This window comes from Notechis scutatus, chromosome 1 (genome assembly GCF_049901735.1).
Source record: "Notechis scutatus isolate UNSWTSFEM ecotype Mainland chromosome 1, rNotScu1.2, whole genome shotgun sequence".
Taxonomy (NCBI): Eukaryota; Metazoa; Chordata; class Lepidosauria; order Squamata; family Elapidae; genus Notechis; species Notechis scutatus.
The window spans coordinates 290,514,140-290,658,318 of NC_142009.1; the positions used below are offsets into that span (position 1 = coordinate 290,514,140).

At 37.5% G+C, this 144,179-nt stretch overlaps 4 protein-coding genes and 1 long non-coding RNA gene across 15 annotated transcripts; 3 read left to right on the plus strand and 2 right to left on the minus strand.

Annotated features, from left to right (window-relative positions):
• Nucleotides 1-1,945: 1,945 nt before the first annotated feature.
• VSX2 (visual system homeobox 2) lies at nucleotides 1,946-27,848 on the plus strand. Of its 4 annotated transcripts, none has more exons than XM_087951877.1 (6): nucleotides 1,946-2,452; nucleotides 3,600-3,684; nucleotides 5,902-5,973; nucleotides 7,730-7,853; nucleotides 21,573-21,753; nucleotides 24,062-27,848. In XM_087951877.1, the coding sequence occupies exons 1-6, from the start codon at nucleotides 1,996-1,998 to the stop codon at nucleotides 24,454-24,456; spliced, it is 1,314 nt and encodes a 437-aa protein (XP_087808003.1). In that variant the 5' UTR covers nucleotides 1,946-1,995; the 3' UTR covers nucleotides 24,457-27,848. The 4 variants fall into 4 exon arrangements, with proteins under 4 accessions (XP_087808003.1, XP_087808004.1, XP_087808005.1 ...); XM_087951878.1 differs by having other exon boundaries at nucleotides 24,125-27,848; XM_087951879.1 differs by lacking the exon at nucleotides 5,902-5,973 and having other exon boundaries at nucleotides 1,947-2,452.
• LOC148133430 (uncharacterized) lies at nucleotides 19,422-21,241 on the minus strand. The gene is made up of 2 exons (XR_015747391.1): nucleotides 20,178-21,241; nucleotides 19,422-19,573 (listed from the first exon to the last, which is right to left on the minus strand). It is a non-coding gene; the product is annotated as an uncharacterized LOC148133430 (long non-coding RNA).
• Nucleotides 27,849-33,059: 5,211 nt separating the features above from the next.
• On the plus strand, nucleotides 33,060-53,400 carry LOC113410048 (acetyl-coenzyme A synthetase 2-like, mitochondrial). 2 transcript variants are annotated; one of them, XM_026664438.2, is made up of 14 exons: nucleotides 33,060-33,603; nucleotides 36,431-36,527; nucleotides 36,929-37,128; nucleotides 37,913-38,088; nucleotides 39,651-39,803; nucleotides 42,252-42,399; nucleotides 44,241-44,378; nucleotides 44,816-44,908; nucleotides 45,324-45,436; nucleotides 46,928-47,054; nucleotides 48,679-48,806; nucleotides 50,042-50,105; nucleotides 50,633-50,754; nucleotides 52,658-53,400. In XM_026664438.2, exons 1-14 carry the CDS (start codon nucleotides 33,303-33,305, stop codon nucleotides 52,832-52,834), a joined length of 2,037 nt encoding a protein of 678 aa, XP_026520223.2. In that variant the 5' UTR covers nucleotides 33,060-33,302; the 3' UTR covers nucleotides 52,835-53,400. The 2 variants fall into 2 exon arrangements, 1 of the variants encoding a protein (XP_026520223.2); XR_015746784.1 differs by having other exon boundaries at nucleotides 33,062-33,603; nucleotides 49,969-50,105.
• A 317-nt stretch (nucleotides 53,401-53,717) lies between these two features.
• Nucleotides 53,718-86,832, minus strand: ABCD4 (ATP binding cassette subfamily D member 4). 7 transcript variants are annotated; one of them, XM_026664441.2, is made up of 19 exons: nucleotides 86,298-86,827; nucleotides 85,079-85,197; nucleotides 84,820-84,947; nucleotides 82,266-82,405; nucleotides 79,396-79,512; nucleotides 76,585-76,710; nucleotides 76,164-76,214; nucleotides 74,613-74,707; nucleotides 73,552-73,673; nucleotides 67,897-67,988; nucleotides 66,965-67,048; nucleotides 65,384-65,586; nucleotides 63,919-64,010; nucleotides 63,676-63,712; nucleotides 59,965-60,014; nucleotides 59,496-59,548; nucleotides 59,298-59,374; nucleotides 55,269-55,384; nucleotides 53,718-55,186 (listed from the first exon to the last, which is right to left on the minus strand). In XM_026664441.2, exons 1-19 carry the CDS (start codon nucleotides 86,330-86,332, stop codon nucleotides 55,118-55,120), a joined length of 1,806 nt encoding a protein of 601 aa, XP_026520226.2. In that variant the 5' UTR covers nucleotides 86,333-86,827; the 3' UTR covers nucleotides 53,718-55,117. The 7 variants fall into 7 exon arrangements, 5 of the variants coding, with proteins under 5 accessions (XP_026520226.2, XP_087808008.1, XP_087808007.1 ...); XM_087951882.1 differs by having other exon boundaries at nucleotides 79,396-79,558; nucleotides 86,298-86,746; XM_087951881.1 differs by lacking the exon at nucleotides 76,585-76,710 and having other exon boundaries at nucleotides 86,298-86,832.
• A 26,326-nt stretch (nucleotides 86,833-113,158) lies between these two features.
• On the plus strand, nucleotides 113,159-117,162 carry VRTN (vertebrae development associated). The gene is made up of 2 exons (XM_026664271.2): nucleotides 113,159-113,199; nucleotides 115,143-117,162. The coding sequence occupies exon 2, from the start codon at nucleotides 115,144-115,146 to the stop codon at nucleotides 117,160-117,162; it is 2,019 nt and encodes a 672-aa protein (XP_026520056.1). The 5' UTR covers nucleotides 113,159-113,199; nucleotide 115,143.
• Nucleotides 117,163-144,179: the final 27,017 nt, after the last annotated feature.

Below are 144,179 nucleotides of genomic sequence, written 5' to 3' on the forward strand. Positions count from 1 at the left end.
TACTGTAAAATGAATGCATAGGTATTTACATAACTAAAGTTCCACACAATTCCAATAGGAAAATTGCCTTTATAAAGTGGCTCATATTGACAAGGAACAGATAAAACCGTTTTCAAAAATGTTTATACAATGTAAGGATTAAGAAAGAGAAAACAGCTCAAAGATCCTGAGAAGCAGGAATATAGTAGTCTGCACTTTCTAGTGTCTCTTGAACATATTTTTGTTGTATACATACATGACTTTAAAAAATTATGGGAAAGATATTTAAAAACACACACTAAATGCCGAAAATAAAGGTATGTGTTTAAATTAAAAATGTGTACTCCTGGATAACTCTAAACTTTCTTAACTTAAAAAGCTTGTTCATGTTTACAATTTAAAATCAAATTTTCATTTGAGTAGGTACAAATACCTTTTGAGTAAATATAATAGACATTTAAAAAGAAAAAATTAATGTTATCTTCCACTAAATTGAAAATAATGTATATTAATCTAGATGTGATCTAATTATATTTAAAAAAAACTAGCTGCAATAATTTTGAAATCATTAAATTAAATTTAAATTGCTTATTAAGATTGAGAATTATTAAAAATTATTCTATATTTGGTTGAAGTAAACACTATTAAATATATAATTTGTTTTAATATATTTAATATATTTCCTTCCCTCTTATTTTGTTATGAAAAATATACTTGCCCAATGGACAAATGTAATTTTTTTCACTATTGAAAAATAGATATAAAAATAGGGCAGCATTGAATTTACATGATAAAATCTAATTACTGCAAGTCAGCAAACGAATTCAACTACCTTTTTTGAAAGTGGACTAAATTAACTTTTCTTAGCTCTTTGACATTGTTTTACATTTGCATTCAGCCAAATTGCAGACTGAACAATCTAAAATTCACCGATGGCACCCATTCAGAGCAAAGCTCAAAGTACTGTATACACGATTTGCAAAACCTGCAGATCGCTCTTACGACCTTCCTGACTGAATTTTCACTCTTCGATTGCCTCTCTTTTAAAAGTCTCCGTTCCTTTAAAATATAGTACCGGTAGCATGCACAACTTCCTTGTTTCGTTGTGCTGTCCGTGAAATTTACAGCTAGAAAGCCAGCCACCCTCTGCACAGAGGTGCATCTCCCTAACAGTGGCAAATGCTCCACCGGGCTGTTTTGAATAGGCAGAAGTCAGCCAGGACTGGCGTTTGAATAAGCCTCGAAGCGGCGGGAGGCGATTTTATTGGTGAATTGAAAGGAAATCACCTCGGTGGCTGGCCGCCCTTCCGAACAGGCAGCGTTTGCCTTCCCATCCGAAGGAAGGAGGGGGGAGAGGAGCCCCTCGCTTTGCCCCCTCCCCATGTCTCCCCCCCCCACTTGCTTAGCCAGGGGAGCCCCCCCCCCGCTTCTCTTCCTGCTTCCTGCTGCTTCCGGGCCTCTTTCCAGCCGTCCACGTTGCACGGCGTCCCCTCGGCAATGCCCCTCGCTGGTAATTGCTGGTGCTCGGCGGAGACGGGCTTTTCTCCCAACCGCGAGGCGCCCGAGGGCCCGGCCTGGAACGGCGCCAGGCCCAGCGATCCTTCGGAGGAGGCTCCGTTTCCTTCGCTTGACTCTCCCCTCGGAGTCACCTGGCCTTAAGCGCTCCCACACCTGTCACCAAGCGGTGGGGGGCCGCAGAGCTTCTTTCTGGTCTGGACGCTCTTTGGTGCCTTCGCTCATCTCACGGAGCCAGGCTGGGGCTGGGCTCCTCCGCGCGCTTCTGCTCCCGGCGCGCCCCAGGCCGACCAGCCTCTCCCCCGCCTCCTCTCTTTTCACCCTCTCTCTCTCTCTCTCTCTCTCGCCCCCCCGCTTTTTGGAATTCCTAATCGCGGGTGGCCTCTGTGATTGGCTGTTCGGTTCTGATCCCGCTTGGGCACCAGCCTGGGCGTATAAAAAGGGCCTGAGGCGGGGGCTCCCGAGCATTCCCCGGAGCGGGCACAAGGGACCAGTCACAGCATGACGGGCAAAGCGGGGGATGCGCTGGCCCACAGCTTGCCCGGTAAACCCCAAGCCCCCGAAGGCGCGCCTCCTCCTATGCCGGCCTCCGGTTCTAATGGGGCAGGGGCTGTAGTGGGGGGCTCTGCCGCAGGGGCCAAGTCTAGCTCGGGCCCTACAGCACCGCGCTGCACCGGCTTCGGCATTCAGGAAATCTTGGGCTTGAACAAGGACCCTCCTTCCCAACCTCGCGCAGCCCTGGACTCCTTACCCGCCGGGCACCTGCTGGCGGCCCGCTCCGTCCTCAGCCCAGGCGGGGTGGGCGGCGTGGGCATGGGCTTGCTCAGCAGCGGCAACCTCCCGGGTTTCTACGCGCAGCCCACTTTCCTGGAGGTATTGGCCGATCCGCCCAGCGTACACCTGCAGCCGCTGGGCAGAGCCCCCGCGCAGCTAGACACCAGCCAGACGGCCAGCTCAGGTAGAGCTCTTGTGGCGGAACAGAGCAGTGGGGAGGAGGGCCCTGGGCCCGGGAGGAAGCTGGGGGACAGCTGGGAATCGCTATCCCGGGAGGTGAGATGTCTGTCCTTGACAAGGTGCTGCGAACCACTCCAGACAGACCTGTCTGTTGCAGCGGATCCCGAAGCGGCGATCGCTGCGCCCTCAGCCTATCCGGCAGGGTTTAAGAGTCTCCCCGATGCGCTTTTGAGCCAGCTCGATCTCATTTCAGACCTACCCGATTTTGTCGGACGTGAGCAATTTTCGGCTAAGCGCCTTGCAGTCACACAGTGTATCGAAATAAAATTAATAACACCGACATACGAAACGGTGAGAAGTAGCTCTTGTAGGAAAGAAACCTCGCTCAAAGAACTCTTCGGCCTTTTCGGGACAAAAATGCAGCCGCGGTGCGGCTTGAATTGGCCTAAAACTCCCGTGTATAGTAATGGGCACTAAGGCAATAAGCATGAATCACTTGATGTCTTAAAATTTAAACCAAAGTAATACAAAGATAAATGCAGTAATGGTAAGCATTAAAATAACACAATGCTCCGGGAAATCGTTGGCGCGGTTAGTTTAGGGATCCCACCAAGAAAATTCCCCCTTGCTTTATTCTATATTCTTTTTCCAAAGTCCAGAGTTTTCTTTTCCCGACCTGTAAATACAGGGAAGATTAGAGGACTAAAAAGTTCCCTGAGAGATTTAGTTCCTACTTATCGATAGTGTAAAAAGGCTCTCTCTCTTCTACATAACTTTTGCTTTCCCATCTAGATCGTTCTTTCCGTTTTGTTTAATATTTTTAAAATCCCCAATGATTGACAAACGAAATCTCAGTGTGGGAGAATGGTTTCGAACTAGAACTAGAACCCAGGCCCAAAAGAGGTGGAAAAAGTAGCTAGAAGACAGCGAGCGTCTCCCGACTGGAAGGGTTTACAGGGCGCCCGCAGGAAGCGAAATCCGATCAAACGAAATCCTCCCCACAAAAGCCCCGATCCGAGAAAGTTCGGACATGGCCTGCGGGTGACAGCCTGACGTGTTCCGCGGAGCGCGGGGGAGGGGGGGAAGAAACCCCCCCACCCCACTCCCCAAAGAAGCAGCCCTCTCCATCGCTCCCGCCTTTCTGTCTTCAGATTCCGAAGATGTTTCCTCCACGGACAGAAAAATGTCGAAATCGACCTTAAACCAGAGTAAGAAGCGGAAGAAGAGACGGCACAGGTAAGGCAGCCTTCGTTTTCAAGGCCGGGATTTGCGCTTTGGGCCAGCAGGGCTTAGTTCCCCAGTCCCGGGACTTGCCGCTCGCCCGCCCGGTGCGCTTGCCGGGGTTTTGCTGGCTGGCGGGCCTTGCAGCTCTGGGTCTTGCCCGCCCCGTAGCCCCCTCAGGTTCAAGTTGCTCCTTGTCGGTGGGGCTGGTGGGGTGGGGAGGGCGGCAGAGCGATGGTCTAGCAGCGTTCCAGCAAGTAGCGTCGCGGCCTCTTGTCCATGGATCCTCCTGAACGATCCCTTGGCCTTCAGGTTTTACTCTGAAGCACAATTCCAAAGAAGGCAGGGGCTAGATTTTCTCCGGCCAAGCTTTACATTTATTTGTTCTCCTAACTTTTATTTGTTGAACCATCAAATCCAAACATCTCAAAGGGGACCTGCCTATCTCTAGCGTTTTTCTTTCAGAGCTGCTGGAAGGAGCTGTCCAAAGGATTCCCATACACTTCACTTTCCCTAAAGCCATTAAGGGCTGTGAATAAAGCAAATAAATTAGTGTGCTAGAGCAGTTTACAAATCAAACTATTGCTTCACCCAACCGGATCAGCTTTTAATTCACGTTTAGTTTTCTGTAAGTGATCGGATTCTCAACAAGGGCATCACTGATTTATCCAGATTTTATTTTGTCTGTAAAATACATTTTAATTCCTCCTTCCCATTTGGCAAGGATGCTGATACTTTTTTTGTGTGATTAGCAATGAAATACAATGTGTGAGGTGACAGGAATTGTAACCCAACCCATCTGGAGAATTCTAGATGGGAGAAAAATACCTGAAAATATTCCTGAACAGTTTGGAGACTGAAAAACACATTGCTGTAAAGCTGGGGGAATCACCCAAAGAAAAGTCTGCTCTCCTTTCTTACTGACTCAGACTCCCAAGAAGGACCTTGCCATTTTGCTCCCTTCCCTCTCCCCACCAAAGTAATCAACAAAACAAAAACCAGTGTTGGGCCCCCATTCTGCATATTGGTTCTGTTTTGTGTATTCAGCAGCAAGTCCACCTGGATATGATTTGGAAAGATTAATTTTGCTAACAAGCAGAATATCTGTATTATGTTAAATGTCCCCATGCAAGGCTGGCTGTAATGAAAAAATAACAAAAAAGAATGGTTTATTTGCTTTGAGAATTACAACAATTGAAATTGCAACAAATAATACCCATTTTTATTGATATATGAACAAATAAGGGCAGGAACTTTTCAATGAATTGGGCCAATATACAGGGATGTGCCTTCTATGTAGTAGATCAGTGTTAGAATTCTTGCAGGGTTTATATTTGAGTCTAGAACGAATTGTTTCAAAAATTTGAGAATTTTAGTGTTGAATATGTTAATAATTCCAAATATTTTTTAAAAAATACATTGTCTTCAGGAAATGTTCAAAAAGTAGTAGCAATGTGGAGAGAAATTACACCACTCTATATCCTGAGCAAGAGAGGAGAGGTTAGCTATTATTATTATTATTATTATTACAGAGTATCTGAAAGAATCTGTTAGAAACAAATTTTAGGACTACATTTCAAAAGGGTGGATTTTGCCTGTATTTTTTTGACAGAAATTCTATCTCCCCTCGAAAGGAGTGGACAAATTTAAAAATAAAAACCCTGCCTTTTCTTGGGTTCTGAAATAATGCACAATAAGGGAAGCAATTTGTTTTGAGAGAAAGGCAATGAGGCATTACAGAAGCTTGCTCCTTCTATATAGGTGATCATTCTGGGAGAGCAAGACGAGGTTTGGAGACAGCAGAACACAGATTTGATGGCAGAAGCAGCCCCCGATATGTTAGTATTATTAAGCTGATGGAAGTCTTTAACAATTACATGTTAGGAGGTAATTTGGATATCTCTAGACAATGCTCTTGGGAAATATGTAAATATTTAAAAATCAATGCTTAATCTTTACAATCTTGGCTTTGATTTTTTTTTCTTTTTGAAGCAGTTTTTTTTTTCTTGGAAGGTTGATTTCATATTATTTTCCAATTTGTTTATATGCTTGTATGCGTGCTTAGGCACATGCAGACACCAGCTTTTATATGGAGATGAAAAACACTGAAATGCAGTTGGCTTCCATAGAAGGTTAATCTTATAACCAGAGAATGTTTATGCTTCAGAAATTAGTCAGGATGTTTATTCAGTTTTGGAGCACAACATGATCCACACGTTTTTGCCTCTGCAGGTATCTCTCATCTCCTTCTGGAGCTGTGCTGCCATTTCTTTTCAATTCCAGGGGCTATTTTTTATGCCTATTGTGAGGAGAACTCCTAATTTAGGCTATTGAGATTTAGAAGAAGCATATCTTTACTATGAAATTAATTGTTTTGAATGGTAAAATCACAGACCGAGGAATTAAGCTAAATTCCTGAAGATAGGTATTCTTACATTGTAAAGTGTATATTGTTTACAAATAAAATATTAGCAAATGAGGAAAGATTGGAGTTTCCAAATGCTAGGAAAGGAGATAATAAGGATAATGTTACATCATTAGTAACACATTGGTTACTTTACTCCGTCAATTAAGGATTGGAGGTAAAATAATTTCTTTTGAAAACATTAATGTAAACAATATTTTGCAAAAGCAGAAAAATAGATGGACTTTGTTCTTGAAAACTTGAATGTTATCATAAAATCTGTTGTTCAGTGTCTGTTATACATAAGGAAAGCCCACATTGCTCCACTTCACAGCATTTACAACTATATAACTAGATCAATAGTGGTAGAGTTTATGGAATCCTCTTGTTAGGTTTTGTTGCAGCACTATGGAACTCTTAATGAATGTTAATGCTACATTCCACAAAAGGAAATGATGACAGTACTAATTTGGAACTGTTTTTTAATCCATACCTGTTATTAATTCAACTGCTTCTGTAGTACCTGGAACTAAATTGTGCCCATTATTTTTAACAAGATGCCAAATTTTCATTTGAAAAACAAAAACAAAGCTGACTTAATCAGGAATAAATCTAAAGACCAATAGGAGTAGCTTTTATATTTGGTGTCACTATATCTGTTATATATAGCTATTAACATTCACACTGGAACATTTAGGATTACAGTGTACATGAGCAAAACCAGATTCTATTTATTATCTCAGAGAAGAGTATCTAAGAAGAGAGATGGTATGAAGGAACCCACACTGTAAATGATAGCTGTTCAGAAATATTAGAAGTAGTAGATAATAGTATAGTGATAAATGTATGTATCTCTCCTCCTTAAGTTTTTATGGAAAAGCAGATATTTTAGGTTTCTCCTCCTCTTCTTAAAGAAAACAATGTCTCTGTTTTCATGGAAACATTTGGTTAATTCCTGTTAGAGGGCAGGGCAAGAAACAATGGGTGGAAGCTTGTTAGAAGGAGACCCAACCTGGAACTAAGGAGAAATGTCTTAACTGTGAAAGCAATTAGTTTAGCTTGTTTCCTGGAGTTGAGGATGATTCATTGCAGGTTTTTTTTTTGAAGAAAAGACCAGAAACCATTTGTCTGGGATAGAATAAGGACTCCTGCCTTGAGCAAGAGGATAGACTAGAAGACCTCTAAGGTCCCTTTCAGTTCTATAATTCTATTTCTATTTCCACAATAGCTACAGCTTTGCACCTCCGCTTTAATGTACTTTATGGAAAGAGTGCAATCTAAGTCCATTTGTTTCAATCATAACCCTCTATGTCTTCAGTTTTTCCTCTACAGTAAATGGGAAGTCCATGGAGATTCTGTCATCCAGGTCATGGTTGTCCCAAAGGTGCTTTTTCAAGAGGCAACTGGACTTTCTGGTTTTTCTTTGAAGACATTTTGCTTCTTTTCTGAAAAGCTTCTTCAGCTCTGAGGAAGTTGCCTTTTGAAAAAAAAGCACCTTTGGGATGGGAAGAGCCAATGGATTTTCCTTGGCATTCTTCATCCTAAGAATAACTATTTTATATGATGTATTCATGTTCTTAATTTTTCCTTCACTGCTGTGCTTTTTAAGTTTTTTTTCTTTTAACTTTTTTCATCAGTGAATTTTATTCCCTTTAGGACAATCTTCACATCCTACCAGCTGGAGGAACTGGAAAAAGCATTCAATGAGGCCCATTATCCTGATGTTTATGCAAGAGAAATGCTGGCTATGAAAACAGAACTTCCTGAAGATAGAATACAGGTAATCATATTGGTGTGAAATTCAATTCATTGCATGTCATGACTACTCACTAATTTTTTTCAGCATACTTTGCTTTCTTTGAAGAGTGATGTACTCTGTAAGATATGTCTTCTCCCATTTGATGCCAGTGAATTTGATAATGTGGGCTGCTGGATTATTATAATCCAACACATTTGGAAGGCACAAGGTTCAGAAAGTTTGTTTTAAAGGACTGTCTTGTAACTGATTCACCCCAAATCTCAAAGATAATGCTGAATTGGTGTGCTTTCATGTGTGCCTAAGCCTGTACTAATTGTTCAAGCTTTTATTAGTTAGACATTTTATATAAGAGGAAGCAATTATTTTTGTATGCTGAAGATTAACAAAATGTTGAAATAAGTAGTAGTTTTCCATAAGACTTCATCAGGATTTAGGATGCATGCAAGTTCTGTAACTGCAAGGCTTTTAATCCAAATGGAATAAAAGGCATGTTGTCCAAAATAGTTATGAATCAGGATCAAGAGAGTAATAAACAATCAGGAAAACTAAGGAATATTAAAGGTATAGTGGTACTTAGAATAGTTGGATCAGCTTGGAAAATAGACCTTCATAAGATGGAGAATTGGGACTGGTTCTTCATGTTAGCTGTTTTGACATTGAGAAAAGTTGATACTGCAACTAGATGGTACTTTTCACATCCAGAGCTCACACATCCAGTTTTAATGGGAATAGAACACCTACGAGAAATGGGAGCTACTACCTGTGATAGGAAACTATGCCTAAAGTGACCTTAGGAGCAAAGAATTGGTTAATATTTTGGTTCTTTACTAAATTCCGCCTTTTCAATACTGTATTTTAAATTAATTTTGTAGAAAGGTTTACTGAAGAGTAGAATAAGGCATTATTTCCAAAAAATTATGTTAAAAAATTAACATAAATGTTTATAAACATATGGATTTATCCTAATTCTTCATGATGGAAATAACAATTCATTCAGACTTTCTGTTTTAGAGGCGTTCATAAACAGCCAAACATCAAATAACTTAGTATAGCCCGAGATTACAGTTTTCATATAGCAATATAGTTGCTTTATGAAATAATGGTTGATGAACAAAAAGGCTCAGCTCCATTACATTTTGAACCAGGTTTCAGATGTCATCATATTGTAACACTTAATGGCATTCAACACTTGACTTCCATACTTATTTTGTTTAACTAACAATTTAAACTGCTTAAACTATAAATATTGCAATACATCACACGGCTAGATTTTATAAAGATTATATAAAATGAAGTTGATACATTGTTGGAAAGTCTTGGGGTGCAGTTACATAATGGGATGGATCTACCCTATTTATTTTATGTAAGAATACATAATTTTGTTAGCATATCTTTCAATGCAGTTATAGCAATGGAATAGATAGAGCTTTCAGGCATCAGTAGAATTGAAATATAGGTAATCCTATGATCTTCTGCATGCAAAAAACAATTCTCTATTATTGAGCCATATTCCTTCTACCTTGTTCTTTGCAAAGGAATTACTTCATCAAGAAATTATTTAAAAATGAATAACATGGCCCTTGACAGCCCCACAGATTTTTATAAAAAATAAAGGAAGTTTGTTATTTATATACAGTACATTAACAAAATTATATATTTTATATGCAGCCCAAGACAATTCCTTTTCATTCATGGTGGCCCAGACAAGCCAAAAAGCTGAACAACTATAGTTTATATAGACTGAACCATAGCTGGCTAAGCAAGACTAAGAGTTATATTCTAGATATCTAAACATTTTCTCATGAGGGCTTCCACCATTAAGTATTAATATAGCATTGGCCTTTTTATTAGAATAACTATGTGAAGACTACAACAATTTCCTGTTATTTACAATTGCATTCTTCATATATTTGCATATATTCTGCCATCCTTCTGCCCATTATATTTTGGGATCTCATTTTCCTATAGCATCCTCCAATTAAATGAGTAGCCAAACTATAAAACTGTTTACTTAAATTATGCACAATAAATCATCCCTTCTCCAGGTCTTTAATCGTTTGGTTGCTCTTTACTGAACTTCCTTCAATTTATCAATCTACCTGGCAACAAGACATCAAGTGTGCAATGCAATACACCAAGAATGGAAAATGGAAGGGGAGGAAAGAATTCTATCCTTGAAGTTCATTGATATTATCGAACTGATATTGGCTTATATCAGTTGAGATTCTAATATTAGTAATCAGATTTTACTTCATGTCCTTTTAACTCAGCAATTATTTTATATGGTATTAACACTTGCTGTTTTGGGTTATTCCCAATGACTCATGATAGAACTCTTTTGGCCAATGGGCATATTTGGAATTTTGAGAGAACGGTATCAGTTGCTGTGCCTGTAGTGCATAGCAAGGTTGCTTGCCCAATCACAGGGAGCGTGGCAGTCTGTGATGGTCCTGTTTTTGTCAGTGAAGATTGTAGATTTACAACTATGGGGACTGTGATCCAGAAGAGAAGCAGTAATCCCAGACCATTTGTATTGGCTTCTGAGAGGCTTTCCAGTTAATGCTTTATTTTGTGCTAACGTTGTAAATTACTGGGAGGAAATTACTTTTACCCAATTCTCAATTGTTAAGTTGTAGTGTTGGAGAAAAATACATTTTATCTGAGCTAGCTTTCTAGTGTTTTTAGCCTCAATATGCTTTAGGTAAGTGTAAAGTCCTTCCTTAGACACTAATTTAACAATCTCAGTGCTGAGCAAACAGTGTTGTATCACAAGATACATAGGATACATAATTAGGCCTCCTTAATAGTGATTTTTCTAGGACCTTCCTCTCAAGGAAGACCTGTCTGAGCTCTGTTATCAGGTGAGATTATTTTTAATGAGTCCAATAAAATCTGGAGAATGTGGATGCTGGATTCTATGTATGTTTGCTTTACTATTTCTGAGATATTTTAATTGACAGTGATACTTAATTTCATACTGTATTTTTTAAATTTGCAGTACTATGGTTGATATTGTTATGGATGAAATATTATTTCAGAAATTAGAATGAGAAAAACCTCTTGGATGTTAGTTGGGGCATGTTTATTTGTGAACCATATATTAGCTTCAAAGAAATTTCTTTAGACTGAGAATCAATTCAGGAAATTAAATATAAAAGTAAACATAAATAAGGTTTTACTAATTCTTGTCATACCAAGGAAGATAATGCACCATCACTTGAGACCTTCAAGAGATTGGACTGCCATTTGTCAGAAATGGTGTAGAGTCTCCCGCTTGGGTGGGGGTTGGACTAGATGACCTATAAGGTCCCTTCCAACTCTGATTATCTGTTATTATTACTGATTCAGAAAAACTGGGGTGGATAATAATTGGCAGAAGGGATGGCAGACTTCCTCTAGCATTCCCCCCTCAATCCAGTTCATGTGTTTTGACTGCCTGAAGAGCAAATGGAATCCAATCTGTAGAGCTCACACAGGAATGTTAGATTGTTAGGCAGGAGTGCAAATTATTAGTTTTTTAATTATTTATATTATATTTTAAGGTTGAGGTAAACATATCTGGGGGATTTTCTACTTTTGCTGAAATGACCTGATTGGCTTTGGGCACTATGATAGATCCCTTTATCCACTAATCCAAATATTCTGATTTCATTGCAACACTGTATCAAGAAGAAATACATATTTAACTTTAGGAAAAGGACTTTTACAATTGGATGTATTGGTTCTTCAGTGTTATTTTTTTTCACTTACTCTAACCTGTTTTCCTCAAATATGTATTTTCTTTCATCTATTATTCTTCAGGATACTGCTTGTATTTATCTGATTTGCTTAATAATATATCCATCTTCATGTTAGAAAGTGAAGCATGTTTTTAAAGTTTTATACCTAAACTCACTTTTTCCTTCGTTAGAAATTTCCTTCCCATTATTCTTGGCCTGATATCAAATGTTAGTGTTTCTCATCCAGGTTTCTTCCATTATCAAAGCAAGGCACTAACATTATTAATGCATCTCAAAAAAATCAAGTGTATTACAATTTATCTAACATTTTGGTGATATTTTTAATAAATGAATCTGTAAAAAAATTTTTAATGTCAAATGTTAACTAGAATTGCAATAAGTGAATTTTGGATATACAAGTTTTAATTAAATGATGCTTTTTAGGTTTAGAATTGGAGACCTCACTGGCAGGAAAGGTTTAAACCACAGTGCCTAATGCCGTACTAACTTCCCTGTGCTTCTGCAAAGCAATGGGAATAAGAGCAACTATCTGTTTTGTGATCAGCCATGCAGACCATGTCCCACTTTTCCTATACACATTTAACTTCATATCTTTTTATAGGGTCATAGAAAATGATAGCACAGTAAATATTGCAAATAACCTTGATACAGCATATGAATAGGGAGACACAATGTATTTCCTGGTTTATACGACTTTTTGAAATCTCTGAAATAACACTCCAAATTGTGTATTTTCTAAACAAATCTAAATCTGAGCAGACGGGAATTTTGGAAACCACACATCTCAAAAATGTCTCATTTAAACTCATGTGTTTTCTTAAACGAGAAATGAAAATAACTGTACCTTTTACTCACAAGATAATTCTGAATAAGTAGGTTGCTTCTATGGAAATCCAGTAATAGCCTGTTGTCCCAACTCTCCCAATGTGCTGATGTGAATTTTAATTAGCATAGTTTCTGCAATGTGTGTTGTGTGTGACAACATATTAGGCAAAACTAGACCTATTGAATTAAAATCCTATCAGTTTTACCATTATAATTTCCAGAAAAAAAATAAATGGAATCTGGTCCAAAATGATTCAGTCTAATCAAATAACTGGGGTCTTTTAGTATTTTCTCCACAATCTCCCCAGTAGGAAGTCCCACATGTTTTATAGGCAGAAATGAGCCCCCCCCAAATTAAGGCCATATTAAAACATGCAAATGGGGGAGGATAGGAGGGACCGGAAGTTGTTGCAAACCACGGGTGTGCCCCCCCCAACCGCCCCCCCCCCAAACCCCCCCCCCCCCCCCAACCACCCCCCCCCGCGCCACCGCCCTCCCAAATAGTCACCCCAAAGACGCCACCATTTGCCAAAAAAACCCTTATTAAAAAACACGGTAGTAGGAAGGGTATATTAATTTAGTAAAATGTACCTATTTGTATACACATATACATTCAGACAATACACTGAAGATAAAAAGATCAAATCATAAGAGAAAGGCCAGCCAGTTAATCATGAGAAGAGCTTTAAACTAGGTACTACAACTGCTATAAGAGAAAATTATAAAAGGACTTTGTTTCTGAAGAATGAGAATATGAAAGAGCCAGCAGCTTGGCAGTGTAACCTCGGAGCTGAATTTATTCAATTTCTATACTTTGGAAGATGGTTTAAGCAGAGGATTCATGGACTCCAGGACGAGCATAAGCTCCTTTCACTGATTTTGATTAGTTCCTTTATTTACCAAGAATCCCCAGGAATTGAAATGATAGAAGAGACGCCTTGAGTGCTGGTGGAAGAAGAAAAGCAAACTTGACTGAGTAGTTTCGAACTCAAGCTCAATCCCATACAGTAGTGGAAGGTTTCTACTTCTACTCCTTTATTGCTTAAGCGACTTTGTCTGGGAGTGTCCAACTCCATTTTAAAACTCTTGCCTGGGTGCTGTGACTGTTTCACATGGTATGTTCTCAGATTTGAGAATCTTCGCTCCTCACAGATGGACTTTGTTCTGATGAGTAAGGCAAAGTCTTGCAATAAAATGGATGAAGCAAAAAAGATGGTGTTGTTTGCCCATTCAAGGTATCTTGCCTTTTGATCTCACCTTGAAGGAATAGCTTCCAACTTGGGCAGTCCTCCTGGATAGGCACAATAAGGGCTATGGTCAAAGATGTCTTTGTTGAGCTTCAGTTGGTTCACTAGTTGTGGCCTTACCTGAAGCATGAGGGCTTTGCTGTGGTAGCTCATACCTTCATCACCTCTCATTTAAGCTACACAATACTCGGTATGTGAGGATGCCCGTGAAGTCCACCAGGAAACTTCAGCTGATTCAGAATGCAGAGGTTTGAGGGTGCTCATCAACATATTTCACCAGTGCTCGGAATCTTGTACCCTTCAGTTGATCTCCATGAGCCTGTTGAATATTTCTCTTTTTGACATTTAAAGCTTTATGAGATTTGGTAGTGAAGCATTTGCACTATTGCCTTTTATGACCTGCTTTATCCATTCATCTTGTGTAGATGGATGTAATGAGAAGCTTGTTTGGTTCTAGCAGATATAAGTAAACAAACAAGCAATTAAAGCAAAAATAAATACACTCAAGTTCTTGTGAAGCGAGGAAAAGATCTGGCATGTTTATTACAGTTAGTACTTATTTAATGACCGGTTGCTTAACAATTGTTTGGAAGTTAGAACATACTTCAAAAAAAGCTACTCATGACCTGTCCCGTAAGTTACAATTGCCACCACCCCCTGCAGTCATGTGATCACATTTGGGGCACTTGGCAACTGGCTTGCATTTATGATTGGCTGCACCATCCTGGAGTCATGTGGCCATAATTTTTTATGGTATAAAATGGCAAAAAACTCTGCCCATATGATGCAGTTAACAATCACATGATTTAATAACCATGGTGACTATGTTAGTTGTAAAAAATCATAAAATTGAATATGAGTATGTGGTCCCTTGACTTGGGACTGCGATACCTTATGACTGAAATTCTGGGCTCTTGTTGTCATAAGTTGAAGACTACATGTACAAAAGATCTAATGGTGTTCAGACTAGTGGAGAAGGACAATGATTTTATATTTTTAAGAAGAGACAACCATTTGTCTGAAATGGTATAGTATTTTCTGCCTGAGCAGGGGCTGGACTAGAAGGCCTCCAAGGTCCCTTCTAACTCTGTTAGTCTGTTGTTCTCTGTTATTTATAGGATAGGGCTTATAGGAACTTGTTGTAATAAGAGACATTACCTAGATTTCAAAACAGAAAAGGAAGAGGTAAGTTTCAAAAATAAATGTAAAGCGATTAGAACATAGCAGAATCTCAAGGAAAAGGTTTTCCTACTCCATCCTTAAGTTAATATGAACTAAATAGTCTGGTATTACATAACACAACACTTTACTTTTCTTATGCTGTTGCTGTCTACTACTGATCTCCAAAGCTTACTGAGGGAGCTACAAGAAAGCACATGGGCTTTCCTAAATGATATATGCAAAGGAAAAGTATATACTGTGTAATGAAGGAAGAGTTATGCATTAACTGAATATTCAAACTCCCAAAATCTATGGATTATATGGTAAAGAAAAATTTGAGAACCTTTGGATATCAGTTTGGTCCTCTGGTGGTGGACCTGAGATCACTGGATATCAATTTGGCCCTCTGGTGGTGGATCTGAGATCACTGGATATCAGTTTGGCCCTCTGGTGGACAAATTAAGTAAACACATGTCAAAGTCCTATTCAGTGTATTATTTTAAGTTTTCTGCTGAAATGTTCCAAGGATGCTGAATGTAATCTTCTATTTATAAGCCAAGAAAGCTGCAGTTAATTCTTTTTAAAAATTGGACTATTGATTTAAGAAATGTTAAATCTCTTTATAAATACTGTAAAACTAATCTAAACTAAACAAACTAGAAACAATGTAAAACAGAATAACAAATATATTAAATATAGAATCAAAATAAAATTTTATCAGCAAATGTAAAAAAGCAAGTTACTAAAAGAACACACAAAACACATCACATTAGAATCTGGTGTACAGTGCTGCAGAGGAGAAATTATTCCAAAATACAGAAATCATAGTACTAAAGGTCAGTCTCTGAGTTAGTGAAAAACAAAAGCTGGAAGCTGCATACAGAATATATATTAACTTTGGAGTAAGAGCCCTTCATGTGCAGAACATATAAAAAGCAACCAGCATTATAACCTTAAAAAATGTAAGATGGTATATGTCCAAATACATACTAAATAAAATAGAAAAATGCTAGTCGCAGTCTTCACTTCATCTAGGAATAGCTTCCATTTGTGTTTATAGAATTAAATGCCTGCTTAAATTTCAATAGTAAGCAAAGTAAGGGTTAATATCTTTTTCTTACAAGTTTAAAGAGATATCTTGAATTTTTGATTATAACAGAGTGGTAAACTGGATTGCTGTGATGAATGAATGTCTGATACAGTTTGAGGTAACAAAGGATTTGTAAATAATGCTTCATGTAGTATTTTCTCTAGATTAGATCTATTCCTAAACCGGGATGTCAAACTCATGGCCCACGGGCAGGATGCATCACATGCTGACCCCTCCCCGGCCCGGTTTAGCGAAGGGGGAAAAAGTCCTAATATGTCATGTGATCCTGCCATGACGATGTGAGTTTGACACCCCTGTCCTAAGATGTTTTATCATAACCTCCATTTTGAAGGAGAGTTTGGTAGATTTGGTGGGCCTAATTTTGGAAGGAGATATTAACCACATATATTTATTATACTGGACATTATTTACATTGACAAACAATACAACAAATTTTAAAACAGTGCAGTGGGTTGTTTTTTTAAAAAAGGAGTCATTTTGTTGTTCAAGAAAGTGGCAAAAAGGTATCACTTTTTAAACAGGATATAAGTATTAATTAACCCTAATTCAACAGAAGCAGATCAGTTTTCTTGCAACAGACGTTCTTCCTTCTATAGACTTGCTGAACTTTTTAAAAAAGCAATATAATTATTTAGTTTCTGCTGCTTATTGATTTTAAACCAGAGATCATACCAGTTATATTCATATTACTTTAAACAGTTTTTGAAGGGGTGTCTATCTGCACGCTATATGTATGCATATCTGTATATGCTGACTTTAGTATTAAAATTTTAATTTCCTTTTCATACATTGCAATCTGTCACAACAGATTAATCATGCAACAGATATAAAATCCGTATGTATACAGTATATAAAAATTCACTTCCTGTGCTAAGCAAGACAGTACTCTAGAATAATTCCTATTCCCAGGAGCGCTGTGACATTTTCTATACTTTAAGTTTAAATATGCAACATAGCCTACTGGTGTATAATCATCATGCCCATTGAATTTCTGTTCATAAATAAGACCTACAGTTAACATTATAGATATTCAAGTTCTGGGGTCATAAAAATAAGGCTAGATTTATAAATAATGGCTGTCAGAAGAAGCTCTTCTTAATATTTTTAAAGGACATGGCAAATGAATGGAATTGGGAGAAACATTCCATCACTCTGACAAGATCCAGAATCAATACCTTTTGCTCTGAAATAAGCAGGAAAGTGTACCTGATTCATTCCATCAATGGAATTTATCCCTTAATACAGAGCACTTCTCGCGTTTGAATTTGTACACTGATAAAACAGGAAAGAAAACATATAGTACTGGATAATGTAAAATTTCATTGCATGGAGCCATCTAGCGGACAAGACGAAGACAACAAGAAGAAATACTATATGGAAGTCTGATAGGAAGGGCTGAGTGAAGATTTCTGTGCGGACATTTTCAGATGAGAAAGCATTTTTATATGAACTCTTTTGTAAAGCTCTTATAACTTTTTTATTAATTAGAATACCAACTTTTTTTTAAACATGCATCTTCTGGTAGCTATTCTATAGGCATAATAATCTACACAGATTAATCACATAATAATCTATACAGAAGCATTCAATATACTGTACGTCTATGCAACAAATATATCTAGATTGGCATTTTCAGTTATACTATTAAAAATAAATCAATTTAATTACACATATTATTATATGGAACAAAGTGGATACAAACACAAATTCATGTGTGCATTAACTATGGGCATATGAGTCTGCTTACATATTCAGATTTCACTATACCTGATATGCATAAAAATATATCAAATGAAATTCACTATAATTGCATTTAATTTCTTCATAAACTATTCAGTTGTAATAGTTTGTTAAGCCACATGGTAAATTGTATCCTTGTCTTACTTTTCTGGTTAAATGCAGATGTGTATAATAGACTGTTCCTCCCTATTCACAGTTGTATTGTCTTATTATCACAGGATGATCACACATAAACAAGAGTAGTAAATTACCACTTGCTCAATGATTGTTCCTATTTTTGCTATGTATATGAATAAGATGGGTAGACCAGAAGAGAATTTTCTTTGAGATTGGAAGGCAATTTGAAAGACATGACATTTTAGGTATATATCCTTTTTTCCTACAATACAGAGGATCCTCAATGTACGACCACAATTGAGCCCAAAATTTGTGTTGTTAAGCGAGAAATTTGTTAAGTAGTTTTGCCCCATTTTATGACTTTTCTTGCCACATTTGTTAAGTGAATCACTGCAGTTGTTAAATTAGAAACAAGATTGTTAAGTGAATCTAATTTCCCCATTGACTTTGCTCATCAGAAGCTCACAAAAAAGGGATCACATGACTCCAGGACACTGCAACCGTCGCAGCTGTGAATCAGTTGTCAAGCATCCAAATATAATTCATATGGCTGTGGGGAGGCCAGAATGATCTAAGTGTAAAAAAACGGTCATAAGTTACTTTTTTCAGTGCTGTTGTAACTTTGAATGGTCACTAAACAAACTATTGTACATTGACAGCTACCTGTATATGCACAACCACTGCTGCTCACACAAACAGGTTCCTGGGTTGTATCCAAGCCTCATTGAACTAGATATTACCCTACCCAAGCTCTTTTGAAAATTGTTATTATTAGCTGTGATGACTAATCAGCTTTAGCTTAAAGTTTTTTTATATGAGCTCAAGATCGTTCACAATACTTAAAGTGAGAACTATAGTATAATAACAGCAATAATTGAATATAAACATTAGTTCTCAATTAAGGCAATATCCCCCATGAAATCTTTAAATAACTGATCTCTTTCTCCACAATAGGAAAAGGTATGATATAACTTATTTCCAATAGTATGTTTTTGGATTACATTAAAAGACAGCAAAAACTGTGAAATAATTTATTAGTAAGAATATTCTGCCTCAGGTATCTTAGCCTAGTTAGACCCTAGTTAAATCACTGTCATGATCCAACAGTTACAATCAAGTAACATTAATTTCTACAAATTATTCACAGTCCTTTGCTACTTTGACAATTCTAAAATATTTCAGTTCTAATTGCTTACAATTACAATTACTTATCAGTACATTTTTAATATTGCATTTATAAGAATGCTTATTTAGGAATAAGAATTAATGCTTATTTAGAAATAATATCAAATTGATCATATGATTAGTGTACAAATATCCTTCCTATCCTTATTTAACCCAAGTGCACAAACTTTTCACATACTGATTGCTGTAACAAAGGAAATACAGGTTTAAATATGAGCATGTATGGTAATGGTGACCAAAAAAATACCCAAACAAAAAGTCACCAACTGATGTTTGATCTGTGTTTCCGGTAACTTTCAGGTAAGCATAATTTTGCAACCTTATTTTAATATCCAATCGGCAATGCAATTCAATAAAATGTATATGTATAATTATGCATTTTGTTAATCTCAGGGGGCTTTCAATGGGGAGGGGTGTTCCTCTCTACAGGGTTCTCTACTCAAATTCTCTCTTACGAGAATCCCCTTTGAAGTCTCCTCCAGCTACGACCTCCCTTTTTCCGGGGACTCGTCCTGCTCCACCCTGCCTGATTCTGCTGCCGCCCAGCGGAGTCATCACAGGGTTAAGCTGTCAGCGCTGTAATGTTAAACAGGTGTCAAAGGCGCTTCGATATATCTGCAGATTGAAATCAAATTCTTTGCTGTATAAAAAGATAAATTACCCAGGCGATTCCCGCCTCGGCCCACTCATCAGGACAGCGCCAGACGGAGAGCAATTTTTTTTTTTAATGTGCTAACGACCTAATCAAGCAATCAAGTCGGAGAAGATTGCTGAGTGACCCCCCGAGCATCCATCTGCCAGCGAGCCCCCACCATTCATTTCCATTCCGCCGGGGACGGCGCGTGCCTACCCTGGAAAGGAGAAAGAGAGGAAAGGGAGGGAAACGACGGGGGGAGGGGGGCGCTTAAAAAAAAAGCACCCCTAAACAAATTAACACCCAATTTTCTAGCTTAATTAGTTAAATGAGAAAAAGCCGGTGGCTGCGGTGTGGGGCTATGCTTGCCGCTGAAGGGAGGGGGTGGCTGTCTCGCGGAGAAGCGAGCGAGAACTTCACTACCGCCACGGCATTAATTAGCGCGGGTCAATGGCGCCGATCCCCAGGGAGCAGCCGCTTTAATTTCCCGTGGTATTTCAGTGCCTGAGGCCCATCGATTCAAAGTGAAATTAACTTATTTTTCAATCAGGCCTGGGCTGCCCCTGGAGCTGACTCTTCCTTTACCTCCTCCTGAATAGACCGCGAGCAATTTTTCATCTCAAAGCTGAGGCTTCTCTCTGAGGTGGGAAAAAGGCGAGGGGAGAGGAAGTGCGCGCCCCGCGCGCCCCCCTCCCCAGGCGCTAATAGATTTCTGCTAGGCTCGCGGCCGAAATGGTGGAAGCGTGGGTGCCGCCAACGGGATGTGTCTGCGCTACCCAAGAGGGTTAAAAACCAGCCGACTAGAAGTTTTTCTTGCATTCCCTATATAGCCGACCCGTCCTCACTTTTCCTTTCTCTCTTTCTGACCTCCGTTAAATAGAGGCAAAAATCCAGGCCACTTGCACAAAAGGCATAATGAGAATTAATTATAGTCCTGCACTGAGCGGTCAGACTCTGTATTGTCATACTGTGGAAATGGATGGGAAAGTATGCACCATTTTACTTAGACCTTGTATGAAGTCAAGACTGAGATTGCACTAAGTCCATTGGAATTTGCAAATCACATTCAGTTCCATCATAGGAGTGTCCATATATGAAGTGATTATTTAAACATGAAACAATTCAGTATGAACCAGGTAGAGAATTCACATTCTGGGTCATTATAATATTGGCATTTACCTTTTTGAACAGAACAAAGGGATATTAAGGGAAGTTATTTGTCTAATGGCATTATTTTGCCCAATTTTGCAAAAAATTAATCAGATTTTGGCAATCTGCAACAAACTACAAGGCTGTGCTAGTTGGGGAGGATATGTGAATGGCAATGAGTTATGGAAAACAGTGAAATTATGGTTGTTTGATCCTGAATTAACCATCTGTATTTAGATTAGAGTATTGTGAACTCAGCTGTTACATTTTACTTTCTCATCCAAAGTACACTGCAAATTGAGTTGAGTAAACCATGCTTCAGTTAATAGTGTCTATCTTCTCTTCAAAATACCATGCCCCCATATGCAGCTTTTACCTTGTTCAGTCAAAACAGGCTTTGGGGAGTAGGTTTGCAAGTAAATGTAAAAATAAAAGCTATTAAAATATCTAGCTGTATTTGGTGATGGCAGGGAGAGTGAAAAACTGTGCCATATGTCTGACTGGGAAGTTATTACAATTGAGGGAGGGAGGGGGGGAGGAAGGAAGGAAGGAAGGAAGGAAGGATAGATAGATAAATGGAATGTTCTAGGCTCAGAAAAACAGTGTTGTGTACAATTCCATTCTCAATCAGGCTAAGTGGTTTCATCTCATTCTCAGTCAAAGAATGAAATGGCCTTAAATAATCTTTAGGGATACTAGTTTTAAAATACAAACAACCCTTCACTGGACTAGTCAGTGCCTTTTATTCTGTTTTATGTATTCATCTATTTAAATTTGACTCATTAGGGTGCAGCAGAAATTATACTTATTAAACAATCTTTCTTATTGCAGGTTTGGTTTCAGAACCGACGGGCCAAATGGCGAAAGAGAGAAAAATGCTGGGGAAGAAGCAGTGTAATGGCAGAATATGGCCTGTATGGTGCAATGGTTCGTCATTCCATCCCACTGCCAGAATCCATACTGAAATCAGCCAAGGATGGCATAATGGAATCCTGTGCTCCTTGGCTGTTGGGTAAGATCTCAGTCTTGAGAACAGATCTATATTTTGTTATAGCCAGAGTCCCTGGCAGGGTTCTGACAGAGTGGAAGGGAATTAAAGTAGCATTTCCTGATACTGTGCCCGCTATGTGATTTGGATTACTAGCCATGGTGGAAGGTAGATAATGGATCTTTAGGCTAACACACCTGGAAGATCTGTTCAGAAAGTTTGTATTGTGTAAAATAGGTAGCATAGCAGAGGTGGTATTCAGCAGGTTCTGACCAGTTCTGGAGAACCGGTAGTGGACATTTTGAGTAGTTTGGAGAAATGGCAAATACCACCTCTGACTGGAGATTTTACAGTATCCTTCCCCTGCCACGCCCACCAAGCCATGCCCACAGAACCAGTAGTAAAAATTTTTGAATCCCACCACTGTAGCATAGGAAAGAAATATCTAAACATGGATTACTTATAAATATAAAGCTCCACTATGGCCTCTCTACTGAATATAGAGGTTGCACAGATCAGCAGATATGTCTACCATAATGTTTTTTAATGGAAGGTTTTATTAAACTTTATGGAATATAAAACCTTTTTGTCTAATGCTAATAGTCTGTGTTTTATATTATGCTCTCACAATATCTTTGCTAAAAACATTCTTCATATTTTCTCAGCAGTTTACCACGTGGTAAACTGTTATTATGGTGAGAATCCCCTGCCAGATGATTCATGCTGGCTGAGAACATAAACTTTTGATAACTTTGCGCAAAAAAATTGGAGATTCTTTAAAGATTTTTAGAAGCTTTCTAAATCAAACAATAGTAATCACAGACCATGTAATAAATATGTTTAAGGGTTTGGATAGATTTATGCATATAAGTTGACCTTGACTTACAACCATTCATTTAGGGACTACTCAAACTTACCACAGCACTGAAAAAAAAAGACTTATGACTGGTTCTCACTCTTATAACTATCATATGTCCCACAGTCAAATGATCAAAATTTGGGTGCTTCGCAACCAGCATGTATTTACGATAGTTGCAGCATCCAGGGTTCATGTGATTGCCATGTCCAATCTTCCTAGCTGGCTTCCAACAAATGAAGTCAATGAGGGAAGCTGGATTTGCTTAACAAGTGTGTGATTCATTTAACAATTACAGTGATTTGCTTATCAACTTTGACAAAAAAGGTTGTAAAATTGGTGTGACTCATTTAACAAGTGCCTTGGAAATTCTGGTCCCAGTCATAAATTGAGGACTACCAGTGTAAGAAGACCTCTGCTGGATCAGACCAAGAGTTTTCCTAGTCCAGCATTCTTTTTGATGCCTCTGGTAGTTTACAATCAAATCTTGAAAGCAATTGCATTCATAAATTCCAAAATTCTTGGTCAGCCTTGGTATTATTTAAGAGGAGACCAAAAGATAAACATCTCTTCTCCACTCTTAGGCCTTCCTTTCAGGAGCACCCTGGCATGGCACATTAGTGGTTGGAGTGTAGTCTTATCAGTTAGATGGTAGTCAGATGAAAAGTCCATTCTCAACTGTTGATTGTGCATAAAGAAGCCTTTTTCCCTTCTCCCTTCTGTGTGCCAAGCACGGTGGAGGCTCAGCAGCAAACAAACCCTCTATACAAGTAACTTAACTATGACAAATTTGCCTGATGTTTTAAAGCTATTTAAATATAGTAGCCGGTTTTCTCATGCACTCCTGTTTCTTCCTTAGCTTTTCTTTTCTGCTTTTCCAGACTAATTCTTCAAATTTAACACCTGGTTTCTTATAAATGTACTGCTTCATTCTTCAGTCTACAAGAAACTGAGAATTGAAAGGACAGGGGCGGATAGTATATATTAGGGAAAGAAAAGCAGCCTGCAGAGGTTAACATTTCCCTCAAGGTTTTGTTTCGCATACAGATTCACTTCTGTATTGGGTGAAACTCTGCAGCCTAATGGAATTAGGGAGTGCTGTCTCTTTAGTTTCCTCTGCCCTAGTCCACTAAATTGCTATCTTAGAAATCTTTGTGTTTCTTTATAAGCATAGATTCCTTTTGTACCCTGCTTTTAGCACTATTTAAGGACAGTTTATCCCCACACAGGATGTTTCTTCCTCCTCCAATCTAAAATATGCAGATTTGACATCAGGGTTCAGATACAAAGATAAATATATATAGGTGGAACACTGGTGTAAGTTTTTCCTCAAGCCTGGCTGTTTCTGTCAGAGAATTAGCTGGAGGTCTTCCTCATGCAGGGCCCCTTCATTGGGCTCTCTGTGTGACTGCTGTTTGAAGCAAGGCTTTCTGCTTTTCCTTAATTCTGGCCTTTCTTTATCTTTACTGTTTTCAGTTCAAGATGGCTTTCCCATGCCCAGGCGCTTTTCTAAACCCGAATACCAACAATTCTTTTTAGGGATGCACAAAAAGTCTCTGGAGGCAGCGGCTGAGTCAGGAAGGAAGCCGGAGATGGAACGCCAGGCCCTGCCCAAGCTTGACAAGAGTGACAAGGAAGAAAGGGGGCCAGATTCCAAAACTACCATTTCCCAGGAGGAACTCAGAGAGAACAGCATTGCTGCCCTCAGGGCCAAAGCCCAGGAGCATAGCACCAAAGTCCTGGGGACCATCCCTGGAGATCCTCCTACCCCAGTCAGGAAGCCAGAGAAAGAGGAAGAAGCAGCCACGGCAGAGGATGATCGGCAAATGGAAAAATCAGATTTATTACAAGAGGACGAAAAACTGGTTTAGAAGGAAGGGATGATGGGAAATCAGCCATCTCCTTGAAGACTGACTTATCTAGCTTCAGCCTCCTCTCAGACTAATGGGGTCCTTCCTTTAGTCCCTATTCACCTGAAGGGTGGATCCACTTGGTCTCTATACATTTCAGGAAATCACAGGCTAAGGCCATCTTGTGTTGGGTGTGTTCAGAGACTGATTCCCCCAGGAGCATATTGCCCCTGCAATCTTTATGCTCAGGAGCCCTTGGGCTCTGCCTCCCTCCATTTCAAGCAGGGAGAGGGAGGTGGACATTGAATACCTTCAAGTTCAGTTTATTACAATATTGTCCCCTCACCTGCTATTCAGCCTCCGTTACTCCATTTTCACTTCATCTTTAAAAATAGTCATCTCATTATCTAGATTCATACATTGTGATAAGACCTTGTTTTATTTTAACCATGGTGTTTTGAATAAGCTTCAATGTTTAGTTTTGCTGTCACATTTAAGATATATACCTTAGTTTACAAATCACAATGTTTGATTCAGACAACATACTAAGCCAAAGCAAACGAACCATATAATGGCTTACCATGCTGTCTGTACTCAATGATCAAAATAAGTATTTTTCTCCTTGACTCGGTCAGGTTGTTAGTTTTCCCAGAAGAGAATAAAAGGCTTAATTATGCATATTTATATTTTCATTTAAAACTGCCCATTGTCTGACATTAAGGCTATATAATAAAGGAACCACTCTTTTCCCAAAATAAACCCAAAATTAAAAATTGATCAGGTGGCAACCCTACCTCATACTGAGTGTGTTCATGATTATCAGCATTTTTGATTTAAGAGGTTCAGCTGCCCTATTCTATTAACGCAATGTGAACCTTGCCTAATATCTAATTTTGGACTGTTTAAGGTATCCAGATGTAGCTTGTCACAGCCTGCCTTTGCTTACTATCTTGAAATAAATATGCCATTTTTCCCTAGAGCATTTCAGGAGAAATCATATCAATAAAATAAAAGATACTTGTAAAACACTGAGTTGATTCCAGTGAAGATGTTCCATATATTGTAAAGTAATTATGAATTGCTGTGGTTGGGAATGGAGCACTTAGGGTACCAAGACTATCTGGATGCCATATTGTGTAACTCAGATCCCAGCCACTTTTCCGAATCTTTTATGTTTAGCTTTAGATAAGGTAGTTGATGGTGTGAGAAATGCATCTAAGAGATAAATTCCAGTTGTTATACTTGATATTCAATATCCCTAAGTGACTGTGAATAATGACTTAATTAAGCAAGAGTGTGGTTTCATCTGCTCTTGAGCCTGGATGGCTTCCTTATGATTCATAAATTCAAGTCAAGAGGTAGAGAGTAAGACTGATGGTCACTTACCTCTAGTAGTGATGTTTCTTGAGAAAGAAATTTTCACTTGCAGTTTTAGAAACCTATTAGTACTGCATTGTGTTTACATTAATATGAAAATTCTATCAGAAGTGTTTGATCATAGTGATCATTCATTAACTATCTTTGCTTGGTGTTGCAGTCAGCAAATGGTAAAGATACAATCACAATACTGTATTAGCAAATACTTATAATCAGTTTATGGTCATTTAAGTAATAATATGTCAAGTCATGTACACATTGCCTAAGAAGCTCAATTTTCTTTTTCAGTGAAGGCTCAGGATAGCAAGTCCCCATTTTTATTTATCTTTATTTTTGACAAGAGCTGTTTTATTTATCATTGATTTTCCTTGCTGAAAATAATCCCTTTCTATGTCTCCCAGTTATCTGGTGTTTTAGATTATAACCCATGGTATGTAAATATTGTATATATGGTAAGAAAAGTTGGTATTTGAGGTGTTTAAGATAAAAAGCTGTAACAACTAGTCTTTGAAATTTGTGATTTTGTGCCATTTTTCTGTAAAGATGTAAATCAGAATAAATCCAGACTGAAGATGAACAAGAATGATGCTGCAGTATAACTAATAAGTGCTGTCTAGATATTGCAACACAGGCAGTATCTGAATCAAATAAAAACCTTTTTATGGCCTTTAGGCCACAATTGGTTGTATCTCAGCACGAGACAAAAACTACTAATACAAAAGGGACATTTAGAAACAGCACATTAGTAACTCTTGTAAAAAGCTTCAAAGAGGTATTTGATTAGTATTGCTATTTTTCTGGCCGCCTATGCATAACAGAAGCTTAAAAGACTGAAGTTTTTAAGAGAAACCACCAGTTTAGATGAATCCACCCTGACTTAATGCTAAATGAGATGTACCACTTCCAACGTTTCCCTTTAAGCACTGAGGAAGACTGCATTATTTCCAACACTTGAATCAAAGTACCAAGACACATTGTGTCCAGTTGTGTCCATTCTGGATTCTTATATCAGGATGAAAAAATACCAAAAACAAAAATCAAGATTATTTCTCAAAACAGCCTGTGAATTTGTTAAACTTTACTATCCTTACTAATATTAGAGAAAGTCACTGGGGACAAATTCATCAGCCACCATTACTTCAGTACCATAAATAAGATTAAACATAAAGATGCCAGAGAACAGCTGACTTTTAATACTTTCCCATCATATTGCAAGCTGCCTCTTTCTCCAATACCTTGTTCATCACTTAGATTTACAGGAAAATCTGGTTGAAGGAGCACCAATAATAGTCTGGTAATGTTTTGAAAATGGATTACTGAATTCTAATATTACTCCCTTCATCATTCTTGCTATTGGAGGAGAGGGTAGATACAGAGTCACTGATTATTTGTTCCTATTGTGTTTTGATGTTTTCTGTGTCTATATTTGCATTGCATAATTGATTTTTTTTTCTGCTCAAAAGCTTTATACATGACTTTTGAATATTTATTTACCATAATTATAAATATTGAGTTCCTACTAGTTATTAATCCCATCTAGATTATTTAATATGTTGAAGCATTACATATTCCAGAACCATCTATGAATACTCTCCTTGTTATTAAGAGCGTACAAGTGCATTAAAAAGTTACACTTTTAAATTCCACGAAAAGCTACATATTCCGTATTTCAGTTCCATTGTTTTCACCTCACATCTTTAATGCTTATAGTTTGCTCTTTTGATTAACTTTTTTGGATTTTTGTTCAAATTGGTTATGCAAAATACATAAATATACGTAAGTATGTAGAGAAGAATTTGAGTATTTCTCTGGATCAATTATTCTGTTTGCTATACATTAGCTTAAATCACTGGAATTATTGAAAATTAAAGAAGGCCATTATGTTTTTACACCATTATTTAACTACGTTAGATTAGGATTGTTTAGAGAGAGATGTATAATGATAAAGAGCAAAATGATTTTTGCCTTTTTTATTTATGAGTGTGTTGCTGTTATATAAATGATACTTTTTTTAAAACAAGAAATATTAAATCTTAGTATTCAGCTGTCAGTATTTTAATAAATGAAATAGGGAGATAAAATGACCTCCATAACCTGGGCTCAAACTTTAAAATATCTCCATTCTGCCTTTTTGCTTGCTCTGCTCCTCTCATAGTACCATAGTACTCAACTATACAAGGCTAAAAAGAATATTGTTAAAATTACTGTCTGATTCTCCTAATTAACATTATTGTATGTTTTTGACCTTAATGTGGGGGTTCGCAAACTATGGAGCAAATCTGGGGAAGAAGGGTCATGAGGTTGCAGACCCAGCCAAAACCTCTCCATCTTGTCCAGTTAGCTTTCCAGGTTACTCACCCACTGGTGACCCAGAGATGCTGGAGGAGTTACACGTGGCCCCCTAGGGCCAAGAAAAAGCAGTCCTTGTGAAAGTAGCCCTTGCTATAGTAGAGCCTTTAGTAAGTAAACACAGTCTGAGAGGACTCCTCCAGATTTGCATGTTTTCACTGGAAGCATAGCGAGGACGGATTACTCCCAGTAAATGGAAAGCTGTATAGTTGGAACTTTGTTGGGAGATGTGGGATCCTTATCTGCTCCACTCTTGGTGGTAGTGTGAGAGTGGCCCTACCCAATCCAGACGGAAGCAATGCTGACTGCACTCTATTAACTGCTTCACCCTGGATGTGGACACTTGTCTTCGAAAGGAAAGTGGAATGAAACAAGTTGCATCTGCCATAAATTCTGTGAATTGTGGAAAAAAGCAGCTGCTGGATGATAACACCAACTTTGGAGAACTGATTGGCTTGCTGCTGCTTTTTCATTGAGGTCCTGGGTCTAGGGCCCTGCAGGAAAAGAGTATCATCCCTATCTTTCTGTGTAAAACTGGGGTAGTTTCCCTGATAGAAAGGATGCCGAGCTAGAAGGATGCTGTGCTGTCCCTGCCCCTGGTTATGGTTAAAAGGCCTGGAAACCTTGGCCAAGGTTTGGGTTTCCCACACCCATTCCTTGCTGCATTGCTCTTGGTTATCTGGAATTGGAGAAGGCATTAGAATGGATCTCCTCCATAGATGGTTAAAAAAAAGTAAGATGGTGGCCATAACAGTGTGATCTAAGTCATCAATTTTGTTTGTGTACTACACACAAAAAACCGGCGTGATCACACTGTCATGGCCATCATCTTGACTTTTTTTGTACCATACCCGATATACATACCCCTGTATTAGAGGGAGAATATTTCTGTGGGCAGAGAGCTTTTAGGCTTCCTTGCTGCTCTTAAAAGTTGTCAACCAAGCAGACCCCCATATATCTCTTTGAAAATGGGTAGAACTGGAAATTTCGCTGGGCTTGCTAGAAAAAAAATCTTGCATTAAATGTGACATTTTAAAACACTTATCTGAGCCTTACCCGAAATGAATAAGATCATTTCCTCACTAATTTTTCCTACCATCGTTTAGCCACCCTTGTGCCTGTAAATCAGGAGTGAAAATAGACTTTATTTCTCCTGTGCAATGACTAGGAGATGCTATAAGACACTATAAATTACAAGTGCTGAAATGGCTTTAGCTTGCAAAAAAAAAGGCCCAATATTAAAGGTCTTAGTTGGTTTAGCTGCTGGCTTGGGACAGTCAAACTACCAGTATGAGGCTGAGTGCCCATAAATTACATAATAAAACTAAATGATAAATTAATAAATAATAAAACTTATGTGACTAGTTTGATAGAGGTTTAAATCCACTGTTTAGCCACCTCTCAGAACTTGCTTTGGGCTCCTTGCATAAGCCTGTTGCAGGATTGCCCATAAAAAACAAGGGCAAGTTATGAACAAAGCTCCTGCTCTGCCTATGCAAGCCTGATAGGACTTTAATATGTTTTTTACAACCTTCCCTCTACTTTGCAGACAGTTCCCTGGGGATATCATGATCCCCAGTTTGAGAATTCCTGTTATATGTCAAGCTTTGACAAAAAAAACAATTGCCCAGAACTGACAAATCTGTTTCCATTCTTCCACATGCTGACGGTACAGCCATCTTACCACAGATTTATGGAGAAGCCCTTGAGCCCTTCGCTTATATCAGGGTGTCAAAATGGCGGCCTACAGGCTGGATGCATCACTCCAGCTCTACAAAGGGGGAAAAGGTTGCAAAACCTCATGTGACACAGTAAGTTTGACACCTGTGTCTTATATTGTGGGGAAAAAGACCTCATAATTGGTTATGCTCCATCAAGGGTGGTGCATAATCTTTATTAAGAGGTTTTAAGACATAGACATTGTTATAATATTAATAGCATCTAAATGGAGTAAATTAAAACATTTAATATTTGTGAGTTACTTTTCAGTCTTTTGCTATTTGCACAGAACAAGTAAGAGCTTTTATAGCAGGGCCTATTAATGCTATTGATGCTATTCTTGTTTTTTGCCAGTAGCAAAGGCAATAATTACATCACATGCTGTTTGGCTGCTGATTTGCAATTATAAAGACCTAAGACTAAGTCTTTTAAAAGTAATGTGGTCTAAATGTCTAAGAGCTATATTGCAGATTTCTTGGAACATGTCCATCTCATTATTGTACAAGGAATCTGGAATAACTACTTTAGAGGCTCAGCTTTGTCAACTAAATGTTTGGCTAAAATGGATTGCTATTGATTTATCCCTTTACTCTTTGAGATTTTAGAGTCTTTTTTTAAGGGATTGAACTGGATGCTAAGGTACTATGGACTTTAAAAAAGCAAAAGGAAGTCATGGCAATGTGTGTTTGATACAGTGGTGGTATTCAGCCGGTTCACACCAGATCGGGAGAACCGGTAGCAAGAATTTGGCATGGGTCGCCAAACTGGTAGTAAGTTCTGGCTGGACACACCCCCGACCCAGTCGCCCTCCCGCCCGATGCTCGCCCGCCCACCTGACATTCGCCTAAGGTATTTCATTTTCTCTCTCTCTCCCGACAATCAGCTGTGCATAGATCAGCTGTGACGGGATTCCCCTTGCTGAGGCCCAGGAAGGTAAAAAATGGAGGGAGGAGCTCAGTTCCCCCCCTCCATTTTTTGCCTTCCAGAGCCCCCAGGCTCCTCTGAGGCTAGGAAGCTCCCAAAACGGAGCTTGGAGTAGTGCTGCATGCCCCTCCCATGCTCTGTTCCTTTTCTTCCTGAGCCCCAGAGGAGCCTTAGGGGAGCAAAAATGCCCTCCAGAGGCTCCTCTGAGGCTAGGAAGCTCCCCAAAATGGGTGTGGGTGGCAAAAAAGCAAAAAAAGCCACACCCACCCAGTCACATGGCCACGCCCACCAAGCCATGCCCACAGAACTGGTAGTAAAAAAATTTGAATTCCACCACTGGTTTGATAGTAATCCTCAGAAAGAATTAGCCGGAGGAAAAAACTGTGAAGTTATGCATGCATTACTGTGTTGCCTATTCTATATGGCCTGGAGCACAAATTTAATAACGTTCCTTGTTCAATTGCATTGGTAAGTAAGGTGAGGATTATATCCAGAAATCTTTGTAAGGGTTGCCAAGTTTTATTCTACAGCTATAGTTTTATATATATAGGGAGAGAAATACAAACACACTTTTTGTCTTTTTGTCCAAGTATGCTTTTGCCTTCACATTTTAGAAGTATTTACCTATTTCTAATTTTGCAGTTTTCTCAACATATTGCCTGCATTAATAATGAGTAACAGGACTTAAAATAAAGACAGCCTATATAGGGGTTTTGTGTGTGGGGGGGGGGGAGGAGGGTCCTCAAGTCAGTGCTGAGTCTTCGACAAGTCCCTGCTATTTTCTTGGTAGGGTTTTGTGTGATGGAATTAACCTATTGCAATACAATATAAAATCAAGAAGGGCAAATCATAGCAGCAGAAAGTTGGCTTTTCCTACCTTCAGCCCCGAAGAAGCTACCCTCTGTTACCCCTGAGAGGCAGAACAATTGCCACTCAGTAGACTCTGGATGTTAAAGGAGTTGGTCACGACCCAGGATGCTCAGTGTCTCTGGTGCTGAAGAACCAGCTATCCTTAATGTGGCATTATTAATGTTGATTTCCCAAAATCGACAGGGCCAAGATGAAGAAGCAGTACAGTGAGGACAAACATTTAATTGTATCCTATTATATTAACTACTTTTAATATTACTGTTTTTAAAATCTGTGATTTTAAAAAAACCGCTCAGTTTTATAGGACCAAGTCTTAACGTAGTCACTGAACCAGTAGTAACACTGGTTGAATCCCATCCCTGGTTCTGACAATGCCCCCCACTCCCCCTGTGATCAGGTGACCACATTTGGAGTGCTTGGCAACTGGCCCTCATTTAGGTCCATTTGCAGTGTCCTTGGTCACATGACTGATTTGCAACAGTTTTGTTGAACACTGGTGTTTTGATTTCCAGGAAGAGCCATCCCATAGTGAACAATGATCTTGCCTAATAATCATGGTGTTTGCTTAATGAACACCATAAATTGGATCTGGTGATGTGGTATGCCTGTCATGATTTACGACCATAATTGCCAGACTCAATTATGCTTGTAACTCAACAACTATATTATCTAAAAGAAAGAAATCTGTGGCAAAAATGTTCACCAATTTTGCAGCTATAGCAGAGAACTTTTCCATGTGAGTTTATCCATCAAGAGACTCTGAGACATAAACCACATCACTCTGGGCTACCAGTAAGACCTGTTGCCCTTCTTGGACTATGAACTCCAAATATGTATTTAAAAAAAACCTGACACATGGCTGACCATGTTCAGTGATAAAAGGCAATTGTACTTCAGGAAAACTTGGTTGTTTTTACTGATCCCATTATTTTTGAAATATCTTTCTTCTAAGTAACCCCAGAATTTCCCATTTTGAAACAAGTAACTGTAACTCCTGGCAAATGCTGTGTACAATGACTGAGTCAATTGTTGTGGAAAATTACATGTTTGAATGTAATGAGAGTACTCTAACCAAAGTCTTCTCTTTATCATAAATTGGTTTATTATGATTACACATTCCATGCACCAGTGCATGTCGTTCTTTATGAATAGATTAGTTTTTCACATGCCTGGGAGCTCCTTTCCTTGTAGGTGGCAGAAGTAGACTGACCCTCTATGCAGACAAGATTGTTTACAGGAGGATTCTGAGCCAGCATGGTCTAGTTTGACTAAAATATGACAGTGCATGAGTACCAGCCAAAGCTGGATTTAATACAGGAGCACATTCAAATCAGCCTGGTTATTCCAGTTAGGCAGTACTAAACCCCACCCCCTACTCCTCCCTTAAAAGAGATTGGATTTCCTTTGCTTATGTTTCTCTAGAAGTAGAGTAGTATACGTGTACTCTTATGTTTCAGGAAAAGAGTATGACATTCTTGAAATCTCAGTTTAAATGTGGATTTACCATCTGGTTCTGGAAAACCTAATGAGATCACATTAGTGCCAGCAACAAATATTTTTCTTTTTTTACTTTTGCTAGTAAGAGTTTGTCTGGGTAAAAATAAAGGACACTCTTATGCCCTAGAATCATGGCCTGGCTGCTGGCTAGAACTTGCTTCCCCAAAATTATCTTTGGAAAGAAATTTTCTTATCAAAGCAGAGCATGGAGCAGAGGTCTCTTCACTGCATACATGCCAGAAGCCACAGCTTTTCCTGGACCGAAGAATCACCAAGAACTATACCGGCTCTCAGTGGAGCAAGCAGATGTATTCTGGGGAGCCCTAGCAAGAAGTCGGCTGATGTGGAGCAATCCTTTTCATTCTGTTAGTGACTGTAACTTTCAGCAGGGCAAGGTGTCCTGGTTCCTTGGAGGACAGCTCAATGTAGCAGGTAAGTAGAAATTCAACTGTTATTTGTTTCTTTCCACTTGTGAAGGAAAAAAATATTGCAATCCAGGACGTTTTGGTACAAGATCTTTTAAAATCCTGTTTTAAATTTCACCAAAGTCAACATTCCAATCATTTCCAATCATTTTTGAATACCCTGAAAATTAATGTACTTATCCTTTTTAAACACACTTTGAATGTAGTTAAGAAATTAGCAACATATTGGAAAGGATGGGAGAGAGTAAATGTTGCACAAGTAGGATAATGTGTAGTGTGGATCAAAAACTTCTTATCTATAATATGAAGCTCTTTGTTTATCAGACGTCTGTAGCCTGCTTACTAGAAGGATTACAATTATGTGAACTATCTCTGTTTTTCTACCTTTGGAAAAAAGTCAGATAAAAAAGGAAAACAAAATACAGAAAAGCAGAATAAGCAGAAATATGTTGTTTATTCTTCCACTGGATTCTGGAAGACATTGATCTAGCTGACTATGGGACGAATGTTCTCTGTAAAATGTCTTTTAGAATTACCTATTTTTGCATTTTACTGGTTTAAAAAAATCAGCTCAAGTTTTTATACTTTATAAAATGTTGTTTATGTTTGGGCAGATTTAAAATAACCAAAAGATCTGCAATAGAATCAAATAGTTGATAACAATGCAACAAAAAAAGTGCAGTCTTATGTTGTATGTGTTTTTGTTTGTTGTTAAAACCAATAAAAACTTTTTTTAAAAAAAGTGCAGCTCACAGAATTCAACTCTGCATGTGAAAAAGTATTGTTTACTCAACATAAGTAAATTGTTTATATAGCTCAGGTCATTTCACTCATCTAGTATATGCTGTGTATGCTTTTCATCTAGCCTATCAGATAAATTTGCAGCAGTTTCAATCTTTTTTTCTGATGATTATACTCTGCTCATATCCTGCAGGAATGGAATGACATAGAAATATTAGTAAGTAAACCATGGACATTGAGAAGCTACATTTCAGTTGAACTGATATTTCTTAGTGATGCTTATATAAAGTATGATGTCCTTTCCCCTATCAACATAGTAATCAGGGTTCCTGCAGATATTTTTAAAATATATCATCTTAATATAATGTATATGACAGAATCCTATCACTAGAAAAATAAACCAGAACACAAACCTGTGCCAAGTATCACTCTTACATATAAAAACATTCTAACCTACATTAGTTTTCTTAAAATTAGAAAAGTTAAAAGTTAAAATTAGAAAAATGAGTGGAAGAGCCTGTTTAGCATCCCGTGTTCTCCCTGCAGGGATCCAAATTAAATTGTCCATAGGAGATAGCTGTATCAGTATGAGACTTGCCATTGGTAATTATCTGGATCTTGTTTTCCCTCCTTTCTGAAGATTAAGAACATTTGCTGCTGTCCTCCAGCTGTCTAGTACTTTTTCTCCAGGAGTTCCAGCATCCACCTCCCAGAAGTGGGGCATCAGCAGTGGATTTGCTATATAGCTTTGGGTGAATGGCTGACTTTACTCATTGCAGTAAACTGTAGTTTGCTTAATTATAGTTTACTGAATAAACACATTAAACATAACATGCTATTGAACAAATCAGGTGCTCCCAGATGATGGAAATTGGAGAATGAAAAGAAAGGCTTATAATTGTGTCAATGATGCAATGAATGGAGAAAAATAAATACTGCAATGAAACATACATTTACTATTATTGTAAAGGTCAAAATAAATTTGGTACAGGTGGCCATTTTGACTGGTTTCATTTGGAGCAAGAGTGTCAAACTCACAGCATCAGGGTGTCATCATGTGACGTTTTTTGCTAAACCAGGTGTGATGCATCTGGGCCATGGGCTGGGAGTTCTACAACCCTGATTTAGTTGGAAAGACCAGAAGTAAGTCAGGTAGGATATAGTACTATGTGAATTAACAGTTAAGCTGGCTTTTTTCTACTAGTCTGGCTCCCGTAGTGGGTGAGTCTTCCTGAGAGAAAAAAGCCAACAAAATCTGTGTGAAGAATTGGAATGCAAAATCCAAGTAAATGTGATAGAGAATTTGGTGTCCTTCACTCACATGACTCTTTGTATGTAAAAAGTAGATTTATAGCAACACTTCCTAAAACTTGTGTTATAAAAACATTGTATTTTTTTCTGTAATGAATCCAAGTTAAGGATTAGTAGCCCTTAAAATGTTCTTGGCTTAGAAAGAGAAAATATCTATCTAACAAATTATTTATTTAATGGTTCTTAATTCTACCAATAACCACTATGTTTTGAATGAGTTACTGTACATAAACAAGATAAAAACACAGTAAATGTTGAAAGAACACAGTTAATCAGGAAGCAGTTATTTCAAGAAAAGGTAGAATATTACATTCTGAAATGTGTTTATGGGCTATGCAGTTAATCTACTAACATTTGTTTGAGATTGCGAATGATTAACTTTAGATTCTAGAACTTTTGAGTTGTGAAAATCAATAGTACATTTTATAACTGGCATGAGCTACATAGATGACCTTGAGCAAGGCAACGTGCACAACTTAACTTTAGGTTGTACAATTCATTTATCAATTGTTAATTTTGCACCTGAACTTTGTAAGCAAATAATGAGCCTGTTCATATATATTCACACACACACATATATGTAGAATCAGGCATATGTGTGTTTATGTGTATGTATATTATATATAGATATAGCGAGAAAGGGTGCTAATTCTTGATTCTTAGCATAGTACATTTGATTGAGGAAATATGGCTTAGCCATCAATATTAAATTTATGATGGGCACAGTAACAGCAGCTGCAGATGGCTGAGTGTGTAATAATGAGAGGTGTATTTTCTTTCAGTTAACTGTCTGGATCGACATGTCCACAAAAATCCAAATAAAGTAGCATTAATCTGGGAGAAAGATGAGCCTGCACAAGAAGACCAAATTACATACAGGTCCTGACTTATCATTTTCTCTGTCCATCTATTTCAGTCTTCTAAGAGGTGTGAATCTTCTTAATGGTTAACACTTAGTTTTTTTTAATCTCAGCCAAGTCCTAGGCTTCTAGAAAAAGATTTGAATTGAAATGTCAATATTACATTATTAAAAGTCAGATCAGTGATTCATTGAGCCCAATACAGGAGACGGAGATGACCGTGCTTGTTTTCTGAGTTTCAGAAATAGAGACCTTTCTGATTGTCCTAATTTGAATAGGAGATATACAGTACTATAATGAGGACCAAAGTTCATAACAGCTCATAAAAGCTGTTCTCCATTGTTCTCTGTTACCTTGATTTGGAGATGTTTAATGGAATAATAAAACAGAGTATCAAAACTACTTATTTTTTTCGGGCAGAGAATTGCTAGAATTGACATGTCGACTTGGGAACACCTTAAAGCGCCAGGGAGTAAAGAAAGGTGACAGAGTCACTATCTACATGCCTTCCTGTCCAATGGCTGTGGTGACCATGTTGGCTTGTGCCAGGATTGGAGCAATACACACAGTAGTATTTGCTGGATTCAGTTCTGTTGCATTAGCTGACAGGATCCAAGATGGTAAGAATGCAGCATTTCTTTCTCTGTTTCCTTTTAGTTTTCTTTTTAGGCTCAGTGACCAGTATGGTGTCCAAAAGTATGATTATGCATGACTTGCTTTTAATGAAAAACAATATTCTTAATATATCAAGATCCTCATTCCTCTAGTGCTGGCAGAAAGAGAAGCATATATCTTAGCTTAAAAAGACTTCTGCCCTTGGTAAGGCAGTAGAAATTGAAGACCCAAGGATTTTTATTTTGTAATTTGACTTTTAAACAAAGGAAAATAGTCTTTTGAAGCTGATGCTCCTTCTTTCTCCATCTCTTGCTCTCAAATTTTCAGACTCCAACGGACTATTCCCTCCACCATACATGTTTTGAATGGTGTCCAAGTTAACAACATAAATTAAAGATGACACCAATGTAATAGTAGTTGTGTGTTTGCTGTATGTGTATGATATGTGTATGCTAAATAGCAATAATTAGATTTGGGTGAAGGCCTGGATTGGGACCCTGGAATAGGAAGAGATTACTTCTCCCTTAATTGCTGCTATTGTTTTGGAAATACAATAACCCTTAAGGAAACAAATTAGAAGAATTTCCCAAATAATCCTGAGACCATTTCTAATCTAAAATTCACTTACTAACCTATAACAAATAATGCACTTGTTAAAATATACTCTACAGTGTGTCAGGGAGGAATTTACTAGACAAATTCCCCCTCAGAATACAAAGCAGGAGAAAATTGCTTAAAAATTGTATACTAATTTTTTGTGGGGGAATGGGGGTATATTGCCTTTTTCAGCTCAGTCTGAAACAGTGATCACAGTCAATCAAGGTTTGAGAGGAGGCAAAGTTGTTGAACTAAAGAAGACAGTAGATGAGGCTGTGAAGTTTTGTCCAACAGTGAAGCGAGTTTTTGTTTCAAAAAGAACAGATGAGAAAGTTCTCATGTCTGATTTAGACATACCACTAGAGGAGGTGAGTAATATAGTCTTATACTGACTGAAGAAGAGATCCAAAACACTACACAAAGTTGTGTTTCCCAGTTTCTATAGTTTATGAACTCACGGAGGATGAGTGTTATAGTCCTATATTCAGTAATACCTTTTTATTTCTCTTGTTTCTCTTTCTTAAGATCCTACTTTCCATTAACCTATTTTTTCCTTTCAGGTGGAAAATGAACTAGAGAATTATGTTTTAATATTGTTAACAAACCAGCTTGCAATGATATGCCAGGACTGAGAAGGCACTAAGTAAGATGCCTATGAGAAATGCCTCATTTCCTTCTCTTTCTTATTGCTTTTTTACCCTTACCTCTTCTCTTCCATGAATTTTACCTCTTTTTCTACATTTCCTCTGCACCTGGCATTGGTTCAGTCACCCTTTTTTGCTTCTTAATAGTTTAGATTTTGGTGCTTTTAGAGTTTAGAGCAAATGCCTAAGAACTTCATTTCTTTAAAGCGGTGCTTCTCAATTTTTTATTTCATTACTGCTCATCAGAAACTCCTAAATGTCGCTGTTGTGACTAGATAGTGTCTTCATGTATTGTTACCCCAACTCCAAAAAACCACTTTTACTCAATTTGGGAGTAATTTATCCCTGTTTGGGAAGCACTGCTCCTGCTCAGGGAAGAGGAAGGCAGAATAGGTGTAAACTTGGTTTTCTTCCAAGATTTGAGTCCCTTGTGAAACCCAGGGGTACTGTTGTGTTCTACCTAGTGATAATAAGCCAAAGTTCCTGGATTTTACTATATAAGGCAACTTTTTTTTCAGAGTTATGGATTTACAAATACTGTATGTACGTGAAAGGAAGGGTTGGAAAGGTGCTATTACAGTGGTCATCCATGGCTTCAAAAGGCATCTTCTAAAATCCCTAAAATACATCCAAATTTCCTCAAACCTTTTTTTAGCCATGAAGACAATATGTTAAGAACTCTGGTAGTTGTTTACGTAGCAATGTTGTCCTCCCAGTATTAATTGTGATCTCATTACTGGCAAAAGGAGATCTAATTCATTTTTTACAGTAGCTCTCTAATTAAAATCATTCCTAAAATTAATACTTGTCCCTCAAGGCAAAACACTCAGGTTTCAAAAATATGGAAGAGTAAAAGAATAACTTGGAAAGTACAGGTTAGAGGCAAGATAAAGGTGATAATAAACATGTCACCTGCAGCTATGCAATTAACATAAAATGGGATGACTGTTCAAGTGAAGTAATGAAATAATGGTTATTGTATTGTCCTAGAAGCCAGGTGCATGATACTAATTGCTATGAAGGAAAACAATCTTCATTAAAGATACAAGGCAGGAAGGAACAAGGGTTTGTATAAGCAATGCTAGCTATGTAAGAAATAGCCCATAAGGGAATCAACATTCTTTGCACAGCCTTGAGAAATAGGAATTTGTTTTGTGAAAGTGAACATTTGGAGTATTCCATGCTAAATTTCATTATTAGTTTGGTCCTTGGTACAGAGGGAACTAGGAAAGATCACAGAGGCTTTGAGGAGAGCCTACTGAAAGATTATCTGCTTCCTGTGACAGGAAATGATGAAAGAGGATGTAACCTGTCAACCTGCTACCTTGGAGAGCGAAGATTTACTGTTCCTCCTTTACACTTCAGGAAGTACTGGAAAACCCAAAGGCCTGGTCCATTCCCAGGCAGGTTATTTGCTGTATGCTGCCCTCACACATAAGGTACAACATGAGTGTATCTTGCAATTCCGCAAAGACAATTACATTCTGTGGCATTTTATCTGTGATTCTTCCTGGGTAGATTGGGTGGTTACCCAGTACTGAAAGTAAGCAAGCCCTGAGCAGCCAGCAAATCAGGTAGTAAGCAGCCAGCAAGCTATTAAAAAGGGTTTTTTTTCCACATGGCCACTTTTTGTTGTATAATGTTTTTATTCTCCACGTAATTAATTAGAAAGCAATTTCCTTATGAACATGAAGAGATTACTATTCTCATACTTAACAGGTATATGCAGCAGAATTTATTTCCAAGGAGTATATTCAAAATTACAATAAATCGTCTATACTCTTGTCATGAATATCCAAATCAAGCTCTATAGTGCTTTGTGGGGTGTATTCCCAAATGATAGCCAGATAGCCATTTGTAGCTAGAAGTCTTTGTCTGGCAGACTGATCCTATTAATGTGGAATGTAGCACTATTGTAGAATTTACTTTGGAGTAGATACACTAGCATCAGACAGATTTCAGATTCTTTCACCACAGGATAAAGTTTGACATCTCTCCCTTTCCAGCATGTAAGGCTTCGTATGTTTCTTTGCAAGAAAAAAAATGGCTGCGACATACAGTTGAATTAAAAACAGTTAATTGTGTTACTACAAATAATGTTCACAATTTCAAACTTGTATTTTTGTAAAAGCAAAGAAAAAAAGAGTAGGATATTGGTCACAGTACTTTAATGTGTGGTTTAGCCCTTAGTTCCAAGTGCAGTTGAAAACCACAAGAAAACTCTGAAATGAATTCTTATTCTTCTCTCCCAGCTGGAAACAGCACTCACATTGGCACCTTCCTACTAGAAAAAAAAAAATCCCCAAACCAACCCAGAGAACATCAAGTTTCCATTCCATTCCATTCTCATCTGTTATAATGGATTTAGAAAGAAAGGGGAGTGAAGAGAGGGCTGGGAGTGGAGCAGCATTGTTTTCAGTAATAGCTGCAGTAATAATAGCCAAGAAACTAAAAATAGTGCATTAGAGAATGTTCCGCTCTGCAAGAAGTTAGGAAGTGAAATAATACAGTGAGTGTCAGGCCACAGAAAAACCCAGTTCCTGGTCAGTTTTGCAAGGTAGATGTTGACAAAGTCACCTAATCCATTTTTTCCAAAGCTATATTAAAATTCCAACAACTACATTCTGGAAAAATTCTTACAAAATGAGGTTATTTTTTGAAATCAGGAGGCTGAACTAGAGGTTTAACAGAACAAGTTGCTACAACAGTACTCACAGAGCCTGTAATTGTTGAGAGTCACATACTGATACTAGGAAAAAACACAGAAGAGGCTTTCAATTTGCAAATGTTGATTTATATATTAAGATAGAAATCTAGAAATAATGTATGTTTCATCATAGTTGGAAAGCCTCTAATACAGTGAGCAGACAGTCTATTTCATTTGTTATTTCGGTGTTACTAACTGTTGATGGATAACTTCAAGTTCTCTTCAGTCACTTTTAGTGATTTCTTAATCTTTCATCTTTAAGGCAAATTTGGATTGGAAAGATTCAGGGGACTGCAAAAAAAAAAAAAAAAAAAAAGGACCAGTTCAGCAGAAGAAACAGTGATGTGATTTTTGAAGAACATCTGTGGAATGATTAATTATAGTTAGAGGCAATGCATGGAATGGAAGAGTTTGATTTAACTCTCTTAAAGCAGAAGAAATATTCATGTCCAGATGGCCATGTCACATTTATTATCAATGAGATTAAAAATTGCCTTGAAAATAGGCCATGGCCCCAATGAGTATATATGCCCTTTTCCTTCACATTTGTTTTTTAATTGCTATTTCTTTCATTCATTATAAGGCTTGTTCATACTTTTTAAATCTCCTTCTTTACATCATATTAAAGTACAATATGGTATTTGAGGATATTCTATTGAGCTTATATCTGTACATTAATTTTTCATGAAAGTTCTTGAAATATTGTAAATATTGTCAGTATTAGGTCAAGTTATCAAAGGTTAGGAAAAGTCCATTCCCACCTTGTTCAGGTGAATCCTGAAAATGGTGTGATGGTAACTTGTAGTTGATGGAAACAGCAAAGGAAAGCAAGCCCCCATTCCTTTCTTAAATAGATGGCTACATCATGAAAATATTGCTAATAAAAGAATCTCACATTAATTCTCAAGCACAGTGATAGCTTTTTCCTTGCTCTTTTTTTGCCAAAGAACATATCATTGCTCACCAACCAGACTCACTGGTTTGAGGTGCGAGGTTATGCAAAAATATATGAAGTGAAATTGGTATCTGACCACAGATATTAAGTACCATGATTACTGGAGGAACTGGGGGCTATACATTAAAACTGCACATCTGGAGGTTGCCTGATTGGAGAAAATTATATAAGCATATTGGGACAGGAGAAAGCTGCTTTTATCTCATGTTGCCCATTTTTGTTTAGTATGTGTTTGACTACCACGATGGAGATATTTTTGGCTGCGTTGCAGATATTGGTTGGATCACAGGCCACAGTTATGTGGTGTATGGACCTTTATGCAATGGAGGAACTACAGTCCTTTTTGAGAGTACTCCAGTATACCCTAATCCAGGTAAAAAAAACATTAAAATTAAAAATTAAAAAGATTAGGTAATGGGATGTTGGTGCAAGACAAAGAAAGGCACAAAATTATAAGGTTTAAGTATAATCAGTGGATTAATTCATGGCTCATATATCTTTTATTTTACTTTATTTTTATGCAGCCCATTTTCAAAGGCTTCAAGGTAACATCAATAATTGGATTTTTACCTCATTACATAACTCTTGCTTCTCTTCTCTTGTGGTCATTATCATTTCTTTTCCCTATCTTCCATTAATTGGCTTCCTCTACTGTCTATATACATATGTTAAGATTATTTTCCAAAATAACATGTTCAGTGGAGGTACTATGTTAATTAGTTAGAATTAATAAAAGAAACTTTCCCCCTTCTTTTCCATTGTCTTCTCATATCTGTTAACTTACACAAACATGAAAGTTAAGAGTGATGGGAGCTCTGGGTTTTTTAAATACATGGGATATATTACAAATGGGAACATAACAGAAATTTTATAGGTACAACTATTTCAAACAATTTTTACACAGCGATAATGGTGTGGCAATGCCTGCAGCTAAATACATAACTACTATGCCTTCTAAAGGTATACAGGCAGTCCTCAACTTACAACAGTTCATTTAGTGACTGTTTAAAGTTATAACAGCACTGAAAAAAAGTGACTTATGACCATTTCCTATAATTATGAGTGTGGCAGCATCCCCATGGTCATGAAAGTTACATTTGGATGCTTGACAATTGGTTCATATTTATGATGGTTGCAGTGTCCCAGGGTCACATGATCCCCTTTTGCAAACTTTCTGACAACCAAAGACAATGGGGAAGCCAGATTCACTTAACAACCATGTTACTAATTTAACAACTTCAATGATTCACTTAGCAGATGTGGCAAGAAAAATCTGAAACACTTAACAAATTCCTCACTTAACATAAATTTTGGGCTCAATTATGGTTGTAAGTTGAGGAGTACCTGCAGTGTTCTGAAATCATTGGTGGATTCACTCATTGCATTAGGCCTTGGTTTAACTTCAATAACACTACAATAGCATTTATGTATTTATTGATAGGCTTGTATCCTACCTTTATTAGTTATTAACTAAAGCAGTGAACATATCTAACACACTCTTCCTATTTTCTCCACAAGAACAATCCTGTGAGGTGAGTTGGGCTGAGAGAGAATGATTGGCCCAAGTTCTCCCAAATGGCTTACATGGGCTTAGGCAAGACTTGAACTCACAATCTTCTGCTTTCTAACATGGTGCCTTAACCACTAAGCCAGTATTGGCAATGAAATTGATATTTTATTCTTCGAAGTGTTTATATGCATTTTCTTTACAAGCTCCTGTAATATAAATTTTTATCTATTTTTTATGGAACTTTTAAGACATTTATTCATACATGACATTTAGAAACTGCCCATCTGTCTCACCGAATGACACTGGGTGATATACAAGTAAAATATAAAAACATAAAGCTTTATATAAATATTGTATTTGGATTACATGTAAATATATACACTGCTCAAAAAAATAAAGGGAACACAAAAATAAGACACCCTAGATCTGAATGAATGAAATATTCTTATGAAATACTTTGTGACATAGTTGAATGTGCTGACAACAAAATCACACAAAAATTATCAATGGAAATCAAATTTAGCAACCCATGGAGGTCTGGATATACAGTACATAGCATGTACGTGTAATAATTATTACATGTACTTCATGTATAGTTAAAATATGAGATGTGACCTACTTCAGCTTTACATTTTGACTTTATATATTCGAAAAGGACATGTGGTAAATGTGAACTAGTTAAAGGGTTTTGTTTGTCATTTCAGGGCGTTATTGGGAAACTGTGGAAAGGTTAAAGATAAATCAGTTTTATGGCGCCCCAACAGCAATTCGCCTTCTTCTTAAATATGGAGATAACTGGGTAAAGAAGTATGACAGGTCTTCCCTCAAAATTCTTGGATCAGGTGAGCAGTAAGCCAGCCAATATAATTTTCATCCTGGCAAACAATGTGTTCTTGTGCTCTCTGAGTTTGGTTGTTTGCTTGCAGATGTTTCATTACCCATTAGTCTGCATGCAAATAACCAAGCTCAGAGAACCTCAATGACTCCACACTTCTGAGTTATTCTCTTCTATTGGAATTTGTATGCATTTTGGTTAGCAGGTGAGGTGTTAAATTCATCATATTTGTAGGATTCACACCCTTTGCTCTTCTAGTATTTTTTAAACCATCGTTTGTTAAAATGCTATTGAGAGTGGTATGCACATAACACTAAGCTGTAACGGATGGATTCACATATCATGCTAAGCCAAAGTCAAAATATGTTACAGTTTAACAGAACGCATATACCCACACCATTGTTTTTCTTTACAAGTTATTTTGTTTTTCCTCTCTTCTTGCAGTGGGAGAACCTATCAATTCAGAAGCCTGGGAGTGGTACTTCAATGTGGTTGGAGATAGAAAGTGTCCTGTAGTTGATACATGGTGGCAAACTGGTAGGAAGCATATAAAAATTCACTATTTTTGGAGCAGTAATTGTCACTTGATTAAGCATTGCATTTATTTGCAAAGTTTAGCATGCATTGTGTCTTATACTCCAAGCAAGTTAGAGATGAAGGATTTAAATATGCTGACCCCAAATCTCTTTGAAAAAAACAAATCAAATAAAGACACTTGATATTAACAGCTGGACCACGTTCATTAAGATTACAATGTATGGGAATAGAGTCCTATACATAGGAATATTTGCAGACATGACCAGGTATCTTTTATTTTTCTTCAAACTATGAGATCAGAAGCATAACTTGTATCATTAACAAATACAAGGAATTTTCATTTACAAGACGGTGATCATAAAGATGAGAAAGATTTTCTTATTAGCATTTCCTCATTATTTTTCCTTCATTTCAGAAACAGGAGGCATCTGTATTGCTCCTCGACCTTCAAACCCTGAAGATGAGATTGTTCCAGCTATGGCCATGAGGCCATTCTTTGGCATCAGACCTTCTCTTCTAGATGATAAAGTATATAGTTAATATAGCAGTTGGAGAATTGATAATCCACTTTTCAATTCACATAAGTTCTTAAAAAAGAAATAAGCATCAAAGCAACAATTCGATACTATCTGCTTTCCCTTTACTTTCCTGAAGTAGCATGATCACATCCCTTATGCCTTTAAATCTCTTCCTAAAAGTCTTGTTTAATAAAAGGGTTTGGATTATGTCTCCTAGTACTACTGCATATTATCATTCGATCAATGTATTGAAATAATCCTATATATTTCCCGTTTCCATTCCATCCACTTTCTAGTTTTTCTCTGTATCTATTTGAGATTGCAAGTGTCCTGGATAAGGATCTAGTATACTTGTGCTGTCAGGGTTCTGACCAATGCCCTAATAAAATTAAGAGTCTCAAGCCATTTAGCAAGAATAATCCAGTTGTTTATTAGGAGCACCATGTTGGTAGTACCAAGGTAAAGCCAGCTCCAGCTTCACGCAATTTGCGCCTTGCCTCTGACCCTGTTTTCCCCTCCCCCCAGAGTGTGATACCAGTCACATTCCCCAATGAAGCAATTTTGCGGGTCATAGAAATCACTCCCTCCAGCCGTTGTGGGTTTCCGTGGAGATGGCCTTGGCTTCAGCTGGCTAGGCTGTGTCTTGTTTTGACTGAGGTGTGAACTTCTTGGTTCAGCTGCAAGGTGCGATTTCCTGCCTATGGCAAATTGGGAGCAGGCTGGGAAAGCTTCGTGAATTGACATGTGCTTTGTAAAGCATTGTGTAGAGGGGTGGTGCTTTTTGTGTATTATGTATTAGTTATCCAGTATCATATGTCCAAACAAGGTTTTGCATAAAGATTTTCTGGTGAGAGTTGATAATTTTTTCTGGATTCATATATTTATTAATTAAATTTATATGCCACTCATCTCACTGTTGAAACAATTCTGGGTGGTGTATTCCTATAAATAAACTATACTTTTTAAATCATGATTTTTTGAAGTCCTAGGAACCTGGTTTACATATATCACTAAGTCATAATGCTTGATCTATAAACCACTTGGAAACTCAAACTCAATCTTGATCCAATCCAATTAGACAAATGACAAAAAACAGTTTTAAAAATGTTGAGAAACCAAACTGGATAAATATAAATCAATCAAACATAAATCAAATGTCTTTCTATAGGATATTGACTAAAAGGCACAAATAAAAAGATGAAGATTATAATGTTAACTAAGATTACAAAGGTTAGATTTTTTTTTAATAAAGAAAAGCCAGGCTTTTCAGCGTTCAGGTTAGGGTTCTGAACAATAGCACAAAAGCAATGGAACATAATAGAGAACATCTAGCAGAAGAATTTTAAAACAAAGATAGGAAATGCATGATTTTGTAAAATGGGTTAACTGACAAAGATGTACGTGTCTTTAGCTGCATTCTTTAAGCCTCAGTAATAATCTGAATAACTATGCAAGCCACTTCCGAAGTTAATTAAGTTTATACTATTTTTCCTCTCTCCAGGGAAATGTCTTAATGCAGAATGATGTCTCTGGAGCCCTCTGTATTTCTCAGGCTTGGCCAGGCATGGCAAGATCTATTTACAATGATCACCAGCGTTTTCTGGAGACCTACCTAATGCCTTACCCAGGTATAGATTGTTGGAGATGGAAAGGGAAAATAAGAGTAATATATAGTTCTCAACAGTGTTTAGAAATTATAATTCCTCCTTCTGAATCCTTGTACACAGTGGCATGTAGAACCAGTACAAAATTTTTTTCAAGTTATTGTCACAATGCCACCCATATAATTCACCAGAAAATAAAAAAAATGTGGGTCAGGGCTGAACTATGGAATCATTGGTGCCCTTTGAACTTTCTTGTTTTGTTTGCAGATGTTTCATTATCCAACTAGTGCACTGATGTTACCTAGCTGGGTAATGAAACATCTGCAAGCAAATAACCAAGTTCAGAAAGCACCAAGGACTCATTTATGACAATTATTTGCATATTTCCTGTAAATATAAATAGTAGGAGCAAAGTGTATGGTTTGGATTCAGATCCTAGATGGCCACAAGGACTTTAATAAATGCAAACTGGGCCTCTGCATTTATTGTTTGCATTGTAAAGGTGAATGCTTTCCTTCTAATTCAAATAATCTAGTGATATAGAGAGAGTAAGGAAAATGACCTTGATTGAGATATACAGCAATCATTACCTAGAAAAAGTGGGCAGAAGCATTTTTAAACAATCAGAACTCAGAGATAACAAAAGGACTAGATGTTAGGGAGAGAAAATTCAATCTTACCTTTCAATATGTATTTTGTGCACCTTGTGTTGTATACCTTGAAGTGGTGCAGTAGAGGAAAAAAATTACCAACTTAGCCGTCTATGAAAAATAGTTGGGAGAAGTCCCAGGCTTTCGACAGAATACATCCAACAGATACAGTCCTGATCAGATTGTGTATTTCAGTGAATGTAGAGGTTGTATCAGCTACTGTTCACTTAGAGATTCATTGAAACAGGTAAGTTGACTCAGGGTGCCTAAACTTTTGTATTCAGCTGGTTCAGAGTGGTTCAAAGTGTGGCGGCATGAGCAGTTCTTGGGGCCCCAAACATGGACCACATAACGCCATGACTCCCCAAGCTGCATTGGCTGCCAATTTGCTTTTGGATGCAATTCAAGGTTTTGGTGATCATCTTTAAAGCCTTTCATGTCATGAGTTCAGGATATCTGAGGGACGTCTCACCCCACTGGGATTGGCCTGTCCCACCCATGCTGGCAGAGGAAGCGTGCTTGGGCCATGTCAGCCTGATTATTCTACCTAATGGGGTCTAGGAGAAGGGCCTTCTTTGCTGCTGCATCTGTTCAATGGAACACCTTGCCCCTCAATGTGAGGTTGGCCCCAAGCCTATCTTTTGTAAGGGCCTTAAGACCTTGCTTGGAGCCCCAATGGGGGGATAGCATAGCGGAAGTGGTTGATTAACAAAATCTCTCACCTCCCCCCACCCTCTCCCCATCCTCCCTACTTGTAATTCAATTTTAATGGTTGATTTTAATTTATTTATTTTTTAATGAGAGAGATTTTTATGATTGCAAGTCACCCAGAGTTACCTTGTGGTTAAAATGGGCGAACAATAAATTTTATAAACAACCTGTATTGCTTAGTTTAAAAGGAGGTGCTATGAAGAAGAAATATTTTCTTGTGTTCATCCTGTGTGGGAAACTTCTGGACTCAAAGGAAAATAACTGCCTTGCCCTGTTTCTCATCCTAGGATATTTCTTCACTGGAGATGGGGCCTATCGGACAAGTCAAGGATATTACCAGCTGACAGGCCGCCTGGATGATGTCATCAATATCAGCGGGCATAGGCTAGGCACTGCTGAGATAGAAGATGTTGTGGTAAGAGGCATGGGGAAACTAGCAGTTATTACAACATGTTCGTAGTCACCTAAGAACATACTAAAATGTAATGATCTGGGCAGCTGCTGCTATTTGAGCTGACCCTCTTGCTGAAATTGCTTGTGGCTTTCCAGACCTTTGTATGCTTCGCTGCTCCTTCCACACCGACTTAAGATTGGTGGGAAACAACAAAATATGAAAAACAAATTTGATTGCCAGAAAAACATAAAGATGCCTGCCTCATTTTCCTTTTGGAAACTAAACTGTAATTCATAACTGCAGGGTATGTGGTTTTTACCCGCAGTATTGTAATTTTCATAATCAATATTGTTAACCAAAATATACAGGGCCTTAAAAATGATAAGAATAATGAATGATTCCGAAAATATTGTATTTAAGGGGATACCAGAATTTAAAAATCTAGTGAAAATTTCTCAGTGTATCTTCAGTAGTCACCACAATGAAAAGTAGAGGTGTACATACATGTATATGAAATACAAGTATATAAAATTCTTGACCTATTAAAAAAAGCCACTACAAAACTTTGTCAAGTAATATACATCAATGCTTTCCGATCCTCCTGATATTAATTTGCCAAATAAGAAAGCAGTAAATATTTCCAGTGTACAATGTATCATACAATGTAAAGCATCTCCAGCAGTGGTGAGATTCATTTTTTTTTTTTACTACTGGTTCTGTGGCCGTGGCTTGGTGGGCGTGGCAGGGGAAGGTTACTGCAAAATCTCCATTTCCTCCCCACCCCAAGGTTTGCTTTCCAGCTCAGTTCTCCTGTGCAGGGCAACAAAAGAAGTCCCAGCCAATCAGCTGGAACTCGGGAAGCAGAGAATAGATGGGGGCAGGGCCAGTCAGAGGTGGCATTTGCCAGTTCTCCGAACTACTCAAAAGTTCTGCTACTGGTTCCCCAGAACTGGTCAGAACCTGCTGAATACCACCTCTGATCTCCAGCAAGGTTAGTCTTTTTGACTCATATTGCCCTTAAAGTGGATGCTTACTCTAGTTCTACACCTCAAAGTCTCATTAGAGGTACTTCTTCATGCAACTTCTCTTCTATCACATAATCACTTAACCTGCACCAGGAAGAAAGGCTGGGACTTCAGAGCCTCGCCTTGCTAGTCTATCCCTTTTGTTTTGACCACACCAGGCTTAGTGAACCACATGTTTCCACCAGCCTGTCAGGATCCTTGCAGTAAATTATAGACCTGTTTATGTTCCAGAATAAACATGAAGCAGTGGCAGAGTCAGCTGTGATTGGATATCCTCATAAAATCAAAGGCGAAGGTGGGTGAGTCAGTTTGGCTGCTAATAACTGCTATTTCTCTAATGGACTCTGCTTTCCCTAGCATATGGAATGATCATCCCACATAATTTTTTTGCATAATGCATATTTATTGCATGCTTGGGATAGGCTCCATTCAAAGCCTTCATGTGGTCATTTCATGACAACTGAAGTGAAGATCAAGCTCTCAAGACTTGGCTGAGAGATGATAACAGAATTTATTTGCAGTAAAATCTATAGTAAGAAAGGGAAATCTATAGTAAGAAAGAATGCTAAAGCATGAAGTTGCATATCTTGATTCTTACCTCACAGGACAATAACAAAAAAATGTTCCAATAGACTTATTTAGAATTTGTATGAATGGTATGAGTTAACCAGCAACTCAAAAGTAAAATTAATAATAGTTCTTACTTCCTACTCAATATCAGCCAATGGGGGATTCAGCTTCTTGCATGCTAAGGGGACCATTTTGGTGTGAAAGTCTAATTTTGATGATTGTTTATTTTGCTCTTCCTTTTTTAAAAAACAGGCGCCTATGCATTCATTGTGCTGAAAAAAGGCCTTAAATTCTCCCAAGAGAACCTGGCTTCTGAACTCCAGAGTCTTGTTTCAAAAGAGATAGCAAAATATGCAGCACCAGACCATGTTCAGGTAATAACAGGCAAACCTTTTTTTTTTCCTAATGCACATTTTCATTCTGCCCAACAATGAAAATTTGTAGTCTGACAGAAGGTAGAACCTTTTTAAAAAATGTAGTTGGAGCCTGCCTTTAGTATTTTTAAAAATAACTGAAGGTGACAAACATATCCAATGCATCCTCCTCCTCCTCCTACTTTCTCCACAACTCTGAGGTGGGTTAGACTGAGAAAGTGTGACTGCCCCAAAGTTGCAAGAAACTTCAAAGCATTTGGATAACCAATGCAATTTTTTGCAAATACATCTTTAATGTGCTTGCAAAAAAAAAAAGTCTAGTATAATCTAATTCTTCTGCTGTCATTGATCATTTGCTCAGAATATTTTAGATTTGCTTAGTTGTATGATTTGCATTCCATTGATTAGCCAAACAAAACAAACTATAATGGTTTCAGTATTAAAACAAAAAATTAAGTAGGAATGTTACCTTCAGTATCAAGCATATAAAAGAAAAATCAGGTTAATTTAATGAGTATCTAAAGCACTTCAAAAGTATTACAGCAGGGATAGAAATCTTATAGTGTTCTGCCCAGTGGTGGGATTCAATTTTTTTTACTACTGGTTCTGTGGGCGTGGCTTGGTGGGCGTGGCATAGCTTGGTGGGCATGGTTTGGTGGGCGTGGCAGGGGAGGGATACTGTAAACTCTCCATTCCCTCCCCACTCCTGTGGGAAGGTTACTGCAAAATCTCCATTCCCTCCCTACCCCACTAACCTCCTTTCCGCCTCCGTTCTCCTGTGCAGGGCAACAAAAGAAGACCCAGCCGATCAGCTGGGACTTGGGAGGCAAAGAATAGATGGGGGAGGGGCCAGTCAAAGATGGTATTTGCCAGTTCTCCGAACTACTCAAAATTTCTGCTACTGATTCTCCAGAACTGATCAGAACCTGCTGAATACCACCTCTGGTTCTGCCTATTCTAGCTTGGTTTTTATAGGTTAAATAGACTTGTAGCTATGAAATGATTACATTACTAAAGATATTTTATAAACACATAAATGCTATTGCAACAGAAATCAATCTTTCAACAAATTTATTTAAACAAACCTAACTTTTCTATTTTTTTCTGGAATTACTTAGTTTGTAAGTTAAAAAAAACATACTATTACCAGGTTCATACATGCTGACCCATTTTTTGGTTACTTCACTTGTGGCTTATGTACTATATGAACCTCGCCAGAGTTTATGGCTCAGTGTGTGGTGTGTTTCCAGCTAATTATGGCTTAGTCAACGATCTATGATTAAGTAAACTATGGTTTAAAATGTGTGAATCCAACCAGAACCACAAGGAAACCCCTTGTGGGAATAAATCTTTTCATCAGACTATAGAACTTCCCTGATTTTATAACCATTAACTAAAAATTTCTCTAGACCTTAACTTTTATGTCATCTCAAACCCTTGACTTTTCCCATTTTCTTGTTAGTGGTTGGTTCACTCTTTCCATAAACTTCCCACTGAAGATTATGATGTCAGAGGAGGCCCTTATACAAATCCACATTTGGCTTTCTTTTATTGGAAAGTTTACTGAGCAAGTAACCAATTTAATTGAGATACTGATTTTACTTTTTTCTTGGCAACCAATTCTGAAGTGCTAAGATGCACCAAAGAAAAAGTATCATAGCCTCAAAACACCTTTTTTTCTGTTACCATTGTATGCTGGTAACTTGGTAAGAAATGGAATTGAGCAAAGCCTCCTACATTTGCACATACAATGAAGAAGACATGCTCAACTACATACGTCCGCAGGAAAGAAAGTAGGTACAGAAGTGAGATTTTGTAAGATTACTAATATATCTCTTCTCAAATTAATATTTATGGGGTGAATTTCCTGATGGTGCTCTAATCTTTCATTTTTCTGGTTCAGGTAGCTAGACACCTGCCTAAGACTCGTTCAGGAAAAATTATGCGGAGGGTTCTGAAGAAGATTGTAGAAAACAAAGCAGATGAACTTGGAGATCTGACAACCTTGGATAATCATGGCACGGTGAAAGAGATAATTGAGGGACATAAGAAACTTCTGCAGAAAGACCAGAGCCAGTAGCCCAAAATATCTTGGCTCTCAAGAAGCCACAATAATAAGACTACTGTTCCAACAGCAGTCTTTCTACTCTGAAAATCCCTTGCGGAACCAAAGGAGAAGCTTATTCATTACTGACAAAAACAAAAACAAAAAATAAATGGGAAGAATACAACTCTTAAGTAATAGCTGAAGAATATGCTATTTAATATTCTACACCACATTCACTACTTATCTAAACCACTCCTGGATGATTCACCATTTGCTCCACCGTTTATGCATTAGAAAATTAAGTATCTTCGAGCAACTAAAGTCTGCTGGGAGGAAAATTTCAAACTTTAAGGAAAAATGGCCATATTTAAATACATTTATAGAGGATCTTTACATAATATTGAACTTTGGGGAATAGAAGAATGCTCTGGGTTTTATTAGAAGATTTTGGGGAGCTTTTCAAAGGAAAAAGGAGGATGTATAATTTAAAGGACATGCGACAAAATGTAGAAGATAATGTATACAAGTTTTCCTGCTGCCTATCTGAAGTCTTATAATAGCTTCATTCTGCTTCATTAAAGCAATATAATTTTTTTCAAGTATTGTTTATCAAATTTCCTTTCCTTTTAAATTCTAATAAAAAACAAATAGAGCACATCCTTTTAAAATGGTCAGAAAAATCTAACAAAAGAATACACATATCTTCAGCTACCTCCTAGTAAGAATGTGTATTCTCTTCTGTCTTAAAAAGTCATCTTTGGTCATTTTGGTAAGAGCTGTCTGCAGGAATGAATGGAGGTATGCTTTCCATACCTACAGCAACCTTGATTATTTTGCATTTTTAACAGTTCTGAAGGTTATAATTCTGCCCCTCCTCCTTGTAAGCTAAACATGTAGTTGAAAAACACTGCCACAATTTGTCAGATGGACAGAGGTATTTTATTTTTCACATTTCTATCTTGCCACAAGCCAAAGATGCTTGCTGGCTTACATAGATAGCCTATAAAAACCAAGTAAAACATCTACAGTATAAAAAAATAGTAAAAAAAACCCCATCAAATATACAAACAATAAAACAAGCTAAATGTGGCAGAGTAAAATTAGGGGAAGTCTCTCCAAAATAATTTCATCTTTAGTAGCTAGTGCTCTCTACCAGCAAGCTGTCCCGTAGCATGGTGCTGCCACTGAAAAACCAGTGTCTTCTTGCTTCAGGTCCATGAACCTCTTGAAAATATAGGATGAGTGGTAGTTTGTGTTTGCTCTGATTGATCAGTTCATGACTGATTGGAGTACGTGGTCCTGCAGATATCTGGGTGCTTGCTCATCAGAAACAACTGTTGTGGCAACAGAGAACTCTGAGTTCACACCAACTCCAACTTACTAAGCTTCATTTTCAGTCTTTTCTCTGCCATCCAGGTCCTGGGAAAGGACATTGATAGCACCTCCTCAAAGCCTGGCTAGTAGTGTGATATCACTGACTATCATTAGCATACTGTTAACACTGAACCCCTAAATGTCAGGTGACTTTTCCTAGAAGCTTCATATAGACAATGAACAGGAAAGAGACGCCCTTGTGGCATCTCACACGTCAGAGGCCACTGACCTCTCTACCATCACAGACTGGAATGACCATTGAGGAAGGAGTAGAACCACTGAAAAAACTCTTCCCCCCTCCCTACCCTCTGCAAAACTCTATCTTGTACTTCACAACTTGTCCAGAGTTGCTTACTTGATTTTTTTATCAAGTGGCGCTGACATTTTACAAAACTCATTGTTATGTTGCATCAAATAAAATCTTTAAACAGTCTGACTGAACAGGTCTAGGGGCAAGATATTTGATCCATTTGCTAGCAACTCCAAATATAGAGGGCAGATCATAGAAATTACACAGCCTCTTTCTTCCTTCTACTCGGGAAGCTTTAGCTCCAACCTTGATGTAAATTATAGTCAAAGAGACTGTGCTACATTCACCGTCCTTATGTAGATAGGCCACATAATTCCAGTTAGGCAGAACTTTAATTCCAATCACACAATGAATTCCACAGATAAAACAAAATTATTCTTTCTTTCCCTTCTGGATGAAAGGTTGTGTAAGGGGTACAGCAATCAAAACAATGGATTGGAAACAAATTTATAAGATAAGAAATGGTTAAAAAATTTCCTCCCCATGGTTTTTTTTTTAAATTGGAAACCATTATTGGCACTTGTAATTTTGAACTTTCAAACCATAGTTTCTCCATTAAAGCATGCTGATTCCAAGGCACTTTAACTTGAGACTTTAACTCCAATATTTTCTGTGATTGGTTTGGGAATAGTTCAGGGTTTCTCAATTCTTGTTAGCTCCCATTTTCCTTCTCCATACAGTTTCAAAATCCAGCTATGGAACTGAAATTAAATAGTAAACACAATATGAGAATTATGACTAAAAAATAATTTCCCTTTATCCCCCTGTACTCATCACTCTTACCTTTTCCAGACTTTTGCGATGGCCCACACTGACCAGAGTCATTCCCAGTTGGATGCAGATTCTATACATCTCATTCTCTACATTTTCTGTCAATGCACTTGTAGCTTCATCTAACACTGCAAGTTTAAATGGGAGCCCTTCAGTATGGCACTACTACAATTTACAGTGTTGTTCTCTTCCTTCTATTGCTGAGTAAAACATAGCAAATGTAATCTAGTCCTCTAATTTTAGCATGCCCGGATCACCATTTGGGTAATTGTAATGTGCTTTATGTGGGGTTGTCTTTGGAGACAACTAGAGAACTACAACTGATTCAAAATATGGTAGCAAAGCTGCTGATGGGACAACCCCACCAGAATAGCATAACACAACCTATCCCCAATCATTGCATTGCCAATGGGTTGCCTTTTGGGCCCAACAGAGAATTCTACTCATTTCTTTCTCATTTCTTTTAAAACCCACCTAATGCTGCACTGAGTTATATCAGACAATGCTCAGCCAAGGTATTATAAACTCCTAGAGAGAGCCTGTTGTAACACATCTTATTCTGCAAGGACCATGAGGCATGAGATAGACAATAATGAGGGCCTCTATCTTTGGAAAGCATTGTCCCTGGAAGTGAGACTACCCTCTCCCATCTTATGTTTAAGAAGTTAAAACTCATCACTGGAGTCACCATTCAGTCCCCTAGCTTGTTCTACTGCCTCTTACATATTTAATTTTTACTTGTTTTATAGTAAGGTTTTAACTGTATGTTCTATTTGGATTGTTCATTGCACAGAATCCCAGATGATTGGAGTTGATAGGCACTGGCTAATAAGTATTCCATGCAACCATTTCCCATCTAGTACGAACAAGCATGGTAGATGTGCTCCAGGTATGCAACAGTGTCATCTTACAGGCCTTAGGAAGCACAGCTACTCTGTTGTAGTCCCTGCCTTCTGGAATGGCTCCCATCCTTACGATGTTCAGGAAGCTGCTAAAAACTGGAGATCTCAGAATAGGATGATTGTAAATCCCACTTTAGTTACATTTATTATGGCTGTTTTGTTTGGGTTTTGTTTGTTCTTTTTATATGTATTGTTTTTCTTTTTATCTGCTTTATATTGTCATGGATTGGGAAGCCTTGAAATTAGGTAAGTAAATAATATTCAGTTCCAATTCTCATCAATCCTAGACAGCATGGCTTATAATTAGAGTTAATGCTATTTGAAGTACAACACTGGGAGAGGCGCATGATGCCAACCTCATTCTATAACCCTCAACAATAATGAAGTGGCATTTTAAACTGCACAGTTGTCATCACGGGCCAATGTTGAAACATCTCCAAGTGTTTTTCCAGCAGCATTCCAGATTAAAGATAATGCATACTGAAATGTAAACCAGCCAAAATAGAATGTCTAGGCTTGCATCCAACAGTGTAGCTAGTTTAATACTTCCAGAACTGGGTTGTAAAAATCTGTAATGCCTATTAAATAGCACTATGAACTTTGCTATCTGTGGCCATTTTGGATTTTTGCAGCCTCTAAGCTAGTTCAGCCTTTCTTAATGTGCCATTCTATAAGTATGTTGGGATAAAAGTCTCATTATCATAGTCAACCGTGTCACTTGCTAAGGCTGAAATAATTACTTCAAATGTTTTTACTACTGCAGTTTTGGTCATGAAGCAACTTTATTCTGTGCCCAGTTTTGTTCTCTAATCTACTTTTCCCTTCACGCTCTGCTCTTCAATGTACTAGAATTATTCCTGTTCCAATCCTTCTTTCCTAGAACTTTTTTTTTTTTTTTTTAAAACAAGTTTTATTAAAAGTTTCAACAACAAACAAATCATTACATATTAAATCTTTCCCTGTCTTTCTACAATAATTTCCCAATATTCTCATAAAACACAAACAAACACAAACAAACATAAAAAAAAATCTTTTAGTAAAGTACCTTGGCCCCAGTTACCTCTCTTTGCATGGGCTAAAATAATAGCACATATCACTCTTCACATTTCTATCTTATTTAATCCATCTTAATTAAATCATTAAATTTGTATCTTTTGCCCATTCATTTATCCCTCTATCTCTTCTTATAATAAAAAAAAATTTCTCCTGAAATCACTAATCAGAGTATGATGCCTTTCTATCCTCCCCTAAGTTAGTAAAATTAACATTCAGCATAACAAATACCCAATTTGGTTCTGCTTGGTACATTCTATCCACCAAAAATGTTTAAATACATTGTATCCTCCTTTCCTTCGATATTTTATTACATTTTAAAAATCAATCATTATTAAAAACTTCAACATTTTAATTTCTTATTAAATCTTAAACCATTCTAATTTACTATTTCAAATATAAATGTTACAATACCATCTTCTGTACCTTAGCAGAATCTTTCTTACAGAAAATTATATTTCATCCTTTATCTCTAAAAAAAATCCCTCTTCTCCCATCCAATTTTAAAGCTTTGAGGCTTTTCTCCGCCTTTCCCTTTCTTTTCTTCCCCACCAAATCTTCCTACCCCCCTTCTTCTTCTAACCTCTGCCTTGCTGGGATCCTTCTCTGTTGTGTTCCCTTTTTCTCTTGTTTGTTATCATTATATTTACTTTGCATCATATTTTTCTCTTTTCAAATGTTTTTTTAGATCTTAAGTCCTTCATTTTCCTTGCTCTCTTCCTTCCTTCTTCCTTAGATAAGTTTTGGGATTCAATGAAGATGGCGTCTTCGCCTCTTCCTTGTTGTTCTTCTTCCGTTTCCATCTGTTCCATTGTCTGTTAGTAATTGACCAGCGCCATTTCTAGAAATAGAAAAGCTTTTTCCATGCCATCTTTGCAGGCTGCTTTTGTTTGCTCATATTCATCCCTCAGGTCTTCAAAAAGGAAAGCCATTATAAATAAATCTTTTCTTTTCTTTATTCCTCTTTCTTCTTACACCAACCAAATATTCCGAGAGAAAGGCAAAACAATCCCAAAATCCACAATCCTCAATAAATCCAAGCAAGCCAAAATTCCCCCTTCCTCTTCCAGGGTGGTATCAAACAAATAAAAAAAAGAATCCAAGTCTATATTTTAAAGCCTTATTAAGATTGTATTTCTGTCCTCAAGTCTTCAAGGCATCTCCTCCAACAAGATCCAAATTTATATATTTTCTTTATCCTCTCCCTTCCGGCTTAATTCCGTCGGGAGGGAGAGTAAACTTCCCTTCAGCACCTCAAAATAGCCGCTTTTTTTCTCTTGTGGAAGACATCATCAGAAAACCATCTTTTCCAGGAATTAAATTAGATAAATCTCAAAGCCCTGGGTCGACCAAGAAGAACTTTCACTTTCAATAACTTTCTCTTCTTCCTCCTGCGCATACTTGCCCGGCTGTCAACTTCTTTGTGGCGGCCATTGCGGACCGCCGCTGCACCGCCCTGGTAACAGGGGGTTCTGCCGCCAGGAGGGGGTCTGCAACACCCCAAACCCTTCCTCCGGATCCCCTTACCTTCAGCTACCCCTGCAGGGCAGCCTTGCTCCGCACCCGTCCGGTCGGAGCCCCAAAACGGCTAGCGGCAGGATCGCGCAGCTTCGCGAATCCCTACCGCCGCGAAGCCGACAAACCGAAACTCCTTCTTTCCTAGAACTTTTAAAGCATCCTCTATCCTTTGGCTTTCCTCATTTTACTTTTTATCAAAGTCCTATTTCCTCAGCTCTGCCTTTCCAAGGATATTGAAACCAAAAAGGTCTATAGGAAATATTAAGGAGAATAACTACTGAGCTTTCCAACAGATGGTCATATTAGCTTTTTGTAGTTAAAAGCAACGAAGAGCCTTGTGATATCTCAAAGATTGAAGTATCTACTATTGTCTAAGCTTTTGTGATCACTTCACCAGGCACATGTCTGTGAGAAAACTGCTGTTATAAGGAGATTATGATCCACAAAAACCAATGTAATCATAATTTCTTCAGTTAAGTGCCACAAACCACTTTCACCCAATGCCTTCCCATATCCTTAAATAAGAAAATTAATCCTATTATCCTTCATTCTGTATTCCTTTTCTTACCTGCATACTGGGGTTGTAAGTAGAACAGGCGAGCAAATGACAGCCTTTGCATCTCACCTGGTGAAAGAATGTCATACCTGCATCAAAGATAAGAAGCAGAACAATCCACAATAAACACCATTACCCTGGTCTTCCGCAGCTTTTGGATCTACTCACTCCATTAACATCATCTCACTAAATAAACAGAAATGACCTTACCAGTTCCAGTCGACAGGCTGGTCCAAACCTCCTGTTCTCATTAACAAGTCTGACTGTATTAGGCACAGAAAACAACATATTAAAAACCACAACTTGGTCCACCCTTATCATACAAATGCATTCACAGACCTATCATTACAGAATCACCTTGGTTTGTTGGTATAAGCCCATGGCCAACTCCTATTTGGTCTCTGCCTTCACTCTAAGTCATGAAGGTTGTCACTAGAATTTATTATCCTGGTAAGGTTTGTTCAATACATCATTGTGAACCAAGGTTCAGCTTTGATACCAGTAATAAATTTAACTGCTGATACTCGGCGTTCTCCAAATCCAGCCAACATGCTGAAGTTCATAGTTCTTCTCTTTAAGGGTTAATTATTGGCTTAAACTTAGTAAACCTTTTCATCCACTGTCTTCCAAAAACTGGGGTATGAACCAATTTATATCTTTTATGTTCTAGATAACTCACCAGTCCAGCCAGCTCCAGGAACCTGAGTATCCTGTCATCATCTATAGACCCTGTGGTACAAGAAATTCAGTGGCAGAAGCATGCTAATCAAAAGGTGTTTTTTTCAGATCAGCACACTGCAAACTTTGCAGTGCTGTGAGATCCTACGTAAGACATGAATTTGTGTGACATTCCATAAAGCTAATGCCTTATTGTCTTATTGAAATTAGGGTAGAAAGGGAAAAATACACCCACTTTTTAATAATGAACATTTAATCTGTAATTGGAGATCTTTCAGATGTGCCTGGATTGCAACTCCTAGGAATCCCAGTCCGTCTGTAGCTAAGTAGGCAGATATTTTTCAATAGGAAGGTTCTGTTCTCAAGAAAGATACCTTTATTTCTGGCCCTGCCTCCGCTGCCTCTGGCCACATTTTCAAGTCTTTTGCAACTGGAAGCAAAAGTAAAATGAGCACAGTCCTCTGGTGTGAACCTCAGCCTGGGTTGTTGTTGTATAGTTCATCTGTCGTCTTATTTTTATTCATCCCCTTTTGAAGTCTCATGAAAAGACAGGAACCAAAGATTGTTGTCCTTTTTTCTTCCTCTCAGTTCTCCTTTTCTTTATGGATAAGGATCCCCATAAGACTCATATCTACCACAAGTGGAATATCCCACAACCAACTGGGATGGGGGGGGGGCACCTCTCAATACTTGAGAACACAAAAGTCTTTGGAGCGGGATACTATGAACTGGCATTATATTATTGGACTATAAATTCCCTTTTTTATTTCTCTTCCCTTCTGGCATATCAATTTCCAGTACTGGCTTTCCTGTAATTAAGTACCGCGTTTCTCCAACAATACGCCCCCCCCAATAGGAAGACCCAGCATGTTTTCTAGGCATAAAATATTAAGCCCCTCCCTCCAAATTTAGGCCTAGTTTAAAACATGCAAAATTGGGGGGCGGGGCGGGGGGAACTTGCCATTAGGAGTGCCCCACAGGCAGCTATGCCTCACCATCAGCCGCTCCTAACACCATGGTGGAGCACGGAGGGCTCTCTTACCCCTCCCTTACCCGGGTCAGCAGGTGGGCGGCGTCGGCGTGGATGTCCGGCAACGTTTCAGCCACTTCTCAGGCCTTGGTAGCTTCCACAGTTCCCACCGGTGCTGGCGCCTCTCTCGCCAGCGCTGTCTCCAACAACAGCATCTGAGTCACTCCCGCTTTCCCCCGTCCCCATAACAACAGGAAAAAAAAACATTTTGAGGTACCTGGGGGAGCCGCGCGCTGCGTTTTGGTTTAATCCCGAGCGGCTGGGTGGGCGTGAGAAGACCCGAGCGAGCGTCTCTGCTGCTGCTACCCTTGGTGCTCCAGCCTCTGCAAGTTTGCAAAAGTCCCGATGCGCAGCCCGTTCCTGCATTCCAAGCTCCCAGGCCAAGCTGCACTGTCCCTCTCTCGCCAGCGCCGTCTCCAATAACAGCGGCAGCAGCGGTGGGAACCGTGGAAGCATTTCAGCCACTTCTTGGGTGGGGGAGCCGCCTCCGTAACTTCCACGGTTCCCACCGCTGCTGCCGCTGTTGTTGGAGACGGTGCTGGCAAGAGAGGGACAGCTGCAGCTCAGCCTGGGAGCTTGGAATGCAGGAACGGGCTGCGCATCGGGACTTTTGCAAACTTGCAGAGCCTGAGGCTGGAGTACCAAAGGCAGCAGCAGCAGAGACTCTTGCTCGGCTCTTCTCACACCCACCCAGCCGCCGGGATTAAACCAAAACGCAATGCGCGGCTCTCCCAGGTACCTCAAAATCTTGTTTTTCCTGTTGTTAGGGGAACGGGGGAAAGCGAGAGTGACTCAGACGCTGTTGTTGGAGATGGCGCTGGTGCGCGGGGGGAGAAATTAATTCACCCCCGAAAAGACGTCCTAGCCATTTTCTCGGGGCTCAAAAAAATAAAATAAGGCCCAGCCTTATTTTGTGAGAAACACAGTAACATCATACAACCTGGGAATTGTAGAATTTGCAACCCAACACATCTGGTGAATGCAAGATTGAGAAAAATCACTCCATTGTGAATTAAACCCAAGGGTCTGAAGCTCTCAAATGGTTGGAAGCAGCCTCTGGAGAGCTTCCAAAAGTCATTAATGAAGAAAGTGATTAATTGCACAATATAAAAATAATCAAATTTACTATATTTATTTTCAGTCAAATTTAAATGTAAATGTTTTTTTTTGGTTCTGGCTCCAGCTATTACTTTTTAAAATGTAGGTCCTGACATTCTGTTTGGCCCCAGCCCAGAAAAAGTGCATTTCCCCAAATCAGAGAGATCCCAGTAGTTAAGGAACAACTCAAAATAGAAATGAGAGCTAGACGTCGCTGAAACAGAAGCCAAGCAAAATAACTTTCAGTCCCATAAAGTAACCTCCAGCTTTTATTAGATTTACATTAACAGGACTTTCCAAACTATCTGAAAGTACAGTTGTTTATTAATCAAGCATCATTTTTATTTAGATGACCTTTCACCAAGAACTTTAGAGATTGATTTTAAACAACCCTTTCACTAATAAATCCCACTTAATTTGGTGAGAACCTAGAAGTTGTTATCTATCATAACAAAATCAGAACTGTTTGATTATTCTCATGGATTTTATAAACATACTAATCCACCCTTTGGATTTGTAATTGACAATGATGTCCTGCATACAACAGTGAACTATGACAGATGGTTAGCTATCAGCAAAACTTTCACATCACCTCATATTTCCTCAGGGTGGGAAGGTTTTCAGTGGGGTCATGTTCCACATTTAGTTGCCAGATAAAACCATGTGGGTACAGACATTACCAGAAACATATTAGAGATACTCAATAAAATGAGGGAGGAGCAGGAGAAGGTGAGGAACTGATATAGGGGGAGTCAAGTTGCCTTAGAGGCCATTCATTAAGATTCACAATACGTTATTTTGATAAGAGGGCTCTTTCATCACCATCCTTTTTATCTAAACTTCTTTGGATAAAAACTTCTTTCCTGGATTTATGCACAACAATGAGCCACACGCAAATTGAATTTATATCTCTTAAGAAGGCCTTTCATTTTACCTCTTTATCAAAGTTGCATTTATCAACTTTGCTCTTTCTGCCCAAACTCAATTGTCTCCTCTAAGTTTAGACTATCCCCATCATACTTTCATGGATTGATTTGGGGCTTGTAAAAGTAGAGTGGTGTTTCAGCCACCTTTCCCAGAAGAAGAATTCTATATATTTAAAAAATATTAATTTTTTAAAAATTAAGTTAAAATGGTACATTCAGAAGACATACGTAATAAATAGTAGCTCTGTGGATGATTTGGAATTAGACGGTCATCAACTCTAAGCTGTATAATCAGCAAGAAGGATTTTCAACACATAATCATTCAGAATATTTTGAAGGGCATCAAACTGCCTATCCATGGAATAAATTTATGGTGAATTGTTTGATCAAGATCTGACTACAATTCACATATAATCCATTGACAGTTTTCTTTGGCTATACAGCATAAGGCCAAACATGCATATGGAGGAACACCTCATAGTCCTAAATATATTAAATGCCTTTCAATGAACATCCTAGTCAATTATGTTTTGCAAAAGAAGTAGTAAAGCTACAAAGAATTAGTCTACCTATATGTACTGCTAGGTCATGAATTGAAGGCATATATAATTAAGAAAAGATATACACCATGGTAGTCTCCAATGCAATTCCCACTCACCAGAATCTGGATAGATTTCCTTTAGAGGGTATATAATCTAAATCAAATAAAGCAGACACAAATTCCAAATGAGATACTTCACAAACATAAAGGAGCCAGAGTTAAGCAGCAATTCCCCTCCCTTAAGGAACTTTTAATAAGTAAACCAAGTAGGGTTCCTAGAATTATGTATTGAGTATAAAGTAATTCTGGAGCATGCTGGAAATCTAACCACTCTGACAACCTGATACTAACATGACTCACCTGTTCCCGCAGTGTTCCATCTGTGAAGAAAGGACGCTGAGGTATGATCACTACTCCATGGGGGCCAAAGGAAGTCAGCATGTGGACTTCCCCTGCACAAATCCAGCAGAAAAAGTAAAACAAAAACAAAGCAATGAGCCAACAGTTCCAACTGTAAAAATTCAAGATCAAAAGATCTACCCTATTTACCCTGGTTGTATGAGGGATCATCTTATGTATTTGCCTGGTTTTTTAATAGCTGCATGAAATGGATCTTTATTTTGTCACACTTGCCATGTGGCAATTTAAGAAGGGAATTTTTTTGATATAGGATCTCTGGATGTACAATATTTCTGCTTCAGCTCACACAAACCATTGTAAACTTTCAATGTCAACTGGAAACCTATGGGTTTACCCAAGAATTTAACAAAACGTGTCCTGTTGTGCTTTTCATTGCTCTGTTTGTTTTTGTTTTTAAGGAGAGACCTGTGGCTTCAAGCCTCTTTAATTTCTTCCCTTTTGAGATTATTGTGTTCATAATGAAGAATAAGCAAATTTTATAAATGAAATAAATCATCAACACACACACTCACAATATTAATAATCTAAAACACATTAAGTAAAACAAAAGAACCAAGTAGACCAAAAAGGAAAAACACAAGTCATCTACAACATATAGTATGAAGACTGTAACAGCCAGGACAGACAGGCAGAAGATTGAGTGCAATCATGAACATCAACATCAGAAAACACAATGAAAACTTCTTAATCTTGCCACTCATGTACGGATTTAATAATAGTTTCAACTGGGAAACTAAGATCATACACCAAGCTAAATCCAAACATACTAGGGAATTCCTGGAAGCTGTGGTATTCAGACAAATCAGTAATCACAACAGACACATAGATATAAAGTACATTTATATATCAATAAAAACAATAAAAAAACGCAAAGAGGAAACAACAAGACTAGAATACATCTTCTCCAGCAGCCTACACTCAGATAAGCAACAAACAGAAAACAATACCCTAATCAAGGAACTATCAAGGAGAAAATGACACCCCAATGACAAGTTATTGTATATAAACAGGGAGCAAATCACACACTCACCAGCACTGATAATATTACCTAGTTGGGTAAAGAAATGTCTGTAAGCAAACAACCAACATCAAAGAGCAGCAAGGACTCCATTGAATTCAGGATCTGGACAAGTTCAGGTTCTGAAAGGTCTTCCTAATTCAGTGAAGTCTGCAATTTCTATAAACAACCTTTTCCAACATGGCACTCTTAAGTTGAGGAAGGGTGGGATTAAAACTACTATCAATGGCTACCCTCTGAACATTTGTAGCCTAACACCTCTGGATGGCATCAAATGTATATTTACATTTCTGAATAATCTAAATTCAACTTTTATTCCATTAGCTACGTTATGAAGGACCAACTTGCTGAAAGCTTTCTCAAAGGGCACCATTTCTGGGCACTCACCCTGCTTGCACTTCCATAGGCCTCCGAGAATACGCAACAAAGATGTCTTTCCTGTGCCTGTATTCCCAGTAATCAGGAGATTGTTCCCTTGTGTGACTTTCATGTTTAGGTCCTTGATAAGCAGGTTCTTGGAAGGAGCAGCAAGGGAAACATGCTCCAGAACAAAAGCGGTGTCTTTTGAAATCCTCTTCTCTTTAGAAATGCTGAAGATATCAAGCCCCCATAAAAAGAGAGGAAAGACATAAGTTAAGGACTGATAGTATGTGCATTGTTCATAGAAAGAGAGTGCAGTCTATATATATTTTAGCACTTTAATGATAATAACTTGTGTAGCCCAAAACAAACAAGGACAGCCCCACTCCAAATATTTTGTTACAGAGACACTTCTCAACAGTCAGCAATTCTGGGCGTCTGCTGTGGCTGCTAAAATGTGCAGAGCTTTTAAAACGTCTTGGTGTCGGAATTCATAAAACTCATGTTCCCCCAACCCATTGAGAAGCCTGAGAAGTCTTTGGGAATTTAGAAGACCAGGGCCTGGCAGCCTCTTTATAAAGGTCAAAGTGTGCTGTCCTATCTCTTTTTCACTCCCTGTACTTCTTGTCCAAATCCTTCTCAGAACCAAGTGCTACAGCTCTCAGGTTCCACTTGGCATTGGTGTGTGTGTATGTGTGCCCTGATTTAATTATTATTTTATATGTTTAAATTGCTCAATAGCTCAGTTTCTTTAGCTGGTTTACGATAAAACATTAAAAAAAATTACAATCTGAATGAAGACAGATACCGAATCAAACAGAGGTCTCCAAACTTGGCAACTTTAAGACTTGTGGATAGCTGGCTGGAGAATTCTGGGAGTTGAAGTCCACAAGTCTTAAAGTTGCCAAGTTTGGGGACTCCTGGAATAAAAGATCAAACAAAAACACCATATCTAGTAAATTAGGTCATTCAAAAAAGAAACAATATGAATTAAAATAAAGTGAATTGCTAGTCTGAAAAATAGAATGGATTTTACCTGGTGCTGAAATGATACCAGTATGGATAACAATCAAGTTTCTTAGGTGTGTGTATTGGGGGGGGGATTCCACAAATGGAGTGCCATATCCCCTCTTTCTATTCTTACAAGAATTTCTATAGTTAAAAGAAAGGGGGATAGATAAAAAGGCTTCCGCCTCTCCATCACCACTAATTATCCACACACCCCCAAAAATTTTATTTTTGACCCAGAAACATGATTGGCAGCCACCTAGCATTTTTAGGCACCTGGCATGAAACAGGTATCTCCGGCTTCTCAAATTCATAAAAAGAATCATGTAACAGGTGAAAGAAGCCTCAGCCTAATACTAGGTTCTTACAATCAGATCTGGTATACTGTAGCTTCTTACATCCCTCACTTCCTATATTACCTTTAGAATTTTCCAGAATTATTTCCCTGGCAAACCGTCACAGAAGGATAAACTGGAATATTCTTCCACAGGTATGGCCAAGATATTTATCTATAATTTGTATGATAACCCAAATAACCAAGGAGCACCATGGCATAAAGCACCAAATTGCCATCCCATATCCTATAGCTACCGTACATACCTGTCAAAGTCCCATTTGACTTGTGAGTCACTATGATTTTGCTTCTTTGAAAGGTTCAGCAATATTTCCTGCAACTCTCCAATTCTACAAAAGTCAGTGATTAGGGAAGGAGATGAAAGAAAAATGCTTACGTTATACGATTTCCCCAAAGGTTAAGAAAATATTTGCTGAAAAGAGGAAGAGATCATACATGTTTAGAAATATTGGAGTGGTTAATCTTTGTAGAGTTCTAGGGTCCAACTGAAATGCTCTTCAAATTGAATGCCCTGTAGGCTAAGAGAAGTGCCAGTTGAAATTAACCACTTTAGAAGTTGAAAATACTCTGCTGAGGCTACCACTTCTATTAGAGCAGAGGTCCCCATCCCCCAGTCCATGGACCAGCACCAGGCCATCCAAACAAGTGAAGACCCATCTGCGGGATGCGGGCATTATACAAAACCATGCCCCTCCAATCCGTGGAAAAATCTCTTCACAGAACTGTCCCTGGTGCCCAAAATGATGGGGGCTGCTAAATTAAATGGTCAGCATTTTAGGTCTCAAGAGAAAAAAAAGAGGCTGCCTTGTTATTTTTTTTCCCTTTAAAAAGGCATCTTAGAAGAGATTCTATGACAGACCCGCTTTTGTGGCCTCAAAGTGAGAAGAGTGAAAACTCTGCCCTTCCTACCCCCATCTTTTTTATAGCCTATGTAGCAAAATCAGATATTTAAGACACCCATTTCGTCTCTTCATTCTATTAAACTCTCATTGCAAAAGGAGATCTGGTTCTGTTCATGTTTGAAATGTGGCTCTCAAACCCTGGTGTAGTCCTTGAATTGACAAAAACCATAGACTTCTGGAACAAATAGTGATGGGTTCTTTTGCCTTTCAGAGTTTTAGATATTCAGAAGCTTCCATGCTATCTGAGTGCTTCCCAAACCCAGAGAATAAAATACCTGTGAGTGTAGCCAGCTACATCAGACACTGTGGTAGAGAGATCAATTAAGACGCTGAAACAGTGAATCAAGTAAATTGAGACAAAGGCATTCTGCAAAGCAAAATCACATGAAAATAGAGTTAGGCCAAGATGGGAAGCCGTCCACAAGAGAAAGGAAACTCTAACTAATTATCCTGATGCTAAGAAATTGTTCCTCGATAATTTCTGACTCTTCTGCTGCTCACATAATTTGTCACACAAAAAAATAGAAAAATAGAAACACATTTTTCCGTATATGGATTGCCTTGAAAATCTTAAAACTCTCCTTCCTCTTCCAAAAATGTTTCATTACATAGTAAAGAATATAAGCCCAATTATTTTTAGATTGATTTGTATCAAGCAGGAATTTAGTTCTGGCAACTTGCCTTGAAAGAGTGATTTCAGTGATCCCTACTTTTCAGAAAGCACTCACCCCATGACAGGTGAAGCAATAAATATGCCAACTTGAATGTTTTTATGACAAGCCAGTTAGATCCTAACAGTCAGCAGTTGTGTAGAAACAAGTATCCTATGGCAGGAAAGGCTTCTCTTTGGTTAATAAGCAATAATTTCTCTAACACAGGAGAACTGGATTCTCCCATCTAATACTTATTTTCATTTCTGTAAAACATTTTGAAATTCATGATACATAGACTGAAATAAATAGAATAGCCTCATAGAAGCTAGGGTTGATGAGCATTTCTCATTTCTTCTTGTGAAGTTGGAAACAGGGTATTTTGAAAATATTGTGACTTTCAAAGAAAAAGAAAAAAACAGCAGCATTAGGGAAAAATAATTATACGTTAATGCTCTGGGATGTTCTTGCAGAACCTGATGTAAGTTGCAAAGTTCAGCAACCTGGGTATCTCAACTTTTCACATCCTTCTAAAAGTAGATGAAGTTCCTAGCCCTCATGCAGGAAACAGAGTCAAAATATATGAGCATAAGGTAGTGAAATCCCAGAGGAGATATTGAATAGATTAATAGCATCAACAATTTCAGTTGTAGGACTTGTATTTATATACTGCTTAGGTGTCGTCAAATTGATATCAACTCTTAGCAACCACATAGACTTTCTTTTTTTTTTAAAAAAAAAAACAAGTTTTATTAATTTTTAAAACACACAAATTATCATTATTCATTACATGTTTAAACCTTTTTTCATTGTAAATTTAACAAGTCAGATAAATTATGATTCTGTTTTAAACCATTTCCATATAACATACCAAAACCTCTTATTCAATTTCTCTTTACTTCTCTTTACTCTTATTCAATATCATTATTATTATTTCATCTGTTTCTTTCTGACTTAGTTACCATTATTCTCATTCTATATTTCTACAAGTTTTTACTAATTCTCCCCCCAAAAGACATATACACACAACACACAAAACATAAAAAAAATCTTTTTGGAAAGTAACTTGGACCCAGGTGTCTCTCTCTTCATGGACTTCAATTATATACATGCTCATCTTACATATCATTACTTATTTTATTTACCATTCTAAGCCTTCTATATTAACTTCTCCACATATTTCACACTTCTTAATTCTATCTTAATTAATCATCTTAGTTTGAATCATTATATTTATATCTTTTGTCCATTTTTTATCATCCCTTTGTCTCATTCCTTATAAAAAAAAAAGAAAATAAGTTTCTCCTGAAATCATTAATCAGAGTATGATGCCTTTCTATCTCCCCTAAGTTAATCAAATTAATCTTTAAAATAATATCTAATACCCAATCCGATTTTGCTTGGTACATTCTATCTAACTAATACATCCAACATAATTAAGTACATAATTAGACAATAAATCCAAATATTAAAAAAAGATACTATAATAAAATTTTATAATAACATCAATACCATAATCTTATTAAACTCTTTAATTAAAACAGTATTCTAAACCTCCCCTATTATTAAATTTTAAAGCCAATCATTTTTAAACATTTTAACATTTTAATCTCTTATCAACTCTTAAACCATTACAATACTACCATCTCATCTTATGTACCTTGCAAAATCTTTTTTTTTTTTAAAAAATTATACTTTATCCATTATCCATAAAAATTCCTTTTTTCATTTAATTTCAAAACATTGTAGCTTTTCTCCACCTTTTCCCTTTCTTTCTTCTCCCAACAAACCTTTCTACCCCCCCTTCTTCTAGCCTCTGCCTTACCGGCTTCCCTTCTCTGTCGATTCCTTTTCCCTTTTGTTTACTATCATCATATTGGTTTTGCACCTTATTTTTCCCTTTCTTAAATGTTTTTTTAGATCTTAAGTCCTTAAGTCCTTTAGTTTTCTTCTTTTCTCTTCTTTTCTTTTCTTTCTCTCTTCCTTCTTTCTGGATCAAATTCTGAGATTCATTAAAAATGGCTCCTTCCTTTCTTTCTTGTTCCTCTGCTGTCTTCATCTGTTGTAATGTTTGTTGATAATTAGTAAAGCGCCATTTCTAAAAAGGAAAGCTTCTTCCACACCATCTTTACCATTTTTTTTTGCTTGTTCATATTCTTTTCTTAGTTCCTCAACAGAAAGAGCCATTATAAATCTTTTCTTTTCTTTCCCCTTCTTTCTTCTTACAACAACCAGAATATTCAAAAGAAAATAAAAAAAATAAAACAGTCCCAAAGTTATCAGTCAGCCCAAACCAAGGCAGAGTTCTCACTTTCTCCTTCTGGGGTAATATCAATCAAAGAGAAAGAAAGTCCAAATCTGTTTAAAATCTTATTGCAATATCTTCTAGTCTTCAAATCCTTAAGGCATCTGCTCCAACAAAGTCTTAGCATACAAATATTTTCTTTTTAATCCTCTCTCTTCCCACTCATCACTTAAGAATCATGTAACAGGTGAAAGAAGCCTCAGCCTAATACTAGGTTCTTACAATCAGATCTGGTATACTGTAGCTTCTTACATCCCTCACTTCCTATATTACCTTTAGAATTTTCCAGAATTATTTCCTGGCAAACCGTCACAGAAGGATAAACTGGAATATTCTTCCACAGGTATGGCCAAGATATTTATCTATAATTTGTATGATAACCCAAATAACCAAGGAGCACCATGGCATAAAGCACCAAATTGCCATCCCATATCCTATAGCTACCGTACATACCTGTCAAAGTCCCATTTGACTTGTGAGTCACTATGATTTTGCTTCTTTGAAAGGTTCAGCAATATTTCCTGCAACTCTCCAATTCTACAAAAGTCAGTGATTAGGAAGGAGATGAAAGAAAAATGCTTACGTTATACGATTTCCCCAAAGGTTAAGAAAATATTTGCTGAAAAGAGGAAGAGATCATACATGTTTAGAAATATTGGAGTGGTTAATCTTTGTAGAGTTCTAGGGTCCAACTGAAATGCTCTTCAAATTGAATGCCCTGTAGGCTAAGAGAAGTGCCAGTTGAAATTAACCTTTAGAAGTTGAAAATACTCTACTGAGGCTACCACTTCTATTAGAGCAGAGGTCCCCACCCCCAGTCCATGGACCAGCACCAGGCCATCCAAACAAGTGAAGACCTATCTGCGGGATGCGGGCATTATACAAAACCATGCCTCTCCAGTCTGTGGAAAATCTCTTCACAGAACTGTCCCTGGTGCCCAAAATGATGGGGGCTGCTAAATTAAATGGTCAGCATTTTAGGTCTCAAGAGAAAAAAAAGAGGCTGCCTTGTTATTTTTTTTTCCCTTTAAAAAGGCATCTTAGAAGAGATTCTATGACAGACCCGCTTTTGTGGCCTCAAAGTGAGAAGAGTGAAAACTCTGCCCTTCCTACCCCCATCTTTTTATAGCCTATGTAGCAAAATCAGATATTTAAGACACCCATTTCGTCTCTTCATTGTATTAAACTCTCATTGCAAAAGGAGATCTGGTTCTGTTCATGTTTGAAATGTGGCTCTCAACCCCTGGTGTAGTCCTTGAATTGACAAAAACCATAGACTTCTGGAACAAATAGTGATGGGTTCTTTTGCCTTTCAGAGTTTTAGATATTCAGAAGCTTCCATGCTATCTGAGTGCTTCCCAAACCCAGAGAATAAAATACCTGTGAGTGTAGCCAGCTACATCAGACACTGTGGTAGAGATCAATTAAGACGCTGAAACAGTGAATCAAGTAAATTGAGACAAAGGCATTCTGCAAAGCAAAATCACATGAAAATAGAGTTAGGCCAAGATGGGAAGCCGTCCACAAGAGAAAGGAAACTCTCACTAATTATCCTGATGCTAAGAAATTGTTCCTCGATAATTTCTGACTCTTCTGCTGCTCACATAATTTGTCACACAAAAAAATAGAAAAATAGAAACACATTTTTCCGTATATGGATTGCCTTGAAAATCTTAAAACTCTCCTTCCTCTTCCAAAAATGTTTCATTACATAGTAAAGAATATAAGCCCAATTATTTTTAGATTGATTTGTATCAAGCAGGAATTTAGTTCTGGCAACTTGCCTTGAAAGAGTGATTTCAGTGATCCCTACTTTTCAGAAAGCACTCACCCCACGACAGGTGGAGCAATAAATATGCCAACTTGAATGTTTTTATGACAAGCCACTTAGATCCTAACAGTCAGCAGTTGTATAGAAACAAGTATCCTATGGCAGGAAAGACTGAGGCTTCTCTTTGGTTAATAAGCAATAATTTCTCTAACACAGGAGAACTGGATTCTCCCATCTAATACTTATTTTCATTTCTGTAAAACATTTTGAAATTCATGATACATAGACTGAAATAAATAGAATAGCCTCATAGAAGCTAGGGTTGATGAGCATTTCTCATTTCTTCTTGTGAAGTTGGAAACAGGGTATTTTGAAAATATTGTGACTTTCAAAGAAAAAGAGAAAAAACAGCATTAGGGAAAAATAATTATACGTTAATGCTCTGGGATGTTCTTGCAGAACCTGATGTAAGTTGCAAAGTTCAGCAACCTGGGTATCTCAACTTTTCACATCCTTCTAAAAGTAGATGAAGTTCCTAGCCCTCATGCAGGAAACAGAGTCAAAATATATGAGCATAAGGTAGTGAAATCCCAGAGGAGATATTGAATAGATTAATAGCATCAACAATTTCAGTTGTAGGACTTGTATTTATATACTGCTTAGGTGTCGTCAAATTGATATCAACTCTTAGCAACCACATAGACTTTCTTCAGGATGATGTGTCCCCTTCAGGTCTTCCAACAGTGCACCCAATGTTGCTGCAATCTATTTCATCCACCTGCCAGTTGTCCTCTTCTTTCTTTCACTTTCTTAACATTATGAGCTTCTCAAAGAAGCTGGGTCTTTGCATTAGATTCAAAATAAGATCGTTGTTTTCTTTTTCTCTGGTAAACTGGATTTCTTGAAGATGTTGTTGATGATCCTGTGAGTGTTCTCTAATTGGACCTTTTTTATTTTGGTGAATATCTCCCCACCAACAATCAGCACCCAGATGAGCAGAGATTAACTCCAAGGTTAACATCAGATCAACAATCAAGGAAACAGTATCCCAATCAAAAAAGTGCCAAACGAGCCAACAAATAAATAGCCCAACCAAAGAACTTTTAACACCACCCAGGGCAAGAAATAGAATATAAACTGAGAGCAAGCCTTTAATTAACATAAAAACAGGATCTTTCACCCCAAACAATCTGCAAAAACTCACCTTGCTAACTAAGGAGCTCAATTGTGTGGGATTCAGATCATCATATACTCCATTAAATATAGGAATGGCAATCATCACGTAGCTCAAGATGCTGCCCAAATAATCAAAGGTGTTGATCCCAACTGAACAAAAACATATCAGCATGATATAGTCAGTAGAAGGGAGCTTTTGAACAGGATTTAGGTCTTGCCATACTGGGCTCAAGTGCAGAAAGATACAATATTTTTTTCATATGGGCACAACGTTTATTGGAGAGCACTACATTTAGACACTCATCACCTGAACTTTAGCTGAAATTAGATTAAACATGATATTTATATTTGCAAAGTAGGGAATGTTTCTATATCAACAAGATTGCTTTAGCAGTGTGGGCCAAAGCAAATATTTTTGGTTCAATGTCATTCTTACAATGTATGTCTCCAGTCCTTACCGTGCTTTTTAAATAGCATGTTGTATGTTGCATAAATCATGCAGCCGATTTGCAGTTATTCAAGAAACAAAATTACTCGGGGGTGTATAATCAAAGGCTAATTAGACTTGGATAAGGCAGCCTATGAATACAGTTTGACCCACTTATAGCCATGATCATATATATATGTGTGTATGTGTTTGACATTGTGCTTGTTTTAGCCTGGAAAAAAATATACCTTATCCAAACTAGATTCTGATATTTAGGAAAATACATATCAACAATACAGATACATGTGTCCATTATTCTGAATAGCAAAACACCGGGAATGTCCTTTTAATAGAAACAGAAAATTCCATTAAAATCCAAGTGTTGATTACTTTGTTCAAAACGTTACAGCTGTATCTTGCTTTAACACTCATCCTAAAGTCTGTCACCTTTCAAGTACAGAATCCAAATATCTCCACTCGCATATAGACAGCCATGGAATTCATCTTCTGTTTCAGAGTTAGCTGATGCTTGACTACTTTACTGTTTGAAACACTGTATTTTGTTCTCAAAATATTCCCCACATGCACAATTTAAAATTTCTCCCTAGTGAAACTACTTTAATCGATGTTACAAGTTAAGATGACAAAGTGCTTCTCCTTACTGTATAGCCATAGTTCTTTTCCCATCAGTTCCCTCTGCGTCTTTAAAAGATTTTGAAGCTTGTAGTTGGTTCGCATGTGTTCAACTTCCCCAGCTCTGCAAAACAACAGGACATGACTGGTCAGGTATAGTGGTCCTTTCTGCAAACATATAGTCTTATGGGCCAGGAAACCAATGTAGCATTAGCAAAAATATAGGCAATTCTCCATATATTTTCATGAACTGAGTTCATAAAACCTATTAAATCTGCGGTTTAGCAATTTTAATATATATATGGACTTAGAATTCCCCCAGCATGCAGGCAACACCATAGTTAAAAAAACAGAAAAAGGAGCCCTGTTTGCTGCTGTAATTCATGGTATCACTAAACTACTCCAGTTTCAGCTTTCCATCCTCCCCAGGGAGCATTTATACTCAAACCACATTGAACCAATGCCACTAGTGACCTCATGTGGCAAAAAGCAGAAAGCCAGATGGCCCATGTCTGTTCCTCCTATTTTGATCTGCGGCCCTTTTCCTTGTTCTTCCGCCAAAATGTCTCTCTAATGTAATTTACACATACTTCTTATGCAGAACCACTTTTTGCTTTCAAAATTTCTATCTGCCATACGAGTTGAGTAATTGAAAAGAACAGTACTGAATACAGACAGGGAAAAACCTTGATTCTCTATTGGGTCCTGATCTTCCTTACTTCTGAATTAATTTCCTGTGATGCAAGAGGGGACATATAAAATTTGTTTCTGCGCTTTAAGGAAAAAATTCAAAACCAATGACTGAGAGCACCACACATTTTCTATGCACATACTACATAGGCACATACTATACACATACTACATAAGAGAGCCTCATTCACAAAGCCTCAGCATGATTAGCTCACCGCAAATCTTTTGTCACTGAATTTTGAAAGGATAATAGTTGGACTAAATATATTTACAAAACTGCCCATAATTAGAAATCCTAATAAGTGAAGACAGGGAACTGATGACTACCAAATGAATGAAAAGAAAGTTCAACAGATTTGTTAAAAATTGTTTGAAAGTTATTGACATATAACCTGGTCACTCATGGTTGGATGAAATTGATCTGAGCCTCAAAAAGAAAGATGACACATTTATGAAGTAGAATTCATTTATGGTAGAAGCAAGGATGGAAAGGTATAAAAAGATATGTAGTTGGTATCAACTAATTTTAGGTGTATTTTCCCTTTCCTTATCAGGAAAGGAAAGGAAAGGAAATTTCCTTATCGGGAAAGGAAATAGTAAATCTTAATTTACTATTTTTTATCCTCTTCCTGCATTCAGTACAATCCTGCTCACCCAAAAAAGAATACAGTGATAGTTATCTATGTATGCAGATATAACTTAAGAAAAGGGAGCTTAAATTTGAAAAAAGGGGAGAAAATAATTCAACAGCATGAAGAGGGTTTGGGCTAAAATAACAATTCATGAAATTCCATTTACTGTATATGAAATATGTATTATCCATAAAAATTGAATTTACAATTTTCTTGCTTTTGAAGACGAGATACTAAAAAGAAAGGAAAGTATCTTACCTATAGAAAGCAACGGATTCAGCATTCACCCGCAGCTGCATATGCTTAAATCTGTTGGAAAGAAGGAAAATATTTTCTTCAGTGTGTAACAATTTCTTAGATGAAACAACCAGAATTTTAGAAAAGCCCCCTTCATAATTATCATGTACATACAACATAATGATACAGGTCCTTTCAGGACATGAATAGATACAAGGATTGTGCAGCATCTTAGCAAGAGGCATGAAAAAATAATAATAAAATCTCTGACCCCTCTCTTCTACTTCTTAGCTACTTGAATTGGTACCTCACCTCCAAATAGTTTTATTTCAAGAATTTTTCAAGATATCACAACTAAGTTGATGTATTAATATATTTGCAAACAGCACCACATGTCATTTTAGATGTGAACCAATTAATAAGATCTGCTCAATACATTCACCTGAAATCACCTTCAAGCTTTTCCTGGTGCACCAGTTTTGAAATAATGGGACTCATTAGGAACTTGTTAACAATTGTCCCAATGATAAAATAGCCAAAGATGCTTAGAGGACCCAGCCAGCCAGTGCTAAGAGAGAGAAATTCAGAGAGGTTAGCAAATCTATTGGTAGGAAGGTTGCTTTGAAACATTGTAAATGGGCAGCACTTATTAGTGTCATAGCTGTTACACTAACCATATACAAGTGGACCTCAGTTAATGATTACTTGTTCAATGACTATTCAAACTTGTAAAAGTCCTGAACAAGTGGTAGTTACCTCCTGTCCTCAAAGTTCTGGCTATCACAGCATTCTGTGGTCTCATGTTCAGGATCCTAGTACTTGGTCATCAGTTTAGTTTTCCAATCATCGCAGTTAATTGCAATTTGCAACATTCCCCACCAGTTTCCTCAACAAAGTTGATGGGAAAGAATGCAGGAAATTGGAAGTTGCAATCACATGAAGTCCTCATTTAATGATTTCAGTTTGCTTAATGATAAAGAGGGACTACCAGAACTGCTTGTTGCTAAGCAGTGCAATCACGTGACATCAAAATTTATGACTGCATAATAAATTTATGACAGCAATGGAAATTCGAGTCCCAATTATCTTTGTTAAGTGAGGATTACCTTTAATCAAAGAGCATTACAAATACTGTAGTGACTGTCCAAATGAATTACAATTCATAGCCACCATGGTCATTGAAGAGAAACTAGGTATTCAACAACAATAGTCTCCCTAACATCAATATATAACAGAGCATATGCTGCCCCCCATCCCACCACCCATTTTAAACTAGGAAAATTCTTGATGAATTCAATATATTATAACATGGAATCTGTGGCCAGACAACTTGAAGCATAGTTAGTTACCTGCAGCACTCCCTGCCTTATAACTTAACTGAGATTTGCTAATGGTAATTCTTCTTTCAAAAGTAGTAGAAGGTGGATCTTGAGCTGGCAATATTAAATAAATTAAATGCCATTAAGTGAAGTTGAATTGTTACTCTATGGAGTTCTACCAAACTGAGACTCTCCAAATATACAACTGTATTATTTTGCAAACTTTCTATTCTTTTCTCACCCCATTTGCTCAAAAGAAGCAAATGGTGGTCAGAATATTTTTGTACCTGGTGCTGAAAATTCATTAAAGCTACTTTTCTCCATGGCATTAAAAATACAATAAGATTAAATAAAATAGCATTTTAGTGACTTTTCATAGCATCCAATAAATCTACTGTGTGAAGAACTGTAATGTCACCTGAACCTGTGAGAAGCTTAGCCAAATTCATCCCTTTCAACTGTATTCAGAAACACCGCAACACCTGAGCACTATTGCAATATGGTTTCAGCTATCCAAGATGGGCGGCTATCTGGGATAAGTGGATGTTGACAAATGCTCTTTGCAAGGCATTTGCATAACTACCAATTAATTTTTTTGATGCTCACTTTGTCCCTAAACTAGAAGCACCAAGTGAGAGCTTTCATTCCACTCTTTCTCATTCTTTTCTAATCCTGCCATTTGTTATTCACTGAAAAATTGTTGGAAATAAGCATAGAGAACCAGGAAGAACTTCATAAACACATCAGTCTTGGAAACCATGTAAGCCTTTTACATTGACAAGACGCATACCATACTTGCTCTTTCCAGTCCTTCCCCTTTCCTCCCACACAATCTTTGTTTCCCATGTATAAAAGCCAAACTGTTTACACAGTTCTTAAATCTATCCTTCCCACATAATTTGTATTTGTAGCTTAAACTCCTTATCTACCAGATCAACCTATTCTACTAGATAGCCTCCAACTGTATCTTGTAATCATCTTCCCTGATTTCCCTTCCCTTGTAACCCTGATAGCTACAAGGCCACAAAACTCTACTGGAAAAGGTTGGTCTGGTAAATAAAGAGTTAAAGGTAAGAGCCATGTTGGTGCAGTGGTTAGAATGCAGTATTGCAGGCTAATTCTGCTAACTGCCAGGAGTTTGATCCTGACCGGCTCAAGGTTGACTCATTCTTCTGAGGTCAGTAAAATGAGGACCCAGATTGTTGGAGGCAATATACTGACTCTGTAAACTGCTTAGAGGACTGTAAAGTACTGTGAAGCAGTATATAAGTCTAAGTGCTATTGTTATTTTTTCCTGAGATCCCAGTGTTCTGGGTACTGTCCAGATGTGTAACCAACAATTTCCAACCAGCACAGTCCCTTTATCAGAGTTTAAATCTCCTCATTTCAAGGACATGCAAACTGGGAGGGATTATTTAGTTTTAGAGCATTTTCATCCCCTCCATGCTACTATCACTAGGTGAGTGGACAATATTATAGCCTATTTGAACATGTCCAGTTTGATTTACAAGCCATTCCCAACACACTGTAATCCTCGCCTTGCTTTTCTTTGTTTTGTCCTGACCAAATGAAGATTGCAATGGTTTTCAGGTGCAATCTATCACTGTTGAATGACTGTAAACTGTAAGCTGGTGTGCAGGGCCCATATATCTGTAATGAACCAGAGGAGAAACACATTTGAATGCCTATTTCAATCAAGGAGGGAAAAGGGAAGAAAAGGTAGTTTCCTGAGGTTGCAGGACAGGCACAAGATTGTGGGTGAACTTGTTTGTTTGCTTTGCTGCTCGCAACAAGCCAATCCTGGACTGCCATCACTATCATACAATTATTGGGGAGGTGGGGGGGGGGGTATCCAGTAGCTAGTGCAGGGGAAAATCCCTACGTGACGGGACTCACTGCAAGCAGGCTCTTCATGATAGGAATCACTTTCCTACCTGTAAAAACATTGATAGGTGTAATAAGCAAGGGTGAAGGGTGAGATGATCAGTTTACTGGCCATAGAGCTCAGCTGTTTGCAGAATCTCTCCACATCTTGACTGATTCTCTGGTCTCTAAACAATTGTGCAATAAAGAGAGATGTTACCTTGACATATACCACTGTGACAAGAACAGAAAGGGAGAAAAGTTAATGTGTTATGAACAAAATGAATCATTCACTAGTCCAGTGAATAGTGAATAAACATTTGCACCAAGCAAACCACGAGAGGTAGTCCTCGATTTACAGCTATTTGATTAGTGACCATTTGCAGTTACAATGGCATTGAAAAAAAGTGACTTATGATCACTTTTCACATATACAACAATTGTGGCTATTACTACTTTGATTTAGCAATGGAAATTTTGGGTTCAATTATAGTCATAGGTTGAGGACTATCTTATTGAGTAAGAACATGGAATGGCGTCAACTGTCCCATCATAGATGTTTATGTGGTAGGATCAAATATTGCAAAAAACGCAAGTTTTTTTCTGATTTGGTTTGTTCTGTAAGAATTCAGCCATCGTCGTTTGCAATTGTTGCAGTTACAAACCATGGCTTTGGATAGGTGGAAACAGTGACTTGGTGGATCATAATTATCTCATAGCAAAAACATCACTTCAGCAAATGATACCTTTTAGGAAATTCTCTTTCCTCTTTCCTCATATATTATGGAGTTTTCCAATAAATTATTTTCATAGTTTCATGAGCAGGATTTGGGGCAGAAAGCAATCTTCCCTGGCAGAAGCCAGTTATAAAGGAAATATGGTTTTGTCCTGATTTCTATTGTTTTAGTGTTTATTCTTTTAACTTCTCATCAGCTGCTCAGATAAAGTACATCAAAAATGAACTGAGGAAGCTCCAATTCATGTGTAATGGTAAAACTTTTGAATACACAAAAATAGATAAAAACTTTTAAGAATATAGAACAAATATGTTCTAAAATCTAACCAATTTATTGCAGTTAGCATTACTTTTTAGGAAGTGAAACAAAGATCTGCGTAGTTTCATAGCTTCATTTGTACTGTTTTAGAAATGCATCCCCAGCAATATTAGATTTGGAATGATAAACCGGTGATGGATTTTCACAACAAACTCTTCTTACATACTTGCAGTTATAAGTATCATAGTTGTTTTTAAAAAACAACGATTAACTAAAGGAACATTTATATGAATGGTACACTAGTATAATTAAAAAGATTATGTTATTCTCTTAAGATTTTTCAACAGCCTCCCATTTTTTACTATTATAAATATTTTCAATTCTTTTTTTATAACAAAAAAACCCACAATGTTTTAAACAATATTTTTTTTGCGGAGTCCTGAGCTATATTCTCTTCTACTGAAAAAGTAATATTCCCTTAACTAAGAGAAAATTAATTGACTGATAAACCTGGTTTAGCTATGTCAAATAAAGCCCTGGTATATTTGTAGAATCCCCTTTGTGATATCCCCTATATTTGTAGAATCCCCTACCATTAATGATGTTTTAGATGTCATTCACAACATTACCTAACTATATGATTAGTTGTTCTTTGCTATCCAATTCTAATATTATGGAGAAAGTCTTGTTTCTCAAACTATGTGTTCAGCTAGATTTATGCCCATTTATCTGTGATGAAACATACTTCTGACTAGACATGCCTTAGATTAAAATAGTAATATACATCAACAGTTTCTCTTTTAAGTTATATATCAATATTATCAATTCTCTTAATTTATGGGTCCAATTAAAACTAGTAATGACCACTTATGTTCCCACAGCATTCCCCGTGGCCCTGCTTTCCAAACTCACTTCACTTGGCTGTTCTTTTCATCCTGAGGGGGCCTGCTGAAAATCACTTTCCCTGGTAGGGCTCATGGGACTGGATGTACTATGGCTTCCCTGTAGGTTCAGACAGTTCCTTCCCTTCTTCTATTCTAGAAGATCATTAAGAACTTCCTATTCCATCAGGTTTTGAATTGATTGGTAATGGGTGTTTATCTGTATATATGTTTTTATATTTTGTGACCTGTAAGAATGTAAAATGTTTTTGTTATATTATTTTTTTTCTCAGATTTTTCTTTGTTGTACACTACACAGAACAAAGTGAGGGAACATTAATAAATAAGGTAAATAAACGAATGCCAGAGAACAAACCCATTCTGTAATCTCGCTTAATGACTACAACAACTAACAACAGTTAATTGGAATTTTGGTCATAAGTTGAAAAATACCTGTATTTATCAAGGAGTATGATGAGGCTACTTGGAGAGGCAGTCTTGGAAATAAAAGATTATCCCGGTAAGTGTTACATAGAATATAAAGAATGTACAAGCTTCCCATTTTTTAAAATTAAAAGAAAAATGAAAAAGGGAGATCTGCAGAGACCCAGCTGGTAATGGGTGTGCTGGTACTGGTACTTCTGGGCATCAGGTTGGAGACTATGCTAATCTGTGTTAATATTTGAGGTGCATGAGACTTTTTTTATTTAATGTTATATATTTTTAAAACCAGAAACCTAGTTTGACACAGAATGCTTTAATTCTGAATGCAGCTACCTCAATGTTATTATACTTATTATATAGTAGCTCAAACATTCTATCAAGGAAGTACATCAATTTGACTGGTGCATTTTAGATTGAAATACACTGTAGTACTAGTATACATTAACCCCTAGCGGGTGATAGAATAAAAATTAAATGAACTCCCTGTGACTATGAATAAGTGTCCATGGATACTGAGATGACAAAAAATATGCACATAGAAGCCAGACCGGGAATAAAGTCTAGAGGCACAAACATCAATAACAATAGCTAGAATGGCACTGAAAATGATTAGCCACTTACGGATTATCAATTTCCTCATGTAGAACGTTCAGAGTATAATACTCTTGGCCCTGAAAATAGTAGCCATGGAGGTATTCAGTGAGACTCTTTCTCCAGCTGACATACATCAGATTGCAGATAAACTGGTCTAAACTCTTCAGCTGACAAGAGAGACACAGAGAGAGAGAGCACTGAAGATCAAACATGGGAAGATACAACATTTAAAAGGAACTGTATGGAAGTCGGGTGAGCAAATAGCCACATTTTCTGAAGCAGACTGAAATATTCTTTTTATTCTGATCCAATGGACGGTTGGGAAGAAATTATGTAAAAGAGTTGGGACCCGATTTGCTTGTTTGTTAGCATACTTTAAAAACTGAACAGACAGGACCAAATTTGGGATACAGAAAGAAACCTGTAAAAGAAAAATCAGGTTTTAAAAAATGGACGTATAAAGCCAAGTTGTGGAGAAAAACTATCCAGAAAAATCTCCTACTGGATATCTGTGAAGAGAAGCAGGTGGACACAGCTCCTCCTAAGCCCCAGAAATCATATAATAGACAGAATATACGACCACCTCATGGTTTCTGCTGCATGCATAGACACACATGTAAGGCCCTGGGTAGTAAAGTGTAGGAAAAATATGAGAAGCCATGCGATGTATATTTTACTTCCCTTGTTTTAGAAGCCAGTTACAGCTTTAAGCAACTCCAGCCTTAGTAACTTTTCTGAGTAATTTAAAAACAAAATACAAATGTACACTTTGGGACTCTACAATTCTTTCCAAAAGTTGTGAGAAAAGTCTTCGAACCTTGAGTTAGGCTAAAATGGATTTGAACATTCTTTTTATCTTGGACAAAGGACTAACAGCATTAGGAATATTCATTAATTGCTGAATGCATATTCAACTCATTCTTTTGGTCAACTTGCAACATGTCAGATTTAATCCGGTGCATATTATAGAACAAATGCAGCCAAGGAACTTTTTTTGTATATTTCTGTCTAATTTATATAAGGAGTAACATAAACCTGAAAGCAACACATCCCATTTTGGGTCTGTACATATCTATGTCTACACCTATTCAGGCACACTAGTCTCATTCTCTTCCCTTTTTGGTAGATTGGCCCTTGCAGTATAACATATTAGAGTGCAGAGCTGAGATTTTTTTTTAAAAAAAATATTTATACCAGTTTGCATGCCACTAACATCATACTTACAATTCATGTTATCTTTGATCATAGATATGTACCTTTAACACATCATTCAAGCGATGCAACAGTATAAAATATATGTGCCATATATGACAGATCACAACACCAAAGATTGACAATCATGGGAGGTGTTCTGAGTTATGCTCAAGGCAACTGATTTGCAATTATGTATGTTGCTCATACAGATCAATTTTCATTATAGTTAGTGGTCTAGATTAAGTAGATATTAATATGGAGAATGATTTGTAGTGATCTTTCATCTATCAACATATTGAAATAATTGACTGCGTTATGCTGTTTGAAATTTAGGATGAACACTTGTAGAGTAAGCCTATATGAGAAGGAAGATGCAAAGGACCTGACTAAGGATACATAAAGCCTATATTTCTCTGCTGCTCTCTAGTGGTCATCTGGCTTTCTGCAGTCTATGTATATGTATGTTCTAGTTTGGGTTTTTTATTTTATTAAAATTTTATTATTTTACTAGCTCTATATCCATGCTTTGCTATGAAACTATGTAAGTTTAATTTTTGGGGAGGAAAATAAGGGGGAAAATTGTGTGCCTCTGCCTACCAGCATCCATCGGTATTCATCTGGCTAGTGTCCTGTCAGTGTGTCAGAGAGTTGAGGGTTGTTTGGAACCTGAAACATAGAAACTGAAACAGTATTTGCTGTGTGAGCAAGGAGACAGCAAGGAGCCTGGGTATGGCTTAGCTCAACTGTTCTGTACTAAAGCTGCTTGGTGCTGTAGAAACTAAAACTGAAACTCCTCTCCTCTGCTGGTATTTTGCATTTGGAACAGATTTATTTTCAGGTGGGGAGGGGGAGTAGAACTCCTTAGCATCAGAGCATGTTAATAATAATATAGGAAATACTAACGCTCTAATGGTCATTTTGAAAAATCCTTTCTTAGTGAGCATCTAGGAACAGGAACATACGTGCCAAATTTCAAGTTTGTAGGCTTTACAGTTCTGGAGATGTTGTGATGATGTGTGACTGGTATTTTGCTTTTATATATAGATAGATAGATAGATAAATGAAATTAACAGACCCTCCACCCCAATATCAATGATAATAAAAAAAAAAATAGTAAACTTCAAAGAAGCAAAAGCAGATCCAGGTAATATCTCAATGAAAAATAATAATATATACCAAACTGCATTTTTATCATGTCACTGAATTTAGATTATATAAAAGAGTAATGCTCCATTTTCTCATTCCTGCAATATATAGACATTTCAAAGATTGCCAGAATGCCCATGTCTTGAAACCATTCTTTAACTTCTAAAATAACACTTTATTTGTGTATTCCAATTGTGTTCCCAACCTTTCCCTCCCCTCATAAGAAAAAAAATTATCTCACCAAAGAGTTGAGTATAATGAGAATCAGAGCAACTGCTGTCATCTTATTGAACTCATAAAGATCTTTCCTTCCCAGAACTGAGAAATATTGACTGGGAATCAGTCCCACCTGGTAAATGATCAGTTGAGCTAGGAGAGATAGGAGAAATATTTTTAAAAGCATAAGCTCCAAAGGTGTATCAGTAAAAAGAGAGACTAATCCTGCATCATGGCAAAAAGAAACATACAAAATTATTTGTCTTAGAAAATTGTTTGCTTACTCAACAAAGCAACTACAAGCAAGGTTAGAAACATCAGCACATTCTTAGAAGTGAAGGTAGGAAATAATATTGTTTGGATCTTTAGGAATCGATGGAGGAATTGGCGATCCAGCTGGGGCCTAGAAGAAAGATAAAAAGACAAGAAAAGTTATAAAGCTGAACTGCTAACATGGAAATGTCACTGCTAAACCCTCCATTCCACTCAGTGCATGCTTAAACCGATTGATATTTTGAAGAGAAAAAAAAGTCTCACTAGAACAATAATAGAAGGGTCCCAGATATCTCGGCAAGTGTAAGCCCCCTGGGACTAATGTCTAAATTTTACGTCAACCCTGGGCACAGAATATGTAGAATAGCTGCACTTTTGTTTCAGATGTACATTATGTAGAACTGCATCCCCCCAACCTTTTTGGGGACCAGGGACCAGTTCTGTGGGAGAAAGTGTTTTCTGTGGACCAGAAGGGGCATGGTTTCACATGTTGCTTGCATCTCATGGATGGGGCTTCACTTGTTTGCACGGCCTGGTTTCTGGTATGGTGCGGCCCAGTGCCATTGGTGACCCCTAATATAGAACACTGTCAGCAATATGGAGATCGAATCCCACCAGGCTCAAGGTTGACTCAGCCTTCCATCCTTCCAAGGTCGGTAAAACGAGGACCCAGATTGTTGGGGGCAATATGCTGACTCTGTAAACCACTTAGAGAGGGCTGTAAAGCACTGTGAAGCTGTATATAAGTCTAAGTTATTTCAAGTGGTGGTGGTCACTGTCTATCCCACATTGTTCTATCTTGCCAAGAAGTAGGCTGTGATCTACTTTTTCAAATGCCTTGATTTAGTCCAAGTAAACCATATCATCAGGATTTCCCTCATGCACTCACTTTATCAAAAAAAGCAACATAAAGTTTGAAAAACACTGAATTCTATGAATAGGCAGCATGTAAAAAGTTATACATACCTATCACGACATCCCCTTTTGAGGTATGCAGAGTTATATGAAACTCAGAAAAAGAGTACAGTGTTTCTTAAGGCTAATCTTAAACTTATTATTTTCTTTGCTCTTTTTGAACTGTAGTGTCTACTATTGAAATCCACCATTGCCTCTTACCCCACCCCACCCTTCTCAGCCCTGGAATCCTAACAACAGGTCTCGGTTCATAAAGAGCTCCAACACAGTGGCTCCCTTTTCCGTACTCGATTGTGGACAATATAAAGCACTTACCGGACAGTTTTCCTAGCTGTTTTCCCTGGAGCCATGAACGAACTGCCCTTCCTTGCAAAAAGAAAGAAAGAAAAAGCAAAAGGGCTCCCCAGTGTCCACTCGGGATCGCGCTATAGAGGAAGACTTGTAAGTCTTTCAAGGCTTCGATTCTAGTCCCACCCCATCCAGGGATTTTGATGAGTATTCATTATTTCTTTGGACTGTTCATTAGCAAGTCAGAAATAGCGATTATAGTGGTGTCATCACTGAAAAAACGAGTTGTGAGCACACCGTTACTAAAAGCTACAGAAAAAGACGGCCGAGACGGCCAAATACCCATATCCGAGTTATTTTAGTGGGAACAACCAAAGAACTAGAGGACAGCATTCGCCCAACTCTCATTTTCGGTCTGTATCGCTAAGAGTAATGTTTTACGACTGTCTTCATGGATTTAATATATACTTCCGGTCCCGCATTACAGTTCAAGTCCTTCGAGGGTTGAAGAGTGGCGGAAATGCTTCAGTTAGCATTGCTTGAATGACGAAAGGCGTGCCCTGAAATGTAGTCTACAAAAACCTATGTATAAACACAAATGCTTTAGTCTTTTTTTTCTCCTTTACTGCAACAGATTAGCAATTGCTTCCTGTGAAAATTTGCCTTAGGAAAAACTAGAAGCGAGCTTCCAAAATAAATGTACATTAATGAACAAAGTTGCTTTTAACTTCGTGATTTTATTCTCCTTTTCCGCACGAATAGATTATGACAAAACGTCCCCAAATATCCTTAACTCCATTAACCGAAATAAACGAAGAAGCACATTTCTGCAGCAGCGTCTTTGTGTGTGTGTTGTGTGTGTGTGTGGGGAAATAAAGACCAAACTACTAAAGTGTTGGAGCCCAGATTTTTTAAAAATAATGTGTTCTTTCACCAAGTTTTATGCATTTCTACCTCTCTTGCCCCTCAAATGGAAGATATTTCCCATCCTAAAGGGAACCGGAAATGAGGCTCTTGCAAGTCTTACATAGGTCTGTTTTCAGAGAAGAGGAAAATAGAGCTCCTTCTACCGGACTAGTTGTGTAAGGATAGTGTAAAATGCAAAGTCCAAGATCCAAACTTTTTCATTTATTTTGTAGACATTTAACACTCTCACGTTTTCTTACATAAGAGCTCAATACTTAATAACCCCGTTGAATAAGATTAAAGCCCCGTTCTATAGCTCTTAGTGGCCAGTGGGCAATTCTCGCTTTCATAGATATAATAACATGGTAGAGTCAGATGAGTAGAAGTTAAATAGCTTTAACTTATATCTATGACAGTTTGATGGTCTGGTGGCTTATTAGCTTGTTAATAAATAATTAGAGGTTTTTGTAATCTATGAATTAACGTTAGCCAAATTTATAAGTTGTGCCTTTACCTGATAGAAATGACACTTCTTTAACACCTGGAAGGGGAAGAGGGGGAGCTAGAATGGTTGACTACAAACACTTCACAGACTGACCACAAACATTTCTTATATTGCCTAGCTAACAGGTTGTGGCTTTGACACTTGGTTCTAGGATATCTTGAGCCATCAAGGAAGGTGACATGATATTTAGCTGAAGCAGAAGTTAGGAGTGTCCATACAAGTGTCTTAGAGGTAAGCAAAGTTCATCATTAGTGTAGAGAAAAACACATTCAGAGGCTTAAATGATAATGAAGCAAAATTAAATAATGAAGTATTATGGGACGGCTTTGTGTGCATGTGTAACTATCATGTAACTTTGTAACTAATTAGCAATTCTTTTTTATTTCTTGTAATTGTATAAAAATAACTGTGCCTGATTCTGATGCTCTCCTTGAGTATGAAAGCCAGAGGCATCCTTTTCTGTAGAGTTTTGTCTTTCCTTGATCCTGTATGCACATTGGTTTTTCGCACTGAGTACAGGAACTAGGTTTTCTGGTGAACAATAGCAGCTTCTGTTTAAGCTATTTAAACCAGTGACTCTAGAGGTAGCACTCTAAATAGCTATTAGTGCTATAGAAGCCACTCTGAAATAAAATGGGCTAATATTTTGTTGGAAGAAATATCCTTCTGGGTTCAGTTCCAAGTGGGGAAAAAGACACTGGAAACATGGAAGCAGCTTGGAAAGATGGTTTATTGATGAACAGGATAGGTTCCTGGGCAGAAAAGGGAAGAGATGCTGAGAGTACCTGGGTTTTATGCCCTCTGCTGGGCTTTGAATTTGAGCTTGTGTTCTGATTGGTTGTCAGACTCCCATAAAGCCATGCGGGGTAACTTTGTAGGTTGTCTTTTGAGTCCCAGGCTTGGTTGATTCTTGCTGGGTGATGATGTAATGAAAGGGCTTTTGGAAATTCCTATTATGGCTCTGCTTGAAGGAAGTAGATCTTTGTTATATAGAATAGATTGGCCCAGGCCTTAATGGCCTATTAACAAAGGTGGGCGGGCTGAGTTTCTGCCTCTCTGAGTTTCTACTTCTCTTTTAGGGGAAATATTCTGCCTTTTTAGTATATCCTAAAATATTTCATTTTCCTAGGAGAGGTGGGTTTTAACTTCCAAAAATTTCATATTAGAAGAGCATAATTTGCGAGGAATCAGTAACCTTATTTACGAACTTTCTAATATTGTGCCTTCAATAACCTCCCAGCAGGTAAGAATCATGTGGAACAAGTTGCAAAATCAGCTTTACAGACAGACAGCCAAATCAAATAACTAACAAGTTATATAGAACTAGAAGGTCCCACAAAATTCAAAACTTTCATGGAAATTCCGCCCCATTATTTGCTTCAGACAAAAATCTGTTTCAGAAATGGGCCTGAATTTTTTAAAAAAACTTTATGAATCACACAGAAGAAGAGAACTGGAGAGCTTTAAAATATACATTCTCCAATTCTCCATTCACCATTTATTTATTAACTTTATTGGCCAGTCATATTATCATAGGGTAATTTAAAATGTTAAAAAGATAAACTACTACAAAAATACAATACACAACCCTAGCTAAAAGATGGAGAGGGAAGGAATAAGATAAACAGGGTGGAGGTAGGATCTGTTATTAATCACCCCTAATGTGAGACTCCTCCTTTGGAGCCCCAAACCAACTGGCAGATCTGGGTTTTTAAGCTTTTGTGGAAGGTCAGGAGGGTTGGAGCCTGAGGTGGTATTCAGCAGGTTCTACCAGTTCTGGAGAACCGGTAGCGGAAATTTTGAGTAGTTTGGAAAACCAGCAAATGCCACCTCTGACTGGAGATTTTACAGTATCCTTCCCCTGCCATGCCCATCAAGTCACGCCCACAGAACTGGTAGTAAAAAAAATTGAATCCCACCACTCCAGGGAGACAAAATGTTCCAAAAAGCAGGAGCAACAGCAGAATAGGTTCTTTTCCTGGACCCCATCATCCAGAAGATTCAGGCTGATGGGGCTTGCAGCATGTTTCCTCTGCAGGGGTGGGATGGGCCAATCCCAACGGGATGAGACGGTCCCTCAAGTAGCCTGGACCCATGCCATAAAGGACTTTAAAGGTGATTACCAAGACCTTGAATTGCACCCAGAAGCAAACTGGAAGCTAGTGCAGCTGACAGAACAGTGATGTTACCTGGGCTACTCTTGGGGCCCTCAAAAACCGCCTGTGCTGCTGTTCTCTGCACCAGTTGTAGCTTCCAAATGCTCTTCAAGGGTAGCCCCATGTAGTGCCTTTTGCAATAGTCCAAATGTGAAATGACTGGGTCCTAGGACTTGAATGACTGCGTCCAGGGACTTCTAACCCAGGAGAGGCCACAACTGGTGCACAACTTGAAATTGTGCAAAGCAGTGGCGGGATTCAATTTTTTTTTACTACTGGTTCTGTGGGCGTGGCTTGGTGGGCGTGGCAGGGGAAGGATACTGTAATATCTCCCGTCAGAGGTGGTATTTGCCAGTTTTCTGAACTACTTAAAATTTCCGCTACAAGTTCTCCAGAACTGGTCAGAACCTGCTGAATATCACCTCTGGTGCAAAGGCTCTCGTAGTTGTGACTGCTGCTTTCTTTTTGATATTTTCTGATATCCCTTCTTGATAAAAAAAAAATACATTCCAGAATATAGTTCAGAATTGTGTTCAGTATTCAAGATTTTGCAGATGTTCTTTATCTGCATACTTGTGGATTTGTGGAAAGTCTCAGCCTCAGAAACTAATGGAATGTAATTGTTTGGTACCTTTGAATCAGTATTGACTCCTGGCACTTATACAGACAAGTCCATGAATTATTTTAGTAAAAATATTTGAAAATAGGTTGCCATTGCATTCTCCTTAGGGTTAAGAGCGACTGGTGCAAAGTTTATGGCTAAAAGGACTAGAACGTGCATCCTCAGTGCCTTTAACCATTGCAAGTATGCCTGCTGTTTGTCATTTTGATTTAATTATCTTAGTTTGAAACAACTTTCAACTGCTGTTATTGCTAATTTTTGCTCCTCTTGCAAGATCAGACAGAGTCAACATTAAGGTATGCAATCTGATGGAACCCAAAGGAGTATCTTCTTTGTTGTGGCACCTGCCTCCTGGAACAGTATCCTTCCAAAGACTTGAATAGCCATACCTCTCCTTTTTTTAAACATTCTTTGAAGGCAAGCTTTTTAAAAAATTTACAGTAATATGTGAGCTCCTTCTGTGAAAGGTTTTACATATTTTAATGGCTGACCATCTTCCTCTTCTGTCCTTTTTGATGTTTTGTATTTTTGTTTTTAATTCTGCCTCAGAAATGTGAATTATGAATGAATGAATAAATAAACAAATAAACAAATAAATGCTATTATCTTATTTAGTAGTATTAGATTCTAAGGGGAATTTTACATGCTGCACAAATATTATTTTGTTCTTGCTATTCTTTTGAAGTATGGTTCTCATTTGATAACACAACCTGAAATACTTTATCTTTGGATATGAATCATTTCACAAGGAGAACAATAGTACCATTAAAGAAAAATGTGCATAGTTGATGTCTGCTTTAATCTCTGTATAGCATGTGGAACACTTTGAAGAGAAAAAGACTGTATAACAAACCACTACTTACATATCATTTTTACTTTAGTGTCTAGGCCTCCAGCCTTCTCTGTCCACTACCTCTGGTAGTGTTTAGAAGTAAATTATCCAAGTGGCTCTAATGTAACAGCATTAGTGTTTTGTCAAAACAAAATCATGGTCTCCTGATAATGTGCTTTGTATTTATAATTACTGGCACATCATGAGTCCATGGCATACTGATAAACATTCAGTTGAAAGTAAATTCCCAGCAATATGCAAGATTGAATGACTTCCTCGCTTCTTGGCAAGTTTTCCTCCCCGATGCTCTGCTGCTCCCACCCTATCCCTACTTCTTTTGACATAGCTATGCCAATGAACACTTCTAATGTTTTCTAATGTAGAGCTGCATATTCTGTTTGGGCTACAATGCTGTACTTGATCACACAAACAACTAAAGACTTTTCCTGCTGGGGGAAACTGACATATCTCTATTTATTCCAGCAAACAACCCAAGAATATGATTGATAAATACTCTCCATCCATTTAGACTCTAAAGATGCATTAGCACATCTGGAGCAAGAGGTGTGAAAGATTGTACTTCAGAGTTACAAAAGGTGCAGCCTACCAGCAACATTTCTATGATCACTAGAATGGAACAATTTTTGTTTGTTTGTTTTTGGCTTGTTTTAAATTTTGTTTTGAGCTCTGGAGGTAATTCAGCTTCTTAAAATTCCCAAAACTGTCTAAAACTGGGTTCTGCCTCAGACCCTTTTAAAGTATGGTTGCCAATATAACATGAAAAACCTTCAGCACAGCCAAACAAATGTAAGTTACTCATGTCTGTTCTTGTAAATAATAACTAGCACACTTTTAATAAATTAGATATATTTGTCTTGATCTGAATTGCAGATGATTCTAAAACAGTAAGGCTAGACCAAAAACCTAACCTTTATAGCCCTACACAATTCCTGTAGTCATTAAATTTTACCTCAAATTTGCTTATATTTTTAGCTGCCATTCCCTATTTTTTTTGAGAGATGAGAATACCATAACAAAATCAGCTTGGGGACAGGTTGTTATGGACAATATCTGTTTTTAAGTGGTCAGTAAGAAATGACAATAACTTAATTGATAAAAATAACTATTCAGTACAGACAAGTATCCACATTTAGTGTTTAATTATTCAATAATTTTTCTAAAATTGATTTATATAATTAACACATTTATTTATTTATAACATTTCATGGTTCCCACAAAAATGTTCAAAATAATTAATTTTCTTGTCTTAACAAAAAACTTAAGGAAGGGTGTAGCCCCTCCAACTTTAGCACAGCCCCCTAAGACCCCAAAACATTGCAAGTCTTGGTAAGCTGAGCTTGGGTTCTGTTCCTGCTCCAGAGGAAATGCCACATTCAGCTTTGGTGTGTCTCTTTTGAAGCAACAGGCAGCATGTCCCCTACAGTATTCTTGGGAACACCTGCTTCCTCCAGGATCCTAGGAATTATCTCTCCTGCCACATAGCAGGGGACTGCAAAGCTTCACCATTACATTTCCTGCTTCCCTTCATAGTTGCATCCAAGTGTGACTTTGCTATTTCTCCTACATAAATACTTGTAGTGGGTTATGTTTTTTCCCCCTCATTCTGAAAAGAAATCATGATTAGAGAAGAATGAGTACAAGGCAGTTACTAGATTTTGAAATGTGAAACATTTTAAAGGAGAACAATTGTCTTCTATACAGTGCAGTAACTAATTTTCCTAGGACAGCTACTTGGAACAATTGGCAAAGAGCCAGTTTGGTATAGTGATTAAGGCATCAATCTAGAAACCAGGAGACTGTGAGTTCTAATTCCACTTTGGACATGAAAGCCAGCTGGGTGACTATGAGGCAGTCAGTTTTTCTCAGCCCAATCCACTTTGAAGACTTGTGGGGAAAATAGGAGGAGGAAACTGTATGAAGTATGATTGTTGCCTTGAGCTACATATAAAAATAATAAAGATGAGATAAAAACAAAGATGGGATAAAATCCCAACATAATGAGCTGGCTGGAATTTTGTGAGCTGGGAACAAAACACAACATGAAATCCTCTCCTTCTGGATATTAGAAAGCAAGAATTTATAGGAATCACATACACCAGATATTAGACTTGTCTTTTCACATATATAACATTTCCTTTGCTTCATCTGCTGCTTATCTCTGCAGGCAGTAAAGGTTCTTACATGCACAGCCATTTCAGCACATCAAATCTCTCTTCTAACCTTGCTCCTTCCATATGCTGTTGCTCTACATGTCATCATTTAAGGAACAAATGAATGAACACCCACTTTAGCTTTGGACTATTTCCAGCAATATGACTTTTAATTAGGTAAGTACTGAGGCAAATAATATAGATGTAATAATTTGGGAGAGCATCCAAAGACAACTATTATCTTTTGCTGCCCATTATCCCAGCAATAAAGCCAAGTGACCCGTAGAAGGTAAAATCAAAAAGCTATTATGGGCTTTTCAGGCTGATGGGAGCATGCCTCTTGTTTTCTTGGTCCTTGGATAGCCTTGTCTGCCACCATTCTGCTATGATCTTGCTAAAGAGCTGGACCTGGTGCCAGTGGTCTCTTGCATTTGTATTTCATTTAATGAACAGAATGGTTCCCTGTCACAAGTCTATGTCTACCCGTATAACAGTAGGATAAAAGGATCATGGGAACCATTTTACAACCCTCTGCTGATGGATAGTGGCCATTAAATTTTAAATAGTGGTCTATCAGCCCTGACTGCTCTTTAGAAGTCCAGATCCTGAAGATGAAACTCAAATATTTTTGCCACCTAATGAGAAGGAAGGACTCACTGGAGAAGAGCATAATGCTAGGAAAGATTTGAGGGCAAAAGAAGAAGGAGACGACAGAGATGAGGTGGCTGGATGGAGTCACTGAAGCAGTAGGGGTGAGCTTAAATGGACTCCAGAACATGGTAGAGGACAGGAAGGCCTAGAGGAACGTTGTCCATAGGGTTGCAATGAGTTGGACGTGACTTTGCAACAACAACATCATAATTGAAGAATAGTGTTAGACTCCTCAGCTGGCATAGTGTAATCACTTTAATTGTACTGTTCCACTGGGTACTCTTTCTTGAAGAGAGGTCCAAGGAAGTTGGAAGTTGGCATGTGTTGTTTGTATAATGAAAAGAAAGGAAGGAAAGATAAATCCTAATAAATGTGCTGCTTTGTGTTTTTGATCTCTGTCTATGTGAGTGTTTAGCTTTATTCAGTCTGGATTATGATAGAATGGGATGTATTTATTCAGCACATGAGAAAGAACTGAGAGTTGAGGTGCCAAATCCTTCAGTCAGACCGCCACTATTCTGGTTGTGCTGCTGTGATTAGTGCATCTTTTTCCTTCTGGCTGGTGACCTACCAAAGAGAAATGGCAGCAAAGTTGGAGGACTCAACTAATAGCTTTGCCTATCATGCACTATACATGCATTATCAGGATAGGATCATCCAGCAATGAGTCCAAATAGAGGCCAGAGAGACAAGATAGCGGTCACCAAAGAAAGTACAGGTAGTCCTTGATTTTGGTGATCATTCAAAGTTACAATGGCACTGAAAAAAGTGACTTATGTCCATTTTTCACACTTACAACCATAGCAGCATCCCCATGATCATAAGCTGCAGTGTCCTGGGGTAATGAGATCAACTTTTGCAACCTTCTGACAAGCAAAGTCAATGAGAAAGCCAGATTCACTTAACAACTATGTTACTAACATAACAGCTGCAAAATGATTCACTTAACAACAATGGCAAGAAAAATATAAAATGGGGCAAAACTCACTTAACAAAGGTTTCACTTAGCAATACAAATTTTGGACTTAATTATGGTCATATGTTGAGGACTACCTGAATCTAATTTTAGGTTAATATAATTTTCTGTTAGCTGAAGAATGGAGGAATAGCTATCTCAGTAGTGAGGAAACATCCTTAAAATCCACTCTCTCAGCTTAAATATCCAATATGGGGTACTATTTATTAACTCACTTCCCAACATTCTTTAGTGCTTCAAACACTTTAATATTTATTTGGTTTCTTAAACAAGTTTAGTCTTGCTCATTGGCTGAAGAAGAATGGTTTGCAAAACTAGAAAAATGGACACTAAAAAGCATTACTTTTATATGAAACAAAATTATAGTAATTTGACTTTCTTTGGTCATGAATCCATATCCCAAATAATCACATGTATCAATTGATTTATATTCAATTTCCACATTGCACATTCGTGTTAACATGGCAATCTGGAATCAGTAAAGATTTGTAGCCTTGTAAGAGTTCCTAGGATATACACAATCCAACTAACTTCTTGACTCATTGCAGAAGATACTGTATATTATGAATGCCTATTGTACAACAACAATATTGAGGCATTTCCATGAATTGCATTTTGATGATGGCTCTGGCAGTTTGAAACAGTCTATTTACCTGATGGCAGAATTTCTATTACTTCTTGATATTAAATTCCCTTGACTGCCCTGACTTCTGCTTAAGCTTCCAAGTCTACTCCAGTTCTTTTGTGTTCTTCATTTCTTTAGGTTCCTTTGATATGCATAGCCTAGATGTGAAAAAACTGGACCACTTGGAAGAGGCCTCTGCTCCTTGGAATGGAGGGGTTTGTCACACACACAGTACATGCTGAGCTACAATTGTCCATTCCAAACACTTCCCACCAGCCTTTTTGTCTTTTTGGTGCCAGATAAAACACCTGCTGTGAGCTCCATTTAGTGTGTAAGTTCCAAAAAATTTCCATAGCCCCTTTTGACGCACCCAAATTCAAGAACAAAGGAAGTGAGCCTCTCTATCAGCTTTTCCCCTCCTCCAAGAGTTGGTGTCATAGTCCTTTGGAGCCAAACACTTTACCAAAACATTTGCATATTTTACAACAGAAATATTCCCACCCACCTCACACTTCACTATCAGTAATGAAACTGTCCTTTGCAGGACAGATGCCAAAGAGGCAATAATGCAAGAACTTTTTCAGCCTTGAGCACTTTAGATCTGTTGCTTTGGTTCCATACCAGACTCATTCTTATTAATATGTACATTGCTGTGTATTACAATCATGTAATAGCTTCAGTGTATAAGATTTTTAATTTTTTAATTATTTTTGTTTCATAACTTGTAAGTTGCACAGAGTTACCATGTAGGGGATATGAGTGGCAAATACATTTAAAAAAATATTGCTTTAAATGCATTTTTATCCATGAGATATTAGAGAGGGATTCAGATAATTATATAACAGCATGTTTAAATCTTCATCATTTTGCAAAAGTAATTTAAAAATAATACAAATAAATGTATGGTATTTTTATTTTCAAATAAAGACTACCATTATATTTTTTTCTTTTTGATCTAGAATGTCTTGATGAAACCTGAGAGCTTTTGGATTTAATCTGTACATATGAATCTGTTTATTGAATCACCACCAATTCAACCTTATAATATAGTCCCAATGTTATACACTACAGATGGTGGGACATAATTTATAGCTATCAGAGACTTCATCATAGCGCAACACAGCTGGCTTTCCTACCATGACTTAAAACATTAACATGTTTTCTCCTTCAGACTCTGCCATTCTAATTTTTCTTGGCTTCCTATGCAATAATTTCTTTGTAAAACAGCTCAGTCTGCTGTTGGGTTTGATATATCTATTTTGTTTTATAAATATTAGATTGTAATTAACCATATTTTAAGGAAAAAAATATCTTCCTTATTCCACTGGAACAATAAACCATTAGTTTATACATAAATATACATCAAATGTTACATTCCTGTTTAATAGGAAAGCATGTATTAATATTTTGTCTCAATAGAAAAGAATATTTGCGGCTCAGACTGGAAGAAAATAACAAAGCTTAGAGAGCACCAACGACTCCACAGTTCACCTGAACTACAAATATTCTCTTCTACTGAGACAAAAAAAAGTACACGCTTTCCTATTTAACAGAATAATAGAACATTGAAGAAAACACTGCAGACAACAGGAACATATTACAACTCTGAGGGAGCTCATAACCAACCAAAACATCTGTTCTGCATTTCAAATGCGTAGAATTACATTGCTGTCTCTAATAGCTACATTATATATGGTGAAAAGCTATTTTTTTCACACTTGCAAAGACATTTGACCTGCTTATCAATAGATTAAAACCTTTTTTTTTCAGTATTAAGAATAATTATATAGAACTGTACTTCTTTTTGGCTACACATCATAATTTCCTTCTTAAATTCTTAAACAAATAAATAAACAAACAAATTTTAAAAAATCCTTGCATTTATTTGTTTTAACTCATCTCCCCCTCACTCCCCACAGTATTTATGGATCCCCTCACAACAATGCTATAGATAGGCGTGATAGTAACTAGTCCTATTCTAATATACTTTACTATATCACCAAGATGAAGAAACTTCAGATGTGTTTGTGTGTGTATCTGTTTTTATTAGAGGTTTAAGCTCCATTGATAGATTTTGGTTGATATTTATACCAGGTTTCAGATACAAACAAGTTATTTAGATTTACCACCCAGGAATTTACTTTGATTTTCAAAAGTGATCTGAATTCACTGTGCTCTTACATAAATAACTACATTTGTTTACCTCAAACCTCTTTTATTTCAGCAATTTAATTATGGAGAGAAAGGTTTTATTATTGGTATTGTTATAAAGTTATGAGGGTTTATTGTTGATTCACTGCATGCAACTATTTCTTAGAAGAGTGTTTTAGTTTCTCAGTTTGAGAATATGTACAAGTAATTGTGACTTCCAAGTATGGTATCTAAAATCTCTCTGACAATGAAGTACTGTTGTTGGAGATAAGGAAAATCCACACGTAGGAGTCACAGGAGGATAAGGAGTCAAACAACAAAGCTCCTTGCGTCACTTGAGCCAGATACTATTTGTCAGCCCATTCTATCTCACAGGGTTATTTTAGACAGTAAATAAGGACTTTTTTCCACATGCATATTACCTTGAGTCTCTTGATGGAAGCTGTGTCTACTCCAAATGTTGATGAACTGCAATCCCTTCCCTGACTCTATTTTCTACACTTAGTGGGTAGCTTTAATTTAATAATACCTGGAGTGCTACAGGTTATTAACCCTTCTCCAGAGAAAGACAGTATACAAGCGTTATAATAAAATAAAAATACATAATTGCTTTATAATGATAAGATTTACTAGATAAACTCCTACATTCAGCAGATGTTTTGATGATACTCTGAGTCCAGCAAAAGAATCTCTTTTATCATTGTGGTACCTATCTGATAAATCCATGTTTTCTCAAGTAAGAGCTATGAAGGAAGAATGTTCTCAGGCTTCTATAGCACCTTTGAACAAGTTGTTGATAACACAGGAAAGGCAAAGGAAAAAAAATGAGCATCCAGATTCTTCCAGAGCTAGAAGCCTGCTGAGCATTGTCAACTCTTATAGGCAAGTGGGAAGGCAAAGCAGCAGGACAATTCAGAAGGCAAGCACTTTGATCTTGACTGTGAACCCACCAGTTGCTTGTGTTTCCAATATGTCCAAAGGACATATTGCCTGCAGTGAACCCCCCCCTGCTAGGATAAGATTTCAAGTGGGCAAAGGAAGAACCAATCCTACCATTTTGGTATTGCTGCTAAGCTCAAAGCGAGCTACATATTATAATCATGTACATTTTGGTGCATAAGCATACAATCATCTAACAGTTTGGAAAACACTTTTTTCTACTGTATACTTGTGGGGTGTGTTTTTTTGCATAATCTTTTATTTTAAAATTTAGCTACAACCTAAGCTGCCTGACTCAACAACTTTATATTGATATTCTCAAATCAACATGCATTATTTCACCTCTACCTTCTGTAGCTGGTTTTGTAACCTCTTATTAAGCCACGTTGCTTTTTAATTTTACCAGTATGTATTTAAATAGCCTTTTTGCTCATGGTTAACTTCAAAATGGTTTGCCAAATTATTTTCTGTATTTTCAGTACAAACAACCAATTAACCAAGATTGAATTTACACAGGATATTGGGGTAAAGTATGTTTATTAGTTTGTACTTCAGTGTGTCAACTTAATATACTTTGTGGTCTTGCTCACATAGACTGTTAAATTATTAATAATTATTTGTGGACCAAACTGGCGAGGTTCATATTTTGCAATAGGCCAGAATGAAAGTAACCACAATGTTGTGGAAAGTAAAAATGCCAGTTCATTTTCAGCATTGTAGATGAATTATTCTGCAATAGCTTGGTCTGCATTGATATCTGTGGGAGAGGGGATGAAACTAAATTGTAACAATATTTTGTTTTAACATTTAAACATTTAATTCTCCTTAAGGAAATACTTATTATTTTTTGTATATAATAGAAATGGAGGAAGAAACAGGGGTGTAAATTTATTGTATGGTGACATTTTTAGCATATTATTTTGCAAAATGTCATAACACAGAGCAAAATACATAGCATGACATTGGAACCATTTCCGGGCGATAAGACACTTTTTTGCCCCAACAGCCCAGGGCTTTCGGCCCGCCGCTGGATGCTTGTGCGCAGGGGCGCCGCTCCCCGGACCCCGCGCCGCCGCTCACCCGCCGCCTCGCCGCCCGAGGCGCAGCCTCCGCCTTCCCATGGCCCTGGCACCCGCCCCCTGCAGCCCCGGGACGGGGCGTTCGTGGGGTCGCCTACGCCGTATCTCTGAACAGGAATATTTACTATAGACTTATAGGAACCATTATTCTCCATAACTTATTTAATGATTGTTGGTTTAATAAACCTTAATTGAACAGCACATTGACTAAACTATAAATTGTGGTTTATCACTGTATTCATACAAGATATTAAGCAAGAAACATCACATTGTGATGTGAATGAATACATTAGATTTATTATACTTTAAATACCAACTGTTGAGTTCCTCAAAATATAGAATATCTTTAACCATAGTTTAAAACCCAGTGTGGAGGCAAATTATGGTTTAGAATTCATTATCTGATTCAATCCTTAATCATCTGGAGGCAGAGCAAGAGCCAGAACTATGGTTCATCAATTATGAAATTCTGAATTTGATTAGTCATGATTTGTTAATTTAGACATTGTGCCACATCATAATCAATCATGGCTTGACAACATGAAGAAGCTGAGTCAAACATGCAGTGGCGTACTTCTGTGTTCTGGAAAATAGAAAGTGCATGTAATGCATGGTGAGCTCATTCATAGCGCTAACTACATTGTGAATCCTTTGATGTTGGTTTATTGCTTATGCAATTAGTATATTATATAAACCAACCCCATTAGGGCTTATTCAATCAATCATATTTAAGGAAGCCATAGCATAGTGCAATATATGACTATCACAGGTTTTTGGCTTAAGCCAGCAGCTCTGTGATCTACATAAAACTTTTCTATTCATAAGAAACACAATATGGCCATCAATAATATAGATGGCTGAAATGGAGATGCATTTTTTTTAAATCAGAGGACAGGTTGGAAATAATATTTAGAATGCAACTATGTCATATGATTTGCACCTCATTTTCATTTACAAGAGCTGAATTAAATATATTTGGTCACCAAATCAGCAATCATTTTATTTATATATTCAGTTATAATTCTGCACCTTTTCATTCCTATATTTTGTCCTCCCAACTTTCACTGCAGATTTAACTCTCTGGAAAATCCAGATGCACAGATTTACAGGTAGTCTTTGACTTACAACAGTTTATTTAGTGACCATTCAAAGTTACAACCGCACTGAAAAAAGTCAGTTATGACCATATTTCACGACCATTGCAACATCCCCACGATCACGAGATGAATGATGATTCCAGTGTCCCGGGCATTATCTGATCACATTTTGCAACGTTCTGATAAGTCAATGAGGGAGTCAAATTCACTTTACAACCGTGTGATTAACTTAGCAACTGCAGTGATTCACTTAATAACTGTGGCAAGAAAGGACATAAAATGGGGCAAAACTCACTTAACAAATGAACACTTAGCAACAGAAATTTTGGGCTCAATCATGATTGTAAGTCAAGGACTACCTGCATTAAATCAAGCTAATCATTACCTTTAGTTTTCAGTTTACATGCTTCACAGCTTTTGCCATTCTATTTTCAAATATTTCTCTGCAATACGAGAACTAAATTTTTACTGTTTAAGAATTAACTATGGAATCCCCAGAATTCCCATAAGAGTTTATTAGCAATTCAGAAATAATCTGGTGTGTGTGTGTGTGTGGGGGGCTACAAATGCATAGTTTCACTCTGAACTGTAAACACAGTGGAGTCCTACTACTAACCCGCTGCTTCCCTTAGGATAATCAATCTTCCAAAACTCAAATTATTCATTGTCAGGAAAGGTTTACTGAAATTCAGTTAATATTTTTACTTCTTTATTATATTTCATAAGATATACATTGCTCTCATCCTTTCCAAGATTTACACCTTCCAGAAATCTGTTTATTCTTCTCTTTTAGTCATCATTTGTCATCATCCAGATAAGCTGGATAAACTAATTTATCTTTAGCCATAAATAACTGGAGCAGTTTAAGCTAGACTTTGGCCTCTCCAACTTGTCCATATCTCCTTAGGTAACAATAGCTTGGAATAAATAACACTTCCCTGATCTTAGAGAAGCTGCTTTGTTTTTCGTGAACCCAAGGCCACTGCAATGACACATGCTTAAGTTCATAAAATATATATGATACAAAATGTCACTTCCTACCCTGTTTCTCAATCCATTTTTTTCTCCATATACTAAACAGAAGAAAAAATTCTATAGCCTGGCAGAATTTTGCATGCTCAATTTGGCACGTTATAGGGAATAATCGATCCTTTAATGGACTAAAGTGAAGATGAAAAAAGCTATTCTGGGAGTTGAAGTCCACAAGTCTTAAAGTTTTCAAGTTTGGGGACCCCTGCCATAAGGAATTGTATACTATATTTACTCCTCTTTCTGGTGCTTTGGTTTAATTATTGACACAATAGTCATGCTGTAATTTGCAAGTATCCATTGGTGTGCCTACTTCTCCATACACTTCACAACTGAAAAATGGTTATGCTCAGTTGGGGATCCAAAGACACCATAGATCCAGAAAAACACCCTAAGCTACAAATATTTATGAAATGTAGATTCATTACTATCAACAGCTTGATAATATTCAGGTCACTAATCATAGTTCTACAACTACTAAAACTAGCTTAAGAATGATGAAATTGCAGCTTTCTGAAGATTCTGTTCTTTGAATATTTTCATACAAGATGCAGATAATCTGCCCATACGCTGAATGTTATTTTCAGTTGCAAAAGCCTAAAACATCTGAAGATGCTCTCAGCAGATGGTTCATCAGTGATCTGGTAAGAATAGAATCTAGCAGTTTACACTTTATCTATCAACAACCTTCTGCTTCATGAAAGGAAAGACTGACTGTTCTAGCAATCTATTTGTTTCTATCATATCAAAGTAAATAATTGACTGATTTAATTGTCCAAGCATAAGAAAAGGATGTTGCTTAAACTGGAGGCATTAATTCAATTATATACCAATGACTGCATCTCAAACAGTCCATCTGTTAAAATACTGAAGTTTGCAGATGACACAACAGTGATTGATCTCATTCGAGACAACGATGAATCCACATACAGACAGGAGGTTGTACAACTTGCCTCGTGGTGTAACCAGAACAATCTGGAACTGAACATACTCAAAACCTTAGAAATGGTGGTAGACTTTAGAAGAAATCCTCCCACAATACCACCTCTTACAATACTAGACAACACAGTATCAACAGTAGAGACCTTCACATTTCTAGATTCTATTATATCACATGACCTAAAATGGACACCTAACATCAAAAACGTCATCAAAAAAGCACAACAAAGAATGTTCTTTCTGCGCCAACTTAGAAAGCTGAAACTGCCCAAGGAGCTGCTGATACAGTTCTACAGAGGAATTATTGAGTCCATCATCTACACCTTTGTAACTGTCTGGTTTGGTTCTGCAACCCAACAGGACAGACACAGACTTCAGAGGATAATTAGGACTGCAGAAAAAACAATTACTACCAACCTGTCTTTAATCGAGGACCTGTATACTGCACGAGTCAAAAAGAGGGCTGTGAAAATATTTACAGACCCCTCACATCCTGGACATAAACTGTTTCAACTCCTTCCCTCAAAATGATGCTATAGAGCAGTGGCCCCCAACCTTTTTTGTGCCGCGGCCCGGTACCGGCATCACAAAATGATCCGCGGCCCGGTACCGGCATCAGCACGCATGACAAGGCAAGGCAAGCCGAGCGACCGGCCAGCCAGCCGTCCCCCGCTTCTCCCCGCCACCTTAAACTCCTCCTTTGTACCTTTGTCGATGGGCTTTGCTTCGGGACGGCTTCGGGATGGTCACTCAGCTCGCCTTGCCTTGGGTGCTCAAAGAATCCTCGCGCCTTAGTTTCGTTCGAAGCCCCCCCCCCCCTTCGATGAAACTAAGGCGCGAGGATTCCTTCAGGACCCAAATGCCACTTTCCAACCGGAAAAGCTCACCCGGAAGCACTTTCTCGTCAAACAAGATGGCGGCACCCAGCAAACCGGCGGCCCGGTAGGAAATGTTCCACGGACCGGTACTGGTCCGCGGCCTGGTGGTTGGGGACCCCTGCTATAGAGCACACCAGAACAACTAGACACAAGAACAGTTTCCCCCCAAAAGCCATCACTCTGCTAAAAAATAATTCCCTCAACATGGCCAACTATTTACAAAGTCTGCACTACTATTACTGTTAATTTTCTAATCACTCCTTATCACCCATCCCTTCCCACTTGTGACTGTATGACTGTAACTTTGTCACTTGTATCCTTACCATTTATATTGACTGTTTCCTAATATGATTTGATTGCTTATTATATCCATGACTATCATTAAGTGTTGTACCCTATGATTCTTGACTCTTGACGAATGTATCTTTTCTTTTATGTATACTGAGAGCATTTGCACCAAGACAAATTCCTTGTGTGTCCAATCACACTTGGCCAATAAAGAATTCTATTTATTAAAGCTTGATCTGCTGTATGAATATTGACTCAGCCATAATCTGTTTGACACAAAAAAATATAGTTTCACTGAAACAGAGTTCTTTCTCAAAAGATTGTGCTGGAAAATAAGTTTATTATTTGAATTTATAGCGATTCTCCATAAATACATGTAAGCATATATAAAATAGTATCAGGAGGTTCTTTTGTACTATTGATGTGGGAATGGATTTAACTTAGCACAGTGAGACTTACTACTCCTATATGAGATTGGTGGTGGTTTCATGGCTCCTGAGACTGTAAAAATTAAACACTGATTTGTATGTTATTCGTTTTAGCTTACTCTGTTATATGGACCTGAAACAGCTATAATATTGGATAACCAGAAACTGGACTTTGGAATTAATGCAGAGCATAGAGTACAAAATCATGTATCTAAACATCCAAAATGTAATCCTTAGTTAAAGAACTACATGTAGTTGGATGAGAGATTTGAACTGGAGTAGCACTACAATGTATTAACATTCATTAGCTGAACTTTACAACTTAGCATCTTATACAAAAATAGTTGTCAAGTGATCTTACTTTCAAAAGCTCACTAATGCCGAGTTTGAGTTTTTGTATGCAAACATTTCAGCTGTAATATATTTCATTTGTTCTAGAGATTAAGGCATCTGTTTAGAAACCAGGAGACTGTGAGTTCTAGCCTGGTTTTAGGCATGAAAGCTACCTGGAACACTTTGTCTCACCTCACAGGTTTGTTGTGAGAAAATAAGAGGAGAAAAGAGGTATGTTTATTGCTTTGAGTTATTTATGCAAATAATAAAGGCAGGATGAAGAATCTAAAATAACAAATAAAAAGCATCATGTATTGTATATATGATATGGATGATTACATTCTTCTTGGCAAAAACACAAAGTCGCTTGCTGTTGCCTTTTGCCATTTTTTAAAAATCTCGTTCAATTACAGCCATAGAATTAATCAGTACATTCCCATCCAAGTGCTATCAGATCTGACCCGCTGACCTGACTTTCAGAATCATTCAAGTTCAGCTAAGAACTACCTTCTATCCAATAAACCAGTATTTCTCAGCCTTGTGAACTTTAAGATGTGTGGTTCTCAACTCACAAAATTCCCCAGCCAGATATGCTGAACAAATGCACATGAAGTCCATATATCTTATAGTTCAGAAGGCTGAGAAACCTTGCAAACCTGTGCAATAGTTTATTAAAGTACACTTTAATTTCCCAAATCATGACAATGATACTATTGCAATTATTATTTTATATGAAGTTGACATTAAAAACCTGTGATGGTGGTGATTAGAATGCAGCACTGCAGGCTAATTCACTGCTCACTCCAGGAGTTTAATTCTGTGAGGCTCAAGGTTGACTCAGCCTTCCAAGGTTGGTAAAATGAGGACCCAGATAATTGGGGGAAATATGCTAACTCTGTAATACCACTTAGAGAGGGCTATAAAAACACTGTGAAGCTGTTTATAAGTCTAAGTGCTACTGCTATTAAATACTGTATATGAAGTCTGATTAGAAAAGATCTGTCTGTTGAGTAAATGCTTTCAGGGATTCTCTTGGTTAGACTTTGCATTCTAGCAATTGTTTCATTTATACAACTGATTTCAAGAGAGTAGCCAGAGATACTGGCAGCAGTGTAGAAAATCAAACAGATCTCCTGTTACCAAAGTCTCATGATTAGAGATTATGCCTAATCAGCCTGGTCTCAATGGCTATACAAAAGAGATTAAGTCAGTGATACTATTCATCTGTGAATGTTTGCAACATGTATTATTGGACCTTCCCAGGTCCAATAAAAAGTACATTCATGACAAAATTATATAAGTGCTGCCAGACCTACATTCTCTGAGAATAATACACAATATTTTATTGCTTGTATTTAAATTTGTGAATTCAAACATTTTCTAAGCAAAAGATAAATTTCTTAATACTTTAATGGTAATGATCTGAAAAAGTGTCCAACACAGGAAAGGAATAAGATATGATTCTTTTTTATTTTCCTTCTTTGCTACTTTCTATGTAACTGCACATTGAGTTGATGCCTCCTTTATTAGTGCCCTGTCAGGAACCTAAGCTTCATTTCTGAAGAATTAAACCCGAGCATCAGTACCCAGTATTGCTCAGCTGTTTTCTTTTGCTCCTACCTTTATACCTGGTGCTTATAATTCTTAATGTCATTCTATACAATTGTAGAAAAAGTGGGAAATATTTTAGTGGGAAAGACTTTCAAAAATTGTATTCATTTGCAATGCAGAATTCTAGCCCTTGTAATTGGGAAGTTAAGTTTGAAGATACCGTGTTTCTCATATAATAAGGCCGGGTCTTATTTTTTTTTGAGCCTCAAAAAATGGCTAGGCCGTCTCTTCGGGGTGACTTAATTCCCTCCCCTTGCATCTTTGGGCGGGCGGCGACGGCTTGGATGTTGACCTCGGCGTTGGTGGGGCACTTCATATCGGGGTCAACGCAGGCAGCACCATATCCGGGTGTGCAACAAAAGTACTTCCTAACGGCAAGCCCCCCACCATTCTCTCCCATTTCGCATGTTTTAATATAGGTCTTAATTTGGGGGAGGGGCTTAATTTCATTTCATGCCTATAAAACATGCTGGGACTTCCTATTGGGGAGGCTGTATTGTTGGAGAAACAGGGTAGACAAAAGTTTGGTGAAATCCTTGATACCAAAGCAGGTCGCACTAGTATGATCTGAAGAACAAGCCTTTAGCATTGTACCTAAATTCTCACCTTTCCCAGATTAGCAGAAAAAAAGGACAGTGGAGGGTATGTCTGGAACTCCATTTTGGAAGGACAGAGATTGTTTTAAAAGATAGGATTTCATCCTATAAATATATAAAGAAATGATTTCTAATAAACCCCTCAGGATTTAATTGATGGTTAAGGGAAGAGACCATAGTTTTCTTACAGGTAAGAAGTGTCTCCCCCCCCCAAGGCTATACTAAAATTCTATTGAAAATCTGTACAATTATAGGCCAATTTCAAACATTTAATCTTCAAGAAAGGTAACTGAGGATGTGATGACCTTCCAGTTTCAGACACAGATGGAGAATATGAATTATTTGAACAAATTTCAGTCAGGCTTTTGGTAAAAATATAGCACTAAGACTGCTTTGATTACCTTTATGATCATCTATGGCAGAGGTCTCCAACCTTGGCAACTTTAAGACTTGTGGACTTCAACTCCCAGAATTCTCCAGCCAGAATTCTAGGAGTTGAAGTCCACAAATCTTAAAGTTGCCAAGTTTGGGGACCTCTGATCTATGGATGATTCTCAATCATCCAGGTCATGGTTGTCCCAATAGTGCTTTTTCCAAAAGGCAACTAGACTTTTTTTTTCTTTGAAAATGTTTTGTTTCTCACCCAAACTTCTTGGAAAAAACATTTTCAAAGAAAAAAAAACCAAGAAAGTCCAGTTGCCTTTTGGAAAAAGCACCTTTGGGACCTGGTGATAGAGACACTGACGATTTCCAAGAATTCTTGGTGAGTTTCAGTTGATAGTATTCACAGTATTTTTCTGGACAACCTCATGGAACTAGGTCCTGAGGGCACTATATTGCCAATGGTTTTGGCAATTGTCAAGCCATGCCTAGAAGACAATGTTTGGGAACTACTGTTGGGCAACTAGTTCATTATTTATTGTGCTCCAAAGAGTTCTGCCTTGTTCTCATTCAACATCTATGAGCAATTTCTAGAGTGGGCCATCTAGAGTTTTGGAATTGGTTGACATCAAAATATTCATGGTATCATACTGTTCCTTACCATCTAGCCCTAAGAAATCAATCATATTCTAGAATGATGTTGAATGTTCAACAAGGTTTTCCACAGTCATCTTGTTTATGGAGAACAAACAAATCAAATCCAGACAAAATGGAGGTAATTGGGAAACAAGACCAGGAGGCTAAGGTTGAAATGCAGACATGTTCACCTGAAACAGCACTCTGCAATTTAGGAGTGCTTTTTAAAGCTCAGCTTTCACTGGTAGATGATCCGACAGCGACACGGAGCGGCTTTTGCACAATTAAAACTATTATGGCACCTGCTAACCTTCTGAACCGGTCAGATTTGCTAGTACTTATCCAGGCTCTGGTTACATCCTATCTTGATACTTACTAAGGGCTCTATTTAGGATACCACTGAAAACTGTCCAGAAATTGCAATCAGTGTAAAAAGCAGCAGCTAATTGCTAACAAGGAATAGGGATTCTATGATATCTGTACTGAAAGATATACTTCAGTTGCTAATTGTTTACCAGGCATAATTTAAGCTGCCGATGCTGACTTTTATAAGGTGAAACATTTGGGGGGGGGGGGTGTAAAAGTGACCTCCTCCCACTATTAATCAGTCCACCTCTTTAGCACAAAGTAGAAGATATATCCGGCATTGCTGCTAAAGCTATGGAATGCAGTTCTTCAAGTTACATTTGCTCCCCATTTTCTTTCTATTTAAAAACATCTGTAAACATGCACCTTTTTAAAACCAGGCTTAATTGGTTAAAATGTTTGGTTCATTAAAGAGATGGTGGTGAATAAAATGCCACTAATTTTTCCTTATGTAATCTCAGCATTTGTCTTTACATTCAGCATTTCTAGTACCTATGTGTGCTAAAATAAAATTCATACAAAAGGACTCTAGTTGTTTTTCCTTTTTTCTAGGCAATTATAGAAGTAATATAATTGCCTTTTTCTAGGCAATTATAGAAGTTCTCATCATTTTGCCTCCAACTGCCATAATTAATTTTATCCTAGTTCATTCCTCACTGTATATTTTGGCTTTCTCCCACTAGCCTAGCCTTACTGTTTTCTTAATCAAGTTTGGAAAGTATAATTCATTAACATTAAAGGTGCTTGCCTCTTTAAGAAGAGAGTCTTAGACAGCAGCAATGATCACTTTAGCTTTGGAAATGACCCCAGAATTTGCTCTGCTCCTTTCAGGTTGGATGCAAGAATACATGGGAATGAACTATTTCCTTGGGGGAGTGGGTGGAGCCAAGCCTTTTTTACACACCTAAAACAGCCAATCCAATTGGTTCACTCCAGATCTGAAACCAATTCTAGTCTGGATGTGGGACACAGCTGGGAAAGTAGAGATTGCAGCACTTCCTCGTTCAGAATTTAAATATCCAGGAAACATCCTTGGAGGGAGACCAAGGCAAGGAGAGAGTAGCAGCAGCAGCAGCTTAGAACTGATTGGCTTGCCCAACAAGTAAAGGTGAGTTGGAAGAAACTTCTAACATTTACAGACTGGTTTCTTGGGGGAATGTGGCTTAAACCTCCATAAAACTGGGTTGAGCTTGAGGACTCTTCAACCACACCAGCACAAATTCGAGCCAAAGCCAAGGAAAATGGAAAGGAATGGGGAGGAAAATGTAAAGGAATGGGGATTATGTGGTTCAAGTTGCAACAACTCTACGCTCCTTGGTAAGGCAAGAAGTAGAGTTGCAATTTGAAGTCCTTGGGATTTACAGCTGAGTAAAAAGATTGTGCGTTGCTGTATTCTGTGGCCTTGGAAAGGAAAGCCACAGTAAGGAAGCTTTCCTTCAAATTGGCCTCCATGGGCTTTGCCTTTCTAGTGCAGCCCTCATTTATGACTTTTTTAAGTTCTCCCTCCATGTGCAGCAGCCGCCGCCTTTGTTTCAAGAAAATGTCTTAAGCAATTTCATGGGGCTTCTGGCTGCCCTCTTGTGGGATGGAGTTAGCCTGCTTCGCGGTCTCTTGAACAAAAACCCCTTTTCATAAGAACGCTGAGCAATTAATTCATTTCCATGGGCCTTTTATAGTTTTGGAAACGGCGCTGGTTTCAAGGATGGCGGATCTTTTTGCTTCCCTTCTCTTCCCCCTCCCCTCCACCTCGATTTTAGATTGGGTTGATCATCAAATTCATTCTCAGGTTAGTTTCTGTTACTCTCCCTCCATCTTTTTAAAAGATCCCGCTTCAGGTTTCCCCGCCTTAACCTAGATCGGAGCGAGGCAGCGTTGCCGGCAGAGGGAAACCCGGCTTTATTTCGTACCTGGCCCGTCGTTCGTGACCTTATTTAAGCGTTGCTCTTGGGTTGCGAAGAGGGCATAGAAAGTGCCATTTCCAAGGCCTTGGCTGGGATTTGGGTTTTTGTGGCGGCGGCGAAATGTTTCTTCTTACTTTGAATTCCAAAGCGGACCTCTCACCTGGCCTCACGGGAACGTGAGAAAAATCTTACAAATTCGACTGACTCCAAGATAACGCCCCTCCCCCATAACTTGTTTTAATTTTTATTTTCTGCACTTGATTTAATGCATACTAATGCTTGGTCTGCAAACACGTTTGATACAGTAGTTTCAAAGTTTGAGGAAACCTATGAATACATTTTTTTAAATCGTGGTCCTTTTATACTAATAATGAAACTAGAGTGCTGAGTTTAGGATTGAAATACAGGACATGGATATTCCTTTAGGAAAACTATCCACACCCATATCCTATGAAGTACTACCGCCATACACGAACTATTTGCATAAACTGTTGAAAATAATAAAATAGTTTGTGCATGGTGGTGGTACTTCATAGAATATGGTGTGGATATATAGTTTTCCCTAAAGGAATATTCATGTTCTCTATTTCAATGAAATACTGTAGAATTAATAATGTATAATTTCTGATAAATGTGTTTAGGGTATCTTGAAAATTTAGATAATATAAATAGAAAGTTGCCTTATTCCATTACTCAGTATTGACCTATACTGGATGCCATTTCAGCAGTAAGTAGCACAAGCACAGTGAATGCTTGTATAATATATATAAGATTAATCTGCAAAAAAAAAAGCCTATATAGAGTTTTCATTGTATATAACTTTTGTCAGGTATTCTAAAAACAATAAGTTATTTATCTGCAGCACCAACACTTAGAAAATAAGTTAAATGGTTTACATTTAGAAAGATAATGTAATTATGACAAGTTAAGATGTACTTTATTCAAAAATTATTCTCCTTGGTTTTTATTCCATGATATTAGTATAACCTGTTTTTTTTCCAAGCTAAGGAACGAAAGCTACTGAAATAGCTACTGAAGAGCTTACTTACAACTTTTAAGACTAATAAAGTTATTATGATATGACAATCTTTCACATGCTTCCAGATGCTTTGTTTCTTTGCAACGAGTGATATTGCTGCCATCACATCGGAAATTATTTTAAAAAATCAAATAATTTGAGGTGATTGCAACTTTATTGCATACTTGACTATTGCACGATAGTGTCCATGTCTGGTCAATAGATCACAATCCCAATCCAATCTCAGAATAGCCACAATAATGTTAATATGCTTTAAATAGTATCATTTTTCAAGCAAAGGGGTTTCCTTTGCTATACAGTCAAGATATATGGATCCTTTTCATAGAATCACAGGGCTGGAAGGGACCTTGGAGGTCTTCTAGTCCAACCTTTTGCTGAAGATAGGAGTCTTATTCTATCCAGTCAAGTGATTGTCCAGTCTATTTTTGAAAACCTCCAGTGATGGAGCATCCATAATCCCAGAATGCAAGCTCGGGTTGCATTGATTAACTATCTTCACTATCAGAAAATTTCTCCTTCTAGGTTGGATCTTGTTCTGCCCTTTGATGCCTTAGAGCATGGCTGTCAAACTCACGGTGTCACATTGCCGTCACGTGGTGTTCCACAACATTTTCCACCTTCGCGGAGCTGGGGTGGACGTGGCCTGCGTGTGACGCATCTGGCCCATGGGCCACCAGTTTCACACCCTGCCTTAGAGAATAAGTCAATCTCTTGCTTATGACAGCCCCTCAAGAACTGGAAGTTAGTTATCATGTCCCCCCTAATCCTTCCCTTCAATAGACATACCTAGCTCCCTCAACTGCTTATAATATGATTTAGCCTCCAGTCCCTTTCTCATCTTTATTGCTCGTCTTTGCTGGATGCAGTTTTCCACGTGTGGTCTCACCAGTGCAGTGTAAAGCAGTACTACCACTATCTTGATGTTACTTATCCTAACCTAGGACAGCTTTACGCTTTTTGGAAGCTGCAGCGTGCACCCCCCCAGCTCCATTTTCACTGGCAGAGGGTGGCAGGAGGCCATTGCAGCTGAAAATGGAGCTTGGGAGCCTGTTTTCACTGGCAGAGCACTTGGTCCACCAGAGATGCCCCCGACACGAGTGACGTCAAGCTGTCTAGGCCCATCCTGGCCAGGCCCACCCTGGCCTCCCGAGGTCAAACGCAACTCGGATGCGGCTCTCAATGAAATCAAGTTTAACACCCCTGGTTTAAACTAAGGCCAAACTAAGGCCATTATTAACCCACACACTGGATTGTATGAGCTATATTCCAAAAATTATGAAGACACCATATTGTCTATGTCTTTCTCAGTTTGTTTAAACAAGATTTTTTCCCCTTTGAGCTAAACATTTGTAAACATTTTTAAGAAGGGTTCCGTCACTGTTTTAGTGATGGTTTTAGGTATCCCAAGAGAAGAATACAAGTAGTTCTTGACTTAAGACCACAACTGAGCCCAGAATTTCTGTTGTTAAGTGGGGTTTGCCCCATTAAAGTGCTTTCCTGAAGAAGAAAACGGAAGCTATGAAATCTTGTTCTATATTTTTTATCTGTATAGCAAGGCTTAAATATCTTGTTATATAGATGATTGGAATGGCCAAATGTAGGAGAGTAAGATTTGTACTTTTTGTGAAAAGTCAGGAAAATATATGTCAATACTGAGATCCCCTTTTCTCACTTTTCTAAACAGATCAGCAGTTTTTAAGATCAGCAATTTTTAGGGTCTACTGGAGGATTAAGTTATTAGAAAACGAATGGTGAAGCTCAGCTAAATACTACTACATACTACATAAAAGGTTTGTACAATGTGCAAAGTGTACAATAATAAAATATACCATGTGAAGGGAAGACGATTGAAAGAATTACTAAAGATGATGAACAGCAAAATTCAGGTTAAAAGAAAAACAAATTTTCAAACAAGCATTTTTGGATAAATATAATTAGAATGGCGGAACTTTGGGAGACTAGATGTGGAAAGCTGAATTTCATACACGAAAAAGGAGACAACTGAATAAGACATGGCAGGTTCTTTTCTACTCAGAAGAGCTTCCATGATAGATTTGCAACCATTTATGCCTTTTAAAATTGATATATAAGGGAGAGAACATGTATCTGTTCTCCGTCCTCCCATAAGTCTGCCCGCTTACAGGAATGTGAAAAGGAAAACAAGTCCTGTGGCAAGAATGGTAAAGGACATATACTACATCGAATATTGCCCATTGTTGAAGTGTTCAAATTATACCTTTACTACATAACTCAGTGCTACATCCTATAAATTTTATGAGAAAACCCTTATAATTTTCAGTGCTTATGAAGAATGGTAGTTCGGTCTTGTGTTTCCAGAACTGAATTTCCCACAAGTGCTGAATTTTGCAAGCAATGTTATATGATTCTGAAACCACGTTGTTACTTTCTCAGATTATTGCAAAATACTGTTAGAATTTCTTTTTTTAAATCCACATAAGAAACTATCTCAGCTAGGAAAAATAGAAGCACTATTTTACTTCACATCCGTATCTTCAGTTTGCTGAGCTTTCATTGAAAGACTCCTCCCTGGTGAAAGGAAATACTTATTTCCTAATTTTGCAAGGTGTTTGTGATATCCACAATGTTCTCATCTTGCAATAATTCTTGTATTTATTTTTTATAAACCACTTCGTGAATTATCTAAATACCAGTATAGAAATGCAATATTGTCCAGTTACCAGAAGAGGTCTCTTAAGTCTTGCATTATATTGCCTTTTTTTTTTTTTTACTTTGCAAAGCCAACTGAATTGTACAATAGCTAGTAGCTCTCATAGTCCAGGTACCGTTACATTTAGAACATAAATCTGTAAAATATAAACACAAATGAACTATTGTGCTGAATTATTTATGACAAATTAAAGCAAAACAGCTTGTTACTGCATTACCTCAGCCTTCCTTAGCCTACTAGATATGGGCCCTTGAATCAGCAGTTGCAATGCTTGCTATGCATCTGGCTGTCTGGAAAGAATAAAAACTGCAAGGGTGCAACACAGATTTTTTTTTTAAAATGGATTCTTTCTTTAAAGGACATAAGCAAATATTTGACAAATAAAAAAAAACAGACAAATAAAGGAAGAGAGATTTTGTTTTGGTAGGGTACAGCATATGAACAAGCTGCCTTTAAATAAAATATCTGTCCTTTATAAGAGCAAATGTTACTGAAGGGTAGCATTAAAATGACGAAAAGTAAACTTCAGAATTAGTATTTCTTCATTTAGAAAGCATACGTTTATCTTTTAGCATTGCTGTGCTCTTCAGTGAATTTTAGCAGGTTACACTGATCATATTTTCAAGCATTAATCCTTCTGTTTAATGGTAAAGTCTGCTAAGTAGGTTCACTTGGATAATACTAGAGCCTAATTTGGTATATGCTAACAACGGATAAGACAATGGGATAATGTACATACTTGATTAAATTAAATTTTATAAAATGTGCAGTCCAATGCAAAATGCATAATGCAGTTTTATGACTATTAGGGAACAAGGTCTAATTCAGTATTCTAACCCACAGGATTGTGCACCAGTTTCCACGAAAACATCTCTTAGCTTGGACTTTCCCTTTAATTACATATGGATTTTTTATATGCTCAAGAAGTATAGTTATGTGCCAAGACAAAACAGCATAACTGTGCCTTCCTAAGTAGTTCACGGAGCCATGAAGGGAAAATCTGTGCAAAACATGACATTCTAATTCTTCAAACTTTTCTATATTTCAGAATGATCCAGCGCCACCATCTAGTGCAGTCCATGCTCCAGAAGCTCCAGGATGCAACTGAATGTCATGGGTCAGAGAAATTAATTCGTGCAGCCTTGACATCTAGGAGGATGTTATCCTCTCTTTCATTACCCAGCTATCGTGGGAGACAGTTCCAGGAAGAGCTGGAAGTTGACCGTGTAGCAAAAAGTCTCTACCCAGAAGATGCTCCTCGCAATATGTTACCTTTCATTTGTAAAGGCAAAGGGAACCACTTGTTTGAGGCAGCAAGTGTGTTGTTGTGGGGTAACACTAGCTTAACTCTGGAGTTACAGCTCCGCACAGTTGTGGAGATGTTGCTTTACAAGCAGTACTATTTCAATGGTATGATTGATTCTAAGGTGATGCTGCAAGCTGCTCGCTATTTTCTTTGTACAGATAAATCTCCTGAGATGACTCTCTTACCTTTGGCTACCCTAGAGGCTATCTTTGATGCTGACATTAAAGCCAGTTGCTTTCCTGGAAGCTATGTCAACATGTGGCATGTGTACGCTCTGGCATCTGTACTACAATGCAACATTTATTCCATCTACCCAATGAGCAACCTTAAGATACGGCCGTACTTCAACCGACTCATCCGACCTAGAACGTGCAACTTGCAAACCTCCACACTTCACATCATGTGGTCAGGGAAGCAAATTTCTTCCCAGGTTTTTGAAGCTCAGTACTTTGTCCCTGTCATGGGTCTGGAAGAGCTGGAACCCCCAGAATCCGTTCCGGAACCTCAGGTTCAGCCTGTGAAGACACTGGAGTTGCTGAACAAGGATCCCCAGGTGACTTACTCTAACCTACGTGAAAGATACAACATTACCAAAAGCACCTTCTACCGATGGAGACGCCAGTCACGAGAGCATAGACAGAAAGCAGCTGCCAGATTTGCAGCCAAACATTTTTTGCAATCCTGTTTTCAAGAAGGTACCACTATTCCTCTTCAACACTTCCGACAGTTGTTCCCAGAAATTTCTCGCTCCACCTACTATGCCTGGAAGCATGAGTTGCAAAGTGTGGACAACCATGAGGTTTCTGCCTCTTCTGATGTCACCTTGTCTAAGGTTCCTCAAATGTACAAGCTTCACACTAGTCCAGACAGTGCAGGAAAATCTGAAGAAGGCCAGAGCTCAAAAGATTTCCTGAGTCATAACAAAAATGGAACTTCCATGCAAGGAGCCAAGTCTTATCTAGAAAAATGTATTTCCATGAATAGTCTTGTGCCATACAGAAACTTTAAACGTAGCTTTCCTGGCATCTCCAGATCAACATACTATAACTGGAGAAGAAAAGCCATAAAAGGAAATCCAAATTTCAAGCCTCCCCAACCTCTTTCTGTAATCCAGAAACCGAATCTGTATCTGTCACTGAAGTCAGGAAACCTGGCTAACATGAAGATGGTCAATGGGCAACATCCAGGGCCCCGGATTTTCATGGGTATTAAGCAGTCTCTCTACAGTTGGCAACAGCAAGCTCGTAAATTGGCCAGGAAACGTGTTTGCCAATGGAACATGCCTTTCTATAAGTTTCGCTTGCGTTATCCTAATATTTCTTCTACAACCTATTGGTTTTGGAAGAAAAAAAGTGTCAAGGAGACCGAAGAGTATTGCCTCCCCTTAACAGTGGCCTCCCAAAATTTGCAACAGACTCCCTCATCTTCTGAGATTAATAGAAAGGCAGAACTTAAATTCCATTCCACACACCCCGAAGAGTTTGCTCCAGTGCCTGTGGATAAGCAGATGCCGAAACCCTACAGCACTGCAATTCCAGATTATCAAATGTCTGAAAAAGTCAACAGCAGCATGTTTGTGATGGATGTGATTGCCACAGCTCAGTTCAAAGCCCAGGCTAAACTCTTTCTCCAGCAACGTTTTGAATCAAAGACCTTTCCAACATACAAGGAGTTCAGAGCCCACTTTCCCTTAACAGCACGCTCAACTTACTACATGTGGAAACGTGCCCTTTATGATGGACTTACTCTAGTGGATGCTTAGGGATAGTTAAGATATGCTGTCTCAGCAATGAAACATTCTACAAGCTGCTATTTTGGTCTTTGTGGATTTGTTTCTTTGGCTTCCAGAGGTGTACATCCATATTTCCCTAAGCTTAGGGAAAGATAGAAATATATTCCCAAGATAGAACATTGGGAATGAGATATTCTTTTTGTATCATAAAGAAATGCAGCTTTTTGTTTAAAGTTTTTTTTACAAAACAAACTGAACAGTCTTGCAAGCTATATGTGAAAATTATTCTTAAGTTTGCATTCTGCTGGTCAACTTTTCACTGATATTGACCTATGTTTCATTTCTTAACATGAAATTATCACTGGAAATCTTTAGGTTTGGATATGTATTCTTTTCAGAAGACAAGTTATAATATATGTTGTGGGTTCTTACAGTATATGTAATATGTTTTGTGTAAATCCATATAAAAAGATATCCATTAAAAAAAAAAGGGAGAAATGAGTTGTCGTAAGTGTTTTTTGCAAGAAAGTGGATTAAGGACTCGGCTGTGAAAGAGCTTTGAATGAGAGTTGAGAGGGTGCTGATACAGAGGAGAAATAAAACATTACTATCTTTTTCAGAAGATATTTGAGAAAACTTTCTGTGTTACAATCTAGTATGGTATAGGGTCAAACTTGTGGCCCAAGGGTTGAATGCATCACGCCTACCCCCCCATTTAGCGAAGGGGGAAAAGTTGCGATACATCACGTGATGACGATATGCCAGAAGTTTAACACTCCTGGTATAGGGGAACACCAGTGGATACCAACATCTAGATAAGCATTTTCCTCTTGACCTATTTTTTGAGCTTGGTTTAAAATGATGGAAGAAACCCTAACCCACCTCAACTTGAACAGAGAGATACACAGATATCTCCCTCAGAGAGTTCTCCTATCCTACTCCAGAATTATCTGTGGAATCCTGCACCATCTCTGTGTACAGTTCTTGAACACATTGGCAACATAGAAATCATTTCCGCTCCAAAAAAAGGCATTTTTATTAATTAAGACTGTAAGCCCCACAGTTTAATAATGAAATAATAACAGGAATATATATACCATTATTTATTACTCTAAATAAAATAGATAACTCATAAATGCATCTAACAATTCCACAAATGGTGATGTCCTTGGTACTCTCTTGAGCGTAGTGTTTTCTTGCAGAGGGTTTATTATCAAACTAGGTGACAACAGTGCTAGGAGGCAGAGTCTCATTTTGTATACTAGTGACATGCCCTGTCAGTGTTGGTGGAAGTGGTCTTGGTGGGGGAATGGGACAACTTGCCACAGCCAACTTGTTGCAGCCAATTCACCATAGTCAACTTGCCATGGCCAGTGTGATGACCCAGAGTATTTCAGAAATATAACAAAACCCAAAACGTAACTAAAAGTCCTTTAATTCCTTCAACTTGGCTTCACTGTTTAATTGTTCACAGTGGGGGAGTAAACTATTTTTAAAATAACATTTCAAAGGAAAGAAACACAGTTCAAATTCAAAGAGCTGATAACGAAGCAAAAACCAAAAACAAACTGCATTGAATAAAGTTCCAGAACAGACTAGGATAGATAATTGCCAACTTCAGGAAGATAACCAGTGACAGTCGGTTGGAAGAACGCCAATCAAGATAAACCTTCTTTAGGAATAAAACATTAAATTGTCTCCAGTATCTGTTAGCATGCAGGTCCAAACTCTTATGCAGATCTCACACCTGCAACCCATGAAGAGGATCATGGCCGTCTCCTCCTGAGTAGACCACATTTTACCCTGATCTCCTCCCGAGGAGACCATGTTTTACCCTGATTCTCTCCTCCCTGTGTGCCGTAGGCTGGATAAGGGATGGGCCTGGGGTCCTCCTCTGATTGCTCAGCGTCAGTCTCCACCAGGGGCATGACAGCCAGTTTGCTGCAGCCAACTCATCACAGCCAACTCACCATGGGACAACTCGCCGTGGGACAATTTAACAATTCTATTTAATTACTTAAATAAAAATTATTTTAATTTTTGCCATTCACATTTTATTCTGTCCCTCCTTTTGTATTCTTTCTTTAATGCTTCCATTCCACAATTTCTTTGATATTGGCGTAACTTTTGTCCTGCACCGGGTTGTCCTGTGGCAAGATGGCCGTGGTGAGTTGTCTTGCAGTGAGCTGGCCACAACAAGTTGACCAGTGAGATAGCCATTGTGAGTTGGCCATGGCAAATGGATTGTGGTGAGATAACCATAGAGTTGTCTGTGGCAAGTTGGCCATGGCGAGTTGGCTGTGACGAATTGTCATAGACCCTCTTGGTGGTTCCTAAATTAGGCTGTTTGTGGGAATTTGTACAATTTTCCATCTCTGCATACAAAACCTTTGCAGCAGATATCACATACAAAAATAAAGTCCCATGTTTTCTTTCAGTCTGTTTCTCCATTAAACTTAAAAGAAAAACTTCTGGTTTCAACCATACATTATTTTTAAGAGTCATCTGGATTAACAAACCTATCCGATCCCAATATTTCATTTCATTTTTACAGGTTCACTGTAAGTAATAAAATGTTGGTCACATTTCCAAAATCTGTTTGACATTACATTATACTCCTAAATGTTTTGCTCATTTAATCATATTTAATATATTCATCTTCCTGATTCATCATCCAAATAATTTATATACCTTAGCAATAAGAGGTTCATTACTGGTATATACATCCTTTTTGAAACCAGTTTTTTCATCTGTAAAAGTTATTTTTGCCCAATTTTGTCCAAGCAATTGAGCATATGTAAAATCCTCCTCCTCCAAGTTTTCCCTTGTTTTTAAGATACTCTTTTCAACAAATGTTAATAACTCAGTATATTGTAGGCAAACCAAGTAGATTTAACTGTCATTTTTCTTCTGAAAAAGAAACATCCATAGAGGAACTTTAGGAAACGATTTTACTTTATCAAATTCAAGATGGCATATGTAACAAAATGACTCTTAACATCTATATTACCTTTAATTTTTTTATCATATTATAGATATGCTAAGAATAATGTTTGTATAGATAACTGATAAGGTCATGTATCATTTAGATATTCTTGAAATATATAATTGCCACATGGTAGCTATATTTGATAACTACCTATTTGCAATAGGGAGGACATTTCCTTCAATAAGTTCCTATATTGTCAGAGTCAGAATAAAAGCATGATTTTACAAATTGACAGGCTCAGCAGGTGGCAATCTTGTATTGTGAAATTGAGAAATGGTAGCACATATATATCCACCAATCTGTTATTTCCATTCTCTACAGAAAATGCAAAGAAATAGTAAGCCAAATAACTTTCCACAGAACAGGATAAATAGTAAGCCAAATAGCTTTAAAAAAAAATGAGGTAGAGGAAGATATACACTAATCTATTAACATTAAAGCTGCAGTGCATCTGTGGTCTACAGAAAAAAAAATCATGTTTTGGAACTGGGATATGCACACTGTTTAACTAAAACATGTGTTTTCTTAGGATTACATGGCTATTGTGTATGCCCAAAGAAAGATGCAGCTTCTTTAAAGAGGGGCTGCTCTGACAAAGAACTTTTGGATCTAAAGTGCTGTACATTCCCAGTTTACACCACCACTATTCACCATCCACACTATACTGCTTCAGCTTTCAGTCCTTACCATTCTTGCTTCTTCAAAAGACATACACTATCCTTTTTTCCTTTGTCATGCTGAGGATTTCATCAATTCCATCCACCTTTACTTTTCCTAGTCTTCCTCCTGACCCATTCACATTGTGTTTTGTAATTCACTTCTCATTCATTCTTTATAAACTGCCTCAGCGTATTTCTTCTGTACTAGACTGCCAGCCTTTTAGATAGGCACTCCATAAGGGCTATTGTAACTCTATTGTTGCAGGGTATAACAACAGAATTTTGAAAGTCTGACAAATATTTTCTCTCCCTCTTCTTAAGGGAGCCTTAACTGCCCCATTCCCTCCTTTCAGGGCTAAACCATGAGGTAAGATGGGCTTAATGGCAGTTAATGGTGATTGAAAACCTTTTTCAAGACTAACTCCACACTCCTTTGTACAGAGACTCATTCTCTTATTGAAATCATATTCCTCAGCACCCATTAATTCTTTTACTACCATTATTGTTTACCAAACAACTTCTTAAGTACCCCATTCTTGCTGTATTTAGCTTTATTTGTGTGTTATTCATCCAGTTTCCTATCTTTAATATATCAAGGAACATAAATTCATTTACTTGCTCTAGTTTTTCACCATTTCTGTTTGTTGAGACCAATTGCCTTGGAGTTTGATACTCAGATTTTCAGATTCATACTCTTTTAACATTGCATTATGCAATCTATCTTATATTTCTTGCAAATAATTTGTTTTCTCAATCAGCCGACATAGCATTATCTGATTTTAAAAAACCCTGTATATTCATATCCTCGATAAAGATCATCATAGGCTTTCCTTATACAGGCTATCCTTGATTTACGACCACAGTTGAGCCCAACATTTCTGTTGTTGAGACATTTGTTAAGTGAGTTTTGCTCCATTTTATGACCTTTCTTGCCATTGCAGTTGATAAGTTGGTAAATGATTAAGTGAATCCAGTTTCCCCATTGATTTTGCTTGTCAAAAGGTCACAAAAGATTATCACATGACCTTGGGACACAGTAATGGTCATAAGTATGAACCAGTTGCCAAGTATTTGATTTTTTTTTTTGTAAATTTTATTTGAGTTTTCACAAAAAGAAAAGAAATACAAATAAAACATCTTTTTTGAAAGCAGCATAATCCCGGGTTACATTTCTTCGTACAGACGCAAATTCAGGTTCATGCTCATTTTTATATTCTATTCCATATCTTATTACTATTTTACATTTTCTACATAGCTTCTCCCCTCTTTTAATTTTCTCAATTTTATTTTATTTATTTCATCTCAATTCAGATCATTATATTTATATTTTTTGTCTGTCCTGTTTCAATTGTCTATTATCTTTTCTCATTAAACAAAATTTCTCCTGTAGTTACTGATTGGAGTATGACGCCTTTATATCTTTCCCCTAAAGTTGTAACACTCAATATAATACATAACTTCCATTCGGATTCTGCTTGGTACATTCTTAAACTACACACTGTATTCTTGAAAAAAAAAGAGAAAAAAATTATAAATGTATATAATTAAAACAATATTCCATTCCAATTCAATTCTATCATTAATATTAATATTCATTAAAGTCTTAACATTTTTCACGTTGCTTTTCAATTAAATATCATACTTCTATGGGAACAATTATAAACTTTCCATAGTTAATTCCCCCCCCTTCACTTATATTTTATAAAACATTGACTAATTAAAATGTTCCCGTTCCTTCCTAATTCAATTTTCTCATTTATTTTATTTCATTTATTTTATTCACAAACATTTCACTAAATTACACTAACTATTTTATCCCTCATTCTAATCATATGTTGTTTCCAATTTTCTAAAGTTATTTCTATTACAAATATAACAATACAATCTTATGTACCTTTACAGAGTCCCTTTTTCAGTTAGATTTTCACCCATTATCTCTAAATAGGTCCTGTTTCTTTATATCTTGCTCCGGACCTTTGTAACTTCTTTTCCTTTCCTTCTTCCCTCTCTTCTTCTCTCTCTCCCCTTTTTACCCTTTGTCTCTCTACCTCTATTTCCCTCTTCTGTATTCCCCTTTTTGTTGCTTTCCAGTATTATACTTATTTTTGAATTATTTTTCTTTTCTTTGGTTGTTTTTTAAGTCTTAAATTCTCCATTCTCTTTCCCCCTTTCCTTTTTCTTCCCCACATAGAGTTACTTGTTCATTAAAGATGGCTTCTTCTTTGTCCCAGTCTTCTTGTTTTGCAGTCTTTTCTTGTTGTTTCTCATAGTTCCAGATCTCCATTTCTAAGAATTGAAAAACGAAGCCAAAAGAACCCTTCCCTTCTTGTGTATCTTCTTTGTACTTTTTAAGTTCCATTTTCAATTCATCCAGAAGTGATGCCATTGTATAAATTTTTAAACAACCAGCCGATTGATTTTAGTCATTCAAATATAATAACCAAAAATCCAAAAGTCACCAAGTAATCCAAATACACGCAAGCTGTTTCTTTTTGCTCTTTTTTTCATTTTCTCTTCCTGGGGTTACTATTTAGTTGCAAAGTTTCAGTTAAAATGTATCTTTTAGAAGTCTTATTGAAGTTTTACTTTAGATTCTTTTAAAGTCCAGGCAGTCTCCTCCCTCTTCCAGATCCTGCCCTTATTCTTTTTCTTTCCCTTCCTGCTTATAGAAGAAAAAGTTTTTAATGTCCAGAAATCTTTATTGTCCCTTTGGCATTTTGTTTTATTTTCAGCTTAATTGCCTATTGACGCCAAAGCGGATTTTCCGATTTCTTATTTAAGTCTCTTAGTTGTCAATATAGGGAAGGAGAGAGAGAAAAAAAAGGCAAACCTTTCCCTTTTCACTTTCTTTCGCTGCTTCCGAATCTTCTTTGGGAGCAATGTTATTTTTGTAAAATTTAAATTCCAGGGTACCTTAGTTGTTGCTTTTTCAACTTAGCCCGGTCAGCCAAAACTTTCACTTCTTATCTTCCTCCTGCACGTTCTTTTCCGGTTGAGTTCTTCTTTGAGGTGGCCATTTCTGACTACCGCTCCTACTGCCTTCAGGAAAGGGAGTAATGGCCAGCTGAGGAGGAGAGATGCGGCTCTCCTCGACCCTGCTGGCAGTCTCCCCCCTCTTCACCACCTGTATGGGGTGGCTTAGCCCTGAAACCAGCCGGCTCGGGGCGCTCCAGCGGCAAGCCCAGACAGAAACCACGCACGATCGCGGATTCCTGTCTGTTGCTGAAGCCCTTCAAACCGGAAGTCCAAGTATTTGAATTTTGATCACATGATCATGGGGCTGCTTCAAAGCTCGTAAGTGTGAAAAATGGTCATAAGTCTGTTTTTTCAATGTCATTATAACTTTGGCTACTAAATGAACTGTCATAATTTGAGGACTACCTATATATGAATCCATAAATATATTAAACAACTAAGTGGATATCAATATCTATCAGCTATGGAATTCATCGCTGCCACATAGTTGGAGAAAGTGGGAGGGGGGTGATGTTTATTGAGTAGCTCTTAGTAGACAAAATATACTGGATTATTTTGATAGTTCAAGGTTACAGAGTGTGGCGCAGAAAGAATTAGAACTTACTTTGGGATTGGTTCATGTGATGTCATGAGGAAAAAAGGGGATGGTTTGTAGGTTGGGACTTTGTGGGGAAGCCGGGAAGATTTAGTTCTGGATTTCCACAGTACGTGCCAGGTGCTATTCTAATAAAAGTACTTTAAGATGATGTGTGACTTGGAGTTACTGACAAGAATGGATTTTCCCTGGAACACTGACAATATCTTTGTCTTAATGCCTGCTCAATATTGAACCATTTTCTAAGCATTCTGCCTATTTCCAACCATGCTTTACTTCTATTATATACAGCTTTTTTTTACATTCGGCAACTTATCTTCAAATCCATCATCATGCAAAACATTTCATCATGGATTCCTTGGAACAGAGATAGCTCAGGTTTGCTATACATGTTTAGTACTTGGGTTCTGCATGCTTTGTGAAAATCTATCATTCCACATTTCAAGCCTAATAATTTTATCACACGGTTTCATAAGTCAAGGAGTATATTCTCATTTTATTGTTCAGTAACTCCCAAAGGGTAAAAATATAGTCCATGCACTCTCTGACCAATCTATAGCTGAACTAAACTTATCAAATGTTGTTCATTAACTTTTATTGTACTTTTTAAATCAGAATTCTGTCAAACATTTTCTAAGACATAGTTAAATAGTTTTTGCATTCACCTCTGTTTTCTTCCCATTAAGGTAGAAGAACAATAGCAGCATCATTTCAATAATTAGGAACATAGTCTTCACACATGTGTTAAATCACACAGCCACTCAGTTTTTAATTATTTCTCTGCTTACAGCATCTACAAATACAACCTGTTTTTCAACATTCTTACAACTTTTATGATTTACTTTTTGTCAACTTTTTGGGGGGCACTAACATTTATAGTATTTTTTAAATCGTGTTCTTAATGTATTAAAAGTACATTTTTATGCAAATTCATGCAAATTCATAGAAACATCCTGCCACTTTTATTTTTAATTTTATTCACTCTACCAGAATTTTCTTGTTTAGACCTCTTCACCCACTTACAGAACTGGATTTTTATTTCTAGCAAAATTGCTTTGCATTTTCTTTGTCTCTTAATCTTTACTATTCCCTGTTCGCTTTGTCTACATTCTTTGCATTTTCATTGTCTTACATACATTTTTCCTCACCAACAATCTCTTTCATAATTTAATTAAATGTACTTTTCGTACTTCACATTAAAGTAACTTAATGGCACTTTGTAACGTAAGTGTTTTTACTTTGTTCCAAGCAGTTTACAGATCCTCTCCCCTCACATCCTTTGTCAATTCATTCTGTTGGGACATCAGTTTCCTTCTAATGTTTTGCCACATGATTCATACTTTCTCTTACTGCAGCTGTTTCTGCATTTAGCAGAACTTTTTCCAAGCAATTGTTCAGTAAATAATCACTAGCCTCATTCACTTTGCAGTTTGCAAATGGCCCAGACACTTTCACTTCATTCCCTCAATTTATATATTCATGACATGTAAGTGAATATTTATTCTCCTGGAACACATTCATTGAGGATATAGCACAATGTTTCCTATTATTGCCAGTCAATGAAGCGTAAACTGCAAGTGTCACCAACCTAGGCATTCTTACCTTCATAGGCAGCCACAAGAAACATCATGTCAGGTCATATTTCTCATATACATTTAGATCTTTCATTCATAACACTTAATTTTCATGCATGTATTATCTTCATTCCACAAGATCATATAAATTCATTCAGATTTATTACATTCTTAGATTCAGGCACTTTCCCCCAGTTTATTAATTATTATAATTTATTGCATTTATATTCCAATTTGCAATGTTCCATATGCTATAGGCAACCAGCTAGCCCCATAGATATTCAATTTTTTCAGCCATTATGAGTTTGATCAATTGAGGCTTTCACACAATGGTTTATTATGAAGATAAAGTTTAGACTAGGTTATCAGATGTAGCTGCACCAATGCCCCATCTTTACCTGCCAATAGTAAAGACAATTCTGGCCAATTTTGCTAGGCTCTCTGATCTAGAGGCTGCCTTATATATCAACATACTTACTATTAGCCACATCCCATGAATGAGATGTATGAAGTATGACATACTATTTGGCAACCACAATAAAAACAAAACAAAACAAATCAACACAGCTATAAGTGCAGGCTGTGACACACAACCAAATCTCTTACGACAGTCGTGCCTTTAAGGCAGCAGGCCTGTCAAACTGGCCCACAAGCTGGATGCATCACACACAGGCCACATCCTGGCTCCACAAAGGCAAAAAATGTCATGATATATCATGATATGGCACGTGACACGATCAAGGTTGACATCCATGCTTTAAGGCCTTATGGAAGGCCAAGAGGATGGGAGTCAGTCTAATCAAATCATGCAAGAAATGTGCCTAACATTCAGCTTAATTCTGTTACCCGTACCCCCACCCCCCAAAGTGCTATAACTTTTAAGGTATTTTAATATTTTTGATTATACTCCGAACCAGTTGGAATCAAGTGCTATAGAAATGTTAATAACAAACAAATCCTGTTTCTTCTTATCATGAAAAAGAGAAAAGAAAAAAACCCCACTTTGGGCTCCTTTGATCACTGTAAGTCTGGCATACAGTAACTCTCTGGAGTTATAAGATTTTGCTTGACATTTTTTCTTTAGTTCCTAGTTTGGTTTGAGGCCATCAGCCTTGAATGACTTGGTAGCTTGAACAAAAACTGAGTTTCTCAGAGGACTGGATGTTTTTGAAATATATATAAGTTTTAAAAAATGATTTCTGGGATAAAGATAAGACTCTTGGTAGCAGCTCAATTACTTATATTCCCAAGTGTCAACAACTCTTGAAGTCTTGAGTTCCACATCCATAAAATTTGGCAGCAGATAAAAGGAGAAGTTTACACTTCTTAACAGTTCTTGATTTTTAGTAGTTGTAGTGCTAGCAGTCTCTTGCTGATATAAGCTGGCTACATTCAAAAGCCTTTTCCAGCCTTTTCTTCACAAGAGTAGTTGTATTCCAGAAATCTCTTCATTATATTTTAATGGTTGAAAAATATCAGTATATCTGTGGTTGGCTGTGTCTTGAATACTCAACTGGAAAATTGTAAGAGGTATGATGTACATGATAGCTTACTGGCACATGTTAAGAATATCTTGTAAGACTACACAGACACAGTGGAGTGTGAGGTGCAGCAGGTTAGACAAAATGATAAAACCTGCCATTCTAAACACAATTCTTAAATTCCGAAGAAGGCTAAAGGACATATTTCTAAGAAGACCTATATAGGATTTTGCTGTAAACTATGCAAATGCTCATTCCAAAATTTAAAATGATGTTTTATTAGGACTAAGACCTAAATATAAAATGTATATGAAACATGTTCTTTTGAAACACATGCATTCCTTTTTCTTAAGATACTTATTATTCTGAGGGCTAGAAATTTGAAATCACAAAAATTTTGTCACAGTATAAATTTAAGGAAGGATTTTAGGTGTTTAGGCGCCAAGGAAGAATCCATCATCAAATCTGCGATGAAGGTGATTGTCGGAGGAGCGAGACCGCGTGGTAGACCTAAGCAACGCTGGATGGACACGATCAAGGCCGATCTAGAGATCGCGAAGGCAGACCCGACATACGTGGCAGACAGAGAGGCGTGGAAGCAGTACTCAAGGACATTAGCGGACCTCGCCAGAGCGCGAGACAACGCTGAAGAAAAAGAAGAAGAAGAAGAAGATTTTAGGTGTTCTCCATCAAGTGAAAGTAATCAAGTAATGTTTCTTGAATATATTAAGTTTGTTGGAATGGCTGTTGCTTTTGGCAAAACTTCGGAGTACAAAGAATTATTGATGAAAATAGGGGACATTCAATGTTATTTTTTATATCTGTATGTGCTGTATCTGTTTTAGTTTTCCTATATGTTTCCTTACCAACTGTACCCTTTTTCCCTTTAGCAGTGCCATGTTTATTACAAGTTCTATTATCTCTCTAGATACGTTGTTCTCAACATTGTTTACTTAAATGGCTGAAGTTGAGCTTTCCATAATTTTTGTGGAAAAGAGAAAGACAGAAGACAAAACTTGTAGTAGGGGTACTTCCATGTCAATGCAGGTGGCGTTAATGGAAAAGAGGGCAAAATGCAAGTGAACTGGAGAGGCTGTGAAAAACTGCGAAGGAGGGGGAGTTGACTTCAGTTCCTACCAAGCCCTGCTGCTTACTTGGTTGCTGTCTCTGCTGGCAGCAGGTATCAAGGGAGTAATTGGAGAAATTAGCTCCCAGTGATTTCTCACAGGTGAAATCCTCTGAGGGAGCAAGCTGGTAATTACTCTAGAATGATTATCCACGCCTGTGAACTTTCGTGCCTGAGGCTTTTTAAGTTAATCTATTTGCTACAGCAGCAGAACAGCTGCTATAAAATTGACATCTGGATTCCTTAGGGAAACCTCCCTCTCTTTTTCTGTTGCATTTTTTATTGGTAAAAATACAGAAGCAATAGAAAGAAAGAAAGAGAGGTTGAGTAACCTGAACTTTTTCTACCAATTGCATCCACATTAGCCTCAAATCTTTGCTTTTGAAAAAAGTCATTTACACATTACTTTTCAAAGGCTTGAGATACAGTATATATAATTGTAAGGTTGGATGCATAAGCTTTTCTTGGGAAAAGGTGCCTTTGCTGAGCTGACTTTCAGAATTCTTTGTCTTCCCCAGAAAACATATATTGCAAGCAGTAGCTCTGGCTTTTGGGATTAATTCTTGGTAAAGACTCTTAGGTTATCCTGTAATTTATATAAGAATTGAGGTTGCTAAGGTCACAGTACTCTTTCCTTCAGTAGCTGTAGTTCAACCATCTGATGAATGTCAAAATAATTCTGTGTTAGGGATTTATGGCCTGATCTGCTCACTTGTCTACTAAACAAAACTTCAGCTATGTTTTGTGAGGATAGATCATTGTTACACCTCTGATAGTATTTGCCAAAAAGTATGGATCCAGTTTCATGCTAAAATGGTCAAGAGATACCTTCATTGTGTGTTCAAGGAGTGGCTGCACCTTCACCTAAAAAGTACTGGTAGTGCACCTGATAGTGATAGTGTTGTCATTAACCTTGAATTTCACTAAACTCTTGCAGTGCCTGCCTGGGTTGGCTTGCCCATCATCAGTCTTGTCATGCCGTGAATGCTATTCAAGGCATTCAGAGGAAAAGCTGCTTGATGGAGACAGTATACATATGAGTTTCCCAAAGGAAATAAAGGATTAAAGATGGAAGGTTAGAGGTGGAAAGATTCCTGCTGAGAGGGAAGTCCTTCCGTGGAAACAGTAACCAAAGAAAAGACAACTTATATCTATAATGGAGTTGATCCTCTTCTCCATTAGAGCAGCTTGGCCTGAGTAAACAATTCTCCTTCCTTCAGGCTGGCAGCTGCAGAGATATAGAGCAGGATAGGACAGCCCTATAAAGCAGTAAATATCTTGGGATCTTGTGTACCCTTCATGTCAAGAAAAATCCATGTGCTGCCATCAAATTTCAGAAATGGTATAGAGGAGTTTGGGTTTGAGAAGAAAGAAAAGCAACACTTTCTCTGAAAATCATACTGAAATGAAAATGGATGTAAGGATGGCTTAAGTTCTAGTCAATTCTGTGCAGAAAACAATTCCTTGGATGCCAAATTCTTAAATTTTGAGGAAGAACTTGTACAACACTCTTGTGGATTCAAATGTGATCAGGTCATTATTATTTCAGCATATTGTGAGAATCCAGCTGTTTGTCTCACGCCATTTCCCCATTAGTGGCTTAGGTTATTTTCCTAGCATCACCCAGCCGTCACCAAAGCAACATGAAGCATGTCCTCATTACTCCTAGTTGGACAACTTTAGATGAAGCTATAAATTGCTAGAGGAAAATAAACTTAGCATGCTGTTTGATTATACAGCCATTTGTTTGGGCATAGCGCTTGTTTTTCTAACCTGCATTTAAGAGTTAGCTACAAAGTCCTGTGTGAATCAAGTCAAAAGAGTCCTATGGGTAGCTCTCACTCATTTTATGATGTATGTTTCATTTGGATTTATGAATTAATGATGCTATGACTTTTTTGTTGCATCTATCCCTTTAGACTTGAGTGATAGGGAACAAGAGAAAAAATAAACACATATTATGTTCCATACTGTGCTTGTGAAATAACTTACTATAATATGCTTTCCTTTATAAAATTTAAGGTATTGTAACCCTAGGTATAGCAAAAGGCTAGTGCAAATCCTTAGAGTCTTACTGGGCTTAACTATTTCAAGTGCAAACTGGAAATATGAAAATATAATGGCATGTTTGCCACGTAGTCTCCCTCTCCATGGCCTGGTATTCAGAGAATGTTGCAAGAAACCCCATGAGGGATAATTACAGAATATCTTGGTTGAAAGCAGTGTATGTGTTTGTGTGTGCATAGAATGATCAAGCATCAAAAGATTTATTGTATATTGTCCCATGCAAGCCCAGAGAATTACTTATAGCTCCTGCCAATGCTTAGGATTATTTATTTCACTGGTATATTCTGCCTCTCCCCGCTTATTAGGGTCTAATGTTTTGTATTATATAGGTTTCTTATTTAATCACTGATCACATCCTGATCTGTTTAGTTTCATGACAACACAGTACAATAATGTCCCTATGCTATATAATGATTCTCTCTTCTCTACTCAGGAGTAAGCACCAGTTAGTTAAATAGGTTTTTACTTCTCAGGTACATAATTTTATAGTTCATTTTATACTTTTATCTGAAAGAACTTTTATTTCTGTTCTGAATTTGTTGCATAATTTAGAACGGATGCACTTTAACATTTTCTAGTTACTACTCCCCTTCCCTTTTTTATGATTTACAACAGCTCTCTGAGTGTAATGGACACTTAGGGCTGGTCTGTAAAAGTGCGGTTATACTGGAACTTGAACTAGACCTAGATTTGTTTGTTCTTTTGTTTTTCTTCATCCTATATGGTTTCTAACATAGGAGAAGGGATTTAGAGTAAACTGTTCCATAAAAGTTTAAGCTTATTTTGATTTGGGAGCTTCTTCTACCCAGAACTGAACGAAAACAATTGTTCCTTTGGAAGGGTTTGGTAACCATAGCTGCAAGAGACACTGTTTTACTACTTACTAGAACTGATATAATTTATTTATCCCAGCCCATTATTTAAAGAAGCTGGTTACATATCTTAACAAAAAAGGGTAATTCTTGTATGTGTTAGGGTTTTTAACCAAATCTATTCATATGTACAAATACATATTGTAAAAGTACCTATTATAATTTAATTAGAAATACAGCATTTCTCACTATAATAGCTAGATCATAAATATGATCAAATGGAAGATATGTTTGAACTGAGGGTAGAACTCAGATTCCCCTTTAGTAATGAAAAGTGATGGCCATCGCATCAGTCTTCTTTTATTTGTAAGTGTTAGGGGAAGTGCCAAGTAAATTACTTGCATAACAAAGTTCAACACTATAAGCAAGATCAACTTTATAGACAAGACTAGAGCTAAATATGCATTTTATTCCAGGAGCATAACTGCAACCAAGATTCTAAACGATAAAGCTATTTTACAAAACGAGGCACATATATTTGGGTGCACTAGCCAAACATTTGTGCGCCTGATCTGGATGAAACTCTAGCCATTCCTTGGAGCTTTTATTTCTTGTTTATTTTCAGCAGTGAATAACTATGTATTTGTTCATTTAGATTTCTTGTTATTACTGTATTCTGTTAAGAAAACAAGGCTCTAAGCACTGTTTTATGGCTATAATTAAGCAACAATGTAGTCTTAGACTTCCTCTGAGTTTCTTTATTCTATTAAAAAAATTGTTTACAGGATCTGTTATGGAGCAGTGAGGACTAAAAAGGAAATAAAACGTGGCAGCTTTTGGTCTGAATAACCCTTAATTATAAAGATAACTTATGTAATTAGAAATTAATTAGCATGAAATAATGCTTGACCTACCTCTATTTCATGTCTGGCAAGATTTTTGTTTATATGGAGGAACATAAATCTACCTTTTAGATTTTAACTTTGATAGGGTTATTAGATTTCCAAAGGAAGCAGCAAAAACATTGTGTTGATGGTATTTATTGAACAACCCACTAGATATTTTAGATTTTGACCATGTTCTACAATTGCAGTTGGCTTTAATTGGCTGTGTTCACATCTATCCTTCCCTATCTCCTACTTCCACTCTTAGATTTTCCAGCCTTAGATCTCCCTTCACCTCTTTTCATGTTCTGCAGCTACCCTTGCTCATTTTTCCTTAAGGACCATTTACTAAACTTATTTTCTTAAGAAAAAAGTATATTAAGCCTTTATTCAGAATCTTTGAACATTTGCCCTGTCAGTATTCCAACAACAACCAGAGTCTGCTCTCATTGTCTGAAACTTTCCTTCTCCAGCTGCTCAATTTGTCTGTGACAACATAGCGGTTTAATCAATCATTGCCAAAAAAAGTCTATTGGGCCAGAGGAATAATTGGCATAAATGACAGTGACATCCGTTCACTGTTTTCTTGAAAGCATAAATGTGTTGATTGTATTTTATTGGCTAACTAATTCAGAATGGAAGCTTTTAATGTCTGGTTGCCACCAAATATTTTGCTATTCTACTTATGTAGAACACCAGCTCCAGAAGTATAGTTAAATTGCACAATGTCTTTAGATAGAAACAAGACTGTTGCCAACCTTGGACACTGACTGATTTGATCTAGGACAGATAGGCCTATGGGTTGCTTGACGGCTCCAGTTAAACATTTTTGTCTTTTTCATCCAAATTCTGCTTCTTCTAAGGTGGTCCTGTACCTTCTGTTATGTTATGATTTGAGATCCTTTCATAATGTTGTGAAATAACAGATACAGACTTTTTTTCCTGTCTTTTATCTAGCTGAAATTATCAATGAAACACTAGAGTTTTGTCTTACAGTAAATCAGAGTGGTGCATTATTAATTCTTTGTTATTTCACTCAATGGATAGTTTACACACTATCTCCCTGGCCCTATTAAGCAATGTAATCAAATGTAGATTTTTTTTTGTTCTGTTGCTGATGGCCAATATTCAACCACCATTTGTCTGAACTAACCTCTCAGTTCTGATTTTCTATCTCAGCCTGCTTATTCTGTAAAATTGGATAATTTGTTTACCTTACCTTAGCTGAGTTTCTGGAGTTTTGATTTGTATTGATATTATATTGAATTTTACCTCATAGTTCCTATTATAGAGATGGAAAAAGTGCAACATGGTGTGTGTGTGTCATATGCAGCTTATATATGCATAGTGAATACCAGCAAGATTTAAGGAAACTTGAAAAGTTGGAAATTGTATATTTTAGGCATACTTCTTCCTAGACCCATCACACATGGCATTTATAGACATTAGCCTCATACTGCTGTGTTCCTATGATATCATTATCCTTGAGCAATTGCATGAATTTTCACTTGGCTTTGCTGCAGCATGGCACTGAAATTTTGGGGACCTAGAGAATGAGTCAATTTTCTTTTTGTAGGAACTCTTGTCTCATCCTACACCAGAGTGTCAAACTCGCGTCTCACATGACATATCATGACTTCCCCCCCCTCACTAAACCAGGCATAGGCGTGGCCAGCATGTGACGCATCTGCGAGTCCCGCGAGTTTGACAGCCCTGTCCCACACCATCCTGCTACCTGGCTCTAGTAGACTTCACCTTATTAGCAAACAGAATTTAAGCCTTTTAGGCAATTTCACAGCAAACAATTTTATCTGCTTATATAAATACCCTGCAGTAAATCATTCTGACACCGAGCTCCTGAGTTCAAGCGAGCTATTACTTTTTTCCATCCTTTTTTCTCCTACATACTAAAAAAAATCTACATTACAGCCTATAAGCATTATTGCTGCAATTGTGGATTGTTTTTTAGCTGCAAAACCAAGTGTCATGGCCATCACCATAGCCTTCAGCATAAATTTGTGTGCCAGAAGAATGTATTTCACTTTTAGCCAACACCTCAGGGTTGTTTTATCATTTTTTTGTTTTTTCCCAAATGGCCAGAATGCCAAATGCACCCAATATAGATTGTAGGTGGATTGTAAGTGAGGTTGCAGTGTTTCTTCTTTCTATGCGAAGCAGAGATAAAGGAGTATTTGTACGTACAGTAAGGAAGCACTGCGGTTTAGACAGATGGGCTCTGGCTGAATGTCACCTTTTTACATTCTTTATTGCCTGATTGAAAAGAACATTGCTTGACTAACATTCTAAGCATTCTAAGATTTATAGGAAAGACAAGGGCATGCCTGGTTTCAGAATGCTTTGGGAATATTTTTTTAAATTTTTTTAAAAAAACCTCAGTTTCATGTAAAAGGTCCTGCCCATCCCATTGGCACTACAACAACCACAGGGTTATCTTTTCCATCTCTGCCCTGCGAAGATAGCCTTTATAGATTTTTCAGAACACCTACAGATTTTTTTAGACTTCAACTCATATTAGCTGCAAACAGCATGGCCGATGGCAAGAAACTGGGTTGTTTGTAAAGCATGTGGAGGTTATCAGGTTATCTAAGTTGTGCTCTATTCTAAAATAGTAATGTTACTCCAACTAAGAAAGTTGGAAATTATAGCAACTTTATTCTGCAGACTAGGTTTGACGGCATTTTAGTACAAAATAACTAAAATGCATTGGGCTCGGAAACTTGCTTTATAGAGATACAGTATCTGGAAATAACAAAATTTCCTCAGGCATCATCTATAATTTAACTATTGTCTTCCCATCAGTGTAATGGATTAATATCCTATCCTTTCTGCCCTCTAGTCTCAATAAAATATTTCCTGTTTACCTTGTGATTGGGCTCTGCTGACAACTTATATTTCTTAGAGAGCATCTTTTCTCAATTTCAGAACTGTTTTGGATATTTAATCAAAATTCCTTGCATGTCCCCTCCAAATAATGCTCTTTGACAACAGAAATATATCTGTGTTGCCTAATTAAACCAGAATGAAATTTGTTTTGCTGATATAATTTTATGGTGAATTGGTTATTGCAGGAATTATTCTGAAGTGTATTTATTAGATTTTTGTCATTCCAACATTAAATGGGTCAAACACACAAATAAGGCATTCACTATCAAACAATATTTTCAGAATGATGGAGCTGTTTCCAACACACCACTTTTCAATGGAGTTATATATTCCTATATCCATCCCACAGTTGTAATTCCCATGGTTTCCTGAAGGAATCCATATATAGTATTTAAAATAATATTGTGGATATAGATTATTGAGTGGCTGGTGGTCTAGTGGTCAAGAAACTTGGCTCCCACTCAGAATGTTAAGAATACAATCCTAGGTAATGGCAGATATTTATCTCCTAGGGTTCAAAGAAAAAAATATCTTGTGGCAAACTCTGCATGGTGTCAGGAAGGGCATCCAGCCAGTAAACACTCAGCTCCATCCTGTTGCCTTGATTCTATCCCGAATTAAGGGATTATTATAATTAAGGGTCATAAAAAGGGAGTTTTATTGTAGATATAGATAGTCCATGTGGATATTTAGCACTAATTAATCATTGGTTGTTGTCTATAATTTAGTGTTTAGTGTAGAACAGGTCTTCAAACCTGACAGTTTTAAGACTTGTGGACTTCAACTCCCAGAATTCCTCCTCCAGTCATGTTAGCTCTGAAATTCTGGGAGTTAAAGTCCACAAGTCTTAAATTTGCCAAGTTTGAAGACCCTTGGTGTAGAGTTACTCTGTGGTAAGATGGACAACCAGTAAATTTAATAAATAAGAATCTAGAATAAACATGCAAATTATACCCATATGGGAAGGTAAACACCAGCCATGACTTTTCAGTGCTGACTGGCCATATGAATAATTTGTAAATGAGAGTAAATTAAAGCACCTTATATAGATTAAACATGCCAGTATCATATCGGATTCCTTTAAGCTATCATTTGTATTTGACCCAATAAACTTCCCTTTTAGTCACAATTTGTTAACTTCTCTGTTTCACTGCAACAAAGCAGTATTTTATTGCCCAGACTGTCCAGGAGAATATGGGAAGATATACTTTTTGGAATTGATGTACACTTGTGGCCATTTTTTATTTATTGAGGTAGTTTGTAGCTCAGCAGAGCCTAATTGGGAGGGAAAACATAATGTACTATTCATCCTCATCACACTGAACTCTCATTGAGCTGATGGGAAAGAGATGAATTTCAAACAGTTCCAGCTGCTCCTTGCCTTGCTGTCAAATGTAGCTCAATAAATCTTTTCTTTTTTATGTATGGAATAAGATTTAGTTCAACTGCCACCTATGAAATCCCAGGCAGGATAGTCCTTAAAAGCATAAACTCCAGCAAAGGTGAAAATGAATACAGTAAAGAGAAATTAAATGCAAAAGCTGACGGGGAATTGGGAGAATGAATGGGTGGAGATTAAAAAAACCCACAACACCTGTAGCATGTCTGACTTCAGGAACAGCTGCTTCTGCCTAATTTACCTGCACCACATTAGTCGTGCTCCTTAAACAATGTTGGTGGGTAAGAGATTGATAAGTGCCTTGAATTCCATCCATAGCTTTGCTCTTCCTCATGATATAAAGAAATAATCCACCAATTTACAATAATAGTCCATAGAAATGAGTTGTAAATTGAATTTTTCTGGTGCATAAAATATAGGAATTTTGGTTGCTATATTCCTTTGTAACATTTCTAAAAGTCTGCATCTTTGATGAGGCTTCTGATGTTTAAGTTATGTCTTAAATTCCAACATGCTTGTAGGTACCTGCATTCCTGTCCACCAGACAGCATATCCTGCATATTTTAACATTTTTTTAAAAAAATAAAAAGTAATAGGTACAATTTTATGAAATATTCATCATCCCCTTGCCATTTTTAGTTCAATGTGTAATTTTTATTAAAAGATTTACATAAGATTAAAAAACTAAAGAAACATAAAAGGAAGTATAGAGAAAGGATGTCTAAAATAATAGGAAAAAAGCTATCGGAAGAAGCAACTTCTGATCTTTGTGGGTAGATACAAACAGTAATTACCATCTCCACTGTCTAAAATTATACAGTATATCATGGTTCCCTTCTTCCCATAAACAAACCTTTTTAATTAAAAAACCCTAAAATCAATTCCTTTTTATCCATTTTCAGCAAAAAGTCCATAAAGGGTTTCCAATATTTTATAAAAGCAATTTATTTCCTCCTTAAACAAGTCAGCTTAGTCATTTCCGTAAGTTCTGCCATGTTCATAATAACTCCCCACCCCAGTTTTTGGAAAATAGAAATTGGAATTGTGCTCACCCTATCTAGGAAAAAATAAATAAGACAAAGCATCTTGGGGGACTAAACGGGAGCAGTGGGGAGCATGCACCTCTCTTGATTAATGGCACCCATTTTGTAGTAGTGCCCACAAAACAGTCCTAATATTTGAAGATGATCTTTGAGAATACATAAATATTTTGGTCCAGCTGTGGTACATGAGAGAAAGAAAGTGTGTCAACAGAATTGTTTTCGCCCTTTTGGCACTAGCATCTAAAACTACCCTGTGAAATAAATGAGCATTAAATTCAGGGCAGACATAATACATTATTTCTTCTCAGTACTTGTAGATTTCTATACCCTTGAGTATTTAAGATTTGTTATCCTGTGAGGGAAAAATATATGAGGCCAAACCACCCACCTGCTGTAACTCAGAGCATTGAAGTAGGGTCTATGCACATGTTTTACTTTGGGGTGGTAGATAGACATTTAGCCATCAAGGAAAGGATACACATTATAGGAAACTAGCTGAGGAACCCACTGCTAGCATTTAGGATGAGATAAGATGCATAACCCAGTGAGACTGGAGATTTTGTGGTGGGTGCTTGAGTTAGAAGAGTGATAGCTCTCTCTTCGAAGCTATTCTAGACTACTGTTACAGGGTACAGTGTTTGGGCATAGGCTGGTGACAAACTTGAGTGATTTAATAAACTTGAGTGATTCTGAATTTCAGAATTCCTGGCCTTTTCCATCATAAATTAAATGGGTGAACTGAATAAGGTACTGTAGATATCATATACCAGAGGTGTTAAACTGGTTGGATGTGTCATGTGGAGATCATGTCCACTCCGGTTCCACAAAGGCAAAAAATGTCTTTTTGCCTTACGTCACAATATGTCACATGATGCGATCAAGTTTGACACACGTGTCATATACTCTATTGAGACACCAGCTGAACTCATACTAATAAACGCTGAGCTCTGAACCTGGAATAATAATTTTAAAAAATCAGCTCTACTAGTCCAATAATATCTTAAATGTGATGACTTGATTCATATAACAAAGTAAGACAATGATTGAGTTCCCACAAAAGGCTGAACCACGGTTTTCCTGATCCCGGTTTGTCGGCTTTGCGAGCGGTAGGGATTCGCGAAGCTGCGCGATCCTGCCGCGCTAGCCGTTTTTGGGGCTCCGACCGAAAGGGTGCGGAGCAAGGCTGCCCTGCAGGGGCAGCTGAAGGTAGGGGATCCAGGAAAGGGTTTGGGGTGCTGCAGACCCCTCCTAGCCGGCAGAACCTCCTTTTACCAAGACGGTGCAGCGGCGGTCCGTAATGGCCGCCACAAAGAAGCCGGCAGCTGGGCAAGTATGTGCTGGAGGAAGAGGAGAAAGTTTTTAAAAGTGAAAGTCTTCTTGGTTGACCCAGGACTCTAAGATATATTTAATTTAATTCCTGAAAATGATGGCTTTTTGGATGATTCTTTCCACAAGAGGAAATAAGCGGCAATTTTGAGGTGCTGAAAGGAAAGTTTACTCTCCCCCGACGGAATTAATAAATGGATATTGAGAAACCTGTTTTTTTCAGGTAAAACTAGCTTTTTGGGATAAGTCGGAAGGAGAGGACAAAAATATATTTATCTGGTTGGATTTTGTTGGAGGAGATGCCTTAAGGATTTGAAAACAGAAATAAAATCTTAATAAGGCTTCAAAACACAGATTTGAACTTTCTTTTTTTCCTTTGTCTGATACTACCCCTGGAAGAGAAAGGGGGAATTTTGGCTTGGCTTGGATTGATTGAGGATTGTGGACTTTGGGATTGTCTTGTTTTTCTTTTGGAATATTTTGGTTGGTGTGAGAAGAAAGAGGGAAAAAGAAAAGAAAAGATCTATAATGGCTTTTCTTTAGAGGAACTGAGGGATGAATATGAGCAAACAAAAGCAGCCTGTAAAGATGGTATGGAAAAAGCTTTTCTTTTTTAAAAATGGCGTTGGTTAACTATGAACAGACAATACAGATGGAAGCTGAAGAACACCAAGAAGAAGATGAAGACGCCATCTTCAATGAATCCCAAAATTCATCTAAGAAAGAAGGAAGGAAGAAAGCGAGGAAAATGAAGGACTTAAGATCTAAAAAAACATTTAAGAAAGAGAAAAATATGATGCAAAATAAATACAATGATAGCAAACAAGAGAAAAAGGGAATACAACAGAGAAGGGATGCCGGCAAGACAGAGGTTAGAAGAAGGGGGTAGGAAGATTTGGTGGGGAAGAAAGAAAGGGAAAGGCGGAGAAAAGCCACAAAGTTTTAAAATTAGATGGGAAAAGAGGAATCCTTTTAGGGATAATGGGTAAAGCATAAATTTTTAAAAAGATTCTGCAAGGTACACAAGATGGTACTGTAACATTCGTATTAGAAATAGAAAATTAGAATGGCTTAAGAGTTAATAAGAAATTAAAATGTTGAAATGTTTAATAATGATTGATTTTTAAAATGTAATAAAATATTGAAGGAAAGGCAATGAGAATGCTATAAGATTTATTATTTAGATTTATTATTTAACTACGTATTTAGGAGGATATTATGTATTTAAACATTTTTGATTTTTTATTCTGTTTTTATTGTTACTAAAAGTAAAAATTAGTAGATAGAATGCACCAAGCAGAATCAAATTGGGTATTAGGTGTTATTTTAAATGTTAATTTAATTAATTTAGGGAGAGGATAGAAAGGCATCATACTCTGATTAGAGATTTCAGGAGAAATTCTTTTTTTTTTTTCATTATAAGGAATGAGATAGAGGGATAATAAAGGATGGGCAAAAGATACAAATATAATGATTTAAATTAAGATGGATTGAATAAGAGAGAATTATGAAGAGTGAAATGTATGGAGAAGTTTATATGGAAGATACAGAATGGTAAATAAAATAAGTAATGATCTGTAAGATGAGCATGAATATAATTAAAGCCCATATAAAGAGAGGTACCTGGGGCCAAGTTACTTTACTAAAAGATTTTTATATGTATGTTTGTGTTTGTTTATGTCTTTGAGAGTATTGGTGAAACCTTGTAGAAACATAGAAAGAGAGTGATGATAATCAAGTCAGAAAGAAATAGATGAAATAATATAGAAATGTATTGTATAAGATAAGGTTTTATCTGACTTGTTAAATTTATAATGGAAAAAGGTTCAAATATGTAATGGTTGATGATGATTTGTTTGTTTTTGAAATTAATAAAACTTGCTTAAAAAAAAAAGGCTGAACCACAAAATACTCAAGTCTACTTAGCCTCATCCACAGTTGCACCAACCTTAACCCAATGTTAAATGCTTGAGGGTACATATAGAATTGTAACCTAACTCTCTATATCAAACACTTATAGGGATCCTTCCAAAATAAAAGTTGGGATAGAACAGAAATACGAAGAAATTGCATTGAATGCATAAAAAAGCAGACATTTCCTAATCTGATGACTCCCAAGTAACAATATTGGGAAGTACAGTGAACCATCGGAAATATCACATTGTGTATGCATAACAATTAAACTCTATCTTTAAATTCAGTGGCACAGAATTGCTCTCATGTCTTACTTAAATTTAGGCAATCTAACCAGAATGGGAAGTCGGAGATTGTGAAACAGAAAGGCTTTTGACTTATTTAGCAGGTCCTCTAATATTCTTACATCTTTTGCAGATAAATTAAGGGTGTCCTGATTCTTTGTGGCATGGTTAATGAAGGTAGTAATATGAGGAAAAGGAGACAGTGATGGGATGATTTGTATACTTCCAACTGCAGTTTATGGGATCACATTGGTGGAAGTCTCCCTGCATTAAAATTGTGAACAGGAAACTAGAGCAAGAGGAAACAGGTAAGTTTGGACTTTTTTAAACTAAAGTTTTAATTATTTTAATGTTTGCAAAGGGTGTTTTTTAAAGGGGAGAAACATTAAAAATATGCTTCTATTTGTATAATTATTGCACCTCAAGGTACTGAGTTACTGGTTGAGACCTGAATCTAGATAATAGCAATGCAACATAACACTATCCAATAATGTTTCTCCTTATCCAAATGCCTAGGTCTAAATGTTATAGCATTTTTTGTGAACAAGGATTGTAATGCTATAATCTTACACAATTTTCAAGTGTACACTTGTCAAAAGAAGTTCAGTGCTATTATGTTTGGCTTTCGAAGAACAAACTTCCCCAAAATGAGGAAACTGAAGAAAGTAAATCTAAAAGAGAGAATCAAGACATTCAATTTTCTCCAAGCTCCTTGGAGATTATTCAAAGGCACAAGAAAAGAATCTCAGCTAGAATATATACATAGCTCTTGTTGGAAAAAGTATCAAAATATCTGAGGAGGACTCCATAATGGTTAGAGGTCACATATGATATTAAAAACAAGGTGTATGTCAAAAAATGGATGTCATGCCCAAATGAAAACAAGAATGAATGGAAACTCTGGCAAGCACCTAGCAATAGTCAATAAAATATGAAAAAGTTGAACAAAGAATGTTAAGTCAAACAATTATGTTTTCTAACCAACCAAGAAATCACTGGACACATTAAGAATTAAACTAAGCTAGGGTATTAGCAAAGAAACTGAATGAACTCTTCACTACTGAAAATGTAGAGCAGGTTTGTGTGTCCAAACTGTCTTTTTCATAGGAAAGATGGGATGGTAGTAATTAGAGATAAAGTAATTCAGGCTTAGAGCCAGTTTGGTATAGTGGTTAAGGCAACGGGCTAGAAACTGCGAAAATACTCCTGTCTTAGGCACAAGCCAACTAAGTGACCTTGGGCCAGCCACTTCCTATTAGGCCTAGGGAGGAAGCAATGGCACTTCTGAAAAACCTTGCCAAGAGAACTGCAGGGATCTGTCCAGGCAGTCTCCAAGAATTGGATATATTTGAATGTAAGAAAACCAGCATGGTTCAGTAACTTTGCTCCATTTGTTTTCCAGGAAGTTGGAACTCTGCTCCTCCAAAGAAAACCATGTTGAAGGAATCTGTTTCTAATCCGCACCACATCTATTTCTAAAAATGAGACATTTGTGTTTAGGTCAACAATGAAACAACCATAGTGACTTTTCTACAAACAACAGCATGCAAACAAATCCTATAGCAGGACATAATTTGCTTTATGCTGACATATTCTAATTTATAGCCAAATCTTGATTCAATGGGTCACAAGAAAAAACACCTGTCTATTTGGATAGATTGGGATAGAAAGGCAGAAGGTGTAATGAAGATATGGAGCATTTGCCCAACCTGCTCCACTGCCATCCCTCCACCAGTGTCTTTAAAGAAAATATTGTCAATTGCAAATGTCAGTGCATTAAGTTACTGTTAAAAGCAAAGTACAGAAAATTGTAGAAAATTGATCAGTTATATTCCTACTGCAAATTCTTATAGAAATCACTATTACTATTTATCAATGATGTATTTACAATAATCAATAAAACTGAGTACTTAGAGACTGTTCGCATCCCTGGAACATTCAAATCAATGGAGAAAACCCAGAGTAGTTAGACAATTTTTGGTATTTGGGATCCCATTTCCAAGGCAATGGCAACTTCAATGGCAAGGTGCAAGCAAGGGTGAATGCAGCCTGGATGCATTGGTGAGAACCCATGGGTGTGTAATATGGCAGACAAATGCCAACTTGTCTTAAATCTAAGATTTACAAGACAACCATCTGCCCTGTTCACTGTATGGCACTGAATGCTGGGCAGCAACAAGAGGGGCCGAAAGCTATCTCCATGCCATGGAAATGTGAATGCTCCATTGGATATCGGGCACCTCCCTTCTTGACCACATTATTAAATGACACTGTTTGACATCATTTTTGTATGGCACCAATTACAGAGAAGATGAGAGAAGGCCAGCTCTGCTGTTATGGACATATCCAGAGAACAGCACCTTCCATTGTTGCCAAGACAGCCTACCAACTAGAAGTCAATGGTTGGCGGCTTCGTGGGCATCCAAAACAGAGTTGGCAAGACACCATCAATGAAGATATGCAAGCCACGGGTCTGCACCCTGGAGACATAGCCAGGGGTGGGATTCTACCAGTTCTATCTGGTTCTATAGAACCCCTTGTTAACTTTCTAAGTAGTTCGGAGAACTGGTAGTTAGAAGCAATCTCCGTTTGTTTTTTATTACCCTTATTACATTTTTGGCAGACAGCCTAGACTTCCTGTCTCTGGAGCTTCTGAGGCTTTTTTAAAGGGGAAGGGTTGTTTTAAGATTTTTACACTGCTGTTGGGAGGAAATACTTCCCTGGACAATCAGCACTTTGAAGAAATAATTGAATAATGAAGCCAAGCTTTTAGTGACAGGGAACCAAGATGAGTGACATTCAGCAAGGCTTCTTGGCAAGCTAGAAGGATTGACATTCAAACATAAGTTTACATACTCTTTCTGAGTTTTGGTCTAAAACTAGTTTTTGGTGAAGGTTAATTCTGTGCTTGGTGACGTTTAATCCTGTGTTAATTGATGGGATAATTCTCCCTATTCAGCTATTCAACAAGCAACAGCTACTGTTGTGATTTAATTATTTGTATTGTGTTTGAA

Bases quoted from the DNA above. Each gene is read 5' to 3' on its own strand.
- VSX2 (XM_087951877.1), top strand. From the start codon at position 1,996: ATGACGGGCAAAGCGGGGGATGCGCTGGCCCACAGCTTGCCCGGTAAA. The intron at 7,854-21,572 runs GTAATCATATTG...TTCTTATTGCAG, and splicing joins TTCCTGAAGATAGAATACAG to GTTTGGTTTCAGAACCGACG. The intron at 21,754-24,061 runs GTAAGATCTCAG...TACTGTTTTCAG, and splicing joins CTGTGCTCCTTGGCTGTTGG to TTCAAGATGGCTTTCCCATG.
- LOC113410048 (XM_026664438.2), top strand. From the start codon at position 33,303: ATGGCCTGGCTGCTGGCTAGAACTTGCTTCCCCAAAATTATCTTTGGA. The intron at 44,379-44,815 runs GTGAGCAGTAAG...CTCTTCTTGCAG, and splicing joins CCTCAAAATTCTTGGATCAG to TGGGAGAACCTATCAATTCA. The intron at 47,055-48,678 runs GTATAGATTGTT...TTCTCATCCTAG, and splicing joins CTACCTAATGCCTTACCCAG to GATATTTCTTCACTGGAGAT.
- ABCD4 (XM_026664441.2), bottom strand. From the start codon at position 86,332: ATGGCTCCAGGGAAAACAGCTAGGAAAACTGTCCG. The intron at 63,713-63,918 runs GTGAGTCATGTT...TATTTGATTTAG, and splicing joins ATGGAACACTGCGGGAACAG to ATTATATACCCTCTAAAGGA. The intron at 59,375-59,495 runs GTAAGGTCATTT...TCTTTGATGCAG, and splicing joins CAGCCTGTCGACTGGAACTG to GTATGACATTCTTTCACCAG.
- VRTN (XM_026664271.2), top strand. From the start codon at position 115,144: ATGATCCAGCGCCACCATCTAGTGCAGTCCATGCTCCAGAAGCTCCAG.